This window comes from Amphiura filiformis, chromosome 11, assembly GCF_039555335.1.
Source record: "Amphiura filiformis chromosome 11, Afil_fr2py, whole genome shotgun sequence".
NCBI lineage: Eukaryota > Metazoa > Echinodermata > Ophiuroidea > Amphilepidida > Amphiuridae > Amphiura > Amphiura filiformis.
This window is the reverse complement of record NC_092638.1, coordinates 45,719,461-45,863,639: the sequence shown is the minus strand read 5'-3', so window position 1 is coordinate 45,863,639 and position 144,179 is coordinate 45,719,461. Positions and strand designations below refer to the sequence as shown.

The following is a 144,179-nucleotide window of genomic DNA, read 5'->3' as shown; positions in this document are numbered from 1 at the left end:
TTAGTTTTTGTTTTGTTTTATTTATTTTTCTTTATTGAATGTCATTGCAGCTTATGTAAGAGCTATACTATTCTCCCAGGTTCTTTTGAAAGTGTTAACCATCGCGTATACGTGCGCGACGTCAAGCGTGTGCATTGGACCTTATGCAAAATAATACGCGCTGGACGGCTAGCAGTACGCATAATTTGTAAAAGGAAATCTGAATAACATTATAATCAAGCCTTTGTGCATTTTTTCTTTTTTAACATGTTAAATGGGCCAAATTATAAATACACCGTAATATTATACTTAAAAAGATAAAATCTCTGAAAAGATCAACATAATTTCACTAAAATCTTGAAAGCGAGTATAACGGATGAGGCCCGTCTTAGCATACTTATAGTGGCAACAGTAGAAGCCTCCGAAATTTAGGTTGAGAGCCCAGTCCAAGAAAGTTTTACGTATTTGATTACATGTTTCAAATGCACAAAATTACATCAATGTGTTCTGGAACATCTTATTATTAATTTATTTTATGCCAAATTTGCGACCCACGCGTTGTATTCCGTTTTCATGATAACAGTCAAATTAACAAAAACGAGTTGTATACTGTAACCTTTAATGCAACATATGTATAATCATGTCATCAATTACTAAGCATTGTTCAACGACAATCTGCATTAATGGTGAATAATAAAGATATGGCGCACTAATTCTTTTGATCTTTTTATAGTAATCCATTAGGGCACGAACCGCCAAACAGGGAACAGAATGATAGAATATAGGTTGCAAGGTTATGTGACATTCCTTTGTTTTTTTGTTTCTTAACTAATGCGTAGATAATTTTTCACTCAATTAAGGGTAACATTCCTTCATAAGTGGTATAGACATAAAATTAAAACATCAATCATGCAATGACATCGAGAAATGCATTTATGATGTTGAAAGCTAAATATCGAAAAAGATATAAGTTAAGACCAACAAATTGCTCAAGTTGTTTTCTGCACTGTGAAGAGTGCAAGAAGTGCTTTACCATTTATACTATACATACACTAAAAGACCTTGAATTCAGGTGACGGTCACTTTGTGCATGGATGGGCTTTTCAGCTTAATTAATTAATTAATTAATTAAATGTGCTTAATTCTCAAATTGATTAATGAACTAATGATGGGTACCAAAATCCCCCACCCAACTCTGTATAAAGGTATACACTAAAATTGAAATTGATAAAAAAATCGCTTCCGAAGGCGGCGTAAAAATATTAGTTCAAATCGTCCTCCAGAAGACATGCAAAATGCATGGAGTACAAAATAATCAATACCACGGAACAGGTGATTGGTATTGTACTCACTGACCTTCTACTATACGCTGGCGAAGTTACGTAATTAATCGGATTAAGTACCATAGCAATAGGTACAAACAATTTTGAATATACCGCGCTGCACTACAAGCAGGTTGCACTCACCACCTGTCTTCAATCATATAATAGATTGAATACAAAACCGCTCTTTTCAAAGAGACTAATGTTACAGGTGCAAGTGATTAGCATTTCTTTGACATCTATGGTTCAATGCAGAGGTACCTCATGAACGTAGTAGTGCAGCGCGATATAATCAAAAATTGTTTGTACCTATTGCTATGGTAGTTAATCCGATTATTACGTAACTTCGCCAGCGTATATTGGTGAGGGCAAAAAGCCATAGTTGTTTCAATCGGTGACTATCCTATTACGTGCGAGCCCGCTATTCATGTATAGAGGTCAGTGATAAAGACAATTGTTTTGATGGCTATACAAAAACTTCTTTACCTGGCGCGGACGATGTGCGCCGCCCAGTCGATCTACTATTTACATGGTTGCAACTCCATCTACCTCTTACGGTGTATGGAATGACTGAAAACTTACAAATATATGTGAGTGGACGCGGCGAATCAGCCGTAAACTCGGCAAATTGTATTCTGAGTAAAAGTGTAAAATGTATGTGAAGGTCGTATTCATAGGTGTATCAATTCGTTGCGACAAGTATCTTACCAAACGCTGTTTAAATCAATCAATAATACTACTGCTGAAGAGGATAATAAGGTTCTACCTATTTCTATAGAATAGTTCTTGTCTTTGTTTGCTTTGGCTAAATCCTGTTCAAGTGGTAGATAACAAAGCATTGTATTTTGTCTAGGTATGTATAATCACAATGAACAATGAGAGGATATTTCTGAACCTCGTTGACTTGGGGATGATTTGAAATGACCGCCAATTATGACTGTTGGATATTTATTACCAGAAATGTAGAAAAAGAGACACATGTATAACCGATAAAAAATACAATTTTGTCGAAGGAACAGATTTCAACAAATCATAACCCCGCTTTTGGATATCGTTTGAAGTCAAATGATATACCATTTTAAAGCTTATGGTATATATTTTCTAAACACGAAATAAAACAAAATTGACCGGGGCCGACTTTACGGCTGATTCGCCGCGTCCAGTCACATATGAGGTGTAAGGTCACTATAGGACATGTAAAATAATCCATATTTCTGTTTTATTGACAATATATAATTGACAACTGAACTGTAGGTGGTTTAATTAGTGAGTTTTTATGCTTTTAACAGACAAACATCGTGGGTTAAGCATCATATATTGAACATCTTCTCCACCGCCGCATCCACCTGCTGCGCATCCACCTGCTCCGCCACCCATGGCTCTTCAAACCTGTAACTGTGCTGTAACTTTTGTTACGGATATTATATTGGTTTACTTTGAAAACAATTAATATAGCCCATACATGACGTATTGTTGGTCGATGCAGCCAAAAGAAAATCGATTTTCATTTTTTAAATCAATATATATTGTAAAATAACACTTTGGTGTTTTGCGAAAGGTCATTCTACAAATCATATACTTTGATTTATTGTTGTTAATGAGTTATGTACGGTTTACAAAGGTGTTGTTGTTTCAGCCCTCTTTACAACATAACTCAAGAACCACAAAAGTATATCTGTGATATCTGAATTCTTCTACACACTCGTTACGAAATGTTCAATGCAATTTTTGCCAAAGCTCACTACCACTCGCAAGATGCTGTGAACTACCAAATTGCAACAAATTAAAATAGTCGCTAACCTTAAGCTTTAAAATGAGACCTTACACAATAGGGGTTGTGATGCGATCAAGCAAAATCAGCCGGAACATGGAAATATTGGTTTTGAGATACAGCCATACATAGGAAATATTTCCTTTTGTTTCCTGATGTTTTGGAAACTCTTTAATTACTCATATCTTTGGAAACGGTTGTTCAATTTCAATGGTGTTTTCTGCAAAATCCAGATTTGTAGATTCTTTTTACTATTCTATAAGAAACTGAAAATTTAATATTTCCGAGTTCCGACTGAATTTTGCTTGATCGCATCACAATTTATCCCTGGCAGCGCTCGGAAAAATGTGTTTTTTATATGATAGTAAAAAGCATTTACAAAGGATTTTTGCAGAAACCCCCATTGTAATTGAACAACCAGTTCCAACGATATGAGCAATTAAAGAGTTTCCAAAACAACAGGAAACAAAAGCATATATTTCCTTTGTTTGGTTATATCTCAAAATCAATAGTTCCCACTGATTTTGCTTGATCGCATCACAAATGTTCCACCGCCAACCCTTTTGCATGCCCACCTTATTATGACATACCACCAAGTACGCTAACGTTTTAACGTCTGAACCCTAACCGTCTTCTTTGTCAATTTAATCAGAGCTTCAATAGTCAATTATGTGGGATGTCAATAGTCGACTATCATAGTCGAAAGTCGTGACTATCGCTACGACTATTGGCGACTACGTCGTGTAATTCTAATCTACAATTAATTAAGTGCGTGAATAATGACTATTAACAATCCATAGACATGGTTTGCGTCAACTTTGCATTCGTATAAGAGCCTTGACTTCTTCAGAAGAGGAAGTCAATGTTCTGATATTTAGCAGCTTGTAGCGTATTAAAAAACTTGGTCGAGTTTACCCAAAGGTAAAAAAATAACGGCTAGTAAATGAAAAAGATTAAGTGAAATTTTAACAACTCGACCGGGGTTTATTTGCCCGAAATAGAGTTCCCATTCATATCTATTGACGGGTCTATTGAAATCCGCTATTGTATTATATTCATAAATGGTACAAAAAAACCCCACTAACCTCGCAATATGGATATCCAACTACTTTGCCCCGCAGGGTTACAAAGAACCACTAACCGTGCCAATATGGAAATCCAACTAGTTTGCCCCGCAGGGCTACAACGAATTACTAACCGCGAAATATGGATATCCAGCAAGCTTAAACTATAAATTAGCATCCGATAGAGGTTAGGGGCAGAAGAATGAGGGAAATTATTGGGGGGGGGGGGGAAAAGTATGAAATGACGGGCTGTCGACAGGTATGAAGGGCTGTCGACAACGAAATACTGTCACCCTTAATTGGGGTCAGTATCAACGAAAAAATCAAGGCCGCAGGGTCTGCAGGCGACTCCCATACGACGACTAAACACTGCAAGTGGGACCCCAATAGAAGGGCCCCATGGCAAGAAAGAAAGAGTAACCTTATTTTGAAAAAAAAAAAAACATCATTATCTACCATAAAACGTTTCAAAACGTAAAAAGTGGCCAAAGTTTAAAAAATCTTTTCTGTGTGGCTTTTTACCCATTTTTAAACTTGGTGCCATTTGTAAAATTTTCTTTTAAGAGTCACCTATATTTGTTTTATTAGTTGGCAGTGTTTATTTCGTAAAGTGAATGAATTAACGTTCGTGCGTGTTTTAAGTTTTCCGTATAGACGTTATAATAATGTATTTTGATTTAAGAAAAAATAGAAAAGACTCGCTTTGTTAAAATCCTCATCGTCATGTGGGAGTCTGCGCCTTAGTGTACAGATGTAGGGCCATTGTGCAGTAAGCATGGCATGTTAACATATGGTAAATTTGCATATAATATTCTACTACTCTTTATGAACACGCAGTATAAAATAAACCACAAACCTTAAAAATGCTTTTGATAATACACAGCCTACTGCATATTGCACCGCTTTCGAACAGTCTTCAAACTATAACTTGTTTAAATTGTTACATGTAAAAATAACACGTTCTTATGACGTTACTAAATGGGACCAAGTTTTAAAAAGGGTGAAAAGCCACACAGGAAAGATTTTTTAAACTTTGGCCTCTTTTTACGTTTTGAAACTTTTTGTGGTAGATAATACTAATTCTCGTAAATTGTTTGGTATGCTATCATGGCTATGGAGCTTTGCATACATGGATTACGAACATTTAGATATCCAAATTTGATGACTCTCTAAACTGTATGTATTATTCACAATGCTATTGTTTTACAGAAACACGCGCTCTCTCTCTCCCTCTTTGTATACCATAAATGATAATTGTATTATTCTCACACGTGTTACGAATGCAATGTATCCATATCATAAAAGAAATTTACGTGACTATTCACGTCAGGGGATCCATCCAATTCAAAATTAGGATATTTATTCACAGAAATTAAAATTTTCTACTTTACAGAGTTGACTAATATAGGTTTGGTTAAAAAAGACAGTATTAATACATTATTAATATATTGAAAACAAATCTCATTACCTTAGCGTGATAGATTTTGGTGATTCAGTGTGAGAGACAAGAGGAAGTTATGAATGAGAAAACGGACATTTTGGTGCGAAACGGCCAAAATGGAAAACATTTTCTCATTCTTTTGGATGATAAACTTTGTGGTGTGTGTGTCAATCATTATTGTCTTATTAAAACTGGCGAGAATTTGTAAACCCAGCTGAGCTCAAAACAAACATTATTATTTTCTCATCAAAAATAATGAGAAAATTTAAATTCTTTCCATTTTGGCCGTTTCTCACCAAAATGTCCGTTTTCTCATCCAAAATTTCGTCTAGCGTTATAATTAAAGACAGAGATAAATTAATTTATCGCGTCTGATGTCACTGTCAATTACGATCCTTGATTGGTTTACACCACAGATTTTAAAAATCTATGTTTACACACAGGTTAATAGCGCGTAAAAGGAAGACCGATCTATCTGGTGCTGATCGGAGAAAAGGAATATCAGCAAATGGCGAAATATTACGAACTTTTACAAGGTACAAAGCAGCTTTTTTAGGCATTGCTGACATGGTGCCTTCGCAAAGGAAGTTTCCTACTATAAAGATCTAACTTTTGAGATGGTTTGTATGTTTGAAGGTGCAAAATTAACAATGCGCCCGGTTATACCGCCGCGTTCAGCAAGTCATCATTACGACACTTTTAAACAAGCCCTACTCGAGTTTGATTGACAGATGACGTCAGACGCGATAAATTCTTTTTATCTCTGTCTTTAACTATAAGAGCTGACATTTATCATCATCCTACGAGTTATTTGATCTATGAATGAACTTTTGTACTTGTAATAAGACGTCTATTTTGTTCAACTTTGTGATTATATTGTAAACATTTCCGTCAATGAATATTTTTTTCCGTCGGGAAATACTTTCAAAATATTGATTTTGATAACATATTACAACTTGGGAATCCTCCCATGTGTAATAATTTTGCTATTCAATACTTAAATTTGACGATATTTATCTGAAGAGTTCATAACCTTTTCAATGGCATGAGGATTTGGTCACGGTTGCTGGTCTTGGTATGTCGTGCCCATTGGTCACGTGCGTAATTATAAATACGTATTTATAAATATAGTCGGAGGTAGCTGTCTAACATAACAATCCTATGGAAGAGTTACGACTGGATTGGAGTCATATCCGTTTCACTTTTGAGAAACAAACATAAGACGACGAAAAACCCTGTTCTACGGGCGGACGGACATTTCAAGTAGCGATCCGGTCGGGTGTTTTTTTTTTCTTTGTTTGTTTCATTCCTGAAAGCTAAAATTTCAACAAAATCTGAAAAATCTTTCATTATTTGTACAAACATATTTTCTAAAAATGTTTAGCCAACATTATTTAAAAAAAAAAAAAAAAAAAGACTAAATACCTCAGGAGGCTTTTGTGATTTTGATATAGGCTACCCATTTTGAATGACAGCAGCTGGACCGCGGCTTTTTTATTTGTTTGAACAGCATGCCCGACAGCGTGATTACCCGTATACAAGTGACCCCCATGTGCTTACCTGTACAAAAATAAAGCCGCAAGCCATTACAATTTGATCCTTCGGTCCAAGCATTCCGGGTCTTTTGACGCTCTTCTTTGACGCGTTGAAGATCCTGAAGATTCGGTTGACTTTTAACAAGGTGGATGCGTAGGTCAGCGTAAATGACATGGATATCAAAGCGTCCATAGAGATACACACTGACGTGGTTGGTGGTAGAAGGAGGACAAATGGTGAAATGAAGGACATGATGATTCCAGCAAAATTGATAGCGCTTAGCTCGCGACCTGAAAACGTTAAAGGAAGTTAGGGAAAATGGTGAGCTATAGTATATACATGAGAAGGAATTAATCCAATTTATCTTCGTAGCAGTCCTGTTAGCTCAATCGGTAAGGCACAACAATCAGTGTTCGAATTCATTTTTGGGTGTATCCTTTGTTTAAGAGAATAATAAACAAATCCCAACTCCAATCCTAATCCTAACCCTAACCCTAATCCTACCATAACCATAACCCTAACCCTAAATCCTAACCCTAAGTAACCTTAACCCTTACCCTAACCCTAAATCCTAACCCTAACACTAACCCTAACCCTTGCTATCTTACACTAAGGATAAACCCATTTTTGCATCCCACTTTGAAAGTTGCGGTGCAATTCCATTTGATTCAGAGCATTTTGAAGCGCAATCTTAGAACAATAAAAAATAATTTGGTAGGACACTAAATATGTTAAACATAGGCTTAATTATATAGCCTATGGAATTTAACACACACACATACACCCCACACACAGTAGGCCAGATAATGAATTTCAGTGTATTGTTTCTTTTTGAACAACCTCTTTACTCTCTATTTGCTATGATGTACACAAATAACGTGTTACTGCACACAAAACATTAAATACAAATGATATAGAAGCGACAGCTGGCCATGTCAAAGTCTCGTTCATCATAACTTGTTAAATAAAGAAGGCAACACCGCTAGACACCATTATAATACTGGATTGTGTGCACATGAAATTAAAAATAACTGAAACTAATGACAAATTAATTGTATTTAAGTCTGGGCAGTTTGAACATATAAAGTGAATGAAATGTGGTATCGTTTTTGTCCCACAGTTTGAAAGTTGTATTACAAAAGGCGAATTTTGGGGTGCAAATTGCACTGCGATAGGGCTTATTTCAAAATATGGCTACATTAGTGAGTTCAAGCCCCCGCAGCGTCATATTTCTGTTTTCGCACTGGTGATAAAATTGAGCTAGCTTGTAATTCTCCTGGACAAGAAAATGACTGCTAATTGTCCTGTGTACCGTACGAAACTTGGGGACCTGGTTACGATTGTTATTTTCTATCTAGGCTGATTAGGGTTCTGCGTCTTTCTAGAGCTGCGATCCTGAATGATGTAAATTGGTCCATAAGGTGTGTCTTGGTTAGCGACTCTATGTAAAGCGCAATGTATGACCAAGGATTCTCGAGTACTAATATACTATAGGATAAGCCACTCGTTTGCGCAAATGAAGTCAGTCACAGCCAATGCACGATCATGCATGTGATGGCATAGAGCTGTACCCCTGTACGTGTAGGAGTGTATAACCTGTGGAAGAGATGATGCATTGTTTACGTCATCGTTTAAAAAAAAAATTAAATTGCGAAAAACGGCGAACATTTGGTCGAATCTTTCCATTACTATCATATCGTGAAAAACCAAATAGCTGAGGAGTTAGCTCAATATGCTAGGAAAATATTATAACCGATGACCCCATGACGAGACTTGCAAAATAAGCTGTATTTTTGCTGGAAAGGGTCCGAATAATTGGCAGTCGATGGGCGCCATCTTGGAAAAATTTAGGGTACCAAACTACCCAAAAACTGTCAATCAACATAATTTAGGGTACCAAACTACCCAAAACTGTCAATCAACATACCGATGGTACCAAACTCCCTAGTAATGGTACCAAACTCCCTAGTAACCGTCACTCAAACTGCCAATATGTCAATCAAACTGCCGTGAAGTGACTTCAATTTTTATACAGGGATTGAATACGAGTGTCACAGCCCTGGTATGACTTTCTTACATAGGAAAATGAGGTTAATGACCTGAACGAATTGGTTAATTGAAAAGTTTTGTTGCAAAACCCCTTACATCCACTCCTTTGAGAACACATCAAAAAATCATCAAAAAATCACGGATATAAGGGCTTTTTCAACAAAAGCAGGTTTCCAAAAGCATATCACCAAAAACAGCCTTTGTTGCAAACGCCCATATATCAGTACTTTTTTTGATGATTTTTTTTCCTCAAAATTGCTCAAGTGGATGTAAAGGATTTTGCAACAAAGCTCTTCAATTGTGAAATCCATATCCTTACTGGGAATGTTACACAATGCTAGAGAAAATGATGGATTGTGTGTTTTAGATTGCTTTCCGCGTTCAAAAAATCAACAAAAGATAATTTAACACATTATTAACATTTGTCAATTTTGAATTCACTACTTTTGATTAAGATTAATGTTAGGACTTAGGTAAATATCTTAAATATTGCAGCAGATGGAGATCTGGTAAGTTTTTGGTGCCATACTTTACTACCAATTGAAAATTGAAAAACCATAGCTTATGCAATTAATGAGTAATTATATTATTGAAAGATCAATTATCCAAATTTCAGAAATTATTAAAATATTGAGACAAAACAATAATGAAAGACTCCCTGTTGGGTTGTAATATCTGAGACGTTTAGGTATTTTTGTCTTAGGTAATATGCAATTTACATTGTCGTGACCTTGAATGGAATGAATGGAAACAATAATGTAAGGATATTCTTGGCCTTTAATTTAACAAATTGGATATGGATCCTAATTTATGATTAATTTCCCAATGAACGCATCGAAATATGGCATTGGGAGTTGTAATATACTCGTAATATTAGACTATTTCGGAATATCCCGAAAGCCTTTGCGATTTAACCCAACTTACGTGACACATCTGCGCGCATCGTAACTGCGCAGTTCGCCAAAGGCTTTCTAGATTTACCGAAATGGTCAATGTTTATTCCTACCTGCAGCCTTGATAATTCGTCTTTCACGATATTGCCACATGGCTATAAGAGTAGCCCCAGATAAAGTTAAACCAACAACTGATGCTATCATTATTGCTAAAGCAATAGCATTATCCCAATTAATGCTGGTAGGTTTTATTGGAATACAATCGGTAAAGTCCAAATCTGGCCAGGTGGCTATAGGACATATCTCGCAAGTTGTTCCTTTGACAACAATGTAATTTTCATCTTGACAACGCTGGCATCCCCAACAACACTTCTGCTCTAATGGGACGATAATCTCACCCGGTTGGCAGTCTGTCATACATATTGAAGACGGAATTGCTACCCCATTGAAAAACTTTACTTTCTCTTTGTTTATTGTCAAGCGTGTGCTACCATTTTGCAAAGATTCCCACTTTCCAATTTCTACAAATTGGTAGTTCGTCTCAGATTGCTGCCAATTCCGTAAAATGTACTTTCCGGGAGGGTTAGCAATCGCGTCAAAGTAAAAACTCCCGCCAAAACTGTCAAACTCGACTTTTCGTAAATGTTGGTACAGTTCTGGTCCAGTAATTTGCTTGGAGTACGATTTGTGACAATTTGTATCATTATAGCCACATCTTTCGATGAGGAGTGAGTGAAGACCATAGGCGTAAACATAGACAGCGTCAATAACTGGCAAAGTTATATAATTACCACTAAAATCATCAATGAGCGCCAATTCACAAGATTTTGAATCGTCGCAATCAGAATTCACCATGTTGGCTTCCCAATAAGCGCGCATCCATGGACTCAGTGAAGGCTCTTCAAACTTCAAACCTCTCACGTACTTTTCAAAAGGAGGTATGTTTATACTGAAAAATCTTGTGAACATAGCCCCTTCAGTAATCTCTGCGTAACCCTGGTTAAGTAAGTCAAACCCCCAGTCATCTCCACCAATCCAGCTTATCTCACGTGTCAAATTTGCTTGTTTAACCTGTTCAAGAACTTTGTTGGCTGTCTTTCCAGATGAAAACATAACAATGGTACGGGCCATGTTAAATTCTTCTATCCGATTGGTAACCTCGATTAGTTCTTTCTCTGTGGCACTATCAGACACTGAAGCCACAAAAGCCACGCAGATACCTCTTGCTTCAAGCTTTAGTTGCAATTGTCTAGCACCGTGAATACCATAGCTGTCTACAGAATGAATTAACCCAATATAATTCCATTCATAATGGCTTAATAAATCAACAATTGCGCCCGTTTGTAAGCCATCAGGTGGAATTGTTCTTAAGAAATACGGAAACTGAGTCTTGTCCGCAAGTTCTTCACTGCTAGCGTAGTATGACACGAGAGAGATATCATAGAGCTCAGCTAGGCGGGTTGATGGTATAGTTGTAGCACTCCTGGATGTACCAACAATTCCAATCAACGGTGGCGATGATGATGTTATATTTTTATCAACATCTTCATAACAATCCAATTCTTCTTGTACAAAATTGAGGGTGTGTCGCAGGGCAACGCTTTCGGCCCAACCATCATCTACAAAGCTGGCCCCTAAAGTAACGTAAGGTAGCAGTTCACTGTTGTTGTTGATTTGTTCTATAGCGTAGCGCATAGCTTCTGCTTGAAATACACCTTTCGCGTCTAATTTCCCGCCAATTTCCTCGCATGGTGATTTTGAGTTGGTAAATAATGAGAATATACCACCGAGTATGTAGTCTCCGGGTATAGTGTATTGCAGTGAACAATTTGTGCTTCCTCCAGCGACTAACATGCATTTGTCGATGATTAAAACAACCCACAATAAAATACTAATGGAGTATTTGGAGGAATGCATTATCTTATTTATTCATAGTGCTCTCAAAAATGACAGAAATCACATTGAAGATGCTGCTGAGTGCATTATGTATGAAGGTATGCCGTATAAACGAACGAAGTGCGGTGGTTGCCTTATATCGTCTACATGAACATCTGTGGCGCTGTTTCCATGCAGTACTGAAACCACGTGGTCATGAAATAGCCTTCTATGGCATTAATCTGTCAAAGTGCAGTGAATTATAAGCATTTGAATAAAACAATTTCAATCTAACAATATTAAATAAGTCGTGTGACTGTCATTTAGGTATACAAACTCATCGATCTACTTACTCTTGGTATGGAATAATGTGGTAAGTATTATATTTAACAATCTATTTTATTAAAATGGTAGCTGTACTTAATTGGGCAGTAAGGGGTGTGCAATAATTATGAGCCTCGGGGGAAGGTAAGATGAGGGGGGGGGAATTTTTGGGGAACAGACAGAGGGGGGGGGGCAAGCAATTTTGGCCAACCGAGAGGAAGGAGGCAAGCAATTTTTGGCACACATTCATGGGGTGCCTTGAAAAATACGCTCTAAAAAGGAAAACGGTACGGAAACGCATTAATATGCAAATTTTCCTGCTCGGTGCGCTCGCAACATATATCTAGACCATTTAAGGTTTGCAAATTGGGATCCCCAAAATTTGACATGTGACGTAAAGGGGGGCTGGGGGGGGGGGGAATCTATTTTTGGTGGTCCGAGAGGGAGGGCAAGCGATTTTGGCGGGCCGTTCGGAAAATTTACCCTCCCCCAGTCCCTAATTACCTTCAATAGGTAAGGATAGTCCGACGAGCAGGACCTTTTTTCTAAGTTACCAGACTATACTCAGCTCAGTCTATGATTACTATCTCAAATGGTGCGCTAAAGTCCAGTGACCGCACCGCCCGAGGGCGGTTAGTGGATATTTGTGGTTAATATTTCTTGAGCGATCAGAGTTGGAGTATAGTTGGTAACGAAGAAAAAAAGAGGTCTTACTCGTCGGACTAGGTCAGGACATCGCAAATTAGATGACTCTATGTTTACAAGCGATCGCCGTCTTATGTAGAAAATCGACATTGCCTTTTTTATAATAATTTTTGAGAGAATGCCGATTCTTGATTTGTCTGTTCACTCTGAAAATCATTGATATGTTGCCCTCTGCAGCACGCGTTGTAGATGATGATTCAGTACGGCGCGAAATGGCAAAACTGCATTGCCTAGCACGCGTTGTAGATGATGATTCAGTACGGCGCGAAATGGCAAAACTGCGTTGTAGATGATGATTCAGTACGGCGCGAAATGGCAAAACTGCATAAAGAAATGTTCAAATGACGAAGCTGACCAAAATTGCTATCTTCAAAAGATAGCAAGCAAAATAGATAAAAAATAATAATGTTCCAATAAAACATTGCACAGCACGTGCTGTAGATGATGGTTCAGGTAACTGCAAAACCGCATTGACCGGGGCTGTGTGCTAAGAGAAAAATCGGCACTAGGCCGAATGCAAAGCTATAAAGAAATGTTCAAATGACGAAGATGACCAAAATTTTAAAACGTCACTAAATTATCAGGAACACGAAGGGAAAAAATAAGAAACAAAACAAAACAAGAAAACAAAAACAAAACAGAAACAAAACAAAACAAAACAAAATAGGCCTAATGATTTCAACGCAAGAAATTGCAGTTTGCCTTGTATAAACCCGCCATAATTGTTATCTTCAGTAGATAGTCAAAATAATAACCATTAAAAAAATCATTGAACATAAAGAAAAATATCTATATATGAAAAGATGTCATTAACCGATTCCGCTGGAGGTACTTATTATTTTCTTCGTATGCCCTAAATGCTATAAAAACAGCAACAAAACAAAATAATGTTCCAAAATATCATTGCCTAGCACGCGTTGTAGATGATGATTTAGTACGGCGCGAAATGGCAAAACTGCATTGCCTAGCACGCGTTGTAGATGATGATTCAGTACGGCGCGAAATGGCAAAACTGCGTTGTAGATGATGATTCAGTACGGCGCGAAATGGCAAAACTGCATAAAGAAATGTTCAAATGACGAAGCTGACCAAAATTGCTATCTTCAAAAGATAGCAAGCAAAATAGATAAAAAATAATAATGTTCCAATAAAACATTGCACAGCACGTGCTGTAGATGATGATTCAGGTACGGCAAAACCGCATTGACCGGGGCTGTGTGCTAAGAGAAAAATCGGCACTAGGCCGAATGCAAAGCTATAAAGAAATAAATGTTCAAATGACGAAGCTGACCAAAATTTTAAAACGTCACTAAATTATCAGGAACACGAAGGGAAAAATAAGAAACAAAACAAAACAAGAAAACAAAAAAACAAAACAGAAACAAAACAAAACAAAAACAAAATGGACCTAATAAGTTCAACGCAAGTAATTGCAGTTTGCCTTGTATAAGCCCGCCATAATTGTTATCTTCAGTAGATAGTCAAAATAATAACCATTAAAAAAATCATTGAACATAAAGAAAAAATATCTATATATGAAAAGATGTCATTAACAGATTCCGCTGGAGGTACTTATTATTTTCTTCGTATGCCCTAAATGCAATCTTCAGAAGATAGCAAGCAAAAAACAGCAACAAAACAAAATAATGTTCCAAAATATCATTGCCTAGCACGCGTTGTAGATGATGATTCATTACGGCGCGAAATGGCAAAACTGCGTTGCCTAGCACGCGTTGTAGATGATGATTCAGTACGGCGCGAAATGGCAAAACTGCGTTGTAGATGATGATTCAGTACGGCGCGAAATGGCAAAACTGCATAAAGAAATGTTCAAATGACGAAGCTGACCAAAATTGCTATCTTCAAAAGATAGCAAGCAAAATAGATAAAAAACGATAATGTTCCAATAAAACATTGCACAGCACGTGCTGTAGATGATGAATCAGGTAACGGCAAAACCGCATTGACCGGGGCTGTGTGCTAAGAGAAAAATCGGCACTAGGCCGAATGCAAAGCTATAAAGAAATGTTCAAATGACGAAGCTGACCAAAATTTTAAAACGTCACTAAATTATCAGGAACACGAAGGGGAAAAAATAAGAAAAAACAAAACAAAACAAGAAAACAAAAACAAAACAGAAACAAAACAAAACAAAACAAAACAAAATAGGCCTAATGATTTCAACGCAAGAAATTGCAGTTTGCCTTGTATAAACCCGCCATAATTGTTATCTTCAGTAGATAGTCAAAATAATAACCATTAAAAAAATCATTGAACATAAAGAAAAATATCTATATATGAAAAGATGTCATTAACCGATTCCGATGGAGGTACTTATTATTTTCTTCGTATGCCCTAAATGCTATAAAAACAGCAACAAAACAAAATAATGTTCCAAAATATCATTGCCTAGCACGCGTTGTAGATGATGATTTAGTACGGCGCGAAATGGCAAAACTGCATTGCCTAGCACGCGTTGTAGATGATGATTCAGTACGGCACGAAATGGCAAAACTGCGTTGTAGATGATGATTCAGTACGGCGCGAAATGGCAAAACTGCATAAAGAAATGTTCAAATGACGAAGCTGACCAAAATTGCTATCTTCAAAAGATAGCAAGCAAAATAGATAAAAAATAATAATAATGTTCCAATAAAACATTGCACAGCACGTGCTGTAGATGATGATTCAGGTACGGCAAAACCGCATTGACCGGGGCTGTGTGCTAAGAGAAAAATCGGCACTAGGCCGAATGCAAAGCTATAAAGAAATAAATGTTCAAATGACGAAGCTGACCAAAATTTTAAAACGTCACTAAATTATCAGGAACACGAAGGGAAAAATAAGAAACAAAACAAAACAAGAAAACAAAAACAAAACAGAAACAAAACAAAACAAAAACAAAATAGACCTAATGAGTTCAACGCAAGAAATTGCAGTTTGCCTTGTATAAGCCCGCCATAATTGTTATCTTCAGTAGATAGTCAAAATAATAACCATTAAAAAAATCATTGAACATAAAGAAAAAATATCTATATATGAAAAGATGTCATTAACAGATTCCGCTGGAGGTACTTATTATTTTCTTCGTATGCCCTAAATGCTATCTTTAGAAGATAGCAAGCAAAAAACAGCAACAAAACAAAATAATGTTCCAAAATATCATTGCCTAGCACGCGTTGTAGATGATGATTCATTACGGCGCGAAATGGCAAAACTGCGTTGCCTAGCACGCGTTGTAGATGATGATTCAGTACGGCGCGAAATGGCAAAACTGCGTTGTAGATGATGATTCAGTACGGCGCGAAATGGCAACACTGCATAAAGAAATGTTCAAATGACGAAGCTGACCAAAATTGCTATCTTCAAAAGATAGCAAGCAAAATAGATAAAAAACGATAATGTTCCAATAAAACATTGCACAGCACGTGCTGTAGATGATGAATCAGGTAACGGCAAAACCGCATTGACCGGGGCTGTGTGCTAAGAGAAAAATCGGCACTAGGCCGAATGCAAAGCTATAAAGAAATGTTCAAATGACGAAGCTGACCAAAATTTTAAAACGTCACTAAATTATCAGGAACACGAAGGGGAAAAATAAGAAAAAACAAAACAAAACAAGAAAACAAAAACAAAACAGAAACAAAACAAAACAAAACAAAATAGGCCTAATGATTTCAACGCAAGAAATTGCAGTTTGCCTTGTATAAACCCGCCATAATTGTTATCTTCAGTAGATAGTCAAAATAATAACCATTAAAAAAAATCATTGAACATAAAGAAAAATATCTATATATGAAAAGATGTCATTAACCGATTCCGCTGGAGGTACTTATTATTTTCTTCGTATGCCCTAAATGCTAAAAAAACAGCAACAAAACAAAATAATGTTCCAAAATATCATTGCCTAGCACGCGTTGTAGATGATGATTCAGTACGGCGCGAAATGGCAAAACTGCATTGCCTATAATATGGTTCACCTCAAGTTTGGTAGTGACGTATGTGCGTATTTTGCTCGTCACAGTATCGAATCGCGGGCGGAAAGTTAAACGCGATGAGTGAACACGCACGCGTACAGAGGCGGTTTGTTGTCACGCTTATGGCGCAACCGCGAAATACCATTGATGTCACTACCAAACTTGAGGTGAACCAAATTATAGCACGCGTTGTAGATGATGATTCAGTACGGCGCGAAATGGCAAAACTGCATAAAGAAATGTTCAAATGACGAAGCTGACCAAAATTGCTATCTTCAAAAGATAGCAAGCAAAATAGATAAAAATAATAATGTTCCAATAAAACATTGCACAGCACGTGCTGTAGATGATGATTCAGGTAACGGCAAAACCGCATTGACCGGGGCTGTGTGCTAAGAGAAAAATCGGCACTAGGCCGAATGCAAAGCTATAAAGAAATGTTCAAATGACAAAGCTGACCAAAATTTTAATACGTCACTAAATTATCAGGAACACGAAGGGGAAAAAATAAGAAGCAAAACAAAACAAGAAAACAAAAACAAAACAGAAACAAAACAAAACAAAACAAAATAGGCCTAATGATTTCAACGCAAGAAATTGCAGTTTGCCTTGTATAAACCCGCCATAATTGTTATCTTCAGTAGATAGTCAAAATAATAACCATTAAAAAATATCATTGAACATAAAGAAAAAATATCTATATAATTATGAAAAAATGTCATTAACAGATTCCGCTGGAGGTACTTATTATTTTCTTCGTATGCCCTAAATGCTATAAAAACAGCAACAAAACAAAATAATGTTCCAAAATATCATTGCCTAGCACGCGTTGTAGATGATGATTCAGTACGGCGTGCAATGGCAAAACTGTATTGCCTAGCACGCGTTGTAGATGATGATTCAGTACGGCGCGAAATGGCAAAACTGCGTTGTAGATGATGATTCAGTACGGCGCGAAATGGCAAAACTGCATAAAGAAATGTTCAAATGACGAAGCTGACCAAAATTGCTATCTTCAAAAGATAGCAAGCAAAATAGATAAAAAAAACAATATTGTTCCAATAAAACATTGCACAGCACGTGCTGTAGATGATGATTCAGGTAACGGCAAAACTGCATTGACCGGGGCTGTGTGCTAAGAGAAAAATCGGCACTAGGCCGAATGCAAAGCTATAAAGAAATGTTCAAATGACGAAGCTGACCAAAATTTTAAAACGTCACTAAATTATCAGGAACACGAAGGGAAAAAATAAGAAACAAAACAAAACAAGAAAACAAAAACAAAACAGAAACAAAACAAAACAGACCTAATGATTTCAACGCAAGAAATTGCAGTTTGCCTTGTATAAACCCGCCATAATTGTTATCTTCAGTAGATAGTCAAAATAATAACCATTAAAAAAAATCATTGAACATAAAGAAAAAATATCTATATATGAAAAGATGTCATTTAACAGATTCCGCTGGAGGTACTTATTATTTTCTTCGTATGCCCTAATTGCTAAAAAAACCAGCAACAAAACAAAATAATGTTCCAAAATATCATTGCCTAGCACGCGTTGTAGATGATGATTCAGTACGGCGCGAAATGGCAAAACTGCATTGCCTAGCACGCGTTGTAGATGATGATTCAGTACGACGCGAAATGGCAAAACTGCATTGCCTAGCACGCGTTGTAGATGATGATTTAGTACGGCGCGAAATGGCAAAACTGCGTTGTAGATGATGATTCAGTACGGCGCGAAATGGCAAAACTGCATAAAGAAATGTTCAAATGACGAAGCTGACCAAAATTGCTATCTTCAAAAGATAGCAAGCAAAATAGATAAAAAATAATAATGTTCCAATAAAACATTGCACAGCACGTGCTGTAGATGATGATTCAGGTAACGGCAAAACCGCATTGACCGGGGCTGTGTGCTAAGAGAAAAATCGGCACTAGGCCGAATGCAAAGCTATAAAGAAATGTTCAAATGACGAAGCTGACCAAAATTTTAAAACGTCACTAAATTATCAGGAACACGAAGGGAAAAAATAAGAAACAAATCAAAACAAGAAAACAAAAACAAAACAGAAACAAAACAAAACAAAACAAAACAAAACAAAACAAAACAAAACAAAATAGGCCTAATGATTTCAACGCAAGAAATTGCAGTTTGCCTTGTATAAACCCGCCATAATTGTTATCTTCAGTAGATAGTCAAAATAATAACCATTAAAAAAAAATCATTGAACATAAAGAAAAAATATCTATATATGAAAAGATGTCATTAACAGATTCCGCTGGAGGTACTTATTATTTTTTTCGTATGCCCTAAATGCAATCTTCAGAAGATAGCAAGCAAAAAACAGCAACAAAACAAAATAATGTTCCAAAATATCATTGCCTGGCACGCGTTGTAGATGATGATTCAGTACGGCGCGAAATGGCGAAACTGCGTTGTAGATGATGATTCAGTACTGCGCGAAATGGCAAAACTGCATAAAGAAATGTTCAAATGACGAAGCTGACCAAAATTGCTATCTTCAAAAGATAGCAAGCAAAACAGATAAAAATAATAATGTTCCAATAAAACATTGCACAGTACGTGCTGTAGATGATGATTCAGGTAACGGCAAAACCGCATTGACCGGGGCTGTGTGCTAAGAGAAAAATCGGCACTAGGCCGAATGCAAAGCTATAAAGAAATAAATGTTCAAATGACGAAGCTGACCAAAATTTTAAAACGTCACTAAATTATCAGGAACACGAAGGGAAAAAATAAGAAACAAAACAAAACAAGAAAACAAAAACAAAACAGAAACAAAACAAAACAAAACAAAATAGACCTAATGATTTCAACGCAAGAAATTGCAGTTTGCCTTGTTTAAACCCGCCATAATTGTTATCTTCAGTAGATAGTCAAAATAATAACCATTAAAAAAATCATTGAACATAAAGAAAAAATATCTATATATTAAAAGATGTCATTAACAGATTCCGCTGGAGGTACTTATTATTTTCTTCGTATGCCCTAAATGCTATAAAAACAGCAACAAAACAAAATAATGTTCCAAAATATCATTGCCTAGCACGCGTTGTAGATGATGATTCAGTACGGCGCGAAATGGCAAAACTGCATAAAGAAATGTTCAAATGACGAAGCTGACCAAAATTGCTATCTTCAAAAGATAGCAAGCAAAATAGATAAAAAACAATATTGTTCCAATAAAACATTGCACAGCACGTGCTGTAGATGATGATTCAGGTAACGGCAAAACCGCATTGACCTGGGCTGTGTGCTAAGAAAAAAATCGGCACTAGGCCGAATGCAAAGCTATAAAGAAATGTTCAAATGACGAAGCTGACCAAAATTTTAAAACGTCACTAAATTATCAGGAACACGAAGGGAAAAAATAAGAAACAAAACAAAACAAGAAAACAAAAACAAAACAGAAACAAAACAAAACAAAATAGGCCTAATGATTTCAACGTAAGAAATTGCAGTTTGCCTTGTATAAACCCGCCATAATTGTTATCTTCAGTAGATAGTCAAAATAATAACCATTAAAAAAATCATTGAACATAAAGAAAAAATATCTATATATGAAAAGATGTCATTAACAGATTCCGCTGGAGGTACTTATTATTTTCTTCGTATGCCCTAAATGCTAAAAAAAAACAGCAACAAAACAAAATAATGTTCCAAAACATCATTGCCTAGCACGCGTTGTAGATGATGATTCAGTACGGCGCGAAATGGCAAAACTGCATTGCCTAGCACGCGTTGTAGATGATGATTCAGTACGGCGCGAAATGGCAAAACTGCGTTGTAGATGATGATTCAGTACGGCGCGAAATGGCAAAACTGCATAAAGAAATGTTCAAATGACGAAGCTGACCAAAATTGCTATCTTCAAAAGATAGCAAGCAAAATAGATAAAAAATAATAATGTTCCAATAAAACATTGCACAGCACGTGCTGTAGATGATGATTCAGGCAACGACAAAACCGCATTGACCGGGGCTGTGTGCTAAGAGAAAAATCGGCACTAGGCCGAATGCAAAGCTATAAAGAAATGTTCAAATGACGAAGCTGACCAAAATTTTAAAACGTCACTAAATTATCAGGAACACGAAGGAAAAAATAAGAAACAAAACAAAACAAGAAAACAAAAACAAAACAGAAACAAAACAAAACAAAACAAAATAGGCCTAATGATTTCAACGTAAGAAATTGCAGTTTGCCTTGTATAAACCCGCCATAATTGTTATCTTCAGTAGATAGTCAAAATAATAACCATTAAAAAAATCATTGAACATAAAGAAAAAATATCTATATATGAAAAGATGTCATTAACAGATTCCGCTGGAGGTACTAATTATTTTCTTCGTATGCCCTAAATGCTATAAAAACAGCAACAAAACAAAATAATGTTCCAAAATATCATTGCCTAGCACGCGTTGTAGATGATGATTCAGTACGGCGCGAAATGGCAAAACTGCATTGCCTAGCACGCGTTCGGATTCTCTACCATCTGATCCATGTTCTCTAATTTAAGAGAATGCATGCGTAATATATATTTAGCAAACAGACAAATCGCTATCCGACATTCGGCCAGAATCATGAGAAGATCTACAAGAGAGTTCAAGAGACTCCTCCGACACATAAAGTTTAAATCCAGTAATTTATTTCTGCTTTTAATTGTAAATTAAATTTAATTGTTTTAATTGTAAATTCTGAATTATCAATATCACTAATATCACGCGATATTCAAAATTCCCGCGTCGAAATTGTCTTATGCAATGACGCATGTTTACTTGTGCTCAATTGTTGTGAGCCTTCATTCTATTACTGGGACGTCATTGCACTGGACAATTTCGGCGTCCGAGAATTTCAAATATCGCGTGTTGACAGATGGCTGTATTAATAAGTTTTTATGGCTCAATATGAGTTGTTTCAAGTAAAACCCCGTGATTCGTGCTTGATAATTAATTTTCTATCACATAAGGCACAATGTTGTGATTGCCGGAGACATCCTTTAAGAAAGAGAGGCAACGACCTCTAATTATCTCTATTCATCGAAAAGGGGTTTCCTTATTTGATCGTCACATCCGACTTCTATCTTCAAAGTAAAATATCCGAACCGTCCAAATACGTAGAGATTCATCAAATTTGTTATTTGTTCTAATAATTACAGATTGTTTTTACAAAACCAAAATATTTGTGGTGAAATGATAGTAAAAACTCACCAACTGACGTTTCATCAGTCTTGTTCATTCCAGTTGTGATGAAGCTCTGCTACTGTACGACCTAGTGTTGCCAGTCCTTTTGTAGCAGAGGGTTGTAGAAATTGCTCAGGTTGTAGGAAATACACGTCCAGAACATATCTTGTTCTAGAAAATACACCAGATCAGAACGCAAAGTTTCTGAGAGCGAAGAAAATAAGTCAGCTGTTGCTGACCATGCAGCAAGAAGCAATCATTTAATTAACTGAGAGGAGTCAAGAGTTATTAATAAGGAGGGAGTACGTATCAAGCGATGGATAAAGGAATCCATATGGATCAGGAGAAGAGGAATGAATAACACCATGAACCGAGACGATGGCACCTACAACCTGAGCAATCTCTACAACCCTCTGCTACAAAATGACTTAAGGACTGGCAACACTTCACAACTCTGAAGAAATCCGACTGAACAAGACGGATGAAACGTCAGTTGGTGAGTTTTTACCATCATTTCACCACAAATATTTTGGTTTTGTAAAAACAATCTGTAATTATTCGTCCAAATACGTATATTTGGTAAATGGTACATCAATGTTTCGCGAATCATTTCTAAATTAGCCGTGAAGTTGCTCAAATTTCAATAGATTTGTTGTTATATGGTTACCGAATATCTTTGGAACAAAAATACATTTAGGTCTGAAGGTCACTAACAACTTTTCGTTCATGACTTTTGTTTTCAAAAACAGATTTGAATAAGTAATAAACCGGGTCTCTAAGTTAATTGAATATAGAGGAGCTTTGAACTGCGACAAGGCGCTATAGAAATGTATTATTATGTATGTAGGCTAGATTTAAAAAAAAATTATAATCAACGTTTGCCCCCTCCGTACTACTCAGATTAATATTGACACGGTGGCTGAAAATAATATCACATCATTGAGGTTGAATCATTTTAAACTTTCCTTCAAATTTTTTTATGAAATTTAAAGGCCCATTCAGTGATTTGCTCATCCGGACGATCGTAAAAATCAACAAAATTCAGATTTTGGTATCTTTGTCATTGTCATAAATATGTAAACATAGCCTGCTAGTGGTTCAGCCGAAAGCCGTATGTATTTGCATGAGGCGTCAACTTCGTTAATACTGGAAATTTGTCATTTCAAAAATACCAAGTCACAATTCGAATGACTTATTCTTCACTTTGAAGCAATTTATAAACAATTTTATTTTTTTTTACACTTTCGCTGGGATCACTGAATGGGTCTTTAATTGTTATAAAAATTACATTTAAAGCTCGTTTTAAGGTATACTATAAAAATGTTTTTATAATCCTCACAACATGTTACTGTATAATATTCTTGATTTATGTGAGAGAAATGTATTGGCAACATTTAAAACAAATTACGTGAGTGTGTATACAGTGTGTAACGAGACACCGGATATCCTTTGATTGTAGGTTACTCATATCACAAATCACGACATTGGCTATACACTGACTATCCTGAAACGTATTATAAAGTATGTTAAACACCGCACATATTTATATTAAGCGATAAGGACATAGGGCCAAATACAATGCTTATAAAATACGTACACATGAAAAATACATTTTCAGTTAACATTTTTGGAATAGAAGACTACCCTTAACATGGCGTCACTTAGCGATATTGAGGAAGAGCTGTTGGTACCGGATACTTCAAGTAGAAGAATGGTAAGTAGTTTGGTGTCATTTAAAGGGGCTGTCAAGGGGAGGGTTCAGGAATATATTGGGGTCATAGAATTTTATACCAATAATGGGGGGGGGGTCATATTTTACACCAACATAAGGGGGTTATAAGGACTTGTGATTATGCGCGTTTTATTTGCACTGACAGTTAAAACACGTGCACAATCTTTAACTACATTCACAATTTTTTTCGCGATGTGCGCATTCTTTTCACTTACAATCAAAATTTTTGCGAGCTAGGCGCGTCTTATTTACAATAAGGGACCCCAAAAGTTTCACAAAGAAAAAGGTCATAAGAAAGGGTCATAAAGGGCCATAAGAAATTTTTATTCATGACCCCCATTCTAAACTAGAGTCAATAGAATCTGGGTACACAGCGAATAGCTATCTGGCAACCATATTTTGACCTTTTGACCCAAAGTAAACATTGACCTTTGGGGTCATAAATATTTTTAACATGTTTAGAATGTCGTAAGAATCGTTCCTGTTGAATTTGAGCTCGATTGGGCCAATTTTAAACATTTTTTTTCAAATTTGACGTTTTGACTTCCTTAATGACTTTTGACTCCAATATAAAAAAAAAAACATATATACACCGAGAAAATGCACTGTTACAGTTTAAATAACAAAAATTTACTATGCTTATTTATGGAGATAAAAATTCTTGAAGTTATTTAGCTTAAAACCGGAAATGACGTCTAAATGACCTTTGACCAAAAAATAAAAATACATGCATACATCGGGTAACACTAATGCATATATGAAGTTTATGTCACTCTGGTCTGGTTACGTTTTGAGATAAAAAAAAATGAACATATTTGATGATTTTTGGTTTTTGACCGGAAGCGACCCCTTAATGACCTTTGACCCCAAAACTGTAGACACCCCAAAGACCCTGGTTGGTAGCAATGCATGTGTGCTAATGACAACACTCTGCTATGTAATTTGTAACAACAGTGATTTTTTGAATATTTTTAACTTTCAGACCGGAAATGACCCTTAATGACCTTTGACCCCTTATCTGTGAACACCCTATAGACACTGGATATATCCAATGCATGTGTGCAAGTGACGTCATCGTGCTATGTAATTTGTGGCAGAAGAGGCATTTTGAAGGTTTTTGGTTTTGCACCGGAAATGACCCCTTAATGATCTTTGATCTCAAATCTGCGAACACCCTAAAGACACATGATATAGGCAATGCATATGTGCAAGTGGCGCCATTGTAGCATGTAACATGCAAGAGAAGAGGCTGGTTGCCAGAAAGAAGAAGAAAAAGAAGAAGAAGAAGAATTGGCAAAAGACAGTACACAGCGAATTTGCAAATTCGCTGTGTAAAAAGTAATGGCAACCCCTAAGGCTAATTGTCTCGAGACAGCAGGAAAGCACAACAACGCAAAGAATAGACTCCGCATTGCCCCACGATCATGAGGACCATTTAATACACATAAGCTTATTTATAATAATTTCACAATCTCATAGAAATTAAGACTATATTGAGATAATAACAGATTTCATATCAATTAAACAAATTATATACATTGAGATAATTAATTGCAGCAAGCATTTGGAATTATTGATTATCTTCATATAAATCAATAAACACACGAATTATTGGAAAAATGTGTACAAGCCAACCATACAGGCTGGACAAACAAAAGTTGACTTCTGAATCACATTTAACCAATTTCATCTTAAGCAATTCTTAAGCATATCTTAAACAGATACATCTTTGGATCAAACAGAGGATTGGATTGGAAAACAGCATTTTTAACCGCAATTAAATAATTAGAAATCTCCAAAAGAATAAACAATGCCAACACTAGCAAACGAACATTTTGTATTCAGCTTAAACCATTTACTGATATATAATATATTAAATCCACTGTTATTTACAACCAAGTAAATAAAGATACTCCAAATAAGCAACAAAGCATTTATAACCCTGGTATAAAAACGCAGTAGAAAGGGAGAAAAGCATGAAGGCAACCAATAGCCCACTATAAAACGCAGTAGAAAGTGGAGACAATCTACTGACAAGATTCTTCAGGTTTTGAAGAAACTCCACCACCCTCAATAAAAACGCAGTAGAAAGTGGAGACAATCTACTGACGAGATTCTTCAGGTTTTGAAGAAACTCCACCACCCTCTATAAAAACGCAGTAGAAAGTGGAGACAATCTACTTATGAGATTCTTCAGGTTTTGAAGAAACTCCATACAAAGCAATCAATAGCCCAATAAAACCAACAAATACCATAAAACGCAGTAGAAAGTGGAGACAATCTACTGACGAGATTCTTCAGGTTTTGAAGAAACTACCTACAAAGCTTTCAATAGCCCAATAAAACCATTCAATACCATAAAACGCAGTAGAAAGTGGAGACAATCTACTGACGAGATTCTTCAGGTTTTGAAGAAACTCCATTCAAAGCAATCAATAGCCCAATAAAACCAACCAATACCATAAAACGCAGTAGAAAGTGGAGACAATCTACTGACGAGATTCTTCAGGATTTGAAGAAACTCCATACAAAGCATTCGATAGCCCAATAAAACCAATCAATACCATAAAACGCAGTAGAAAGTGGAGACAATCTACTGACGAGATTCTTCAGGTTTTGAAGAAGCTCCACCACCCTCTATAAAAAAAGCAGTAGAAAGTGGAGACAATCTACTGACGAGATTCTTCAGGTTTTGAAGAAACTCCATACAAAGCATTCAATAGCCCAATAAAACCAATCAATACCATAAAACGCAGTAGAAAGTGGAGACAATCTACTGACGAGATTCTTCAGGTTTCGAAGAAACTCCCCCACCCTCTATAAAAACGCAGTAGAAAGTGGAGACAATCTACTGACGAGATTCTTCAGGTTTTGAAGAAACTCCATACAAAGCATTCATTCCCCTTCTTTAAAACGCAGTAGAAAGTGGAGACAATCTACTAATGATATTCTTAAAGATTTGAAGAAATTCCATACAAAGCCTCTATTTTAAAGCATAAAGCAGCATAATTGGACATACCATTTTATTGGAGTATCTTTAACCATATTTAGTTAACTGATTCACCCTTCCAGCTTTTGGGAGGGTGGGTGTGATTTTTTGGTCCATCAAGATCGAAGGAACAATTGCAAGTGCATCACTAGGAGAACTATGGACATAACAAAGGAATGAAAAAATAAGACAGGAGACCTGAATGGCTGCACACCACTAAAGTGACAGCTGACTGGACAGAAAAACTGAGCTTGTTGCTATAACAACATAACAACAACCCCTAAATTAAAACTGAATTGACCAGGAGACCAAAAAACTTTAAGTGTACTTGAGAATGCTCAAGTGGGAATAAGAGGATAAGCCTCTACACCTAGATACACATGGCAGCCTAATGTCCCCTGCTGCTGAGACAATCTAGTTTTTAAAAGATTTGCAACTTTAAAAAACGGAATTAGTTGATTTGAAATCTGACCATTGTGATCATGTGATGTAGGCCTACCCCCTGTATAATCTATTTTGGAAATCTCTTAATCAATTAATACAGGAACCCCCTTTGAGATCATTGGGAAGGCTCTTGTTTACAATGATCTCACGAGGGGTTCTCGTATTACATGATAGGGATTTCCCAGAAATAGATTATACCGGGGGTACGTCATACCATCATTTTCAGTTCCATACTAGCACTACAAAAAGGGATATTTGTTTAAAAGTCTGGATTATTTTAATTTTGCAGGATCTAAATTACTTTATACACATGCAGATCATTAAAGAAAAAATCCGTCACCAATGAACGGGCAAAAGTTTTGTAAATAATTGTACGTGACAACATGATAAAAGAGCATGGTATAAAATCCCTGAGAGCCTCGTTCCATTGGTATTGGGCTTTTGCAATGTTTGGATTTATTTTGGAGGAAGTGGTATAAATAGTGTTTGGTTTCTATGTATTAAAGGCGCTTCATAGAATGGTAAATAGTATCAGCAGTGGTCACATTATCAAGTATAGACACTGCTAGTGCACTAGTATTATATTGATGAACAACAGCGGTGTTATCTGTGTCAGGAGTCATGAAAACACTAAACAATAGAATCTAGATATTTGAGATAATATCTATGGGGACTGCTCTATAATCCGACGCTTCTATAATTCGAAGGTTCTTTAGTCCGAAGGTTCGCTAGTCCGAACATGTGTTTATAGCATTCGCTAGTCCGAATTTTAAGAGGTTCTCTAGTCCGAAAAAAAATTAAAAAGAGGTTCTTTATTCCGACGGTTCTTTATTTCGACGGTTCTTTAATTCTATAGTCCGAATTTTAAAAAATGTTCCCTAATCCGAATATTAAAAGAGGTTTAACTGCCTTTAGACTCTCTGCTAGAATCACAAAATATATCTTTTATTGGGGTTGTAGTTTACATAATTTTAGTATTGATCTACTATCAATATGAGCGTCCAACAATTGGAAACTTTCTTTTGATGTATATTGCCAACACGTATAAATCTCTAAATTCTCGCCTTCATTCGTCTAGTTAATCACATGTTATTGCACTTAAGGGTGGTCTTAACCCTGGAATTATGGAAACTTTCGGGCTTCATAACTGCTAAATTATTAGTCTAAAGAATATAAAAGTATACATTTTTAGACTGGAAATGACTTGCTGAATTCATCTGTGAGGTCCAATTTGGGCCAAAACGCATTTGGCTTGAATAGGAGTGCAACTTTCAAAATCCTACTTGAAGCCACTCAAGCGCCCATAACTCAACCAAATAATATCGTAGAGCAACAAAAGAGGTATCAAAATGCGTAGGAGGAAGCTGCGCTTTATATACATTAAATAATTGTTTGCTATATATTTCAGTTCCCGATATATCTTACCATCTATAATCGTTTTGATACTTTCTGGGTTGAGTTTATGAAGATTACAAATTAAGATGGCCTAATCGCTGCGCTTCATCAGCAAATGATGCGTCTTATCATGTGGAAAGGCTTGAAAATGAGGGAGTTTCGTAAAATTCTTTTATTTCCAAAACGGAGCGGTTATTGTCAAAATTCAAAAAGTATGTGATAGCTGGTATGTTCCTCAACATCATCAGTTATTTATAGTTATGTTTGGTTTATGCGTTAAAGTACCCAAAAAAATCAGTTCCCGACGATACAGTTCTTTCAGGGACACCCTGTATACGGTATATAATAACTACTAAAACTTATTCTTTTCGCAGGGTAGTCACATGGCAGAAGAACGTGATGCAAGAGAACAGCATGTTCCCGAATCAACAACTTCATCGAACATCAGCAGCAGCTATTTCTCGGCAGTTCTTCTTATGTTCGCACTGAGTTGTACTGCAGTTGCACTAGCCGTTGTGCCTATCATGATAACTACAGATGAAGCATTTTTGGAGTCTTTAAGAACAGGCGAAGTAATTGTGAACGCTACCTTTGGAATTGTAATCATCACAATCTGTTCCTGGTATGTTTACATGCGCTTCAAATCGACTGATATTTTTATTTCTCAAGAGCACAGCCCAACCTGTTCTTTCAGTAGGAGATGCCTGGATGGAACAATAGCAGCAACAAATTTACCTACGAAATACACACGTATTACTGTTTTTGTTTTTGGTATAGGAACAATACTTGGTTGCATTTTAAATATTGTGCAAAACTCTCTAGAAGACTCTAAAAGACTCTCTAGAATACTCGATAGCATCGTTCATCTCATCTACATTTTCATACTTTTTTCCCAATTACTCTTTTTTCACTTCTACGAGGGAAAAGTATTATGCAATCGCAGTATTTTTCATTACACAATCGCAATTATGGTTGGCGCTGAAGTGTGGGTATGGGTTAGCGGAACACTTTGGCCGCTTTGGCTCTTCGACTGGACAGGAAACAACACAGATTCCGGACACACAAACATTACACATTTGCCGTCTGTTTTAGAGTTTTCTAAGGCGTTCTTGGAGCCATGTTATGTTTCATTTGCTACTATCGCTATAAGTATTTTGTTTAATTTATGGCATACCGTAGGCGACAACAAATCGGCATCAAACTCTAGACAGTGCCACAGAGATCGTCGTTTGGAATACACTCCAAATGAACTTTGTGAATCTCAGTCCCCAACAACACCAGACAGCGACACTGCATCAGATAACAACGATACTTCCCCATACCGTAAGCTCATGGTCATTTCCGTACGAATTTCACCCTTTTTAGGGCTAGTATACTTGGTTATCTGTGTACTTACAGGTTTGAATCAGATCGTTTTCCAATATTATGTGGAAATTGTCTTATATCGCTCCATAAAACTGGTTTATTTTACGATCCTAGGTATCCTTTCTGCCATCTTGCTCTTCAAACTTCGCCAAGTTCCTATAGGCCGACGCCATTATCCTCTCAATAGCAGCGAGTATGTGTTACTATTCGGGACATGCAGTGACAGTATGTACTATTTTCTTCGTATAGTTGCCTCGATTGGGTACCTTACGTTAGACAGCACAACCGATATTGACAGTAGTATTGCATGGCTCTATCTTATTTATTCCTTTGTTGCTCTCATACAAAGTTGGATTCAAACCAAACTGTTTATAATTGTACGTAGAAAGCATGTTCCAAGCTACGTGAAATATGTTTTGGTGTTTATATCTGTTATAAATTTTGCTGAATGGTTTACCAGAGGTTTCAATTTAGGATTCAGTAAAAACGGTGCGTCACAAACAGTGACTACTCCGATTATGGAACAAGTTTTTGGCGATACTTCCACCAGAGTTATGCGACTTTTGCTACTGCCAGTCATGAGTCTTTATCGATTTCATTCAGGTATGGTGGCTGTTGAACTGATACATCAACATCAGAGAGTCTAGAAAGTGGCTAGACCAACACAGACTGAATCACATAATTATCGTCGGGTGTATCACACTAGTGACAGATGCTGATTGTTGCTCATTTTTATGAAACTTAACCAAGATGTGTTGCGCTTTCAAATTTACGAAGTTGCTATGCTCAACAATCCTTTTTTTTTTTGCTTTAAAAATTAAATGATTTAATAATATAACGTATGTTCGAAACTCCATTTTATTTAGTTTCATTATTATTGAGGTATAGGACTTTTTAGAGCAGGTAGGGCAACTACTTGATTATATTTCTACATGTTCATATTACATACTACATAAATTTTAGAAAATTAGCACGGGTCATTACTAAAATGGGAGTTATAGCGCCCTCAACGGGCACTCGATCCATAGATAGGTACGTTCATAAAATTTTGAAGTTCAATATTTTTAGCTGAAAGTTCTTTCATTTGAAAGAGAATCAAATTACCTAAACAATAAGGGGTCAATCATGTTTCTAGTGCATATACTTTTGAAGTTACAGACAAAAATAGTGTCACCAAATTGTCCAAAATTTTGTGTGTGAAATTGTGACAGCAGGCACATGTACAATGTACACTACTGTATGTGACCCCAGATGACCTCCTATTCTTTACTGTAAGAAAGCTGTTTTGGATGGCCTTGATTTGCACACAAATTGCTTTTGCGCTTTAACGAGCGTCCACTTGGTGGAACATAGATTGCACTATGTGATAGCTTATGAATCCATTATTATGCCAGTACCAACATAAGTCAACATCACTTAGGTTTTGGTTGTCAAAATTAATTTTTAGTAATTTTTTCCATAGAGCCCCACAGTAAAGCCATTTTTGGACCGTACAGGCACATTCCACTTCCCTATGGACGAATAGCGCCACCTATATTGTGTGATGTGAGCCTGACTACCATAGAGCTACATGTAAAGACCAGTTATAGAAAAATGGCCCTAAAACAAAAACGCCCCATTCATTTTACCTCAAATTTGGCATATGATGTAAATTTAACATCTGGAATGTAATGCAAGTGGTTGCGTTCCTGCTCGTCTAAATTCATTTATAAAATGTCCGCCCAGACCAAGGTGAATGACGTATTTAGCATTTTGCGAAATATGTGATTAATGTGCATATGTGATGGATTTTAACGCAACGGTATCAGGAACTGTTATAGAGTTTTTATACGCTGACGTATAACTTTGCAATCATTATTCTCCCATAAAATGGAATATTTTAGAATAGAAAGAAGAAAGTGCCCCTCTGACAAAAATGAAAGAGAAAAACTGGGTGGAAATGGAAAAGAAAAGGGACAAGGAGCCCCCTTTACATCAAAATTCACCCTGATCAGGGGCAAAAATAGTGTAAAATGCTCGCTACGCACATCATCGCGCTTAAAAACAAAACCGGTATTATGTATTGTATGATGCAACTGCAATTTGTTTCGTCTGTGCCCCGAAAAGCATTGCAATTTTTATGTATGAGAAAAATCGTGTGATTTTTGATAAAAAGTTGATGTGTCTACGAATGAAAACAGTTGTATATTCAAAAAATTAATTTTAAGGAAAATTGGAGTCGAATGAAAAGTGCTGTTATACCTTTGGCATAAAGCTAATTAGAATATAATATTCAACATGTATACACTGCCTGATAGCTGCAGTGTGTTTGGACAAATTAGAAGAAAGAGATAATACTTATCTTGTTCTCCTGGTTCTACAGTCATCGATTTTACTTTGCACTTGTTTATTTTAGACTGCATGAAATACCATGTATGTAACCAATTTTGAAAACAATTACTTTAATAACATAATTATTTGAAAACTTAAAATGCCTTATCCTATGATAATATTACTTGGGATTAACATACATTTCGCCCACACGAAAATGGTAAGGTCCTGCAACCATTTTCTTCAACTGATGCTCCTTTCAACCAGCACTTCAAATGATGTTCCTTCTGAACTTACAGGGCATAGGTGTTTGCCTTTAAACTGTTATCATTGATGTGTATTTATATTTTATTGCTGCTACTGTGTTAACTTACTTTTTAACGCCATGTAACTTGTTAATGTTTCGGTCAACTTTAATGAGTTTTATTTGGCAAATAGTACTTTTTGTACCGTATATTATCAAATTATATGCTTTTATTGCTATGAGACTTGTGAAATTAATAAAATAGTAGTTTAAAAGTTTGTTATGTAGCTTGTATAATACACACTCATGTGATTTTATAATGTTTTTAGCCTTTGTATAATAGCGCTAAGAGGCTTTCTTGCACACTAGTGCTTTATAAATGTCTTGTATTATTATTATTACATTGTCGGACCCGTTTGTTCTTTGAGCATATATGTTAAAAAGTATGGGTGCAAGTACTGAGCATTGTGGCACGCTATTTCTAAGACTCCTCTTTCTGTTGCGTTCACCGTTGAATATTTCAATTATAAATGAGGGTAGGGGTCAAACAAATTTTTTATTTATTAATTACTATAACATTCACAATAGGTCTATTACGTAACAACAGCACAATTTCCTAACACATTTATATGTCTCTTGCAATTTGCCGACAATCACATAGCTTTTACTACATTTGCCGACAATCACATGGTTTTGACGACAACAGTCAATTTTTGCCGACACAATTGTGTAGGGGGGGGGGGGGTAAAAATATCACATCCCCGGCACCCGAACGACTAGCTGATGCGTAAAATTTGCGCCGTGTGCGGTGTACTATAATAAATGTAGGAATTTAAAAACTAGTTTGCGCCGGACGATTCTGTTACTCCTTGATTGGTCATATCGCATAACTAGGGCGATGACTTCGCTGGTTACGCGAAACTTAAGTTTGTTCGGCTTATAATTGGCGAAAAAATGAGTCTCATAACATCGTGTATTGATGTAGAATGGCGTGCACACAATTTTAGCAGCACTTACGCTAGTTGCGTTTTGCGTAATGCGTGGCTAGCGCCTTTGTGAACTTACACGAGTGTAAGTTGGGACTTTATTTACGCGCGCAGTGCCGACAAAACACCATGTACGCATGCGTATACGCTTTACAGGGTTTACGCACAATTTGATTCTGCGCCCAACGAAATGCGCACCGACGTCACTACTGAACTTGAGGCGAACTAATATTCCATAATCGGACTTGTAACTATGTTATAGATTGCCCTAATGTCTCCGGCTCATTCGTCGGTAGTTAATTACTTCCCACTAAACACAAAACGGTTTTGTAATAATTGAAAGAAAAAAAACATCAATGAGTAACAAACACTTGTTGGAAGACAACACAATTGTCTTAATTTTGTGGTGAGATCATAGAATAAAATAACAATTCAAAACTTGAGTAGCTTAATTTTGTGGTGAGATCCCCCCGGGTGAGATCATAGGATAAAATAACACATCAAAGCCAAGGTATTACCATAAGGTGAATAAGTTCAATCGGGTAAGAATATCAAGGCAACGGATATCCTTTATGTGTCAATAACGGGAAAGTCCCAAACTAAGATATATACTAACGTATTATAAGTATTACCACGCCACACAACTTTTCTATATTTAAGACGATAAGACGTACTGTTGGTCATTCAAATACTCTGGCCATGCCATAGGAGGCTACGTTTGAAGACTTGACCAGAAAAAGAACATATTTCGCATTAATATGGCGTCACCTATCGATATTGAGGAAGAATTGTTGGTACCAGATTCGTCGAATGGAGACATAGTAAGTGTTTTGGTGTTATTTAAGTCTAATTCATTGAAGTGAAATGTCACCATCATTGTCTGTTCCAAGAAGGATAAAAAATATAATATTAGACCATAGATATCTACACTGTATGTGTACTTATAATCATGATAATTACCATGAAAACAGTGTACGTGTGTATCGGGATATTATGTTGTGCATTGGTCCGGGGGGGCACTCAACTTTTAGAAATGACGGGTATGTGCCTACTGGCGTAGCGTAGTAGGGGCCTATTGGGTACAAAACGTTCTTTTAAAAAAAAAGGGGGGGTCACTGATTACAAGCAAAATGAAAAAGGGGGCATTGGGTATAATATTTTGGGAAAAGGGGGTCATTGGGTATAAGATTTCAAAAATGGGGTCATCGGCTAGAAAAAAATGTAAAAAATGGAGCAAAATTCTTGTTCTTGTTCCAAATTTTCCAAATTTCCAATACAAATTTGTTGAATTAAGATAATATTATTTGAAAGTTTCGGCATTATTTTGTGGCATTTAAGGACTTTGATGATGCCATTCTAGAAAAAAAGAGGATTATCGGGTAGCCGGACCCAATAAAGGGGGTCATTGGGTAGCCGCAACTAAAAAAAAAAAAAAAAAGGGGGGGGGTCATCGCGTATGACTTTAAAAAAGGGGATCATCGGGTATAGTCGATTTCAAAAGACGGGGCCTATTGACAGGCACATACCGTCACTTCCAAAGTTGAGTGCCCCCCGGGTTGCATATAATTAGTCGATTTTGGTACACTATGCAACCAGTTCAATCCCGATGGTTTAAATTATGGCAGCTTCAAGGGCTGGGTTTATTAATTGAATTTTATTGAAAATATCTATAGACCCCTTTGCAATACTACGCCATTAGATGGCAGCCCTCCAAGACGGATGTCAGGAGAACAATATATCTTCACTACAAAAGGTCACAATTTTCAATTAATCGTCGGCTTTTCATCCAAGCTACATACACTTTAAGTACATATCATTGGATTTATAAATTTTACTTTATTTTACCCTAACACAACCCTAACCATAGCCCTAATCCTAAAAATTAGGGTGCGCAGAGTAAACCAGAATTGTATTGGCATTTATATTGAATAATAAAGAAGGAGGCGGCTATTAATAGGACATTTATATTTGTTAACATTAGCTTTATTATTTTTTAAAATCTACTTGTAACCTTTTTTTGGGGGGGGGACACCCGGTATTTTCATTAAGAACCATCTGAATAGCACACCGATCGCGTTGCGCACGTAAAACTTAACCTCGATAATATTGCACATGCTATAAGAAAGTACCGTATGGCATTAACCCCTGATGGAATCTTTCAATAATTGTGGTGGTAGTAGTGGGTTTCCGCAATATTTAATCACGATCTGTACCGAGATAATGAGGAAGTGAATATAGCTGTGGAAAAAGGTGGATCGGATCATTTGTACTAAGGGTGCTGAAAAAATACAGAAATTAAATCAAATACTGGAACTTATGTTTCGTTTACACGACGCTTCGTCCGAAACCATCGGACATCATCAGGTGACTGATTAGGCCAGTTGGTCACGTGAGAGACGGTGTTCAATTCCTTTCACCGAAATTTCTGTATTTTTGATTTATCAACTGGATGAATAATCTACACCATGATATTAGAGGTGCTGTTTTCATAACGGTCAATATCATCTATAGGGATATCATTAATTTTATTTGTCATTATTTTTATTTGTCAAATAATAATAAAACAAATATTTTCTTTTTCACAGGGTCATCATGAAACGATTGTTCCCGAATCAACAAATCTGCCCAATCGTAGCATCAACAGTAGCTGGAACAGCAGCAGCTATTTGTCGGCAGTTCTTCTCATGATCGCACTGAGTAGTACCGGAGTTGCACTAGCCGTTGTGCCTATCATGATACCTACAGATGAAGTGTTTTTGGTGACTTTAAGAACGGCGGAAGTTATAGTAAGAGCTACTTTCGGATTTGCAATCATCGCAATCTGTTCCGGGTACATCTACATGCGCTTCAAATCGACTGATATCTTTGCTTCGCAAGAGTATGACCCTACTTTTTCTCTCAGCGGAAATTGGTTGGCTGCAGCAAGGACACCAAGAAGTTTGTCTACGAAATACATGCTGATAACTCTTTTTGTTTTTGGTACAGGAACAATACTTAGTTGCATTTTATATATTGTGCAATACTCTTTAGAACATAAATTTCTTGGAGTAATAGACAACATCGTCTATATTTTCATACTTTGTTTCCAATTAACATTCTTTTATTATTACGAAGGAGAGGTACTGTACAATCGCAGTATTTTTCATTACACAATCGCAATTATGGTTGGCGCGGAAGTTTGGGCATGGGTCGGCGAGACACTTTGGCCACTTTGGATCTTCGACTGGGCAGGAAACACGACAGACTCAGGACACACAAACATTACAGATTTGCCGTCTGTTTTAGAGTTTTCTAAGGAGTTCTTGGAGCCATTTTACGTTGAATTTGCTACTATCGCTATAAGCATTTTGTTTCATTTATGGCATACTATAAGTGAAAACAAAGCGCCATCAAACAACACATCTGAACAATGCAATAGAGAACCCCGTAGTTTAAAATATCCTATAACAGACCCCACAGCAAATGATATTTGTCGATCTCAATCAACCATACAAGATAACGTCAATTCACCAGACAACAACTGCACTTCCTTACACCGCAAGCTCATGATCCTGTCCGGGCTACTCTCCACCGTTTTAGGGCTACTTTACGTAGTTATTTGTGAGCTTACTAATTTGAATCAAATAATTTTTCCATACTATGTGGAAATTATTTTATATCGCTTCCTAAAACTTGTTTATTTTACTATCCTGTGTATCCTTTCCACACTCTTACTCTTCAAACTTCGCCAATTTCAGATACACAATTATCCTCTCAACAGCAGCGAGTATGTGTTACTACTCGGGACCTGTAGTGACAGTATTTACTATTTTCTTCGTATAGTTGCCTCGATCGGGTATCTTACGTTAGACAGCACCACCGACACTAAGAGTAGTACTGCATGGCTCTATCTGATTTACTCCTTTGTTGCCATCTTTCAAATTTGGATTCAAACCAAACTTTTTCTAATCGTCCGTAGAAAACATATTCCACGCTACGTGAAATATGTTTTGGTGTTTATCTCTGCTATAAATTTTGCTGAATGGTTTCAGAGAGGTCTACATTTAGGAATCAGTAAGCACGGCGCGTCAGAAACAGTAACGAGTCCGATTATGGACCAGTTTTTCGGCGATACTTCCACCAGAATTTTGCGACTTTTGCTACTGCCAGTCATGATTCTCTATCGATTTCATTCAGGTATGGTGGCTGTTGAACTGATACATGAACATTAAGGAATATGTAGTGGCAGAACAAAATGGAATAACTCTCATTATCAAGTAGGATGTTCTTAGCACGTGTCATATTGTTTTTAAATGCTCATTGTCTGTTGAGGGCGCAACAATTTACTAAGCTTTATTACGTGCCCGCAGCGGCGGTTGGATAGTCCGACGAGTAGGACCTGTTTTTTTCATAGTTTACCAACTATACTCTAACTCTGATCGCTCAAGAAAGATTAACCACAAAAATCCACTAACCGCCCCTCCCGAAAAATTTGGGCGGCGCGGTCACTGGACTTTCGCGATTCGTCTTTCTTGCGCCATGTGAGATAGTACATGCATAGTGATCATAGTGTGAAATGTGTATAGTCTGGTAACTTAGAAAAAAAAGGTCCTACTCGTCGGACTACGGTTGGATGCGATATTGCCATTTTGACATGGCCATTGAATTAAGACGTAATCATGAAATCTTCACAAACAATTCTAAATGTGTTTATTGTCTTCTATAATCGTTGGGGTTCGACAAAGTATTAGTACCCGTAATATATATATTTTTTAAATTTGTAACTGCTACCCGCCTATTTGAATGGACTGTCAGTCTTGTAGCTTCGCCAGCCTCGAACGTCATGTGTCGCGTGTCCTATGCCACCTGATGCCCGGATGTTTAACGTATTACTTGTTCCGAGGTGCATTTTTGATTCTTATTAGCACCCCTGCAGTACCGTGCAAAAGTGGAACAAAGTATATTTTCCAGTGCAATATGGACACTTTTACATGAAAACAAAAATCGGCTTTAAAGATGGATAGAATCGGACCCGGGAATTTATGAGACCGCTCATAACATTATTATTGAAACTTTAATTATATACAGGATAGAGGCTAAACACGGAGCACAGTGGCCCAGCGGAACGGGCATCGACTGACGGTTTCGGGTTCGAGCCCCGGCGATGCCATCGTGTTGTACCCTTGAGTAAGGCACTTTATCTCGAGTACTCGTCTCCACCCATGTTTAAATGGGTACCGGCATTCTTAAATGCTGGGAAAGTAATAGAGGAGTTGTAGTAATCCCCTATAGCAACATTACATGGAGGAGTCTAGCCCAATCGCCAATGAAACTTGAAAGAGAGATGGGCACTCCGATCAATGTTTATACAGGATCGTCTCCTTTACCTTTACCTTTTTAGAGGCTAAACATAAAATATAAAAACTGAGTGTAAAGGGTATAAAAGCAGACCTTACATTGGGGTTCCATTCGGTATCACACCCCAACGGATTTTGACCAGTAAAATATTGCTTGATATACAGAAATACACTGGATCAAAACATCGTCACCCAAATTTATTGGTTAGTTTAGAACATCTAATTGTAAGTCTTTTAAAAATATTTTTACATATTCTATCAAATATTAATCGTTCTTAGAATATGTGGTGAATAGCTGAAAAGCTGAATTGACACATTGCTGTTGGTTGTACGTTAGAGCGTCAAAAATCACACGTAATCAATTTCATACCGGGGCTCAAAGTCTATTCCCAGTAATTAAAAAAAATATTCCAAACTTTTGTCTATGACTGTAGGAGGAACTGAAATATGATAAATTTAAACCATTCTTAATGAAAACCTCCGATTATTCGACGTAGAATATTCGATGTAAAATGTCGTTATTTAATATATTCCTACATGTATTTTATTCCCAGTAATTTTCAACTTCTAACGTACGAATGTTGGATGACTTAAAATCGATAAAATGATAGGTCGAATGTCATCAAACATTTGTTAGAACTTAAACAGAATAGGAAATATAATGAGAATAGATGAAGATATTTTACATCGAATATTCTAAATCCACTCAAAAATCGCATGTAGCGGCCCTTAAGGGCTGGGGTATGAACGTTTGGACAGTATTTATTGTGGGACATTAGAGCACATCAGACATATCGAATTGCATTCTGAATACGAAGAATGTCATTCTGATATCAAATAATTTCGATTTTTTGAAATTCGCAATTTAATACACATTTTATGGCAAATCATTAAAATTGATATTTTGATATTTAACAGTACTTGAAGTAAACTTTATAAATCTGATGATTTATACTTTTAAGTGTATGTAGGTGGGATGAAAAGCCGACGATCATTTGAAAATTTTGACCTTTAGTATTGAAGATACGGATTTTTTTCCCCAAAACACCAAAAAAAATAAGGTCTTTTTGGGAAAAAAATCCATATCTTCAATATGAAAGGTCAAAATTTTCAGTTGACCGTCGGCTTTTCCTCCCTGCTACATACACTTTAAGAATATGTCGTTAGAATTATATAATTTACTTCGAGGACTGTTATATATCAAAAATTTGAAAAATATCAAATTTTTATAATTTGTCATAAAATTTGTATTATATTGTGATTTTCAAAAATGAAAATTATTTGATATCAGAAAGACATGCTTCGTATTCAGAATGCAATTCGATAGGTCTGAGGTGCTCTTATGTCCGACAAAAAATACTGTCGAAACGCAATAAACGCTCATTTTAGATCCCTTAAGCTGAGAATAATAATTTTCTATGGCTTTCATCATACATTAAAATAACTGATGGAAGAAGAAGTGTACTAAAACCTCAAAGCCAACTTAAAGATGGGTGACCTTATCCCTCACGTTTCCTATCAAAATAGAGATTTTGGCATCAGAAGAAAGCTCATTTATTTTCTCATAATCTCAGGAGAAAATTTAGGCCAAATTACATTCCGTTTAGATGTTATGAATGAAAAAGTGATAGCCTCATCCCCAATGTGGTAGTACCACACATACCATTCTATGGGCCATTGTGAAATACGTTTTTACTAATATCAAATCGGCTAGTGCAATTTACTTCAAAACTTGAGAATTGGATTATTGTTGTACAAGGCATCAGTGTAAGGTACAAAACATACGAAAATACATAATACGAAAAAAACTGACTACCTACCTTTAATATAGAAAGAGGAACTGAAATATATATGATTATAATACACATATCTTATTTAAACACCTGCAATATTATGGCGCAATTACATTTAATGCAGACTTAACTACCACTGTATTACCGATGCTAATAATGCAACCACACTCACCGCAACCCATCACGTAACAGGTGCGCAAGACAGATGCGTCGATCTACGAGATAGCTTAGTTACCGTATTTTCCCGATTACTGTTTTAATCCTGGATACCTAATTTTATGACATTCTCCTCCAGGGGCGTAGCCAGCTTTCTTGGTCAGAGGGGGCGAAATAATTTGTTTGGCACAGACGAAAAAAAATTGCAGTTGCATCATACAATACATATACCGATTTTGTTTTTAGAGAGACTGCACGTGTCTTCGAGCTTTATTGTAAAGATGTGGGCAAAACTTTTGTATTTTACACTATTTTCGCCCATGATTGGGATAAAAGGGGTTTATAGTGACAACGTGCTTGCTGTTCTCCTCATTTTTAGAATGTAATACTTACTGAAATTTAAAAAAAGTGGTCATAATGCAGCGTAAATTGGTGTATAAAAACATTGCAAGAATGCAATTTTCAACAGCATCACCATCCTTCTACTTTTTATCACGAAAAGTTTGAAATGATTAAGAAATTAAAACTTGAATAAGATTAAGTGAATAAGTTTAATTGGGTAATAAAATGCTCGTTTTGGCCAACCCTCCAACGTTTCTTATATTATATTATATTATATTATATTATATTAATCATGTTTTTCTGGTAAATAAAACTGAAACTGAGACTAAATGTGTCACATAATTGCTAATTTATAAAAATTTAACGTAACTATTTTTAAAACCACACAATTGAGCGATAAGGCGTACGTACGGTCATACAAATATTTTGGTCATACAAAACGCCTGTAGACGTATCTGGAGAACGAACTTGTCGATTAACACATTTTTCAATACCATGGCATCACTCAACAGCGACATTGAGGAAGACTTGTTGGTACCGAATACGTCGAATGAAACTTATGGAAGCATTGTAAGTGTTTTGGTGTTATTTAAGGCTGATTCCTCAAATTCAAATCTGACCATCAAAGATATTTGTTATAAAATATATTTGTAGGATCTTTTTATAATGTATACCTATTATCATGATGATGATATCATGAAATGTGTGTCTTGATTTGGAGCATTGGCTACAGTAGCTCATTGTGATGCATACATCAATTTCCATTAAATGCGAGCCACTGATTTGGTAGTATGCACCCTAACAACATGAATAACATGGTGTTTCTTTATGCAAAATAACACATTCTGTAAGGATGTAAGTATGTACGAGTATGTGTACAATTATATACGACACCGGTATCGTAACTTCATCGTCTAGAGCCCTCACTGAGAACCATCTGATAAGCATTCGATCCGCATAGCACGGCCCACGGAAAACTTAATCTCGATGATATTGTAGGTGTAATAAAATGACATCATTTCATTACTTTTTTTTCGCCATACGCTATAATAATGAATTTACATTTAATTTGGGTGTACTGTATATTGGGTCAAGTCTCTGCCAAAAGGTTTGCCAACATTGATATAGATTTATATAATAATAGAACTAATTCTCGATCATGAGAGCCAACTTGGGTACGCACAGGTATTTGCGTCGAGCACATACGGCCAAACACAGCTTTTGAGAATTGACCAATCACACGGTCGTTGTTAGGCAAGGTCAAGTCTCGGTCATGTAGGTCGTGCGATTGCGTAATTCTACGCAAAGTACACTGCCAATGATCGATAATTTGTTATTTTATATATAGTATTGTACACCCATCATTATTATCAGATGTTTTGAAAGTAGATTTAGCTTCAACATAGAAATTGCTGAGTATTTTCCAGGATGTCCTTGGTCAGTGTTGGTGGTATCGATCAAGAATAACCCCCACTGCTTCATTATTCTACACACAAAACAAATTACTACTATTCCATGTACTTTAATAATATCAATGCAACATTATTGTGAAACATAATCTTCGTCTGTGGCGTTGTCTTTTTTTTTAAAACAAAGACAGTCCTTGTTTCACATTAAACTGAATTTAGTTAAGGTAGGCAATTGCCGAAGTAACTGCTTGACAACGGCCAATTGTTTACCTTAGCTTGTCAAATATAACTTTGCGGGTGTAAAACATGAAAAAAGTAATATCTAAGATTTTGAAATAATGATTTTTTGAGACGAGAATACATCTCAGGTAATAATATTATTATATTCTGAATTTAATAATAGAACTAACATTTTCTTTCCACAGGGTCATCAAACGAGTGTTTCCGAATCGACAAATGCATCTAATTACAGTAACAGCAGCAGTAGAAATAGCAGCAGCTATTTGTCGGCAGTTCTTCTCATGTTCGCATTGAGTAGTACTGGAGTTGCACTTGCCGTGGTGCCTATTATGATACCTACAGATGAAGTGTTTTTGGGGTCTTTAAGAACAGCTCAAGTTATAGTGAGAGCTACCTATGGAATTGCTATTATCACAATCTGTTCCGGGTACATTTACATATACGTGCGCTTCAAATCGACTGATATCTTTGTTTCGCAAGAGCATAACCCAACTGACATTCTCAGAGGAAGTGGGCTTGTTGGAACAAGGACACCAAGAAGTTTGCCTACCAAATACATGCTGATAACACTGTTTGTCTTTGGTACAGGTACGCTACTTAGTTGCATTTTATATATTGTGCAATACTCTCTAGAACATGAATTCCTGGAAATAATAGATAACATCGCCTATATTGTCATACTTTGTTTCCAATTAACATTCTTTTATTATTACGAAGGGGAGGTATTGCACAATCGCAGTATTTTTCATTACACAATCGCAATTATGGTTGGCGCGGAAGTTTGGGCATGGGTGGGCGAGACACTTTGGCCACTTTGGGTCTTCGATTGGACAGGAAACAAGACAGACTCCCGACACACAAACAGTACAAATTTGCCGTCTGTTTTAGAGTTTTCAAAAGACTTCTTGGAGCCATTTTACGTTGAATTTGCTACTATTGCTCTAGGTATTTTCTTTCATTTATGGAACACTATAAGCGAAAACAAAGCGATATCAAACGACGCAAAATCTGGACAATGCCAAAGAGAACCACTTGGTTTGGAATACCCTGGCATAAGAGAAGCCACATCAAATGATCTTGGCCGATCTCAATCACCAACAATACTAGACGACGACACTTCATCATGTTCATCAGACAACAACGATACTTCACCACATCGTAAACGCATGATCATTTCCGGAATAATTGCAACCGTTTTAGGGCTACTTTACGTAGTCATATGCGAGCTCACCTATTTGAATCAGGTAATTTTCCCATACTTTGTGGAAATTATCTTATACCGCTGCCTAAAACTGGCTTCTTTCACCACCCTATGTGTCATTTCTTCAATTTTGCTCTTCAAACTTCGGAAAGTCAAGATAAGCAATTATCCTTTGAATAGTACTGAATATGTTCTATTGCTCGGCACCTGTAGTGAGTGTATTTACTACTGCCTTCGCATAGTTGCATCGATTGGTTGTCCTACCCTGGAAAGCACATCCGATATTGAAACTAGAATCGCACGTCTCTGTATCATTTATTCATTTGTTGCTCTTTCTCAAGTTTGGATCCAGACCAAACTTTTCTTAGCCGTCCGTAGAAAGGTAATTCCGCGGTACATGAAATATGTTTTGGTGTTTATATCTGCTTTTAATTTTGCTGAGTGGTTTCAGCTTGGCCTACAGTTAGGTGTTAGTAAGCATGGTGAATCACGGACGGTAACGAGTCCGATGATGGAGAAGTTTTTCGGTGATACTTCCATCAGAATATTGCGACTTTTGCTGCTACCAGTCATGATTCTCTACCGATTCCATTCGGGTTTGGTGGCTGTTGAACTCATACATGAACATTAGGTCCAGGCCCAGAGAGATTGTTACGTGATATTAGCCCTATGTGACCCGTTCTCACAACACCAGCAAGCTGTCAAATTGTACTTTTTGAGATTTTAATATGAAATGAGATGAAAAAAAAACACCATATGCTTTATACCATGCAAACTTCTTTTGTCAAGGAATCTTTAAATCTGAATGTGAATTCACAAGAGTGAAAAATTTATTAAATAATCCGCAATAAGGAAGGAACAGTTAACCAACCAAATTGTTTTCATAAAGCTAGCCAACATTCATATTAATGAAATCCCGCCCGGCGTGCAACCCAACTAAAAAAGGTGATGTGTCAGCACAGGATTCGAACCCACGACATCAGTTACCTCGTGTAGAGAGTAACCGTTCCCCATTGTGTTTCAGTTTAGTTTTATTTTGTCCAATTATCAAATAATAATCATAAAAATACAATACAATGTATATATTAAGAAAAGAAGGAAGGTCTTGCGTGCGAATCTGGCACCGGCAAATTCCCTAGCTTTTTCAATTGAGTTGTGCGCCGGCCAAGATTTCTTTTTAAGTTGCATAGTGTAATTCTAACACGCTCGGTTGGTTTACTGTTCCTTCTTTTCTGTAAATTACATTCAGTTACCTATTGTAGCGAGCAATTGTTCCTCACTGTGCTTACATGTTCATGTGTATGATCTATTTTCACCGCAGTTGCGGGAGCTGGTGGCCTAATCGAAAGGGCATCAAAAAGTTCAAATCCCGCGCCGGTATTCCTCTACCTTTATACATGATCAATTATATTCAGTTCCCCATTGTGTTTATTATGCATGCATGTTCTTGAGCAGCTTGCTTAGCCCCAAGACCTTTCAGTGATTTGCTTATCCGGACGATCGTAAAAATCATCAAAATTCAGAATTTGATACCCTTATCATTGTCATAGACGTAATAATATAGCTTGCAAGTGGTTCAGCCGAAAGCCGTGTATCTAAGACCAAATAAGGCATTTACATGAATCTGCAATTTACATATATACTGACAGCATATAGATTAGCTATATGTATTTGAATTGGGCTTCAACTTCGTCGATACTGCTGTTTTCTTCGTTTTTTGCCAAAATTGTCATTTTAAAAATACCAAATGACAATACATATGTTTGCTAAACATACCCCTTTCCCCCACTCAAACTGTGATACGGGGATCATAGCAATTTAATGAAAATATTCAAGACCCCCTTCCAAAAAAGTGACAGACCCTATCGTATCATCTCCGTAAAGAGGGCGGGGCTTGAATAATGAAGGAAATTACGGGGTAAATATTAAACAGAATAAAATACATATTGTTGTGACGATAATTCGTACTTGTACAATTGAATATTGATCATAGTGACATGAGCTATGATATCCGTTCATTGTGTGAACGTCGTATTATCCGTGCATCAATTGCACGCCGTGGAGCTATGTATTGCTCGTGCTTTGGTAAAGATATCACTCTTCGTTGGCTCTCTCAACCATCTTGTCTCCTGATGATTAGTTTAGGTTGTTCACCATGACACGACTATATTGTTGTCATGTCTTGCACGTGAATCATATTCAATTATGCTGCAATGTGACTCGGGTAAGATTTATTAAGACATTTTGATCCGTGTATTAATTGATGTAAAATCACAATAAATTTCATCAACGTATTTCTGTTTCATCTTGTTTATTTCGTGTTAGCCATTCCCTTTCCCGTTCATTATTCCTCTTCCTTTAGGACTCCAAATCCAGTACCTTGCTCCGCTTTTTCCTTTGACTAATTCCCTAGTTTAGCTTTCATATATTTAGATTTATTCCTTTACCAGCTTCAAACATATTCCTACATGATCCCCTGATGCAATACAGTTGGTAATTTCCATAATGGTCTGTAGATAATCGATTCTCGCAACGATTCTCCTAAACTTAGTTTGCGAGAATCAAATTAAAATTCTCCTAAATTTATCCTTATTCCAAAAGCAGTAAGCCAACTTGAATTGATTCTCTCTTGATTCTTGCAAGATGAGTTTGTTAGAATTTTTTTTGATTCACACAAAAGTTTGACAAAATTGCACCACGCTGATGACACATCTGGGGACACATCCCCCACATTCCATAGGCTTGGACAGACTTAATTTAGATCATTGACTTAAAACTGGCGCAAAATTTAAAGTTTACGTTCTCTTTTATTCATATTTTCACCAAATAGTCTTACAAAAATGGTCTTTCAAAATTGGTTTAAAAAAAACTAAACAGACTTAAACAGAAATAAGCTTTGAAATTGGGTAAAGTTGTTTTTGGACCACCCTGTATAGGAGCCATACAAAGTCAGTTTTTACTGGTTACTGACCACGACAGATAACTGGTTACTATTCGCCAGCGAAGTGTTGCGTGTAATCCGATTATCACTATGTCAACTGGGTCGCGCATTTGAAGTTCTGCACCACGATCGAAATGATCGTAACATAAAGTCTATGGTATGTAATTTGTCCTAACTGTGAAGGTTTTTGGGAGTTGACAATTCCCAATATTGATAAAAACTAAACCACACTACTGCTCGCTGGAGAGGTTTTCTGTCAACAACTGATAAAATGTCTTAGTAGTTTAGACTAAAATAGTTAAAATTGTATACACTCGCTTATCATTGTTTTGACTTCTTGAGTACCACTTTGGAACTTTTGGTTAGTGATATCAATGAGATAACCCATTAAACTAGTAAAGATAAGCAATTATCCTCTGATCATCCACTGCGTAGCTTCTCAGAAAGACCTTCTATGGGCTGACCAGAAAAGAAAGTCCAGTCTTGGTAACCGCAGTTCCTAAGCGCGTTCTTCATATAAGCTATCTCCTCTGCTTTATCTGCCGGGTCTGTGACGACGGTTTCTGCACGATAGAGTAGCGTTCTAACAACACTTAGCTTATGCTCCAGTGGATGATGAGAGGAAAAGTTCAAATACTGCTCTATGTGGGTAGGTTTTTCTATAAACCTTGACTTTAAGAGTTCCGTCCGGCTGGCGACAAACCAAAGTGTCAAGGAAAGGAAGTTTACAGTCTTCCTCCCACGTAAATTTGATGTTAGGATCAATGTTATTGATATGATCGGTAAATTCCTCGATATGCACAGTTTTTATGACCACGAAGGTATCATCCACATATCTCTTCCAAACACGCGGGGCGGGGGCAGATGTTAGTGCCTGGCTTTCGCTGAAGATAAAAGGTCTCACGAAACACGCAGTACGAAGTGTCAAGACAAAAGCTTAGACACTCAAGCACTTGCTCAGGCTCAAGATTTTCAGCCTCACCTTTCTTCCAGCTGGTATCACTCCTTAAAAGTTCACCGACGATTTCAAATGTCTTGTCAACAGGGATGGAAGTGAAAAGCGCTGACACATCAAATGATACAAGGGATTCTTCCAATTCCAACTTCAAATCGCGAATATTTTCCACAAACGATTGAGTGTTGGTAATATGGTGATCAGTGTTGCCAATGAGAGGAGAGAAGATCCCAGACACAAACCGCGCAAGTTCGTAAGTGACCGATCCGATGCTGGAAATGATCGGTCTAAGCGGGGCACCGGCTTTATGGATTTTAATTATAAACCATAACATTTTGGTACATCACACACGGTGGGATACAACTTCCAATAAGTTCTAGAGTCAATGGTACCTTTCTCCTTGAGATCTTTCTTTAGCTTTTCATAAACATTCTCATCCTACAGAAGAGCAAGATATCAACACAGCATCACCATCTGCTGAAGACGCTAGTCGGACTAGTGAAAACGTTCCAGTTGAGCGAAAAATAGTGTAGTGTTGAAGTTAAAACTTTAATTCATTTTATCTACCACTACGTATGAATATCCACTCGTACCGTTTTAAGTTATATAATAGTACGTATTATTATTAGAAATTAAACTCTTGATCTCAATGAAAAATCCCTATACTGTGAATTTTGTTCGTTATTAACAATTCCAACTAAAAACGATGGTGATTTACTCACATGGAGAAATTTGAATCTAGACCATTACACGAGCAAATCGCAAATCGTCTGTCACAGACATTCACAAATCTGTCATCACTGATCACGTGGCCTCTACAAATCACTCCGTCAATTGGGAGGACCCTAAAGTTATTGATCGTGAAGCCGACAAGACCACCAGGTAGCTGGCTGAAAGAATCCATTTGGATCCGCAGCGAAGGACATGACATTCCAAACATGGACGAGGGGACCTACATTGTACGCACTCAACAACATCTTTGGCCAACTCATCACGCCCTCTACGGTACATCCGTTGCCTATAAAAGGAAGCAGTAGATGTGATGAGTTGCCAGTCTGATGAAACCACTAGTGTAGTGATGAAATGTCACTAAAACGTGAGTAAATCATCATCATTTTTAGTTGGGATTGTTCATAACGAACAAAATTCACAGTGTAGATCAACATTCAAAAACATCTCTATACTGGTCAGATGTTGTAACTACTTTCGTCTTGAGCAGACTGACCCGGTCTGATCTTGTTGATCGTTTGTGATATAATGAGCAGGTCGTAACACTGTCTTTCCTGGTGGATAGCATCCTCGTTGAAAGTCTCTGGGTTCCCTATGTTGCTTTTTATTTTTAAAACACGTAAAACAACGGTTTTTTTTAAATATCAAACCGATGCACTTGGAAAAGAATGAATATAAAGGGGATGGAGAGTGAGAGAGGATGAGAGAGAAAGAATGAGGAAGAGAGGAGAAGAGAAGTAATAATTCAATGAATCAAACACATTGTTACCAGCACAAATCAGCCATTCGATGAAACTGTATTTTTCGATATACTCAGTTACTTAGTGAGTTAAACTTTACTTTACGAAATTCATCTAATTACTAAGCGTTTTGCGTCTTTCAATCAACACGGCAAATGCTCAATAATTACAAACACTTATTTTTTCGTCATTTAATTATTTGCACTATTTAATCTGCAATTGAGATTCTGGAAGGCTTAGAAGTTAAAACAAAGTTTTGTAGCAGATAAGTCAGAACAAAAGTTTGTCTCACGACCACCCGCGCGCATTGGATTTATGATGGAGAAAAATGGCACAAATTAATTTTATTTCATGACCTTTATTTTATATTTCATTTGGACTTTATTGACGCGTGGATTTTCGCCTATTATAAGCCGAACAAACTTTAATATCTGGTATTGAGACGGTTTTATTATGTCATAGTCCAAATACTGAAAATAACCTAGATCGACCTTGCACAACACGGTGTAGTATTATAGTGATACCTTGTCGACATGTGTATGTGATTGCTACAGGTGAACTACTTCTTTTTGGTGGTGCTCCTTCAAAACTAGGAATTTTATTCCACGGACTGTTAATTGAATGGTAGCGCCCACAGTCATCACGATGGACGCATGGACGAATTAGGTATTTTAAAAGTAAAACTACATCATGACGGGGTGGGGAAACCTTTTGATGGTTCTTTTACAAGTCAAGGGGGAGTATGAATTTCGCCGATATTTTGGAAGACATTGTGTGCACAAATCCATGTGTCAAACTTACCTGACATGAATGCCAGCACTTAAAGTTTTGATGGTAACTCAAGCTTCAAGCAGTGGTTGTGGCGGTTCACTGTAAGTTGCTTCGTGCTAGAGTCGGCAAACTTCGTATCATACATGGAACGCGAGACAAAGCTTTTTCTTTTTGCCTAATTTAGACTTTAGTTTTACCTGATGCCTGTACAACTAAAAGGATCCCATTTTCTTCTAGTTGATCATACAAAAATCCAAGTGACTCCTCTGGATTAGTCATAAAATACAGGCTGTGAATCGCGCTGATAAGGTGATACTTCACATGTTTTCCAGACTCTTTCACACACTCCATATATTCTTCTAATGTCTGCTCTGTCCAGTCGTATATTACCTTCTTCCAATTACTTTCTTGTGTATTCTTCTGATGCTGTTCTGCTAAGAGTCTGTTTGGTTCAACCAAGGATTGGTGAATTTGTAAAAATGATCTTTCAAGTTGGAAAGAAAATAATCTTCTGTTTGCCCTGATAAAAAGTTAATGTCAAGACTATAAGCGATAAAGGGAATAACACCGCTGTACGCCATGCATACTAATATCCTTCGACTATATTTAAAAATGCGTAATGCCATAACAGCTTGTAGATATGAAGTCTGGACGTAACCTCCTGCACAGCGGTAAACAACACCAGACAATGCAGGAAATTTGTCTATTTTAACTTTGTGATATTATTGTAAACGTTTTCGTTGATAAATATTTTTTTTCCGCCAGCAAATACTTTCAAAATGTTGTTTTTGATAACATATTACAAACTTGGAATCCACCATGTGCAATAATTTTGCATTTTAAATTAATAATGATTTATCTAAAGAGTTCCTATCCAAACCACGTTCCCGCTCTCTTAACACCACTTATACTAATATTCCAGGCTGAAAAGAATACACAGTGCAGAACGCATCAACGCGAGTGCTGCAGACCGAGCAAATGTGCGCATGACAATCTGCATGACAATCTGCCCGCACCATCCAGGGATACACTTATGGGTATAAGGTGTGTGAGGACACGGTGGCTCAGTGGTTACGGCCTTGGACTCATAATCTGAGAGCTTGCTCGACGTGCGTGGGTTCGATTCCCCATCCCACCACCGTGTTGCGCCCTTGGGCAAGGCGTTTTGCCTCGCTTGCCTCACCCCACCCAGGTGCAATGGGAAGCTGTCAGGGGTAGTCACAGTCATTGTACTGATGGACCCTGCGCCACTTGTAGGCTGCAAACGTGGTTCCGACATATTCTAATGACGGCGGAATAAATGTAAAGCGCTTTGAGGCTGTTTACGGCATAAAGCGCTGTATAAATATCTACATTTATTTATTTTATTTATAAGAAAGTTCGATATTTCAGAAGTCTTTTCCGGAATACATTTTAAGTCATAATGCGCTGAGATAGTATTTATTCGATCATCCGTATCAGGAAGTATTGTCCATCAAAAAAGCTAGGCCTATATATTTGCCAGTATGCCTAATTTGTGTTGAAACCCTACTGTTGAAACATTACGTTATTATTTATGAACTAAGCTAAAATATGCCCAGATTATATATATAAATACATTCCTTGTGTATTTATTTATTTATTTATTTATTTATTTATTTATTTATTTATTTATTTATTTATTTATTTATTTATTTATTTATTTATTTATTTATTTATTTACATGAGGTGACCAATCAATGCACTGGCACTGTTCTCCCTTGGTCCCAGGTGGCACAAAGGCCATACATATAATACACAATAAAAACGGCATATAAAACATTATATCATATGACTGCACACATTACAACAACTTACATCAAGAGCAATACACAAAATACGCTCCCTTTGTGTACTTTGGGTGGAATTTATCCCAGTGCCTTAAGGTTATTAATTATTTTAAACTGTTGTGATTTGGTAGTTCACAGCATCTTACGAATGGTAGTGAGCTTTGGCAAAAACTGCATTGCTCAATTCATAACGAGCATGTAGAAGAATTACAATATCACAGAAACACTTTTATAGGTGCTGCGGTTCTTGAGTTACGTTGTAAAGAGGGCTGAAACAACAACACTTTTGTAAAACGTACATAACTCATTTTAAAACAACAATAAATTAAGCAAGTTTGCAAAGTATACGATTTGTAGAATGAACTTTTGCAAAACATCAAGGTGTTAATTTTCAATAATATATTGATCTAGATAATAAAAATCGATTTTTAGGTTGCTTCGACCAACAATACCTCGTCTACCCTTAATCAGACAGTTTATCACGTTCATGTATAGTTCGCCTGTTAAATTGTATCACTTCTAACATGTCAAATATCATGGCAAAAGTAATTACGCTAAATGCTATCGAATTGGGTGGTACATAGAAGTTTATACTACTTGTATCCGGTCGTAGTATTTCCTTCGTATTATTGACAGCAATATTATCTAATATAGCAAAACGTCATTACCATATCGTGGTGTCCCGTGACCTCCCAGAGGGTGTTATGGACTCTTCAACAGACACCTTTATGTTAGGTGTTGCTCCAAATACAAGGGCCGAGTAGAGTTACGTGTGAATATTCAAAACGTGCCTCACGTTGTAGCTCGCAAACCAACGGAATTCGTCATAGGTTTGCGTTGCTAATAGAAAAACCGTGACTTTTGTGTCACTCCGACAGTATCTGTCATCGTGATTTTAGGATTTATTAATCGTATTTCAATATGTAGATATTTTGTAATAATAGTAATATCAACCAATATTTGGCAGGTTATATTTGCAGTCCATAACCGCATTAGTGTCACTCCAATTCCGCATACACATTTGCACATGCATAATACTGAACGGCTGACACTTCGACATAGGGCTATATGTCAAAGGTATCGGCCTTGTACTCTTGTATTTAACCATAAAATGTATGACGAGCCATTCTTGGTGCGCTACTTAATTTTACTGCGTCAGTATCAGTTACTTGAGGGTCTGCCTAGCAAGGGTGCCACAGTGCATATAGGCACACATGCTAGGCAAACCCTGAAGGATGCCACGGCGCAAATAGCCACACTTGCTAAGCAAACCCTCAAAGGTACCACAGTGCATATAGGCACACATGCTAGGCAAACCCTGAAGGATGCCACGGCGCAAATAGCCACACTTGCTAAGCAAACCCTCAAAGGTACCACAGTGCATATAGGCACACATGCTAGGCAAACCCTGAAGGATGCCACGGCGCAAATAGCCACACTTGCTAAGCAAACCCTCAAAGGTACCACAGTGCATATAGGCACACATGCTAGGCAGACTCTCAAAGGGGCGCAGTACACATAAATAAGCACACTTGCTATGCAAACCCTCAAGGGTGCCACAGTGCACATAGGCACACTTGCTAGACAGACTCTCAAGGGTGCCACGGTGTATGTAGGCACACTTGCTAGACAGACCCTCAAGGGTGCCACAGTGCACTACTCCCAAAGAAAAATACAGCGCAAAATTCTGTCAAATGAAACATAGCTGAATCCTAATCATTCATTTAACTGGAGATAAAACATAGTTATGACAACACATATTCGACTGTAACAGACTCCCAACAGACTGACCCTCCTGATTTTGTTTGTATCCAAAGGCCGAAGATATGCCGCAATAGAGATATTAAAATGTTATTTACATATGCGTGTAGGGATATGTAAATATGTGACTGATTAAATAAATGACTAATTATGTAAATAAATAAATGACAAGCCTCATGTAGATGTAGGTTCATGATCATGATCTGTATACAATATACATTACAACGTTACTACACTGCAACATGGCTACATCTAATTTCCACCAGAAAAGCCCACAACAATTATACTGCAACCACGACCACTATTGGATGGTTCTCAATACGTTTTATCAACACACAGCACGTCAGGAAATTCTTGCAAAATGGACAGAGGAAGAATTTGAATCAAATGTAGTGAAGGTTTTGTCTCAAAGATTTGGTGATAAACTTGATTATCAACCACTGCGTGTGCTTGGTGTGGGCAGTAGTGAAGGTAAGCAAAAAGTATAGGTATAATGCGAGGGGCTTCCGCAACCATTATGTATCTCCACTCAGGCGTGACTCAAGTAACATTATTTACAATAATAGAGAATTTGCGAAATGAAGCTTGAAAATTTACTTCAACTGCAACGGCAACTTCAGAAATATCGATTGGATTTCTTGCTCAAATTTACTTCAACACGAACCAACAGAGTCTTGTCGCTTAAAGGGGCACTCGGAGATCGGTCAATCCCAAAATACACTATTCCCCACGCATGTTCTTTTTCTTGCAGTTTCAGAATGTTTACTAGTGTAGTAACTAAACCCTACCAGGAATAAGCAAAATGCTATGTTTTCTAATTAATAGAGGCAAAAGAAACATCTCTGATGCCCGGGCATCAAATCCGAGCTTAGGTTTGCCGGTCCAACCAATTTTAGATTTCAGGGTTGCAAAGTCGCGATTTTGTAGCCCAATTGGGCGATTATTGAAGATTTCCCCCACGATTTTTGACAATTTCCTGTCCCATAGAAACCAATGATTAAGAGCAAAATTTAGCCACGTTTTCATGATTGGTTCTCGCAACTTTGGTACATACTTATTTCATAAAAATGGTTAAGTAGAAATTGGGCGACTTTTGGATATTCAGCGATTCGGGCTGAAAATATTGCCAACCCTGGACTGTTTACTTCCTGGTTTTCAGCCAGCCGCGACGAGACTGATACTCTGCATGTACTAGATGTATCAGAAATACTTTCATGAATTTTTGAATTTCGAAGCTGTATAAGAGTTGTGGATGTAGCCCGGGGCATGTTGCCCCCCCCCCCTCTGCCCCCGTAGTTACGCCACTGGTCACAAGTTCGAATCCATGTAATGTTCTTTTCTTTTCTTTTCTTTCTTTCTTTCTTTCTTTCTTTCTTTCTTTCTTTCTTTCTTTCTTTCTTTCTTTCTTTCTTTCTTTCTTTCTTTCTTTCTTTCTTTCTTTCTTTCTTTCTTTCTTTCTTTCTGTCTTTCTTTCTTTCTTTCTGTCTTTCTTTCTTTCTTTCTTTCTTTCTTTCTTTCTTTCTTTCTTTCTTTCTTTCTTTCTTTCTTTCTTTCTTTCTTTCTTTCTTTCTTTCTTTCTTTCTTTCTTTTACTTTTTTCTTCATATTGCCAATTCAGTATTGTATATTTTAACCTTAAAAGATTTCTTTACATGAATTATTAAATTAGAGTAAATCTTGAATGATTGATTTCCATTTACAGGAGTAGGGAGGGTCATTGAACTGTGGAAGTGTTCCAGCAAATTTGCACTTGATTGTATAGCTATATATTACACATCAGATGACGGTTGAAACTAAATTTTCTCATTTAAAACAATGTGACAGGTGCTTGACACGTTAATTAGTATTTCACATTCATTTGGATGGGAATATTTTCAGAGAGATGAGAAAATGATCAATGCTCATACTGTTGTCCAATTCTCATCGCTTTAAAAGAATTCTCAGTATAAATTTCTATAGTGCTAGGAGTATCGGTCGGTCTGTAGGCCTATTTAATTTTCTTTGCTAATGATCCTAAAAAAATCACCGAAAGCTTTAAAAATCTGGACGAAAATATTTAAAAACATGTCATTCAAAATCAATCCACTTTGGTCAAAAATGTGTCATTTTTAATTGCTTGCAGCAAATTAAAAAAAATGTGTTGGAATGTTCCTAAGAACTTTTTCTTCTAATATGATTTTATTTCCAACAGGCTTTCAAGAAGCTGTTCTACGAGTAAACTGACTAGATTTGCCAAGTAGGGTTGGTCGATCTTTTATTAGGACCCCCCAAAAAAAAAAATCACTGAAAACTTTAAAAACCTGGAGAGAAAAAATATTTAATTTAATAACATATTTCTAAAATTTCGAGTCAAAATTAATCCCCTTTGGCCAAAAATGGCTGTTTTTTAAACAACATCTCAAAAATACAATTTTTTTGTTTTCTTATCATTTTTAACCAACAGGTTATCAAGAAACATTACAGCTGAAGAAACTGAAAACCAAATTCTCTTGAATATCTGCAACCGTCATTGAACCAACCACAAATCAGATCTCCAAATATCAAGAAATGGTACGTCAGAAAAGCAGCGACATTACCGGGATTGAATACAAGTGGCACAACCAAACATACTGCAGTTACTGTCCGTTTTCCTATACACAATACACAGTGCTCTCACCATTGACGTGTGACCTCAACAAATGATGTATGTTGGGAGAATGGACACTTGCCTAGTTAACATCACTGTGTGAAAAATAACCAGCCAATATTTTATTTATTCTCCAAAACTTCTAGCAAATATATTTCTCTAACATGACCTAAAATTACAGCTAGGTTAGATGTTCAGAAATGGTCGCACTTTTGTAAAATATGAGTGAGGGCAAGGCATAGCTAGCCAACTCCCCGTGTTAATTGAATGCAGATTTGACCGAAAATATTGGTATCGGACTGCTCACTTCTGAAGGATGCCACACAAAAACGGTAAAAGCTACATTTAAATTATTCTAAATAGGTTCTAGAAAATAAAGTTTTGTAACATGTCCTAAAATTTTTGGCTAATTTAGATGTTTGGAGAGGGTCGCACTTTTGTGTTTTAGGAAGGATATGTAAACGACAGATAACACCAAAAATATGAAGAAATTATTTCCAAACTGTGTTAAGTCAACAATCATTATGTTGCTCATTTTGAAGAATGCTGGTTAACAAAAAGCAGGTCTTTGTCTCATTTCGTGAACAATGGTACACATACCATTGTTTCCTTTCGTTTCCTTTATAATCGGTTACCCAACTGAAGCTGTAATACCAGCTTTATTGCGATGTCGCACATTGAAAACAGACACTTGTACACAACCAGAGAAGATCTGATTTAATCAGTTGAGCTGCTTCAATGAGTGTTATCTTGGTTTAATAGCTTTTAATGGGGTTTAAGTCCTGCAAAGGTCGAGATGAATTCTACTGTAGACATGACTGCATCATGACCTTCCAAGAGTTTGAGAGATCTATAGAAACAGAGCAGAAGTACCATTTCATCACCATTGTCGAAGCCATGTATTATATGGGTGAAGTAGAAGAAACAGTCAAAAAGTTGTACAAGTTACTGCAACCTGGTGGGATGATATTCATGATAATAGTAGCAGGTAAGTAAGACGCCAGTAAAGCTGAATTTATACTCGATCGCCGACCGATTGTGATGCACCGCTTTTGGAAAGCGATGGGTAATCGCCGAATTTTGTGATGCATCGCTCGTCGCTTTTGCATTTATACTTATCATGGCGATTGTAGACGACAATTAGAATATTCTAAATGCCACGAAATACATTTTTAGAACATCCATTGATGTCAATAATTATTGTTTTGAATTAATTCAACGCGGAAAGTTAATAATCGAGAAATGTAAATTAATTAGCAAAATAATCGATCCAATAGATGGTTGTAAATGATGCCTTCACGTGTCAAGCTTCATCGTTCAGAAGTTGAACTTTCTTCAACTTGCAAAAGCGACGTCGTTTTTGCCTCAGCGATTTGAATCGATTGACCGGCTTTGACGCTCTGAAAACGGAAGTAAACACTAGGCATGCATGAGAATTGCTTTTCTGCAAAAGCGATTGAGTATAAATTCAGCTTAGGTATTCAAGTTTGTTTTGGGCATGGCAAGAGTCTTAAAGTAGGGCCTATATTTACAACAAGAAATCACCAAAATAATGGACCTATCTCTACACCCAAAGCCCAAATTTTCTCAAAATTGTTATATCTGTTTTTGGCTCAACATTCATTAAGTTTGGTTAACTTTTGAAAAGAAAAGAAAAAAACAATCATTCCATTTTGCACCCAAAAAATCCATCCCTATTATAGTATATAGAAGGCTGAAAATAAACCCACTTTCCGTATCTATTTCATCAGCATATCCCATATAGTCATTATGTACTGAAACCTGAGATAAGAAATCTCTAATAACTTTATATTTCTGTTTTAGACTCCGGTATGTCATTGCTATTGAAGACATTCCCACAGCTAGCTATGGAAGAGCAGACTCCAACAACTACTACTGAACCACAGAAGGTAAAGACAAACGGTCTTATCACCTCCACAGATGTGAAATATGTCCTGAGCAAGTACCAGATGGCTTATACCCAATCTTTTTACACACTATCAGCAGATGTAACCACCTGTTTCACCCAAGATGAGATGACACCTGTCACCAAGCTTCTACTTGATTTCATCACTATGACAGTCAAGTTTCAGGAATCAGTACCAGATGAAACCTTCAATCAAGTCATCGACTATATCAAACGTAATGCACGTGTCAAGAAAAGTGATCAAGGTGATGATAAATATTACTTCGATACTAATGGTGATATTCTAATGATATCAAAATATTTCTGAGCAAGTTCAAAAGTTGCAGCCATATTTGTTTGCACATCATAAATGTCATGAGTTTTCACTCTCTATTTATGTAGCAAGTTCCATTGCCGCGCAGCACTCACCATTATTAAACATGTTAGTTTAGATTATTGTCATGGGCACAAACAATAGGATGCAACTTTTTAACGGTGTCAGTTTCATAACGTGGTTGTCATGGTTATTTCTGCATTATTTGCCGGGACTGATAATCTCAAATTATTAAGAGAATACCTATCCTTGCGGTCTTTCTGGCTACCTTGATTTTCGAAATTACTTTGGCTATAAGGTTGTGATTTATGAACACCCACCTTATAAACCCATCCAAAAAAGAAAGTATCCAGTTTTCTTTTGGGCCACAAGTCAAAGAAGAGGCAAGGGGTATCAAATCAAAACCTACCAGATACCTTATTTGTCAAAATCAATGCAGAATTGACGACACAATGACCCTTTGAATGCAACCACCCCAACTTTAAAAGTTTTAGCAACTTCTATTGATTTGGTCCTGCTACTCAATATTCTTCATCAATGTACACAATATCTTGCAATTTCATTCATTTTGTTGCAGCAGGAGGACATACCAGATATTGACCGTGAAGAGTGAAGGGTAAAACATTGAGGAAGGAGTAAAATTAAGAAATAAAGGGTAGGCTAATGCATTATCCTTTACACCCAAATAATGTGTCCGGGGCAGTAAAAACGTTAATAATGGGCCAGGCGCAGCCGAGGACACATTATTTGCGTGTAAAGGACAATGCTGCACCCTTTATTTCTATTCTATTACCAGAGAAGAGAAAATATCATTTTTTGGCACACATATTTCAAGTTGTTTACTTCAAGCACCGAGCGTAAGTGACAGCGCGTATCGTGGAAATATTACACGCGTAACCAAGCGTAATGCTGTGCGTATAATGTGTTACGGCGCTTGGCCCATTATTGCAGAATAATGAGCTCTCACGTGACGTGTTTTAACAAATCACAGTGCGCGATTTCGAATAATGGGTCGCAAGAGTAATAGAATATTCAATAAACCACAAGTCCATCTCTGTTATTGTGTACCTTTATGAAGAATCTTGAGAGCAGGAAAACCACATCAATAGAAATTACTGAAACTTTAAAATCCTGGGTAGCTGCATTTAAAAGGTCATTGTGTCATCAATTCTGCATCGATTTGGACAAATGAATTATTAAGGGGGTACTACACCCCTGTGGTAAATTTGCGACTATATTTGCATTATTTTCAAAACATAATAACATAACACACTGGTAATAAAAGTTATGTATATTATTGGGGCAAGGAATCCAATTACTACACTGAAATTTCAGTGACTCAAGACAAGCGGTTCAGTATATATGATAGGAAACGAGGTACATCATAGCGGTAACCTTATTTCTTATCATAAATAACAAACCGCTTGTCTTGGGTCAGTGAAATTCCAGTGTAGTAATTGGATTCCTTGCCCCTATAATACACATAACTTTTGTTACCACTGTGTTATTAGTTTTTGAGAAAAATGCAAAAATAGACACAAATTTATCGAAGGGTGTAGTACCCCCTTAAACTGTGTGGAATAAATTTATCAGTAACATACTTTTGGTAGGTCTTGATTTAACCATAGACCATTTAACACCCCTTCTTTGACTTATGGACCAAAATCAAACTAGATACTTTCTTTTTGGGATGGGTTTATATTTTGCTGATTGTATAAATGGTATATGGCTATTTCAAATTTTAAAAATCGCGCAATGCGAAACCAACATAATTATTGTTCAATATTAATTTCATAATTATGTGTCAATGACAGGTGTGAAATCCGGGTGGATTGATTGGTTGATTGATTTTATTAGTTCTATTTCCAGATACAAAACATGGCATAACAAGTTCATAATATATTAACAAATTCACAAACTCAAAATTCATTAACTTATTACGAAAAGATAATAAAAATTACATGTTTCATACACCTAAAAGTAGAACATGGATAACCCAAGGAAAGCCGATCTTTCAAGCTTATTTCAAATGGTGTCCTTACAAAATGAACTGAAACAGTAAGACGGATAAAAAAATTATACCTAAATGGAACAAAAAGATCATTAAAAACACAAAAACCAGGGAACACAAAAATGGTAATCACATTGGAAATAATCGGAAAGGTGATTTTGAAAGCATACTGAAAAGTGAAGTTTTTCTCAATGCCTTCGATAAGTAAATTCTCAGTGGAATAAAAAGTAGAAGTAAGAAGGTGCCTCTTGTTCTGTAACTGTGAACATCGAATACCTTTGAAAGATAATTATTCATGCATGGAGCACTTATTCCATAAAGCAATCTTGTGAGAAGGGTTTAATCTTAACCATGCTTTTAAAATTAAGATTGAAATAAGCCAACATCTTCAAATACCTTTCTGGCCCTTGGGTTTAAATATACGGACCTTCATTTATTTCGTCGGCTGTATTCCATAGTGGCGTATAGTGATTTTTGGTCAATTTTTTGAAAATTGGCACAAATGTTTTTAATGATGTTCTCTTTCATTTTTTCTAAGTCTCATCAGTCATAATTAGCTAATTAATTGGTAAAAATTAATTAATTAAATGTGGTATATAGTTACAAAGTGACATTTTTTGTATTCCATAGTGGCGTATCGACCATACGCCACTTTGTATACACATTTTATAATTAAGAAATATCGGCAAAAATGAAAAACTTTGTATGTCATAGTGGCGTATACCTCGATACATGTCATAGTGACGTATCGTGAGCTATACGCCACTATGGAATGAAGACGACGAAAAGTAACGCCATAGGGATTACACGGCGATCGAGGTGGCGTACGGTTAACATTAGGTTAGGGTATTGCGTTTTGCGTGTTTTCCATAGTGACGTATAGTTTTATACTTATTGTTGTCAGTTTGCCAACAATATTTAGACAATAATAACTGCGCACCATCTATTTTGAGGTCATTGTGTCAAATCGGAGGCTTTTGTTTTGGGCTGAGGTATTTTTCCGAGGGAGCGGTAGCTCCCGAGGAAAAATACCGAGGCCCAAAACAAAACCCGACAATTTCACACAATGACCTCAAAATAGATGGTGCAAAGTTATTATTGTCATTCATTACCGTCGTATCTAATATTTTGAACAAATCAAAATGGCATTTTATGTTATTTTATGCCATAAAACGGTGTTAAATATAACCAGTTTTAATCATTGTTGTAACCTACCGTACAAAAAAAATCAACCAGGCGAATATAACATTCGCGCCGACAACAAGAGCTACCAATCACAGAAGCGCGACGGCATCGCGTAGGCATGTGCGTTGCCATAACGCGTAGCTTATACACGCACGCGCGCGCAGAAGTCATTGTTGCGCGTCCGGAGTCATTGTGAGTTATTAATGACCTCGCAATTAGTGCGCGGTCAGGCAATCAATTTCTTTTGATTGGATTACAGGCTTCGCGTATATTAATGAGGTTATGAATATGTATTTATTTACTTTGAAAAATATATAGAAATAAACTCTATTTAGTTAACTACCGAAATTTCACATCTTTTTCAAAATATGATGAATGTCTGATTTACACACCTCGATTTTAAATTGGTATTTCTTCAAACCCGATTTTCTCGAAAAGTTGTTTATTCGCGATGCCTCACTATACGCCACTATGGAATACAGCCGACGATTTATTGTTTGCAACCAGAATATGCCGCAATACGCTCAAAACCAGAACCAGAACCCCCGGGAAGGGGTACTCAAGTTTGGTTTGGGTAGGGGCGTTCCGCTGAGAATTTGAAAGTGGACCCGTTAATATACCAATTTTTCAACAACAAAAATGGAAGCATCGATATCCCAAAATTCTGTTAAATTTAACAAAATTTTAATAATAATAATAATAATAATAATAATAACAGCACTTAATATAGCGCTTTTCCAACCTGATCAAAGCACTTTACAAAGATACAAAATATTAACAAAAACATAAAATACCAGAAAAGAGGCTTAAAAACAGCAACAATCAGTACAAGAAAAGGGGATCATTGATATACAAAAAGGCCGAAAATGCTACCCATATTATTTGCGATACGTCCTAGTAAGGTCATTGTACTGAGTACCACCCTAAGGGTAAGGTGATATTGTCGCTCATTATGGTTACAAAAATAAATTAATCGTCCCGCGATGAACTTCACGGGCTTTTGGTCCGAAGGTCCGCCTTATTTTAATCGCTGGTAGTTTCTTAAAGTTTAACATTATTTAAAAATACATGCAGGGTTAACGCTATTCTGTTGATGATTTCCGTAATGACGAATCCCAAAGAATAACATGTGGGCATTTTTGACGCTCTAACGTAAAATCAACACCATTGTATTAATCTATTTATCTTAGCGTTTTCCCGCATATTCTTAGAAGGATTTATATTTTACACAATTTTGAATAGGCCTACATATAGGCCTAGATGTTCTAAACTAACCAATAAATACAGTTTTTGGAGCAGTGTATTTATGTTATCAAGCAATATCTTGCTAATCTAAATCAGTTGCGGGTGATGGAAGCACAGTATAAAGTATGTTTTACTCGTTTTAGAACACAGCTACGGTATTGTATGTTTATATAATTCAAGTTTCAATAACTATAACGAAATGGCTCATGGCTTCCCAGGTCCAATTGCTGACAGGTGACTTTTTTATCCATTTCCTTCTTAATCGAGAATTTTTATGTGAAAGTGTGCATATTGAATTATGTTTTGCCTCTTTTACATTCATGGTGCGAATAAGTGCCAAACTTGCACCTCAGAAATGTAATCACGTTAAACCCCCGGGCACGTAATAAATTAACGCGCCCTCCACCGAACTCAGTACAGACAATGGGGATTTTAATAACAATGATCACATGCTAATATTTAGTGCCGCCACCACAATATTCTTCCTGATTATGATTTAGTCCGTGTTGGTCTGGCCAACTATCTGTTCTCTAATGTTGATGTATCAGTTCAACAGCCACCAAACCTGAATGAAATCGATAGAGAATCATGACTGGTAGCAGCAAAAGTCGCATAACTCTGGTGGAAGTATCGCCGAAAAACTGTTCCATAATCGGACTCGTTACTGTTTCTGACGCACCGTGCTTGCTAAATCCTAAATGTAGACCTCTCTGAAACCATTCAGCAAAATTTATAGCAGAGATAAACACCAAAACATATTTCACGTAGGGTGGAATATGTTTTCTACGGACGACTAGAAAAAGTTTGGTTTGAATCCAAATTTGTAAGAGAGCAACAAAGGAGTAAATCAGATAGAGCCATGCAATGCTACTCTCAATATCGGTTGTGCTGTCTAACGTAAGATAGCCAATCGAGGCAACTATACGAAGAAAATAATAAATACTGTCACTACAGGTCCCGAGTAGTAACACATACTCGCTGCTGTTGAGAGGATAATTTTGTATCTGAATTTGGCGAAGTTTGAAGAGTAAGATGGCGGAAAGGATGCATATGATCGTAAAATAAGCAAGTTTTAGGGAGCGATATAAGATAATTTCCACATAGTATGGAAAAATTATCTGATTCAAATTAGTAAGCTCACATAAGACAACGTAAAGTAGCCCTAAAATGGTGGATATTAATCCAGAAATGATCATGAGTTTGCAGTGTGGGGAAGTATCGTTGTCTGATGACTTGCCGTTATCTAGTATAGTTGTTGGTGATTGAGATCGACAAATATCATTTGCGTTGGGGTCTGTTATATGATATTCCAAACTACGTGGTTCTCTATGGCATTGTTCAGACGCGTTGTTTGATGTCACTTTGCTTTGGCTTATAGTATGCCATAAATGAAACAAAATGCTTATAGCGATAGTAGCAAATTCAACGTAAAATGGCTCCAAGAACTCCTTAGAAAACTCTAAAACAGACGGCAAATTTGTAATGTTTGTGTTTCCTGAGTCTGTCGTGTTTCCTGCCCAGTCGAAGACCCAAAGTGGCCAGAGCGTACCACTAACCCATACCCAAACTTCCGCGCCAACCATAATTGCGATTGTGTAATGAAAAATACTGCGATTGTGCAATACCTCTCCTTCGTAATAATAAAAGAATGTTAATTGGAAACAAAGTATGAAAATATAAACGATGTTATCTATTATTCCAAGGAATTTATGTTCTAAAGAGTATTGCACAATATATAAAATGCAACTAAGTAGTGTTCCTGTACCAAAAACAAAAAGAGTTATCAGCATGTATTTCGTAGACAAACTTCTTGGTGTCCTTGCTGAAGCCAACCAATTTCCGCTGAGAGAAAAAGTTGGGTCATGCTCTTGCGAAACAAAGATGTCAGTCGATTTGAAGCGCATGTAGATGTACCCGGAACAGATTGCGATGATTAGAAATCCGAAGGTAGCTCTCACTATAACTTCCGCTGTTCTTATATACATTATAAACACTTCATCTGTAGGTATCATAATAGGCACAACGGCTAATGCAACTCCGGTACTACTCAATGCGAACATGAGAAGAACTGCCGACAAATAGCTGCTGCTGTTCCAGCTACTGTTGATGCTACAATTGGACAGATTTGTCGATTCAGAAACATTCGTTCTATGACCCTGTGAAAAGAAAAAAATATTTTTATTATGATTTGACTAATATTATTATATTATACACGGAGCTGTTCGATTTCCCTACTGTGAAATTTGAAGGCTTCTATTGTCTACTTCAATGACTTCAAACAAGGAAATATATAACGTCAGTCAAGGGTATAGGTAGGATAATAGGAAACCACGTTACCAAAACAAAAGCAATCCTAAAACTTTTAATTTGAAACAAGACACTGTACATTCAACGTGCAGTTTTCACACCCGTGGGCTGTATGAGAACAAAAGGTACCAGTTGCTCAAGTATAGGCGCTTTCACTTGATTTTTTTTTATCACTTATGGGCTGTAGCCTGAACAAAAGGTACCACTCGATACTCAGCAGTATATGACAAAATCAATGTGTTTCTAAAATGTTTTTAGAATAAGATTCATTTTAATACTAATTTATTGCACATGCTAAGAAAACCTGATTACCTTTTTGAAATATAAAAACAGGGAAAATTTGTTCTAACTGATGGATCCAAAAGGATACAACAGTGTCACACTAGCAATGGGTGAAATTAAAAACGGGGAAAATATGACCAAACATCCAATAGGGGTGTAACACAAAATATATCACTTTGAACTTTTGTTATATGTTTTGTGTTACTCCCCCTTTTGAAATAGCCGAGTGGGAGGGATGTCAATAAAATATGTTTTGTGTAAAAATTGAAGCATCCTATGTATAAAAAAATGTAAATTTTTTTTTAACTGAACATCATATATAACGATTCGTGATACTCATTCGCGGCGGTACATACAATTGATCTGGCTTAGAAGGCAGAGGTTTTTTAAAAATTAAAATGTAATATGCGCCAATTTATTTTTAAGTTAGAGAAAATGAAGACTAAAAAGTTAATGAAAGATCTATGTTAAAATTACACAGAACCCCGCTTAAGATTACTGTTTCGTTTTTATGGTAAATTATTCTTTTATTTTCTGATATTAAGTCTGGGGTCTACGAGGACCTTTTGCACAAAGTATAAAAATACACCGTCTTTCCACATATCTCCTCGACAAAAATCGGAGTTTAGACTTTCTGTAAGATTAGCCCTGTGTAATTTACACAGGTACGTTTGCGCTGCCCCGACCTTCTTGTATTGCACTGGATAGATATAGGAGTTGCAAGGGCCTGGTGCTAGACGATGAAGTTACTGGTCCCCGACTTATCATATATAACACTCGATGTCGCTAGTTACATTGAGAACCATCTAAATAGTACCCCGCATAACGCCGCGCTGTACACGGAAAACGTAACCTCGATAGTATCTCATTGTGGATGAGAACGGATTTTTAAGGGGTACTACACCCATGTGGTAATTTGACTATTTTTGCATTTTCTCAAAAATAATTACACACTGGTAACAAAAGTTATGTATATTATTGGGGCAAGGAATCCAATTACTACACTGAAATTTCAGTGGCTCAGGACAAGCCGTTCAGTATATATGATAGGAAACGAGGTACATCCTAGCGGTACCTTATTTCTGATCATAAATAACAAACCCCTTGTCTTGGGTCACTGAAATTCCGGTGTAGTAATTGGATTCCTTGCCCCTATTGTATACATAACTTTTGTTACCACTGTGTTATTAGTTTTTGAGAAAAATGCAAAAATAGACACAAATTTATCGAGGGGTGTAGTACCCCCTTAAGGGTTGGTGTTGCACAGTTCCAAACTATGCAATGTGAATTAAAGGTTTTTAATCAACAGGCCCTAAACCAAAAGGCAATTGAAATGGCAGTCATGTTGGGGTCTAGGCTACATGTATTTTAGGATGACAATGCAATCACATGTTCAAATCATGTCTTGACATTTTTTAGGATAGCATTTTGATGGCGTAGTATCGCAAAGATGTATATACATATTTGCAATTAAGTGGCCGTGATTCGACCAATCGGGATTGAACTTATGACCTAGCGCACCAAAATCGACCACTTTAACCAATGCACCATATTATAAGTACACATAGATATCAATGGTCTACTAATATAATTTTTATCCTTCTTGGAACAGACAATTATGGTGAGATTTCACATCAATGAATCAGACTTAAATAACACCAAAACACTTACCATGTCTCCATTTGATGTGTCCGGTACTAACAATTCTTCCTCAATATCGATAAGTGATGCCATGTTTATAGTGCGAAATATGTTCTTTTTCTGGTCAAGTCTTCAAACTTAGGCCCTGAAGGCATGACCAAAGTATTCATACGATTAACAGTATACGTCGTATCGCTTAAATATGGAAAGGTATGTGACGTAAATATTACTATAATACGTTTTTATATACCTTGATTTGGGAATTTCCAGTAACCGTTATTGACACATAAGGATATCCGTTGCCTCGATATTATAACTCGATTGAACTTATTCACCTGCAAGTCCCCGAAGCTTACACATTTCATGTAATAACACAGTGAGTGTTGCGACATATGAAAGAGAAAGAAGTAAAGAATGTATTAACACACCAGGGTGTTATGATGAGTGCCATCCCTGGGTGGCGAATTTAAAAAAAAATTATATTCTTTATTTGCTCCTCTTTCATTTGACACCACTCTGAAGATCATAAAAGTCGAGTCAATCTGTAAGTAAGTAAGTAAGTAAGTCGGCCAGGATTTTGTTTAGTTATCTAGTTAGTTTTTTGCTAAAAGTTAGTATCTTCTTTCTATAAACATAAATAAGGCACCAGAAACAAATGTGTTCGATCTTTGGATCGACGGTCGATTCTGATTCGATGTTTGTTATTAATGAACTATCAACTAATTAATCAGGGTTAACGCAAAACTTTATATTTGTCAATATCACTACAGGCACAAATTACTATTTTATCACAATTAAAAATTAGTAAATTAATTGATTTTAACCAAGCATCGATGGTCGATCGAAAGATCGAACTAATTTGTTTCTATTGCCTAAATGTTAACATATTATAATTAAATTTAAGTTTTAAGTATAAATGCTATAAATTATATTCAGTTCCAAACCGCTTGTAGTGAGTTATTATATGCATGCTCTTGAACAGATTGGTAGACCCAAAACCTATAAAAAGCCCATTCAGTGTTTGGCACAGCCGGACGATCGTAAAAATCATCAAAATTCAGATTTCGGTACCTTTCTCATTGTCATAGATGTGCTAACATTGCCTGCTTGTGGTTCAGCCAAAAGCCGTGTATTCTTAAAAGACAAAATGAGGCATTTACACGAATCTGTAATTTATATACTGAGAATATATAAATAAGCTACATGTTTTTGAATGGGGCTTCAACCTGGGCGTTAACTTCGTAAATGTTGCTGTTTTCGTCGTTTACTTACTGAATGTGTAATTTTTTCACACTTGCGCCGCGTTCACCCTAACACCCGACCCTCTTAAAGAAGAAACGAAAAGGAGAGAAGATGAACAAAGAAGTCATTTGGCACCCCCGGGATTCGAACCTGCGACCCCCGCATGCCAAGTACACGATCACCGACCGGTAGCTATACGGGTTACGCTGCCCTGGGCAGCGATTCCGTGAGCATATAGCACTCAGGGTGATTGCGTCATCGCAGACCCTGGGATTCACGCATGCGCAGTGGTTTTTATCGTGGTATTTTGTGGTATTTATGGGTGTTAGGGTTAATAAACAATCACTCTGTTGAAATACTTTGTGCTCATATTGGTATCATATCCTAATACACGAGAATCCAACTTGTAGAAATATGGGTATAATGATAATTATTAAAAGCCTTTATTTTAAAATGATTTTAATTTAAATTTAAAAAAAGCCATCATCGAACTTTCCACGCCTTTTCCCATGAACAATGGCAATTATAATTCCAGTTGTTTGCGGAAGATAAGCTGGAAGGGTTATTTATCATCCTTGAAAAATTATCCCTATGTGTCCATCTATTTAATGTAATAGCCCAGTGCAGAGGATATATCATTTTAAGCGTTTCCAAAGAGTAAGTTGAAAAAGCTGCTCCTAGTGATTACGAAAATAACAGAAAATAAAGAAATAGTCTAGAGTGGAATAAGTTTTGAGTTCGAGGAGAATCCAACGCTTTCTTTTGACGAATCATGACTCCATTCAACTGGATGAGAATTACTTTCCCACCACATATCAAAGAGTCTAAAGCTATTACTTCAAAAGCAGATGTGGAAATGAGCGTCTGAACTGACCAGTTGGGTTCATCTCAAGTTCGATAGTGACGTACGTGCGTATTTCGCTTGTCGCAGTATAGAATCGCGCGCAAAAATTTAAACGCCCTGAATGTACACGCACGTGTACAGAGCGGTTTGTCGGCACGCTTGCGGCGCAACCGCGAAAAAGCATTGACGTCACTACAGAACTTAAGGTGAACCAAATTATATTTGTAAGACTATTCTTGTGCTCAAGGTGAAAGCTTTTAAAATGGGAGTATGGGACAATAATGCTTAGAAAGAGCCGTCTTATTGACCATGCCGACGTTGGACTACGATACAATGGTATGGGTATATAACTCCTTGCGACTTTGATGAATTTTCTACAGTCTCCCGTAAAGCTGAAAACACGCTGTCCTTAATCCCTGGTGGTAAGGGTGCTTTACAGAAATCTTTGACGTGAGTCAGGAAATCGAGAAGTAGGGAAGCTTCCTCTGGGATGACCTTGTCAAGACATCCGCTCACGTCTAAGGTTAAATCACGGACGTGAAGGTCATACGGGATACCTCTGGCATCAAAGTAGTCAAGAACAAACCGAGACGATTCAATTATGATTTTGTTGTATTGGGAAGGTATCCCAGGAGCAATGAGACCAGCGACACTCTTTTCTGAAAGAAAAATGAAATTAAGACATAATTAGACAGACTGATACACACAAGAAAAACTTAGAAAAGAACAATCGTTAAGTACTGCATTAGATCAGATTGCGCGGTCACAGGAAATGGCGGCCACTGGGACTGATGAAACAGATGAAATAGAAATTTTTTATTTTTAACAGGGTCTAATCGAAGTAGGCTAGCTATACTATCGACAAACATGTCCAAATGACGCAAGGAACGTTTAAAAAGTTTATATTAGCCCTAATACGGCGCATATTCATTCTCCAACTTTGGTTTTACAAATCTGATGACTAAGGACAAAAGAATTGTCATAAAATCATAATAATTATAAGAAATGTGTTCGTTAAATTATTTACACCCTTCGAATTCCTTTAATATCATTGTTGCAAATATTTATCATACGGGTATTTTTACCTGATCTTAACACAATCAAAAGGTTCCCATTTTCTTCGAGTTGGTCGTACAAGAATCCAAGAGACTCCTCTGGATTAGTCATGTGATACAGGCTGTGAATAGCGCTGATAAGGTGATACTTGAAACCTTTCATTTCCTCCATGTATTCTTCTAGTGTCTGCACATTCCAGTCATATGTCACATTCTTCTTATTAGTTTGCTGTGTGTTTTTCTTATGCTGTTCTGCTAAGAGTCTGTTTGGTTCAACCAAGGATTGGTGAATTTGCGCAAAATCACCTTCGATGTGAGAAAGGAAGTAATCTTCTGTTCGCCCTGTTGAAAGAGTTAGTGACAAAATATGAGCCATGATGGTAAAAATGGAACATTTTGGCTTACTGAAGCTTACTTATAAACATTTATTGTCAGTAAGACTTTTTGTGGGTTAATTATTCAAGTACATTATACATTTAAAAAAAAGAGAGTGATGAAATATGTGATATGCAGCATTCGGTCTGTCGTATTATAAATGTTATTAATATCTAAAATATTTTTTTTTAAAGCGAGGTGCTTTATAGTGCGCTACGCACAGGCACAACGCATATACGTTGATCCACAAGCCTCAGCACACTTTACAGATTGTCGCTGACCATTACGGCCCCACATCATTCCATAAACCATTTAACAACAAATCAGGGACTTTGCTGCTTCAAGAGCGCACACCCTAGACATTCCACAAATAACCTTCGCAACAAGGATCAGCTCCCCGAGTTTCGTACGAGTTACAACAAGACAAAATAGCAATAAGTTCCTTGTCCAGGAATTTCAAGCTAACTCAATTTTTTCCACGAGAGCGTACTAGGCACCACCAAGGTTTGAACCCGCAACCTCTTACACCATAGTCGAACAGCTTATCGATTGAGCTAATTTGACTGCGTATTAGTTAGCATTAGTAAAGTTTAGCATTAGTAAAGTTCTAATGCTAAACAATTGCGTGTATCAATATCAATCCAATAGTTAATGTAGCGTTTGGTGTTGGGGTTCAATGTCTATAGCTGTGTTCAGTGTTCCAATAAAATCTGAGAAGTTGTCCCACAATTCGCAAAATAAAAATAAAATAACAGCTAGATATGCTGCTGTCTAAAAAGACCACGAAGTCCAGCCGTGACCTTAAAATGACTTTTGATGACCTTGAAGAAAATGAGTCCTTTCGTGAAGAATGCATGCACTAAGTGTCATAACAATCCATCTGTTTTTATATAATTTACGCAATTTGGATCATTTTTTACCAATTTTAATTGGTTAATAAAAATTGCACCACTTTCAAAATCTACATCCACCCTTGTGATAATACCTATGCATGGGCCAATCACCTGAGACAAGCGGCTGTTTTCTACCATCTTGTGTATACCTGACGGCCCGTATGGGGTCTTGGCTCCTCTAGTATATGGTCCTGCGCCATATACTGGGGTATCCAAAAAGGTGGTTTTGTTACATTTTGACGTGCAGTATGAATTACAAAACATTGTCTCCTGAGTATTTCTTCACCCAGAAGGCTCATTAAGGCCTTAAATGTAAGCTAATTTATTCTTTATTACTCATGTAAAGTGCTGTTTTCAAATCATCTTTCATTATTTTTTCATGGCATTTTAAATGAAATGTGCCAAGGGTGGTTGAGGATTAGGGGGAGGAGGATTAGGGGGAGGGACTGTACAAAGTCTATGCAGAATCACACTTTTTCACTATATCATTTGTAATTTTGTTAATTTTTGTTAGCAAACCTTAATGGAAATAATAATATTTGGTCTCATTTCAAAGGGAAAATGTTGCAGTTAGATATTATTAAATTGATTTTATTATAACAAACCCCTAGGGAGAGCAGCGGTTGTTCTCTCGCCTTGCACCACCGAGGTCCTGGGTTAAAGCCCCGGCGCGGCCCAAGCACTCATGTGCACTTGGTCCATGCTCGATCTCGCAGGTTTTCTCCGGGATCTCCGGTTTCCCCCTGCTTTCAAAAAATCGGTTATTAGTTGTTTGGTTATCAAAAACTTGTTACCATCTACGTGTGGATAGGTTTGTGCCAGGTTCGGGATAACCAGCCTAGTTGATGCGATCTGATTGTGATGATTCACCATGGCAGTAAAATTACAAACCACCGAGATCTGGGAAAAGGCGCTATATAAACACCGAAATTTGTTTTATTTTATTTATCTTATTTTGTAAGAAAATGCACGTCACGTGACCATGCTGTTTGTCGTTATGCAAGACTCAGTAATTTGAAGTGTGAAGTTGCGCAATTTCATTGCATACACAATTTTTTCATCTTGTGAGCCAATCACCCAGAATAGTAAGAGTATACATTTTTGGAAACCTGCTGACTCTAGGAATATAGAATCACTTGTATAAATAGTATAATGTATCACAAAATAGGCCCTAATCTTTTCAAAATATTTTATTTTTTATTTTTTGAACTTCCAAATGGCCTATGTATGTTGGGCAAATTGTATACATTTCAATTATCATGCCTAGTTATTGACATGCTTAAGCATTACCAAGTACACTGGAATTACACTGTATGAAACATTTGTCTGAAGTTAATGAAAATTTGTGAAAATATCAAATCATGGAATTTTATGTTACAGACTATACAAGTATGGTGAAGTGTATAAACACAGCTAATATACATTCCTTTTAAAAAATAATTAGGCCTAATAAGGGATTGCTTCATGGGATGATGTATGTAGGAAACATGTTCATGTTTTAAACCTGTTTTTTCTTTTCACAACATATGTGTATGTCCTACATTTAAAATAGCAGAAATTATGTTGCGTTACTATTAAATCACACCCTGTATAATTTTACATAGAAATTATGTTTTGTTACTTTTTTACTCAAAATATATTTCAGAAAGTAATAAGAGCAACTTATATTCACAGATCCATCGAAGACTAAAAAAACTGTACAATTATCATAAGTCGCTTAAAATGGTTGATAAGTCGGGAATTATCATTACACCGTTTTCTTCAAAGAAAACGTTAAGGTTACAACCATATTTGAGATCACGTTCCATTTTTAGATTTGCAAAGATTTGTATAAAGAATTAAGAATATGCAGCGTCTAACCTAGTAATGGTACATGTAGGGTTAGTTGCTGCATTAGTAAATATTCTAGACATGTGTGGGGAGAATATAGTTTGAATTTGACAGATCTCTGAATGTCCTTTTTAATAATGGTGTACTACATCCTATGTAGCAATGGTATTGGGAGCATTAATTATATACATATAATGTATAGGGTCACTTGGGGGTAATATGACACCTTGGGGGAAATATGGCACCCTACACAAAAATCTGATTGTAGAGAAAATTGTACAGCCCACTGTTGAATCATTGGGGCTAATGCGACCTTTCGAATGTCCTTTGAGCTCTAAACATAGGAATACGTGCAGCAGCCTGATTATCCATCAGGAAATCAACAATTTTGCACGGCAATTTTGCGAAAATGGGTAGTTACTGCTAGGTGCCATATTACCCCCAAGTTACCCTAAGTCAGAGGCCCGGGTTCTCATTTTGGTTTTATGCAAAGTATACCCCTTTCCCCTGCTGGAATATTTGAAGACTTTTAGTATTGTGTTCTATGGACATCATAAAAATGTACGTAGTTAATAAATAAAAGTAGAGAGAAAAACAGCTACAATCCCGGACATAAGTCGTTCGAACACTTGTGTCAAAGTAGGACTGTTTGAGACCGTATTTCTGATATACTTGACATATTAAAATTTCGCTTTCTTTGACGTGAAGTCTGAACCATTTCCTACTACTAAAACCCTCCCCCTGCCCCACCAATCAATGTTGGATGTTTCTAGGGGTTCATGACCAAAAAACAACCAACAAAATTGATCAGGGGGAATGGGGGGCATATTTGAGGTACCCATGTTAAAGTGTTCGAACAATTATGACCGGGATTGTAGATTGCCTGGAATAATTATGTCGGCATCGCTAGACATGTGATTCTTAGTTTTTCCAATTTTGCAGTGTATTGAAATGGTTTGGTGATATTAAAATGACAGTATGATTAATGGCTTTACAGATTCAAAAGACATTGTTTGCAAGCCAACGGAAGGATAAACTTCAGGAATATTTTGCCTATTCAGACGCATTAGAGTCGAAAAAGTCACCGTAATCGTTTCTATTCATGTCAATAACGTCAAGCGATTGTCTCGGAGTAGGTTTAAGTTCATTCTCAGTGTCATGCTTAATTCGGCACGCAACTAATTGTCTAGTCTGGTCTTCAAGGCAAAAGGCAACACATACTTTGCTAATTAAATGTAGAAACTACGTTTTACCTTGGCAGCAAACTGATTGCAAAACATTCATATACCAATTACCTACTAAATACAACCACACACAGTATTTTATTGTGTATACTGCCTTTTACGTGGACTGATTAAAACACCTGCATCTCAAGTATAAATTGATATACATAACCAACCAATATCGAGTTTTAATTAGCCTGAATCTTTACATTCGAGAACCTATGGTGTATGGACGGCCTAAACTCTATCTAGAGGCGACTAATATTTGACCAATGAGGTGGATTGTACTTTACAAACACAATGAATGTAGTTCACTGGTCAATGTCTATCGTCCGTATCTTTAATTAGGCCAACTGCTGTTTCAGTGTCGCAATGTCTCAAATGAACCTTTTGTCGTCATTATTTTGATTTACTGTCATAATAATGCGCTGACGTTCACAATATTCCATTGTATTGTTCACAAATTAAGCCGATAATAGTACCCGTGCCATTTGCAATCAAAATGTGTTTACGTCTTTCGTTCATTTGTGTACGGGGGAAGCGAGACCTTTGTCACATCTGATTTATTGTCATAATACTGCATTAACGTCAACAACATTCCATTACATTGTTATTTTCATATCACAAACCAAGCAGAAAATGGTAACAATCCGTGCCATTTTCAATCAAAAGGTGTTTACATCTTTCATACGATTTTTTGGCAATTATCGCCTTGAGTAATATTATGCTTTGTCCCACCGGCGTCAGATATATGACTTTGAAAACTTTAATTATCTGCCGTTCTGGTTGTTGCAGATACATAATGATGCATAATTACTTCCAATCCACCTGTAATTTTATCACACCACGTGGAATTTATGTTTTAAGAGGGAATCTGTAAGGGAATCTCCGTTAAGCGAAACGAGACTTTTGTCATTTATTGTCATAATATCGGCACGCCAACTAGTTACATTGCTGTTTTCATCAAATATTACCAAAAAGGTTAATAATTGACATTTTTTTCTACTCAAAGAACTCATAGGTCTGTACATGAATTTGTTTGAAATTCTTTCCAACTAGCAACAAATTGGGTGCAATATTATGGTACCAGGATAGCGACTTTGATTGACTCGTTAAATCACACCCTGTATAATTTTACATAGAAATTATGTTTTTTTAATGACACACTATATACTTTTGTGTGGCATAATTTAACATTTTTACTGTAATCTGCAACATTCAAGTCATTCTGGGGTATATTTGGGTATTCATTTGTTAATACTTGGCCAAATAATGTGTACATAAACAGTTATCTAAATATTTTATATAAATTTTGTACAGGTATTTGGCACACCCTGTATATTTTAACTTTAGGTAAAACTTAAACAAACTGTATATTTTGTGAAAGCTTTGTCATTATAATATTCAAAAATATCACAATTATTGCTAAAATCATTTCAGTGAAAAATAAATAGTTAAATTACACGGACAAGTTTTCAAGCACTTTCTTTTTGTTTCACCCTGTATATATTTTGGGCAACCCTGTATATCAACTTGAAACTCAAAAAGTTATTATCCCTATATTATAAGCTATCCGAAAATATATACTTTTGCTATTGTCAGATTTATGGAAAAAAATGTTACAGCACTTTATACCACACCACCTCTGATTTTCAACAATTTGTGACATGTAACACAAAGGTACCCCAGTTTATGACACAGGACCATATACACTGAAACGTCTGCGATTAAAATCAAAATTAGTAATTACCAATCAGTAATTTTACTAACACTGATGAACTTTCATGAACGTAACAAATAATTATTAACAAACAAAGCCAATTAAAAAATGAAATAAAAGAGCTTGATTACAAAATGGATTTCTAGTATTGGCGTACCCATTACCATGACTACGGGCGAAAGAGGGAAATATGCGAAAATATGTGCCGTTCCTCACCATTTGGGCCTGTTTTAGATCACCATTAACCTAATTTTAGGCCAAGTTAAAATGGTTGTGCTTTGAGCATAATGTGTCCCGGATAAAATTCATACTGAAAGCTGGGCAGTTGGGCGATTGTGCCCTTCCCTTTGGTAGCAGATTACTGATAGTTCCTTGATCATACGTGTAGAAATTAGAAAAGGTAAGAAAAGTTTACCCTAAATGGGCGATTTTCTTTTCAAATTTTCTTTGAAACGGTGAAACTTGACCCCTCCCCGGCCCCTTTGGACTTCTCTCATTTACGTCTACGTTACTTGAAGCCCGGGGGCGGTACTCAGTACAAATGGCCATACGGGGACGTGCCGCAAACATGGGTCGCATTTTCGGCCGCTTGGTATATCAATGACCCCTTATTTTTTCCGTTTTCCGTTTTTTTATACACATGGGTAGTAAGTTGAAATTGGTATTGAAATGGGGTCTAAATCAGATTTTGGTATATCAATGGGTCGAAAATCTTTAAACTCACTTGCATGAATTTCACGAAAATAAATTGTCTGATCGTGTCCAAATAAGGTACATCGCTATCCAAATAAGGCAAATCAGAATCATAAATTCAGAGCTGGGCAAATAAATTGATAGTCCGATTAGCAAACGTTGAGTTGTCATTGGAAACAGATGGCGAAACTCTTCCGGTGTAGTATATGCGAGCCCAGCACTACTTCTGTTTACTCCGGCCAATTTTGATAAATCACTGCACTGAAATACTATCGGTATCGAAGTTCCAACAGCAATTTTTTCATCGCTGTTTTTTAAGTCAGTTTTGCCTCTCGGAACTCGGGATCGCAAAATTTGATTTTAAATGCATCGAATCATATAAATAGGTTTTATCAACAATCGGGTAAGTTTTTGGTGCCGAATTTAGCTGACATGACACGCGACAGCACTGCCAAGTGCCAAGATCATACACGATCGATATGCATGGGTGAAATTGATGTTGTTTTGGTTCGATAATTCAATTATAATTTCAATTGCATTGAACAGAAATGCATGAATATTAAATTCGTTTAAAATTTCAATAAATCATGAGTGGGAAGAAAAAAGGTAAAAAACAAAAAAAAAATATAAATAAAAAATTCATGTTGATGTTCAAAATTTCTATTAATTTTTTATTTTTATTATTTTTTTTCCTTCTTCTTTCACATGCAGGGCAGGGGCGGATTTGGGGGAGGGGGCATAGCCGGCGCGCGCCCCCTCTATTTTTTGCCTAGCAAAGGGCGCCGGCCCAACTTAAAATACAAAAAATGAAAGAAATTTAAAAAATTAACAAATTCGGCCATGAGCAGCAAACAATAGGCCAAAACCGTTGAGTTTTCGAGGGGGTAACCCCCTTAACACCATTTTGTCGTCGTTGACCAAAAGGCGCCCCTCTATCAAAAATTCCTGGATCCGCCCCTGCAGGGTATGATGGGGGGGGCACTGGCTGCACCACTGTTTTGCAAGAATCATCTTTCCCTACACAGTACTTGTTACAAACTAGGCTAGATATTGGCCCCTACAAAACAAACGAACATAAATGAAGGACACTGAGAAAACAAAACAATATAATTATTTTGGATTTGTATTCATTACAAAATAAGGGGTGGTGCAACAATTATGTGTACCCCAGGGTGGTTTATTCTCAAAATGTTCTGCCAAAAATTTTTTGGCCTGCCAAAAAATCTTTGCCCCCCCCTATAATTAACCACCCGGGGGTACACATAATTATTGCACCACCCCTAACAAACAAAGTAATAATTAATAAATGATAGACCCTCAAGTGATAAATAAAAAAATAAATAAAAAATACAGTAAACAAGAAATAACAAATATATGAAAATTTGTTACGGTATTCTAAACGTATAGTGGTATATGGATGGGTCAGTATATGGGGTTGGTATATCAATGGGTGGTATTTTTGTCTTTTCAACTGGTATAGTCATGGGTGTCTATTCTATGTTGGTATATGCATCGGTAGTAAAAATCAGGTTTGAAGTGGTATAGCCATGGGTCCTACTTCAAAATCTTCGGAGGCACACCCCTACCCAAAATGTTTTTGAGTACCACCCCCCCCCACCCCACGGGAATTGAAGCCGTGGATCTGTATCTCCGACAGGGCCCTTTATCTTTATAGATTCCGCATCTGCATCGACTGGCACCATTGGTCCCAAATAATCTTGTCATTATTCTATGTCAAAATGTTCTACAAAAAATTAAACGGACTATGGATATAGGGCCAATAATAGACATTATCTGTAGAGTTTCATTACAATCAATTGACAAATGATGTGCATATAGTTGACAAGAATCTTTTCCAATGATTTCCACGGTTAAGGGCCGTGCGGAATAACTTCTTTTGTATTTTTGCAATGACCCAATAACAAGTGTATGAATTCTGCAGCTAAGAATTAAAATCATTACAGGTTGACCTTGGCCTATTATATTTTGCATTACTTTACCAAATGCAGACAAATGGAAAGAAAATACTAATCATTTTTACTTTAAAATAGTTATTTAGAAATGGCTTTAATAGTGCGCTTCGAAAAAAAAAAAAATCGTCAGCCCGCGCAGTTTTCCATTGGTTATTTCTGGCCAGGGGAGTTTATGCAATTATGTACATTGACAAGTGGCTACGGTGAAACCGGGAAGACAACTCTTTAGTCCGAAGGGTCCAAAGGCTACTTAGTCCGAAGGTTCGCTAGTCCGAAAACGTAATTTACTATTCTCTAGTCTAAATTCTGAAAAAGGTTCGCTAGTCTGAATTCTGAAAAAGATTCGCTAGTCCGAATATCGGGTTCTCTAGTCCGAGGGTTTGTTAGTCCGAATAATATTAAAATAGGGTTCTCTAGTCCAAACCCTTCTTCTATATTCGGACTAGAGAACCTTCGGATTAGCGAACTTAATTTGGTTTACGGACTAGCGATACTTCGGACTAGAGAACCTTCGGACTACCGACCCTTCGGACTTGAGAGAAGTCACGGAAACCGGGAAGGGGGGTGGGGCCGTGCGCGTGCATGCGCGGGCATGCGTGTTTGTTTAGAGTGTGGGGTGCGTGGGTATGGGTTTCATGGAAAGTTCAATATTTTATTGTACGTACATGTTGTACAGCAATAATAGCAATAATAAAAATTATACATACCATCACCACTCCCTACACCCAGAGCTTTAAGTGTTCCTTTGGTAGATTGATCAACACTCTGAACAACCTTGGGTCGTACATCAGTAACGATATTAGCCAGCCAATCTTCACTCGTCATGTCTTTTTCTTGAAGTCTTTTCCGGAATACACCGAAACATTTTAAAAAGTGATCTTCATCGTCCAAAACACTAAATATTGAATCAGTAGTGGCCATTACTTCTGATTGCACGAAATGTTGTACTATCCTTGCAAATTATATTTGATTAGACATGCACTTCCCGCACGAATGAATGCACATACGCATTGTATTTGTTGAGGCATGTAGTGTGTAATGCGGCTGTCACACTACACCGAATAGGTCTTCCGTACAAGAAACGGATGGTATTTTAGTAAATCCGTTGTTGTTCGTCAATGATCGTTTTATGTTCTTTTTATGTCCTGCTATCATCCGCCAAATGCGTTTCGTGTTAGGTGATGTTCGTTAAGTCCGTCGGCAAGTTTTGTGCATGCACAAAACTTGAAACGGAGTGTACCGAATACATATGTTCGGTATTTATCCGATGTGTGTTCGTATGGTGCTGCATATTGCCGGAGTTTGTTCGCTCTCCTTTCGTTCATGTTCGTTCTTTGTTCGTTGCACTCGGCCCGTGTTCGTTGCAAATACGTTCCTGTGAGGCCTTCACCACCGGATAGCATATTTTTGCATTCGGTGATGTACGTTGACCCAGACCGCGTTAGTGTCACACTACACCGGATCGGTCTTCCGTATAAGAAACGGATGGTATTTTAGCAAATCCGTTAGTGTTCGTCAATGTTCGTTTTATGTTCTTCATATGTCCTGCTATTATCCGCCAAATGCGTTTCGTGTTAGGTGATGTTTGTTTAGTCCGTCGATTAATACGTTTCAAGTTTTGTGCATGCACAAAACTTGAAACGGAATGTACCGAATACACATGTTCGGAAGTTGTCCGATGTGTGTTCGTACTGTTCTGTATATATACCCTGGGTTTGTTCGTTATTCTTTCGTTTATATACCGCAGGTGTTTGCAAGGTTTCGCAGGCGCTTGTGCCGGATGTAGGCCTATGGCGAACATGTGCATCGATCATGGGGGGGGGGGGGCTTTCTGAAGGGTGTGTGACGCAATATCATATTTTCCCCAGTACTTTAGTGACTGACAAGTACAAAAAGGGGGCAAGGAGAGAAAAGAGAAAAGAAAGTGAGAAAAATTGAAGAGAGAAGAGAAGAGAAAAAGTTAAATTGCACGTAATTTAGTTGGCCTATAATGCATGTAAGTAGTATTGAGGGAGGGGCACTTTCTGAAGGGTAGAGGACGCAATATCAAATTCCTACCAGTTTTAGTGATTGACAAGAAAGAAAAAAGAAGAGAAAACATGGAAAAGGTTAAATTGTACGTTATTGAGTAGGCCCAGGATAGTATATAGTAAGTATAGGCCTGTGATTATTATAGGCAGTGCTTAAATGTGGTTCCTTGGCCCAAAAGCCTGTGAAAATTACTGCCGGCCCGTCGATATGTAGAGCCCGTGACATTTTGTCACCAAAGTCAGTATTTAAGACGGTTTTAGGTCTATTACTGACTTTAACATATCAATCCATGCATGCTTTACCTGAAATTACGAGTCTAATATATCTAAGTGTCAGTGGATCAGTGTATAACATTTTAAATTTGGCAAATTCAGTTCGGGCCTTCTTTGTTTTTTGTTTAAGGCAATAATAGTGTAAATTTTTTTTTCCATTTTTAAAACTAAATTTTTACACAGTAGGCCTAGGCCTAATAATGTAAATAGGCCCTACAGTCCCCATGCAAATGGCTTCAATTGGACCTTCATTTTGAAAAATGGACAAGTCTTCCTTTTTGCTTCTGCTATGGACATCCACGTGTTATTTTTAAAACAATTTTTTATATTATACAATAATGGTGAAAACTTTTCAATGGCTTCAATTAGGCTGTCGTTTCACCAATTTGCGGCTGTTTCAAACTAAAATAGTACCCAATAATAGTGCTAAAATTGATCCAAAAATGACAAATGGCTTCAATTGGGCCTTCATTGTCCAAAGGTTTCTCACCTCTATTGCCCCCCGGACGCTGGTTGCCCTGATATATCAGATTTGTAGCCCTTTTGTACTTATTAGCCAATATTTGACCATTTTCGTCAAAGTTTTCCCCCTTAAAAGTTGTCTTTCCCCACTTTGTTCACCCTCTGAAAAAGTGCTTGCTACGTCACTGCCTCTAAGGGGTCAAAAACCCTCTCAAACACCCTCTCCTCCCCCACTTTCTGATAGGGTGGACGTCCCTGTTGGTGCCACATGCCACGGATTCGCCGGTCATTTGTCGGACGTTGAACGATTGAATATAAAACGCCTGCAGGATTATTAGCGGCCACAACGCATAGAGAGACGAACGGGAATCGGACCCCAAATCCGGACATTTGTCGGACGTTGACCCCAAATCCGGTCATTTGTCGGACGTTGAACGATCGAAAATAAGACGCCTGCAGGATTATTAGCGGCCACAACGCATAGAGAAACGAACGGGAATCGGACCCCCAAATCCGGTCAATTGTCGGCCGTTGAACGATCGGATATAAGACGCCTGCAGGATTATTAGCGGCCACAACGCATAGAGAGACGAACGGGAATCGGACCCAAAATCCCACCGAATCTTCTGCCGGACTGGTGATTTTTCCACCGAATAAAATATTTTTGTATTCGGTGATGTACGTTGATCCAGTCCGTCGTAATGTGACAGACCTATAAACACAACGCAAAAAGAAAGTCTTGAATTAGGTAACCCATCATATATCTTAACCTGCTCATGTTATGACAATTTGATTGACACAACCCAAAGGTGAGCTCGATTTCTTTGAGCTCTCAGTTGCTTTGAATAATATGAAAAATAACAAGACTCCTCTTATTTTAATTAAGAATCTTAGTTTAATTAAGAAACATAATAAAACAAAAATCGAACTTTCAAATAAACTTAATTTATACTTATGCATTTTATAAAAATGTTCAAACTAAATTCCTATAATCTTAATCGTAAACATTTCGAATATTGTTCGAATTTTTGCCTCTAGTGTTGAAACTTTATCTTTTTTGGCAGGGGGCAATTGTTGTGTTGCCCTCAACCGTCCGACCCTAAATCCTGAAAAATCAGGGTCGGAATTATTTTTTTTTTGAATGATGATTTTACAGATTTGTTCAAAAACTTAATGTTTTTCACTTAAAATTAATATTTTTTTGAAAGAATAGTTTTTACTTGATGTCTAACAGGTATCCAAAAGTCAAAATTGACAAATGTCCCCTAATTGAAAAAGCATTATTTAATATTTGAGGGGATTTTTAAAAACTGAAGGTTTGAAAAAAAAAAAATGGCGGAGCCAATTATGTAATGACTCAACTGTCCTTTTACCCCAACACTTTGGGGTAAGTGGGACACATAAGGGGTAGGGGTAAATTTGACACATATATTTATGATATTATTACATTAAAAGAACATATTTTACACCAATACATATTAATTATATTGGAGCATTTTGGCATTATTAACATATTTATACCAAAAAGATTATGTTTATTAATTTCATCTGAATACATGAGGCAGATTTTTTTATTATTTTTTTGTTACTAAATCCCCAAAACCCACGATTTGCGATTTTCAGCAACACAATGATGTCTATTTGAGACGTTTCAGTTCAGTTTTCTACCATGTCACGGGCCATACGTACATTAGCGTTGTTGCGGCTCCCGTATGCATACGCACCGTAGATTTTGATGAATAGACCTACGGTTAAAAGTCAATCAGCTGTATAATTTGAAGTACTCAACATGCGTGACACACCACGAGGAGCGTGCTGATATCAATCAATAAATCTGACTTGAAATCGAATCCATAGTATAATACACATAACAATGAGAGGGTTTGTGCATCGATGCATAGTAGTCCTCTTCAATGAGGGCGGTGGTTTTCTATTCACAAGCTTCATGGTCATCGCGGAGCAGAATTTCTGAACGATTTTGAATATAGGGAAGGGGGGGGGGGGCAATTATTTTGGGCCTGCTCCGAGACCCGATATGCTGAAGGGGGGGGGGGGGAGGGCGGGTTTCGAAATGCATACATGTTAACCTAAAATCAATTACATTATGAATTATACCCTAAAATACAATACAATACAATAAAATAATGAATACCTCCAAATTATGAATTTTACCTTGAAATTGTACATTTGATCTTAAAATTATGAACTTTACCCTTAAATTATGAATTTTACCCTAGATTATTGGGAGGTGCCTAGGGTACTTGGCCCCACCAAAATTATCCCCTCCCCCCAAGCCCTGCGCGATTCCTGGGCCACTGCGGAATTGATTTGATTATATCTGTAGGTTCTTGTTCTGGCCTTGGAAAGCAAAATAAATTCTATACCTCTCTCCTCAAATATTTCCGCCGAAGGTCGGCTTTATCCTTATCTCACTCTCTCAAGGGGAGGGGGAGGTAGTGGCGGCGCCATGAATTTCTCTTTCGGGGATATAGGCAAAGTGAATTTCTGGGGTGGGGTATACAACTTTTGGCCAAAATTGGCGCAACAAGTTAACATTTGCATATTTTTTGTGTACTGCCACCACCTTGTTTGTCATAAAATGTGTGTTCTTGTTTCATGTCATAAACAACGGGGGCATGGGAGTGGGCTAAATCAACCAATTTTCTCCCATGCCCCCCCCCTGCGGCGCCTCCTGTACGTGTACTAAATATAAACCGAAGGGGTGATATAGGGCTGATTATACTGGCCTTTGAAGTGGTCAGGCGCCCTCTCTTTCTCTCTCATCATAATGCCCTCTCTCCCTTTCTTCTCTCTCCCACATATGGCCCCAACCCACCCTCCCTGTCTCTCTCATTCGCTCTCCTCTCCCGGAAGTGAACTTTAAGTAGGCCTACGTCTCGTGTGGACACACTCGCAAGTTACTTTCAAAATTAAACGAACATGTAAACACACCAACTTCTCTGGGATTAGGTGAATGACCGCTAAGGTTATTCCTTTGTTAGTATGTTAATTCTCCTTTGTTAGATACCGTACGTTTGATTGTTATGGATAAAGGATATACCGTAGCCATGACTACTATGTTCATTCATTTTTAGTTACCGTTACAGAGTTCGCTTCCCTCCCGTAATATTAACTCTTCATCCTCTCCCAGTCCATCCCCTTTCCTTATTTGCTCTCTCTCCCTTTCTTCTTTCTCCCACACATGGCCCTGACTCACCCATCCTGTCTCTCTCATTCCTCTCTCTCTCTCCCGGGAGTGAACTTACAAGTAGGCCTACGCCTCGTGTGGACACACTCGGAAGTTACTTTCGAAATTAAACGAACATGTAAACACACCAACTTCTCTGGGATTAGGTGAATGACCGCTAAGGTTATTCTTTTGTTAGTATGCTAATTCTCCTTTGTTAGATACCGTACGCTTGATTGTTATGGATAAAGGATATACCGTAGCCATGACTACTATGTTCCTTCATTGTTAGTTACCGTAAGGGATTAGAGAGCGCATAAGGCCGCTTGTTATGCTAATTCTCTTCATTGTTTGTTACGGAACAGGTTACTCACCTTAGGTAAATGTTTAAACTCAGTCGCTACGCTATCGCGACGATTGATTGACTTTTATTGAATAAAACCGCTGTTCCAAAGGCGACTGGGTGTAAACCTTTACCTAATGTGTCTAATACGGTAAAACAATGAAGAGAATTACCATAACACTTATCGGGCTTGCGCAGCTGAACAGTTTCACTAATCCCTTACAGAAACTAACCATATCAGTGGTGGGGTGGGGGAGGTGGGGATTAGGGGGGGCCGGGGGCAGTGGCGGCTGCATGCATTTTTCGGGGGTACAAGGGTGGGGAGGGGTCAAAGTAAATTTCAGGGGGGGGGGAATCAACCCATTTTGCGCAAAAATGGAGCAAAAGTCTTTTCTATCTCAATTTCTGTTTGTGTATTGTACCAAACGAAAACCGAAGGGGTTATGTGAGTTGATTTATAATTTGGCTTTTTAACAAAGATTTGCTAATCAATTTATCTTTTTAAAAACAAATAAGCATGCTGCCAAATACTGGTAGATATCGGGCTGATTATACTGTCATTGGAAGTGGTCAGTTGCCCTCACCCCTCTCTTTCTTTCTCATCATTATAATTATTATTATTATTACTATTTGAACCAACTCGATATTATGAGTTCAGTTAATAAAACTTCAAGGGTCTTTTGGTGAAAGTGGTGCCGCAGTTGGGAACTTGATCCATTTATTCCCTTCCCTCTTCACCTGTGCTCATCTCCCGGTCCCTTTCTCACCCCACTCTCCCTTTCGTCTCTCTCCTCTCTCAACTCCATGAAACTCACACACACTCACACCCTCTTTCCGTCTAGGTGGGGGGGACTGATCGCCTTTGATTGAAGTTACCAAGTACAATGCCAAAGTCCGCTTCCCTCCCGTAACATTAACTCTTCCTCCTCTCCCAGTCCATCCCCTTTCCTTATCTGCTCTCTCTGCCTTTCTTCTTTCTCCCACACATGGCCACAACCCACCCACCCCGGCTCTCTCATCCCCCTCACCGCCACTCTCTCCTCTCCCGGGAGTGAACTTACAAGTAGGCCTACGTCTCGTGTGGACACACTCGGAAGTTACTTTCGAAATTAAACGAACATGTAAACACACCAACTTCTCTGGGATTAGGTGAATGACCGCTAAGGTTATTCTTTTGTTAGTATGCTAATTCGCCTTTGTTAGATACCGTACGTTTGATTGTTATGGATAAAGGATATACCGTAGCCATGACTACTATGTTCCTTCATTGTTAGTTACCGTAAGGGATTAGAGAGCGCATAAGGCCGCTTGTTATGCTAATTCTCTTCATTGTTTGTTACGGAACAGGTTACTCACCTTAGGTAAATGTTTAAACTCAGTCGCTACGCTATCGCGACGATTGATTGACTTTTATTAAATAAAACCGCTGTTCCAAAGGCGACTGGGTGTAAACCTTTACCTAATGTGTCTAATACGGTAAAACAATGAAGAGAATTACCATAACACTTATCGGGCTTGCGCAGCTGAACAGTTTCACTAATCCCTTACAGAAACTAACCATATCAGTGGTGGGGTGGGGAGGTGGGGATTAGGGGGCCGGGGCAGTGGCGGCTGCATGCATTTTTCGGGGTACAAGGGTGGGGAGGGTCAAAGTGAATTTCAGGGGGGATCAACCCATTTTGCGCAAAAATGGAGCAAACTTCTGTTTGTGTATTGTACCAAACGAAAACCGAAGGGGTTATGTGAGTTGATTTATAATTTGGCTTCTTTAACAAAGATTTGCTAATCAATTTATCTTTTTAAATACAAATAAGCATGCTGCCAAATACTGGTAGATATCGGGCTGATTATACTGTCATTGGAAGTGGTCAGTTGCCCCCCCTCTCTCTCTCTCTCTCTCTCTCTCATCATAATAATAATAATTATTATTACTATTTGAACCAACTCGATATTATGAGTTCAGTTAATAAAACTTCAAGGGTCTTTTAGTGAAAGTGGTGCCGCAATTGGGAACTTGATCCATTTATTCCCTTCCCCTCTTCACCTGTGCCTCATCTCCCGGTCCCTTTCTCACCCGCTTTCTCGCCCCACTCTCCCCTTCTTCTCTCTCCCACACACAACTCCATGAAACACACACACGCACACACCCCCACACACCCTCTTTCCCTCTAGGTGGGGGGGGGGGGGCTGATCGCCTTTGATTGAAGTTACCAAGTACAATGCCAAAGTCCGCTTCCCTCCCGTAACATTAACTCTTCCTCCTCTCCCAGTCCATCCCCTTTCCTTATCTGCTCTCTCTCCCTTTCTTCTTTCTCCCACACATGGCCACAACCCACCCACCCCGTCTCTCTCATCCCCTCTCACCTCCACTCTCTCCTCTCATAGGGCCTGCACTTTGGCTCGTTTTTTGCAGGTTTACATGGTCCAATAATCACAAGATGACTGACATGTGGTAACAAAGGAAGCAGTCACTGCAATTTGATTATGTCCCATATGATTGGCCATTCAAGACACCCCTGTGAATATACTATAGCGGCCTTTTCAAAATATAATACCTGTTTGCTTGACTGCATTGACAATACCCGGGAACAATACACACAGTATATGCATTGGACAAACTTTTTACAATAAGCATGATAAGTGATGATGTGACCTCCAGATTTATACATCGTTCGTCTCGCACACTGACGACATTTGATTGAATGGACTGCGCCGTGATTACGGTGAAGGACACCTGTTCAAATCCTTTGTTTGGACCCAATCGATAAAAGCATGCAGGGCCTCTATACCCTATACCCATGTACAGTTTATCCCTTTCATAACCTATGTATTGAATACGCTGGCAAAGTTATGTAATAATCGGATTAATACTATATAGCAGTAGGTAAAAACAAGTTTTGAATAATCCGCGCTACAAAGTCCCATTCAGTGATCCCAGCGAAAGTGAAAAAAAAATCAAATTGTTACGTGTATAAATTTTTAATGAAAACAAATGGCAAAAAACAAAACAGGAAAACGACAGTATTGACGAAGTTGAAGCCCCATTCAAATACATGTAGCTAATTTATATACTGTCAGTACCGGTAGGCTATATAAATTACAGACTCACGTAAATGCATTATTTTTTTTGTCTTAGACACACGGCTTTCGGCTGAACCACTACACTAGCAAGCTATGTTAGCACATCTATGACAATGACGAAACGTACAAAATCAGCCATAGGCCTTTTATGACCTTTGACATTCTTTTGTGGCGAGTGACATGGTCTTTCAATTCACGCCGAGTGTCCTTGACAGGTTCGACTATGCTTCAGTGGTCATGAAAGAATTCAAAAGATAACCTCTGCCCCAATAATCCCAGGCAATTATCTGAAACTGCTCCTCGGATCATAAGAACTCAGTCCTCAAATGATAGTCATAATAATGTCCAAAATATAAAAATTACTGACTATCATTGAAGACTGAGTTCCGCAGTCTAGTATCCAAAATCTGAATTTTGATGATTTTTACGATCGTCGGGATGAAAAAAAATCAAAAATCACTGAATGGGCCTTTAGTTCCCTACTCTCCTTACCCTGGCAAAATAAAAAAAAGAAAAAAAGAAAAAAAAAGAAAAAAAAAAAAAAAAAAAAAAAAAGACAAAGAAAACGCATTCTGAATACGAAGAATGTCTTTCTGATATCAAATAAATTTCATTGTTTGGAATTCACGATATAATACAAATTTTATGACAAATTATTAATAAAATTTGATATTTTTCACATTTTTGATATATAACAGTCCTCGAAGTAAATATCATAAATCTAATGATATATTCTTAAACAGTCCCTGGCATACCATACATGTATAGGCCTATGTATAGTACATTAGTCTGCTTTATCTGTTTTGTGCTGTTTAAGCAAATTTAAACATAATTTCCATAAAATGTAAGCTTTTACTGTCAGATATGTCCCTTTTAATTTTGAGCAGAACAAGTGAGGTAAAGCAAAGAAAATTGGAATTTACTACTACTAGCGCCAATGAATGTTATACGATTGTAAAGCGGTACGATCCTCTGGGTGTGTGTGGGGGGGGGGAGGGGGTGCGTATGTGTGTCCTGCACGCGTATTTTTCTGCAACTATAACGGGACGCAATACGATACCGGTATGTTATAAGAATCAAACTTACAAGAAAGATGGCTCTTGTCAAATCCTACAATTCTGTCAGAGAAAATATGCATATTTGCATTAAATTTTTTATTGATTGACATAATTGATTAATTAATAAATATTTTATTTAATGATTTACCATAATTCCAAACATGTCAAACAATATGTCAAATTAAAGCTAATGAAATGCTTTATAAATTGGTAAGAGCACATTTTGCAGAATGCATTTAGTATTTTAGTTACATGATTCCAAACATTCTATTCCAATTTTTTGCTACACACGCATAGGAGCTGTACTTTTAGAATCCGCGCCTAATCAATAATAATAGTCTTTCACTCCATTGTCAAAGTACTGTGCTCCCTGTAGCATTATATTTATAGTGACCAGGTCGCGATATTTTTTTTCCTAGTCAACATTTGCATCACATAATACATTTACATGATACAGGCCTATATGAGGCTGGATTGAGCTGTGTTCAGTTTTATACGGCGGATTTATTGCCATAATTATTACCTCTTACTTAAGGGATCTAAAATGAGCGTTTATTGCGTTTCGACAGTATTTTTGTAGGACATGAGAGCACCTCAGACCTATCGAAGTGCATTCTGAATACGAAGCATGTCTTTCTGATATCAATAATTTTCATTTTTGAAAATCACAATATAATACAAATTTTATGACAAATTATAAAAATTGATATTTTTCAAATTTTTGATATATAACAGTCCTCGAAGTAAATTATATAAATCTAATGATATATTTTAAAGTGTATGTAGCAGGAGGAAAAGCCGACAGTCAATTGAAAATTTTGACCTTTCATATTGAAGATATGGATTTTTACCCCCAAAATACCTATTTTTTTTTGGTGTTTTGGGAAAAAATCCATATCTTCAATACGAAAGGTCAAAATTTTCAATTGATCGTCGGCTTTTCATCCCACCTACATACACTTTAAGTATAAATCATCAGATTTATAAAGTTTACTTCAAGTACTGTTAAATATCAAAATATCAATTTTAATGATTTGCCATAAAATGTGTATTAAATTGCGAATTTCAAAAATCAAAATTATTTGATATCAGAATGACATTCTTCGTATTCAGAATGCAATTCGATATGTCTGATGTGCTCTGATGTCCCAAAATAAATACTGTCCAAACGTTCATACCCCAGCCCTTAACAAAAGAAAAACACATTTATTCCAATTAAAATTCTACCAGGGTTCGAACCCACAACCTTTTATTTAATAGTCGAGATCGAATACCACTACGCTGTGAGTGCTTCTGCCAGAAATGCGTTTGTTCATCATACTTATTGATTACGGAATAAATCGCAAACACACGATATATATATATATATTACTTGTCTATTAGTAATAAATACGTATATAATCTCCAATCAATAATGAACCTTGCCTCCGACTATGCGGTTCCTATGCAAATGTTGACTAGTAAATTAATATAGGCGACCAGGTCCTGGAGTGTGATGGTTTTGTAGCAGATGACAGTGCTCATTCAAGCCTGTCAAGGTCAGTTAGTAGCCACTTGCTGAATGGATGGCCATTATCAGCTATCAAAGAGATGCCTTGTGCAGCTGCCAATCACAGTAGAGGTTTGATAACATTTTGTTAAAAACCCAAATGTGATATAAGGACAAAGCTGTGCATGTTGGTACTTAATTGTTTGGATTCTTATGTTGAAATTCCCTTGTATTAGTATTTTTATGTGTAGTGTATATTGTTCATAAATTATATAGCTTTTAAATTTTGGGCATTTTTGCTCTGTTGCACTGTACCATTATGGAATTTGAGCAAATCAATTACCGACACAAGCAGGTATACAGTGTATTATTTTATTTTTATTTCGTATCTCAGGAGCACAGCTCACTTGGTAAGGCGTCAGAATTTGGTACACGAGCGCTTCGAACTTTAAATCGGAAGGTGGTGAGTTCGAGCCTCATCACGGTCACATTAATTTTATAAACCAAATATTGTTCGAACTTTTCATATTTGTTTTTCTTTTATTGTTTCTTTTTCTTTGTCTTTTTTTTTCTTCTTGTTTTATTTAATTTTTTCTTTATTTTTCTTTGATTCATATTGCCAGGGTAAGGAGTGGAGGAACTAACGGCCCATTCAGTGATTTTTTCATCTGGACGATCGTAAAAATCATCAAAATTCAGATTTTGTACAATGATATAGTCAGTAATAATCTTTTGATCATTATATGACTATCATCATCCGAAGAGCAGTTTCAGACAATTGCTTGGGATTGTTGGGGCAGAGGTTATCTTTTGAATTCTTTCATGACCGCTGAAGCAGAGTCAAACCTGTCAAGGACACTCGGCGTGAATTGAACTGATTTAATTTATATACTGACAGTATATATAAATTAGCTACATGTAGGCCTATTTGAATGGGGCTTCAACTTCGTCGATACTGCCGTTTTCTTGGGTTTTTTGCCATTTTTTTCATTAAAAATTTTTATAAAAGTAACAATTTGATTTTTTTTCACTTTCGCTGGGATCACTGAATGGGGCTTTGCAACGCGATATATTCAAAACTTGTATTCACCTACTGTTATAGCATTAATCCGATTATTACACAACTTCGCCAGCGTATTCAAGACATCCAATGCAAATAATCACCTAGATTATGACGTTCATACCGTAAATATGGCGGAGTACTCAAATTCATTCAACAAAAGCATGATTACAAGCTATTGCAATCTACCGCGACAGCTCGTCTCACACACATAACAAATGCACTATAGGATCAAATAGGTTGACGACAACGTTTGATTGAATGCACTGCATTGCGCCATGATTACGGTGAAGGACACCGGTTCAAATTCTTTGTATGGAGCTAATCAATAATTTCACGCACATCCTCTATTATTGCCCAATTATTGCCCGGGATGATTGCACACTGTAAAAGAGCTATTGTTATAATGTTTGATGAAATCGTGTTTAACTATTTGCTTAAGAAAGGCACAATACAGATAAAGCAGACAGATTTACTACATGTGGTACATGTATATACATATAGGGAATGTGTTCGAGTATTACCTAATTATAATAGGGCGTATCCAAAATGAATTCACACCCCTTTCAAATGTCGAGCCAAAGTGCAGGCCCTATGCCCGGGAGTGAACTTACAAGTAGGCCTACGTCTCGTGTGGACACACTCGGAAGTTACTTTCGAAATTAAACGAACATGTAAACACACCAACTTCTCTGGGATTAGGTGAATGACCGCTAAGGTTATTCTTTTGTTAGTATGCTAATTCTCCTTTATTAGATACCGTACGTTTGATTGTTATGGATAAAGGATATACCGTAGCCATGACTACTATGTTCCTTCATCGTTAGTTACCGTAAGGGATTAGAGAGCGCATAAGGCCGCTTGTCATGCTAATTCTCTTCATTGTTTGTTACGGAACAGGTTACTCACCTTAGGTAAATGTTTAAACTCAGTCGCTACGCTATCGCGACGATTGATTGACTTTTATTGAATAAAACCGCTGTTCCAAAGGCGACTGGGTGTAAACCTTTACCTAATGTGTCTAATACGGTAAAACAATGAAGAGAATTACCATAACACTTATCGGGCTTGCGCAGCTGAGCAGTTTCACTAATCCCTTACGGAAACTAACCATATCAGTGGTGGGGTGGGGATTAGGGGGCCGGGGGCAGTGGCGGCTGCATGCATTTTTCGGGGGTACAAGGGTGGGGGGGGGGAATCAACCCATTTTGCGCAAAAATTGAGCAAAAAGTCTTTTCTATCTCAATTTCTGTTTGTGTATAATTGTACCAAACGAAAACCGAAGGGGTTATGTGAGTTGATTTATAATTTGGCTTCGTTAACAAAGATTTGCTAATCAATTTATCTTTTTAAATACAAATAAGCATGCTGCCAAATACTGGTAGATATCGGGCTGATTATACTCTCATTGGAAGTGGTCAGGTGCCCCCCCTCTCTCTCTCTCTCATCATAATAATAATAATTATTATTACTATTTGAACCAAATCGATATTATGAGTTCAGTTAATAAAACTGGTCTTTTGGTGAAAGTGGTGCCGCAATTGGGAACTTAATCCAATATTTACCTTCTCCTCTTCGCCTGTTCCTCATCTCCCGGTCCCTTTCTCGCCCCATCCTCCCTTTCTTCTCTCTCCACACAGTGACAACTCCGTGAAATACACACACTGGGGGCTGACTGAGCCACCGTTAGTCCGAATTTTTAGGGTTCGGATTCGGGTTGGGTTTAGGTTTAGGGTTAGCGTTAGCCTAACCATGATGCAGTCATGTCTACAGTAGAATTCATCTCGACCTTTGCAGGACTTAAACCCCATTAAAAGCTATTAAACCAAGATAACACTCATTGAAACAGCTCAACTGATTAAATCGGATCTTCTCTGGTTGTGCACATGTGTCTGTTTTCATGTGCGATATCGCAATAAAGCTGGTATTATAGCTTCAGTTGGGTAACCGATTATAAAGGAAACGAAAGGAAACAATGGTATGTGTACCTTTGTTCACGAAATGAGACAATGGCCTGCTTTTTGTAAACCAGCATTCTTGAAAATGAGCAACATAATGATTGTTGACTTAACACGGTTTGGAAATAATTTCTTCATATTTTTGGTGTTATCTGTCGTTTACATATCCTTCCTAAAAAACAAAAGTGCGACCCTCTCCAAACACCTAAATTAGCTAAAAATTTAGGACATGTTACAAAACTATATTGTCTAGAATTTTAGAAGAGTACTTTTAATATTAGCCGGTTATTTTTCACACAGCGACGTTAACTAGGCAATGTACTATTACCTATAACATTAACTAAAACACCAAAGTACGCATATTTCCAAACATCTAAATTAGCTAAAAATTTAAGACATGTTACAAAACTATATTTTCTAGAACTCTAGAAGAGTACTTTTAATATTGGCCGGTTATTTTTCACACAGCGACGTTAACTAGGCATATCCCCATACTTTTAACGTAGGGCTATTTGTAGAGGTCACGCGTCAATGGGAAAGAGCACTGTGTATTGTGTATAGGAAAACGGGCAGTAACTGCAGTATGCACTAAAAATTCGAACTGACAGTGGTTCGAACTGACGGTGTGTAGGCCTACCCAATAAATTAAACTTTGTGGAACCTTTGAGAAAAATGCGGACATCTGTGGAGATGAGAAAAGAGGAGAGGAAAGGCGAAGAAAAGAGATCGAGGACAGGATAAAAAAAAATAGGCCTATATTTTAACGCATGTGGTAAAATCAGTTGATTTTTCAGGATTTTTTTATTTTTTCAGGCGGAGCTTTGCTTTATTCCGTGTTTGATTATGAAAAACGGAACAAATTTTCAAATATGTACGAACAAAATAATCACGAGCGGGGGAGGAAAAGCCCCGGCCGGGGAGAAAGTGGAAGGAAAGGGAGGCATTAGATTTAGATAATGTTCCCCATTCATCACTATCACCAAAAGATCCTATTTTATAAACAAAAAATAACTCGCCCCGATTCCAACAATAAAAAAATATTATGAGCGATGAGGACGCTAGACCAATTCAAACACCGGTGTCTATCAAACCACAGACAAACCTTGAAACCTGGCAGATAAAGTGGACAGCACCCACCCAGCTCTATTATTGATGTATGAGGCACAACTTTCAGGGTCACATTTATAAAGACTTAACTGCTTAACGGTGGGATTTATTGATTGATATAAGCCTGTATTCGTGGTGCGTCACGCACGTGAAGCTACTTCAAATTTTACAGCTGATTGACTTTTAACCGTAAATCTATTCATCAAAATCTACGGTACATATGCATACGGGAGCCGCAACATCGCTATTGAATAACTTAATATACATTACAAATCGATTAAATGTTCATAGAGTTTCTCGTTGTGCAGCGGTAGAGGATCTGACTTGTGAACTATGGGCTATATTGAGGGTCATGAGTTCAAATCTTCTGTAGTACTATTTTTTTGATTATTATTACTTTTCCTCTTTTTTGATTATTATTACTTTTCCTCTTCTCTTCTATAAGATATGTTTAAAAACTTGTTGAACTGTTCAAAACAGAGCCAAAAGTCCGTATATTAAAGTGTAAAATCTATACACTATGAAAAACTGAAAATACACTTTGCGTGACTTCCTCGCTAAGTGAACGATATTACAGGCTAACTAATTGAACGATCTGCACGCTTTATTGAATTGCGAGGTCACTGGTAGCAAAGGTATCCACGCTTTATTGAATACATTATTTACACATGGTAAGGATAGTACAAAGCTGTACAAAGCAGTACAACGTTCCGTGTAGTAGGGATGGATACTGCTGATTCCATACCAATACTTAGTCTTCTAGACGATGAAGATCACTACTTAAAATGTTTCAATGTATTCCGAAAAAGACTTCATGAAAAAGACATGACGAATGAAGATTGGTTGGCCTATATTATCAATGATATACGACCCAAGGTTGTTCAGAGCGTTGATCAATCTACTAAAGGAACACTTCAAGCTCTGGGTATAGGAAGTGGTGATGGTATGTATTGTGATTACATAAAATTATAATTTCTGTGAAACTAATACCCGCCTTGGAAGTAAAAACGGATACTATGGCCAGAGTTCTAGGGCTAACCCGCCTGGGCACTTAGGGAGAAAATGCGTGCGAACTGAATAATAAAACACACACACCCAACACGTAATACAAACTCGCACCAAGGGGGTGAGAGTTCATGGGAGCAATGCCGGGTCAGTGGGTTACAACCACATAATTCTAATAATACAAGAACCGGCCATCCCTATACCGATGGGTGGCCGCAAACGTAACCGTCCCGGCTATAAATGAATCAAAAATGGTATGGCAAGAATTTTTCGCATCACGTACGTCGAAGTTCACTTTTCAATGTGCAAACTGTAGTTAGGATAATGAAAACGACTGGTAAGCAAGTCTACTAAATCTGAAGAACAAAATGGCGAACCGTCGCCGGACCCTTTGCAGAACTAATACAGCATATTTAGCCATGAAGTAATCGCCAGGAATATTTTCCTTAAAGCCATATTATAACATTTGCTAAGGAGGACGCCCTCACTGAATTTTTCAAATTCTTATTTTTACACGATTAAATTATACTTTATTAAACCAATATACCCTGCAAAAATCAAGACTCTATGTGCTGTAGTTTTGTCAAAATCTGAGATTTTGAATAAAACGACGGAACCGGCGCTTTATTATTACGATGGAATTATTAGTCGAATGCATACACGATGTTCATAACACACAGTACGTACACGGCGTGCGGGACGGTGATATACACAAACAAAGGGTCGTACCATAACATGACCGAAGGAGTGGTACGTATTGGCGACATGTGCGCTGGTAGTAAATTCCAATTTTCTTTGCTTTGCCGTAGTTGCTCGGCTCAAAAATAAAAGGAGATATATCTGACAGTAAAAGCTAACATTTTATGGCAAAGAAATGCTAATCTATTTTGTTTGAAAATGTTATAATATGGCTTTAAATAAAAACCTAACACCTCCGCTATTAGACTACCCCGTAGTCCACTTGCCCATTGTGCATATAGTTTGGATATTGTATTTAAGCTTAAAACTCTGATTTAATTAATGTGTGCACAATTGATAGATTTTCGCATCTTTTCAGTCACCCTACTCCCTCTGTTTGTTAGCTTCCCAAGTGGACTACTGACTTTGGATTGCGGTTTACATGCTTAACACGGCTGTCTATGAGCCTCTATGGATGAGATTGTCGGAAATCTGGCCTACTAAAATTGGCCATGATGTAATGCATCTTTAAATGGATCTGGCTTGTGATTGGTCGCCCAGATCTTGTTATGGTTTTTAAACATCCTCCGGGTACCTGTCATTACCATTAATAACTACATGGTACACAAGTATGCGGCTTTTGTGCTGTGTAATTGCATGAACGCGTCAGTGAGTGCATGAGCGCGTCTTGTATTTGCTTGCGGTTAAATTTGATTGATAAACAAGTATGATTGACAGTGTGAGTGTCAGGGACTTTGCCCGTTCAAAATCCCGTTTATAATTCAAAGTCCATAGTCGATTTTTAACCTGGAATTTCGCGATTAATAAACTGGCAGATTCTAAAATCAGAATTGTTCAGTTTTGAAGTGCCAATACAATTATGACATTATGATATGTTGCATTCAATAATATAAGCCTACGTACACTTTACTTTTACTGTCATTAATATAATTATATAAACTTTTTCATAACAATTTTATACTAGTATTTTGATGTAATAAATATCAGTATAATTTCGAGTTCAACTGAATGCTTTCATCATGATTAACATTAATAACATGCTTTTATTTATCAAAAATCGACTATGCCATAGTCTACTCCGCTATGTGGTATTTCAGATATAACGTTAAAGAAAAGTGCAAATATTTTTCTTGTTTCGAATCGGACGAGTGACAAGCTCTAATGACGTCATGATGTAAACAACGTAATCGTCATTAATAATTAATTAGGTAAACCCAAATATGGAGGTATCTCAAAGTATGCTAATTAGAAGTTCAACGAATCAGAATACGATCCTGGTATCAAATTCTATGCAAATGAGTTGAAGGAGGTTACGTGAACATGTACACTAATTCTCATCTAGCTTTACTAAAAGATCTTTGGTTACAACAATGCTGGACTTAGGATACATCATTTTAACGCATGCGCGTTCGTCACTCATGATACAGCTTTAGTCCTTCACTTTCGCAACACGCTATGTGGAGTGACTGGTATCACCCTGACGGCGGAGGAGAATACGCTGGCGAAGTTACTTAATTAACCGGATTAACTACCATAGCAATAGGTACAAACAATTTTGAATATACCGCGCTGCACTACACTCATCACCTGTCTTCAATCATATAATAGATTGAATACAATACCGCTCTTTTCAAAGAGACTAATCTTACAGGTGCAAGTGATAAGCATTTCTTTGACATCTATGGTTCAATGCAGAGGTACCATATGAACGTAGTAGTGCAGCGCGATATAATCAAAAATTGTTTGTACCTATTGCTATGGTAGTTAATCCGATTATTATGTAACTTCGCCAGCGTATACTAGGGCTCGTTTTATCTTTTCAGTTTCCGTAAGTCTATTGTTCAGATACGAAAACGCAAGGGATTTAGTAAGTTTACTGTAACATGACTTCATTGTTAACTTTGAAGTACCAATCAGCTTATTTCAAAAGAGGCAGTTGTTTATGTCAATAAAAGCGGGAGAGACAACACCGCTGTTTTAATGGCCAAGCGCCCTCTCGTCTTTGATGCATGCCAATCCGAATGACAAAGTCCACTTTTTTCTGTAAAACGTTGAAAATAAGCTCTAAAATCACAAAGGCCCGCTTATGGCCACAGTGTCGCCCTTCCCTCGTATCAATGTCTATCTCCTATTTTGCTTCCTCCTGCCCCCCCCATGATCAGTCTCCCCACTCCCTCCCCGGTCCCCCGGTCCCTACTCTCTCCTCTCGAGTTCTTCGCTTTCTAGTCTTTCCGTCTCTCCCTCTCCTCTCTTTCTTCCTCACCCCCTCCCACTCTCGCTTGTTCAGTCTCAACTTAAGTATCTCCCTCCCTCCCTTCCCCTCGCGAAATTTATCAGTATGATCCATGACTGAAAATAAGCTCTGCAAAAAGTAAGCATTTAAAATAAACCCGAGTCTTGCATAGGCCCAACCAATTATCAGATTAGCTTGCCATGAATAGAATAAATTATCTTTGCTCCAATGCAAGTCTTTTGTATTGCATTCCAATATAAAACATGATTACCAAATCACCACTTGTACGCGCCCCATTGGGAGATATTTTACTATTTTAGACGCTCGTTTCATCGCCAATATGAAAGACTTTTGCTTATAACTTGGCAACATGGTTAGTATATATTTCAATGCAAGACTTTTTTTACGAGCCACTTACGTCTAGGCGTAAGTGCATATACACCAAACACAAGTCAATTGAAGCCGTACAATTTACCGCGAATTTAGGACCGTAAAATTTAGACTCTTCTTTTGTCTAGATTGGCACCCAACCGCACATCTCAAGGTTTTATGTAAAAAATCAATATAACTTACCAAAACGAAAACTGAAATTCACGAGCTTCAAATTTTCAGTAACTAACAAAAGGCTAGAATAAATAATTGGTCATACCTGGGAGACTACCACTTCAGAATAACAATGACTTACAAAAACTATTACGGATACGGAAACAGAAACTGAAAAGATAAAACGACGGTAGCTATCAAGCATATAATAGATACGTCGACAATCACCGCCATTTGATCGATTTACTACAGAATATATTGTATGCTCAATGTAATAATAATTAGCTATAATTTTTAAATTGTAAACATGTAAACTTCTATATTTTGCACTAAAGTTTAACGACACGTGAATGACATCATGTAGGAATCAAAATTGCCTCTAATGGCTGCCTATTGTCTAGACCTAGGCCACATCATCCGAATTCGTCACGTGATTTCAGTCGCCTATTCATTATTCCTGATTCACGGTTATTCTATAGCAACGCAATCCTATGACAATCCCGCTGGTTTGTTAGCTACAAAATGATGCCAGTAAGGGGCGTACCATTAGATTTCCAAGGGGCATAGGAGTTTCGGATGAAAAAAAATTCATCCACTTGACTAAAAAAAAACTTGTTCTGTGGTAATGAAAATAATCCCCTTAGGTTACACACACACAAAATTCCGCCTAGGTTACACACCTAGGATTGACGTCCTTGGTTTGCTATCATGGTTTTCCCATGTCATTTATGTATTGCAAAATACATTGCGAAATGTGTTGATCTAAAATTAAGTTCAAGACTTTTATTTGCACTAATATTCGTAACGGATGGATCTCATAGACACATGTGTCATCACCAAAAGTTTGGGCAGGGCCGTCGCCATGAGGGGTTGAGGGGGTGCGATTAAATTGTCTTTCTGTAGTCACATGGCCCGGATGAACTTCAGCACTTTATTCCATCCCACGATTAAGGGCTGGGGTATGAACGTTTGGACAGTATTTATTTTGGGACATCAGAGCACATCAGACATATCGAATTGCATTCTGAATACGAAGAATGTCATTCTGATATCAAATAATTTTGATTTTTGAAATTCGCAATTTAATACACATTTTATGGCAAATCATTAAAAATTGATATTTTGATATTTAACAGTACTTGAATTAAACTTTATAAATCTGATGATTTATACTTAAAGTGTATGTAGGTGGGATGAAAAGCTGACGATCAATTGAAAATTTTGACCTTTCGTATTGAAGATATGGATTTTTTCCCCAAAACACCAAAAAAAATTTTGGGAAAAAAATCCATATCTTCAATATGAAAGGTCAAAATTTTCAATTGACCGTCGGCTTTTCCTCCCTGCTACATACACTTTAAGAATATATCATTAGATTTATATAATTGACTTATATATCAAAAATTTGAAAAATATCAAATTTTTATAATTTGTCATAAAATTTGTATTATATTGTGATTTTCAAAAAATGAAAATTATTTCATATCAGAAAGACATGCTTCGTATTCAGAATGCAATTCGATAGGTCTGAGGTGCTCTCATGTCCCACAAAAAATACTGTCGAACGCAATAAACGCTCATTTTGGATCCCTTAAGTTTACCTTGGAATCCTCAACCAATGAAATGATGCCTGGATGTACTGGTATCAATCAGAGATGATACTCTCCATACCGATCTGCACTCTAAACTTACTGATTCACACCATTTTCTTCACTGGACTTCCTGTCATCCCAAGCACACCAAGTCAAGTCTTCCGTACAGCTTGGCTTTCCGGTTGAATCGCATCTGTTCCTCTCCTGAGGCGCTTAAGAAGAGAAAAGGTGAACTTGAAGGCTTTTTCAAGACCAGAGGTTATCATGGTTCTGTTATCAACAGGCAAATTAGCAAAGCCTTAAATCTGACGCTCTAGAGCCAAGGACACTTCAGAAACACTTACTTATCTTGCATTCTTCTGATAGATGTAAGAAGGCTATTCCAAACCTACCCATGGTCGCTTATCGCAGAAGTGCTAACATCAAGGACATGAGAGTACCTTCATCCCTGCCTCTAGACTAATCTCCTCACAGAGGTTCTATTGTATGTGGCTCATGTAGGTCTTGTACCCATAAGATCCACTCTAGACCTGAATGGGGAGGCACCCCATCAGTCGCCCACACCCAGGAAGGGTCGTCTTTGATGATCCAGCGCTCGAAATAAGGCGCGTCCTTGCGTCAAATACCCGTGAAAGTAGGCGCGTGACCCGTAAAAATTGAACCAAGCAAAGAGCAAAAAATCCTAGTTTTGTTGTTCTACTGAAAAATCCGATTCACATAATACGTACAGCTCCCTGAGTAGACTTTTAGTTTAGTTTCCCAACAAGTTTTCAACCCGGATCGCCGTAGCTAATTCTCATTCTTGAAATTTCAAAGGCAAGGGTTCGGAGTCGGACCCTTGAAAATTGGTGAGGACCCTTGAAATTTCAAAGGCAAGAGTCCGGAGGACCCTTGGATTTTTGTTCTTATTTCGACGCCTGCCGTCTTTCAATTGTTCTTTCTTAGGTGAAAGTCATGTCATCCACAAGCACCTCAGTTGTCAGAGTGAGAATGTGATTTACCTCATTACATGTGCTAATTACCAAGTGCAGTATGTGGGGGAGACTGGTCGTAACCTGGAAGCCAGACTGATTGAGCATTGTGATGATGCTCGCTATAAGAGAAATACACCAGTAGCAAAACATTTCAAACTCCCAGGACATTCTGCCGATCACATATCTCTCATATCATGTGTATTAAAAAAAACCCAAAGACTGACACCAATTTGTAACGGTATTTCTCTGTGCTTTGGTTTTAGTGATTTTTGGCTTTACCATTATATCTATAGACCTGTCTACATGCACTGAGAATAATCTTTATCAGGCATGGAACATATGCATTTTCTTTCTTTGTTTTTTACTTCATCCCCAACACACTCACCTTTTTTTTTTTTTTTTTTTTTCCTGTACGTATACTATACTTTAATATATGGGACCTTCCTCGACTTCTTGTGTTTTATTCAGCATTTTTTGGCTCTTTCAATTTTCTTAACACAATGTATTATGTAGGCTCACATTTATTGTAATATGCATGCATTTTCTAATTATATTTTTGTGTGGCACTCTTTTCCTCTTTTCCCGGTGTTGCCCATTGCTTCATAGACACAGCTTTTTTTGCTTTGAGCTTGTTGTCTTGTTTGCTACTAAGTTCTATTTTGACTTGATTGTTTTGAACTACAGCTGCTTGATTTTATATTTTGTTTTCCCTGACGAAGAGTCGAAACGTCGGGTGCTTTTGTCTGTTTGGTTTTGTTTGTCTGCTTATGTGGACAGTGATTTTCATCACTTCCAGTGTACTTTTGTACTGTTTCCCTGATACTTCTGTGGACCTTGGAATGGACAATTTTTGGCCATCGAATTTTGCCAGTTTTTGTGCCTACATTGGTTGTTTGGTTTATTATGTCTGCTTATGTGCACAGTAATTTTCATCACTTGTTATAGTGCACTTTTATATTCCCATTGATTTTGATTGATGTTTTTGCAAGTCTAACACTTCTGTGGGCCTTTGAATAGGTAATTTTAGGGTATGGAACTTTACCGACTTCAATGCCTACATTCTTCAATTCAATTTTATTAAAAAATAACCTCGTTTTTGTCCCCTCTGCGTATCGTCTAGTCTGTATATTTGTGTTAAAAGCTTGAAAGAGTAATTTCCAGTAACTAAATAGCGCCACCAATTTTGTCATTTTATACCCGAAAAACCTATAAAAATGCTATAAAAGTGTATAATTTTGTAAAAGAGGGGAAAGTAAAGTTGAGAATGACTCAAAAGCACCTGTATACATTAGTATAATATCACATTTAGCTGTTTAAGCCTAAAATTTGGTTGTACATGTTTTGTTTGAAAAACTTATAAATGATCCATTCAAACAACCGTGCCTGCGGCTTGCAGTTTCAAGCCGCAGCACGCCGATGAATTAATATAGTATGCCCATATTCCTGGTTGCTAATTCGCGAGCAGTTATGGGCATCGAGTTCGCAACATCTTGCCATCTTCTTGCTCTGCGGTTTGCCATTCATTACTCAAAACCTTTATATTAATGTTTATTGTATTACTTACTTGAGTTTACTTACCGTGAGCAATTATCGGATCAGTCGATATAATCCGGCAAAGAATCAACGTACTCAAGGACACTTATTTGTAAGGGTATTGTTGTCAAGTGTTATAAGCCGGTTGTGAGAAATGTAGGAGCTGGGCCGATCAAGCCGATGAACGGGTGACTGAACATGGCTTTTCATCGGGTAGACACACATTGTGTGTATATCGCAACAGTATTTTATTTCTCAGCATAGGCGCATCGGCGTGGGTCTGCGGCTTGGGTTCCGGGCACACCACAGAGTTAATCGGCGAGATTAAGCACCCGGGCCTTAATTTTATTGAGTTATAATAATGAAATTGAAATATAACTGAATGGAATTGAGTTATTTTATGTTAGCTGTAAAATAACTCAAAGGAACAATAATATTTTGGAGAAAAAATTAATAAAATTATAATAATAATATTTTCTATTCATTATCATGATAACTCGATGAATTTAAGGCAACCGACTTGCAACACATAACTTTTTAGAGTAATGCGCCGAATCATTCATTTTTTTTCAGTCTACCAGACATGTAAAAGCAATGATGATTTAATTTTTTCCATAATTAATCCTAGAGACACCGACTGATGTTGTCTTGAAATAATTAATAAGTTACACAATGAACATTATAAATCATCAATCATAGGCCTACTCAAAAAATAATTTGACACATTTAATACTCAGATAAAATAAACATTTTGCAAGATTGTATCGATGCTATTCAATCAGTTTATGAATATACCTGAATGTTAAATACAATTTTGTTATTTAAATTAGCTCTAAGATATCTCAATTTGAACTCAATAAAAGTAAATAAACTAAATTTTATTAAGTATTTATAAGCTAATTAAAGCAAATTAAAGCAACCATCTTGCAAAATATTATTCCATTTGTATGCATGCACTAAATTATTTTTGAGCATAAAAATTTGTTTTCCATTGACTCAAACTTTCCGCGTATAGTGATTATATTAAAGTTTGGTATTATGGATCATGCAAAACGCCGCTGTTACATTAATAATTACAGTACATTAGTATTCAAGAAGTGTATACAGTAGACCCTATAAACACACGCTGATGTTGAGCCTGATCCATTTTAGTATAACATATTATGTCTGAATCTGAACCTAAAATATAATATTCCCGGGAGAATATTTAGGCCTATATCACATAGCCCAACATATTTGGACTTTTTGTGTGGTAATTTTTAACAAGAAATTTGATTTTAACAGCTACAATTAACATTTATGATTATTTTAATTTATTAGTTTGAATGTGAATGGAATGAGTCACACATTGACCCACAAACCTTAATTTACAAGTGCGACCACAATCAATAGACATGCTCCACGGTACTCCTCTTTTCGCCAAACGGCAAGAGTTTCTAGAATGCTGCTAAAATAAGAAAACTTTTAATGCTAATATATTGCACATCCTTGGGAAGCGTGGTTACCTTTTTTTAAATAGCCGAGTGAGAGGATTTTCAATGAAATATTTTTTGTGTCAAAATTGAAGCATCCTATGTATAAAAGAATATATGAATATTTACTGCACATCATATATAACGATTCGTGATACTCAATTGTGGCACATTTGATGTCGTTTAAAAGGCAGAGAATTTTATTTCAATTTTATATACGCCAAAATGTTTTTTAAGGTTATTAATTATTTTAAACTGTTGTGATTTGGTAGTTCACAGCATATTACGAATGATAATGAGCTATAGCAAAAACTGCATTGCTCAATTCATAGCGAGCGTGTAGAAGAATTCAAATATGACAGATATACTTTTAAAGGTGCTGCGGTTCTTGAGTTACGTTTTAAAGAGGGCTGAAACAACAACACTTTTGTAAAACGTACATAACTCATTAACAACAATAAATTAAGCAAGTTTGCAAAGTAAACGATTTGTAGAATGAACTTTTGCAAAACATCAAGGTGTAAATTTTCAATAATATATTGATCTAGATAATGAACCAACAATACCTCGTCTACCCTTAATTGAGCAAGAATAAGGATAGAAAAACGTTGAAAATATCTATGTAAAAATTACATTAGACCCCGCCAAAGATTACTGTTTCGTTTTTATGGTAATCTAATCTTTTATTTCCTGAAAAAACATTTGGGGTCTAATGTGGATTTTGATATAATTGATAAAAACATCAAACGTGTATACAAGAAAAATGGTAGGTTCCTCTATAGTATTTTACTGACCATGGTAATGTACTGACACACGAGCACGTGTCAAAATCGATATAATGTATTGTCCATATAGACGCCCATTTATCATGTTTATTGTCGGATTTCTGTAGAACACGCAGTTAACAATTGAGCGCTATTAATACACATTAATGTTTTTAGGCAAATACAATTCCAAAATATGGTACGTTTTCTGCCTTTGCTTGTCACGTGGTAGGCCTATGTTGAAGTTGCGATTATATCTTCAAATAAGTTTAAAATGGATACAAACAAGACAAGTGGCCGAGCGGTCTAAGGCGCTACGCTCATAGAGTATCCAAAGCGGTGCGACGTGAGTTCGTACCCCGCTTCCGCCAAATGTAATTTTACTTTTTTTAAATTTCATATTGGGGAAATATGAGTGGGTAAATTTATGTATGGCGTGGAGTGGTGTGGCTCCACGGAGGGTAGCGGTAAATCCACTTGACAACAATAGCATGTAATTGGTCGGTCTAGCGTTTCAAGTGGCCATTATGTTTTATCGACGGGTCACATATTATAACTTGCCGATTTGAGACACAAGAGCTGCTGTGAAATCACATGCTTGGATACCTGAAACTGTCGATAGGGACCCGACTCACGTCAGATTTTACACACTGAAAATATCTGACGGCATCAGATATGACCTACCGATTCGTTTACGTGCCGCCCCTTATGTGTTCTCGTCTGTTGCAATGTTGGATTCACTATTACCCACACTTTTCTCTATCAGTGTGTGAAAGACATCTACAGCCTGTCTCAAAAAAAGTTGTGCAAGTGAAAAGCGCCCTCTATGGCAATTAGAAAATACCGTTGTGACATGATGCTTATATCAACGTCAAGGGCATTGTCTTAGCTCTCAGATGCCGTTTGTTCTGTTCAATTTGCTTGTTTTAATCTCGAGATATGTTTAGTTAACCACGATAGAGTAAAATCACAATTGTGCCACTTTTACTAGGGAAGAGTGCTACACAAGTAGGCCCTAGATCAATGATGATAGCTGATGTTTATGTGTCTAATTCACTCCCCCTTCGGGGCTCGTGCATAAGACGCGTCAACCTCAGCGCGCATGCATTATTTTGTCTAATTTCTCTCCCAACAAATAATACGCGTTCATTAACTTAAAAATGTGCAATATTTGTTTGTCTTTTAACATGTCTTGAGTGACAAAGAAAACAGTATTACCATGATAAAATCATTGACATGCACATGTATTTACTTTTACAGCAGAATGTGAAATATCTATTTCTCTTTCAATCTGTTTTAAAAGGAAAAAGAGAATCATATAATACATGTATCATGATAAAACAGTAAAATCAGTAAAAACTATTTTTATTGTTGTATAATTGATGCGTTCTTTTGATTTCACGAAGGAACTCTTGATAAACTTGATGCTATCATTGATTTACATGTACAGTCCTCTTGATCTTCCCTAGTAAAAGTGGCACAATTGTGATTTTACCCTTTCGTCGTTAACTAAACATATCTCGAGATTAAAACAAGTAAATTTAACAGAACAAACGGCATTTGAGAGCTAAGACAATGCCCTTGACGTTGATATAAGCGTCATGTCACAATGGTATTTTCTAATGGCCATAGAGGGCGCTTTTCACTTGCACAATTTTTTTTGAGACAGGCTGTACAAATGGATGGGGCATAAAAAAGCTGAAACTCAATCCTGACAAGACAGAGTTCTTTGTTATGTCTTCTCCCAATCTCAGTCTCCACCTTGATGATACTGTTATATCTGTATCGTCTACTGTGCGCAACCTGGGTGTTGTTTTTGACCAAAATATGACCTTGTCTCAACATGTCACAAGTTTGAGTTAATCCATTAACTGGCAAATTTGCCATTTTTAGAGGATTCGTAGATTCAAAGACTTTGACACTTGCGCTAACATTGTTAGATCTCTCATCACCGCCCGTCTAGACTACTGTAATCTTCTGTTAAATGGTATCAAACAAAAAGATCTTAATCGTTTACAGAAGCTCCAAAACAAATGTGCCCGCCTGATTTACCAACAACCAAAATCCTGCCATATCACCCATTTGCTCACTGACTTGCACCAGCTCCGTATTGAAGACCGCGTCAAGTTAAAACTTCTCCTGTGTGTGTATAAGTCACTGAATGGACTCTGTCCCCAGTACATGAAAGACTATCTGCGGTGAAAAAATTTCGTCTTGGCCCAGTAACCATCCGTTCTTGTCATAACTTGAACCTTGAGGTCCCTAAGCTAGACATATGTGACCGTACAGCACGAATGAGCCGTAAATGTCCTCAATTGTATTCTGACTTACAGTGTAAAATGGGCATGAAGGTCGTATTCATAGGTACCTCAATTTGGTGCTACGTGTACCTCATTTAATGAGATACACGTAGCACCAAATTGAAATACCTATGAATATGACCTTCATGCCCATTTTACACTGTAAGTCAGAATACAATTGAGGACATTTACGGCTCATTCGTGCTGTACGGTCACATATGGTCAAATCCAACGAAAAGTGTACACGGCATGTTCAGGGCCACAACTTAAAAGTATTAATCAATTGGCATTCGTTTTTGTATTGTGTTTATTCGCCTTGATCATACGCTTCTCGCCATATATAATAAGACCCCCTTCTGTGAAAAACTTAGACACAGAGACCCCAAAACATGCTATTTTTACCCATTTTTTCAAAATATTTCTTAAAGTATTTTTAAAAACATCAAAATCATTTATGAAAAGAAGTCATTGGATTGAATCTAAATTGATTTCCTGAAAGGTGTGTATTCAAAGATTGCCTGTGCAATTTTTCACATATTTGTACATAATTATGAATTTTTTGTGATAATTTTTGAGTGGTATTTTTTACATTACCTACGAATACAATTTTCATAGCACTAGATATATCTTTAAAAATGGAAATCACTAATAAATGCGCAATTGATACAAGCTTTGATATGTCCAATACTGAAATGCATTGCATTCGGACATCTTTATTATTGTGTTTAGCTGCCAGAAATTCTAAATGGCACAAAGGTAGGTTTGGTAAAAAATATGCATTACCTCCGAATACATGTTAAAAGCTGTGCCATTTCCAGAAAGTGAGAGAATAGTAAACAATAGTTAAGCAATAGGTGCAGGGTAATACACTCTTTATTTCTACCAAGTTTCAATAGCCTGCGTTTAAATATTTCTGAGATGTCAACAATAAAAGCAAGTATTCGTAGGTAAATGTCGGTAACCGAATGTTACCTACGAATACAATTTGACATCATGACAGTATTGTGAAACACCGCCATTCATGCCAATGCCCATATTGGTACATAACGAAGGCCTGTGTGTTTGCTATCAAATCTTATGTCAATGAAAGTTGCGAATTCACATACATGCCCACCATGCAAAACTGAATACGGCTTAATTGGTGAAAAATATGTACTGAAATAGACGACGGTCTGCTCATTTGAAAGAAAATCAGATTCAAAGAAGATTAGAAGGGATAAATACTTGGATTTGTCAACTGTCATGTGTGCTTCATTTTAAATGTTTACCGACCTTCTGGTTTCTGAGTAATTTGTGTCCAAATTGATTTATTCGAAGGTAACTTTTGACGTTTTCGCTAAGGTTACCTACGAATACCATGGAAAAACTACTGTTCTCATTGTCTCATGATCTAGACAACACATTGATGGACCCTGGTATAAAGCTAATTGTAGTTGCCCTCAAACGAAACGCCACAAGACGTAACTGACTCCAAGATGGACTTCACAAGTCTGCAATAACGGTTTTAAGCGATTTGTGTGCAATTAAGCAAATTAAAGTCACTTTAGTGCCTTTGTTTCTTACTTCAATCCTCTTTCAACCGCTGTGAACCGACATTATTAATACATGATAGGGTCTAAAGTATCAATAAACGCACAATTACATTCAAAGTGCTTTATAAAATGATGTTTTGATTGCGATATCCACCAAAAGTCTAATTCTTACCTACAAATACTGAAATGTTACTTACGAATACAGCAAAATACATGTCATGTGTAATGAAGTGTCTCTACCAATGGAAATTAATTGTCAAAAACTTTAAACGGTACCCCAGGACACTATTATTACCCATATACGGATTCATTCAACAATTATTTATTATGTAAAATTGCTGATTAACTACTTGTTTATCAAAATGAAGTGGTCAAAATCTTGCTAAAAGCATCAAAAAATGTTTGATCTAAGGTAATAGCATTTATTCATTTGGACGTACCATCTGAAAGAGATCTAAAAACTACCATTTTATTAATTCCTTACCATAATAGCAAAATTTAAACCTCTAAACTCAATATAAATATTGTTAAATCGCTCATGTTACCTACGAATACCCGGGTTTCTTCACCTTTTCATTGTATAAAGCGTTAGGTGTATGCGTATAATTCCTAATATTCTTGAAAACATATATCCTACTCGTTCTTATACAATGTGTAAATTGATTCATACTCATTTGATAAATAAAATACAGAAACTGACCTAAACTTCATTTTCAAAAATAAACTAGCATAAATTGACTAAGATCATATTGATCGCGTTATAAAAATAAAAACAAATATTTTCTGGTTGAGCTAGCATTTTCCTGACACCCTGTGGTCTACATTACACGAAAAAAGCGTTAATGGGAATATTCCATTTGTTTTAGGTTGATTAGTATTGCGATAGTGAAAGCATTCTAGTGGTATTCGTAGGTAACATTGGGTTTTGATATCACATTTACTATCACACGTCCTGGATTTATTTTTCAAGATTAGTAATGGCACTTTTGGTTCCTATAAGGCCAATATGTCATCAATCAATGGGCAAAAGGAAAAAATTGTGGAGACATTTTTATTTCGGACTTTTATTTTTGGCCCGTGGACACTTTTGGTTGGATTCGACCATATAAATGTGCTGGAGACAGCCTGGTCTTTTCAGTGACCGACCCGCGTGCTTGAAATAGTCTCCAAAATCATATCCGTAATTTTCGAACAGCTGAAACCTTCAAATTTGCTCTCAAAATTAATCTGTTTAAGATTTTGTTTCTCTTGCTTTTGCTTCTTTGTTTTTATTTTATTGCGCCTTGAATCGAATCCAACGCTAAAGGCGCTTTATAAGTGTTGGTAAATTTAAATATAATATAATGTAATGTAATGTAAAATACCTCCTCTTTCCCATTCCCTCTCCTCCTCTCCCCATCAGTGTTTCCTTCTCCTTTCGCTTCACCTCCCCCACACTCTCCTCTCCTATACACACTATTCCACCCCACTCTCAAGCTATCCTCTCTCCCTTCCTTTCCTTCCCTCTTCCAATCCCCTCTCTCCCCCGTTTCTCTTTCTCTCCCATAACCCTCTCCCCGCACTCTCTCTCTCTCTCTCTTCTCAGTTCTCTCGAGCAATTATATCTTGAATAAAATTCAACTAGCCTATATCGGAAGTCATATATCTTTAATCCAAATATTCCGATGGTCTATGTTTAATCACAGCAGGGACATAATGCTAGGATTATTTGACCATCTAAACTACGCTTTCAAAATCATTATCATCATCAGTCGGCTGCGATCTTGGGCAAGCGAAACAACTTTGTTTGGCGGCAGCATCCCTTCAGTATCTCCCAGGAGGTGTTGGATATACTGTAAGTACAATGTGCGCGGCCGTCCCGGTTTCCACTTCCCATGTGGTTGCATATAGGGCATATTCTTTCACAGGCTCGTCGTCTTCAAGACGCAGTATATGGCCGGGAAATTTTAGTTGATGAATCTTGACTCTGGCAACCAGTGGAATGGTGTTGGTCAGATTGTAGATGGTTTCATTTGGAATCCAATCCACACGCTTGATGTATAACATGACTCTGTAGCAAGATGTTGCAAAGGCATTGATCTTGTTTTCCATATCCTTGGTGATTACCCAGGACTCGTACCCGTACAGAAAGACAGTAACACAAATTGTCTCAAACAGCTTAATTTTTGTTTCGATTGACAGGGATGGGCTTCTCCAAAGGCGTTCCAGTTTCCAGAAAGCTGCCAAGGCTAGTGCTGTTCTTCTTTTTAGGTCTCCAACACTAGAGCCCATCTTGGAACCCAAGTCTGTGACATAGTTAATGGTACTACCATAGGCTTCAATTGCTGGCTGGGCGTTACAGTTTACAGTCATATATTCTGTCTTAGGTGCGCTGATGACAAAGCCTAGATCTGCTGCTGCAGTTGCAGTCCTAGAAGCTGTGACTAGGCACGGGCCATGGAAGAATCCAACAGGGCAATATCATCAGCAAATTGCAGGTCATTCAGCATCCTAGCAGGATACCTGCTTGACCGACGTGGGTACGTAACAATTCCAGCGTCAGTTCCAGAAGTTGACTTCCTCAGAAGACAGTCCACCAGGATAATGAACAGGCATAGTGCCAACACATCACCCCGAAGCACTCCAGTTGTTACTTGGAAAGACTCTGAGATACTTCTATCTACCATAACGGCACTATTGGAGTCCTCGTAGAGCACCTGGATGGCATTGACCACAACCTTTTGTATTCCATAATGCCGCAGCACTGAAACATGACGGACCTGTTGATGGAGTCGAAGGCTTTTTTGAAGTCCACAATATTGACTGTCAAGGGAAGTTGGTACTCCTTGGAACCTTCTATGATCCTCCTCAAAATGTGTATTTGCTGAGCACAGCTGCGACCTGATCTAAAGCCAGCCTGGTTGCTTCTCAGTAAAGGATCAATGTAAGGTCGAATTCTGTTCAGAAGTCGCCTTTCTTTGGTAGTGGAATGTTTACGTTTGTGACCCATTGACGTGGCGGTGTCAGCGTTGAGAATACTTTCATACAGAATTCAAGAATCATGTCAATCATGCTATCCCCTCCTCCCTGAAGTGCTTCAGTTATAGCACAGTCCAATGCTGCTGCCTTTTTAGTCTTCATGGCTGATATTGCCTCGATTACTTCTTCACGAGTCGGGGGCTCATTGCTAATAGGAAGAACTTCAACAGCTGGTGCAGGGAGTTCTGAAGCTGTTGTGCCACCGTCGTTGTTAAGGAGTGAGCTGAAATATTACTTCCATTCTTCAAGTAGTTCATGGTCACTGGTTGGGGCTGGTTCAACCCTTCTTTTTGACTTTCACCCCTTTCCTTTGATTCAACCCTTCTTTTTGACTTTCACCCCTTTCCTTTAGTTTTTTCCAGAAAGACGTATTATTTTCCAGGTGGTAGTGTAATTCGTCGGCTAGCTTCAAGTCTTCCATCTGCTAATTGAGGTTAGCAAGCTCATCAGATTTATAAGAGTTGTTAAGGCTGGTGTTCGTCCATCTTAGATTGATGAGACTTTGAAATGGAGTACGCACATGATGGTTGCATCTGATACCCACCTTGGCAGTCCGCATGGCTCTTGCTTTTCAATAACTTTCTCTGCAACTTCTTAAATCTTTCAAATTATAGATTGACTTGTTCGATTTCTCATGTAAAGACTTCGTCCGTGTTTTGAAGAAATATAAAGCAATAATTTTTTTCTTCAGTAATGTCAGTTAAAAATATAGTGCTTGGATAAACCCTTTAAAAAAACTTGGTGTTAAAGTTAGGCATAAAGTTGTGTCTTTCAGTGTAAGAATTTTGATTTTGACAGGCCTCAATTTCGCCCGTGAGCTTTTTTCGTAATTAACCCTAGAACTACGAAGGAGGAGGTACCAACCCAATCCTCCCTCTTTCACACCTAAGTTTGACACTAGGATTTGATAAAAATATCTGCTTTTCATTCAACCGAAAAAAATAATAATGAAGTGTTCTGCCTGATACCGGTTTTTTTAGAGAGACTACATGTAAAGGTTTCAAGGTTCCAATGTGCACGAGAAAAACGAAACTCAATAACAAAAGGTCCGATTAAAATGCAAATTGACATAGTGGATCAATACATACAAAACCAGGTAGAAAAAAGTTTGCGTTTTTCAAATTGAAAAATCAAATTGGCAGCGTCAAGTTGTCATCTTCAAGCTTCTGGATTCATAGTCTTGTGCAAAGGCCTTTCTCTGTTACCATGGAAACTATGTCGTTGTGTTCCAACTGATACTAACACTGTTATGTAATCAAGTATCATTTATACATGTGTGGATTGGATGATAAAGATAGATACAGATTTTAATTTAATCTTAAAGAAATATCATAAAAATAAAATCAACTTTCAAACATACTAAAAACAATCATAATGTTTTTACCTATACACCTGCCTGTGACTCTCAATGGAAAGTTGTGAAAAACTAGGCGACAAAAAACCCCTATCATTGTTTATGCCTCCACCGGAGGTATTATGTTTCCTGGTTGTCCGTCCACCTCTCCGTCCGTCCGAGCTTGCGAGTGCAATTTATCGGAACTGGTAAGGCGTATTGTGATGCAATTTGGTGGAGGGGTGGCAATTGGTGATCTCCAAATTTTAGCAGTTTTCGTCGCAAAATATGGTAATTAAGTACCTAATTTGCATAATTTATGCATATCAAACAAAATAACCTTATTATCTGGAGATCTGTACGAGTTACAGTGATGAAACTTGGCGGAGAGTAGCACAGCCAGAGGTTCTTGACCTGATTTGCTTTTCAACACAAAATGTGCGTAATCGCAAGGTCATTGTGAGGTCATTTGGGGTCATCCGGGGCCAAATAGCCATATAATGTTGCAGGTTCATGAAATTTGGTGGGAACGACTACTGAAGGAAGAAAAAAATATCAAGGTCATTTTTGGGTCATCCGAGGTCAAATCGCCATAGATTGTCGCAGTTTCATGACATTTTGTGGGGACGACCACTGAAACAAGGCAAAAATGTCAATGTCATTTTAGAGTCATCTGGGGTCAAATCGCCATAGACTGCTGCAGGTTCATGAAATTTGATGGGAACGGCCACCTTAGTGAGGCAAAATGATGAGTGCAAGATGGAGGCATTGCGGCCCACGCTTTGCGTCGAGAACCGCGCAGCTCGAGAACCGCGAAATTCTAGTTATTATTTGATATTGCTATATGCAATGACTTTGACGGAAATTGATGTATGCATGTTAAATCAGCTGTAGATGTAGATCATGATGCAGTCATGTCTACAGTAGAATTCAATTCGACCTTTGCAGGACTTAAACCCCATTAAAAGCTATTAAACCACGATAACACTCATTGAAAGCAGCTCAACTGATTAAATCATATCTTCTCTGGTTAAATACACACATCATATGTTTCTGTTACACGTACAATGGAGCAATGGATGGGATTATAGTTTCAGTTGGGTGAACGATTATAAAGCGAGCGCTAGAGAACAATTCTGTGTGGGCTTTTGTTTACGAAATGAGACAAAACTCTGCTTATTGTTAACCAGCGTTCTTGAAAATGAGAAACATGGTGGTTTGCAGACTTAACACGGTTTGGAAATAATCTCTTCATATTTTTTGTTGTTATCTGTCGTTTACATATCATTCCTAAAACACCAAAGTACGAATATTTCCAAACATCTAAATTAGCTAAAAATTTAGGACATGTTACAAAACTATATTGTCTAGAATTTTAGAAGAGTACTTTTAATATTGGCCGGTTATTTTTCACACAGCGACGTTAACTAGGCATATCCCTATTCTTTTAACGTAGGCTATTTGTAGAGGTCACGCGTCAATGGGAAAGAGCACTGTGTATTATGTATAGGAAAACGGACAGTAACTGCAGTATGTGCGCTGAAATTGTATTATTCTGCTTTTAGAAAATGAATCGATGATGTATTTGAATCCGGCACTTGAATCACCCACATAATCCACAAACGTAAGAAAATAATATTCCAAATGAACTTTCTTAACAGGGCGAACAGAAGATTACTTCCTTTCTCACTTCAAAGATCATTTTGCACAAATTCGCCAATGTTTGGTTGAACCAAACAGACGATTAGTGGAACAGCACCAGAAGAACACACAAGAAACAAATTGGAAAGACGTTATAATGTACGACTGGCGAGAGCAGACAGTGGAAGAATATATGAAGGGTGTGAACAAGTCGGGAACAGATGTGAAGTATCACTTTATAAGCGCTATTCACAGCATGTATTATATGACTAATCCAGAGGAGGTGCTTGGATTGTTGTACGATCAACTCGAAGAAAATGGGATTCTTTTATTTGTGTTAGCGTCAGGTAAACCTATTATAAATATGCAATGTATATAGTCTATGTATTAATTTTCGATTCTTACAGAATCTATCATCGGTATTGAAGATATATTTAGCTTGTATATGATTTCATGACATTTACTTGTGTAAATCCTCTGTTTATCAGAATGGTAAACAGAAAACTTGTTCGACATCATTCGGAAAAGGTTATAAAAGGATGTTAGAGAACGTTAAAATGTCGGGTTATAGAATGGGTATATAAAGGGTATAAAACGTTTTCATAACATTAAAAAACATTTTTTGATAACCTACTGCAAATATTTTAACATAATGTTATTGCAGTGTTGACAAAATATTTGGCAAAAAATGTTTGCAAAAAATAGTTTACATAAATACTTTGGGGGGTGGAAAAGTTGGAACCTCGGACGTCAAAAATTGTTTGATCCCCCGAAAAAAGGGTTGATTTTTTTTATCCCCCTTATTATGGTCTAAAATTATTTTGATCCCCCCTTCATGTCCTAAAAAAGAAACCAAAAATATCGTCGGCCGTATCACATACTGACGTATTCGACATTTTTAACATTTTTGAGAAAATTGGTATATTAGTTTGTTATGTTCTACTCTATATATTTACTAAAAATCATGCCTCCAAGTGGCTTAATTAGTAAGATATTAATTTATTTAATTATGTCGTATTTACAAAACCTTGAAATGTCTGCATCACATAACGACGTATTTGCCGATCACCTATGCTGCGCAAGCCCAGTATATCGTATCTGCAATTTGAAGAATTTGCCGTTTCACACACTGACGTATTTGCGCGACGTATTTGCACGACTCTGTCAATGCACGCCAAAATTGCTGTTTTGTCATTTCACATACTGACGTATTTGCGCTACTGTTTCACATACTAACGTATTTGCGCGACGTATTTGTCATTTGAACGGCGAAATTGGCATTAGTCACATAGTGACGTATTTTATTTAATATTGAATTTTTGCAAAATAAGTTATGCTCTGATAGTGATAAGTGAATTATATTGAAAATATGGTATATTTGCATTATACTGTTAAACTAGTTTTAATCGACAATAATATTTTAATCAAGATTATACATCAAATGAAAATCGCTAGTCCGATTTTCTCGAAATGCGTATTTGCGTATGTGATACGCCCGATTAACAGTGGCATAGATTTCTTTTTGACATTTGGGTTTGAGAAATTTCTTGAAGTCCAGTGAATCCAGCACCTTTTGCCGACAAAATAAGTTTATGGTACAAATTTGCCATATTGAAGCTAAACTGGTGAAATATAGTACAACACTATAATTAAATTGGTAATTTTTAGTTTAAAATGACCAAATATGGGGTTAATTTTGTAGCAATAAAGCATATTGGATCCCTTTTGCATCCAATTTTAGCGCCACCTGGAACCCAATCCCCCGTGATTTTGAAAATCGCCGATTTTGCCGCCAATTTCAACGTATTGCAAACAGAAACGAACGTATGTGAGACTAGCGAACACAAACGCACTGAATGAGACTACTGAGCGATTGAGACCATCAATCCGGAAGCAGACGATCGGTTCATCATGGAACTGGAGGAAAAGGGTTCCCTGTTGCATCATTTGAGAAGTATGTTTCCAAGCTCAATCCTAACAACAATACACTGTTCCAAGCACCGTGGTGAAAAAACCCTTGGTTCATTTATGTCAAAGCTTTCGCTAGCTGCCGATCTTTCACGACGTTACACAAATCATAGTGTACGATCGACATGTATTACCGTTCTTGATGAAAGTGGTTTTGATGCCAGAGATATCTGCAATGTGACGGGCCACCAGAATGAAAGTAGCCTACGGTCGTAAGTTGGTCGCCCAAATGATGCAAAAAAACAAAAGCTGTCGGATGCTCTACCATATCTTCCACATGCAAATTAGATTGGTAGCGGGTGACTACCCGAGAAATTTTTGGGAAACCATAGTGGATCCCTTTCAGGTAATATATGTACCGGATAACTACCCGATGACTTTTTTGGGAAACTAGCGGGTAACTACCCGATGACGTTTTTTGGGAACTAGCGGATAACTACCCGATAACTTTTCGGGGACCTAGCGGATGACCTTTGGTGACAATATACCTGGTGACCTCTTTAAAAAAAATATTCTTGCAGTGTGTTTTCATACAAAACGTTTTAAAACGTTTTCACGATCTTTATATAACCCGACATTTTAATGTCATTGAAAACCCAAATTATAACTTGTTTAAAACGTGTTTGCTGGGAATTACATTACATCACAAATGCAGTTTCAATGGGTAAGTAACTATGATCTGTTTAGATTCTGAAGCCAAAATTCCGCAAAAACAATGCATATGGTTGTTATTTTGATCTTCCTATTCTGTCTTTAATAGAAAAGAGTGTCACTGGTCGCATTAACCCTGGGATACCTTCTCAATACAGCAAATATGTGGTAAAGTCTTCTCGATTTGTTCTCGACTACTTCGAAACTAGGGGCATCCCATATGCCATTTACAGCCGTGACGATATTGTGGATATTAGCGGATGTCTTGACAACGACGTCTCAGAAGAAGCTTCCCTACTTCTTGATTTCCTCACACACATTAAAGATTTCTGTAAAGCACACTTACCATCAGGGATTAAGGACAACGTGTTTTCAGCTTTACAGGAGACAACGGGAAGCATATCCAAATCAGCGTCACAGGAAGCAATACACCCATATCATTGTATCGCAGTACAACGTCAGCTTGAACCAAAATTAAAGTAAGATGGTCGGATATTTTTGTACGGGTTGTCTGCCTTATATTGAGGCCTATGGCCAAAATTTGACATGATGCAGTAATGTCTACAGTAGAATTTACCACGACCTTTGTAGGACTTAAACCCCATTAAAAGCTATTAAACCAAGATAACACTCATTGAAAACAGCTCAACTATGTTAAATCAGATCTTCTCTGGTTAAATCCACACTACATATGTTTCTGTTTTACCTGTGCGGTATTGCAATGAGCTGGTATTATAGTTTCAGTTGGGTAACCGATTATAAAGCAAATGCAAGGTAACAATACTCTGTGAGCCTTGTTTTACGAAATGAGACAATAGTCTGCTTATTGTTAACCAGCATTCTTGAAAATGAGAAACATAATGGTGTAAACTTAACACGGTTGGAAATAATTTCTTTTTTTTTGGTGTTATCTGTCGTTTACATATCCTTCCTAAAACACCAAAGTGCGAATATTTCTAAACACCTAAATTAGCTAAAAATATAGGACATGTTACAAAACTATATTTTCTAGAATTTCAGAGAGTACTTTAAATATTGGCCGTTTATTTTTCACACAGTGACGTTAACTAGGCAATGGTCTATACTTCTAACGTAAGCTATTTGTAGAGGTCACACCTCAATGGCGAGAGCTCTGTGTATTGTGTATAGGAAAACGAACAGTAACTGCAGTATGACTTGATTAAAAAGTTGAGACTTTAGAACTAAACGGGATTCTGTCCATGTAGTTTCAGTGCTCGACAGTATTATTTCACTGTGAGATTTGCACAGAGGGTATAGATAGCCCCCTTGTAGCAGAAACTATTTTGTCATGATTTCGTGACTTTTAGTTCTGGAGGTCTTCAATTGCTTTCATAATGGCACATAAAATATAGTTTTATACCACCTAAAGCTTACACTTTTTGTTGTCTACAATCTATAAGCAATGATATCTCAGACATAGATTTACTTGGGCTATCATAGTATATAGGCTTATGATTTTCATTATGCACTTTAAGCAATTTGCGTGTTCTGTAAATTGTGATGCGATCAAGCAAAATCAGTCGGAACTCGGAAATATTGATTTTGAGATATAGCCATACAAAGGAAATATTTCCTTTTGTTTCCTCTTGTTTTGGAAACTCTTTAATTGCTCATATCTTTGGAGCCGGCTGTTCAATTTCAATGGTGTTTTCTGCAAAATCCAGATTTATAAATGTTTTTTACTATCCTATAAGAAACTGAAAATTTGATATTTCCGAGTTCCGACTGATTTTGCTTGATCGCATCACAATTTGCTCAACGGAATTTTAAATATGTTTTTTTATCTGGCAGTTATTGCTCTGGCTGAAATTTGATACACTTTTGATACGTCACTTTTGATACATATCAAAGATGTATCAAATAAAATGTATTTGAATTGGAACCCTCATTTGATACACTATTATATATCAAAATTGTATTTATAAAACTGTATAATTAGCATTGCAATTCTTATCCTTTCATTTCATACACATTTTATACATATCAAAATTGTTTCAAATGCTAAGATAATTAGGGGTAGGTTAAGCAGCCTTTAAAAAGGGTGATGTTTCATATTTCTTCTGCACGATTTAGGGAGAGGAAATAACACAGCATTAAAACACAGCAAATGTCTCCCTCGTCGGATTCCGAGCGTCTGACAACTGTTTATACAGGATCGTCTCCTAGGTAAAATATAAAAAGTGTAAAGAGTATAAAAAGCAGACCTTACACTGGGGTTCCATTCAGTATCACACCCCAACGGATTTTGACTAGTAAAATATAGCTTGATATACAGAAATACATCGTCACCCAAATTTATTGGTTAGTTTAGAACATCTAATTGTAAGTCTTTTTTAAATACTTTTACATATTTTATAAAATATAAATCGTTCTTAGAATATGTGGTGAAGAAAAATAAAATAAAGATGCTGAATTGACATAATGGTGTTGGTTGTACGTTAGATCGTCAAAAACCAGTTTGCTCACACGTAATCAATTTCATATCGGGGCTCAAAGTCTATTCCCAGTAATTAAAAAACAAACTTTTGTCCATGACTGCAGGAGGAACTGAAATATGATAAATTTAAACCCAATTCTTAATGAAAACCTCCGATTATGCGACGTAGAATAGTCGATGTAAGATGTCATTATTTAATCTATTCCTACATGTATTTTATTGCCAGTAGTTTTCAACTTCTAACGAATGTTTGATGACTTAAAATCGATAAAATGTTATTTCGAATGTCATCAAACATTTAAACAGAAAAGGAAACAGAATGAGAAAAGATGAATACATTTTACATCGAATATTCTAAATCCACTTAAAAATCGCATGTAGCGGCCCTTATGCTGAGAATAATAATTTTCTATGGCTTTCATCATACATTAAAATAAATGATGGAAAGAGAAGTGTAAAGTACTAAAACCTTAAAGCCAGCTTAAAGATAGGTGTCAATCAAAATAGAGATTTTGGCATCAGAAGAAAGCTCATTATATTTCCTCACAACCTCGGTGATATTTTAGGCCTAAATTATATTCCGCTTATATGTTATGAATTAAAAAGTGATAGCCTCATCACGAATGTGGTTTACCACACATATACCGTTCTATGGGCCAATTTACTAGTGCAATTTATTTCAAAACTCGAGAATTGAATTATTTTGGTACATGCGTCAATGTGAGGTACAAAACATAATACGAAAACAAAATCTAACTACCTATAATTGAAGACAGAGATCAAAAGAATAGTTTGAGTCTGACGTCACTGTCAATCAAATTCCCTACGATCCTTGATTGGTTAATAGCGCGTAAAGGGAAGGTCGATTTATCTGGTGCCGATCGGAGAAAAGGAAAAGCACAAAATGACGAAAAATCACGTGTTTTTACAACTGGGCAAAAAGCAACTTTTCTAGGCGTTCAGCAACTCACATCATCACGACACTTCTAAACAAACCGTGCTCGAATTTCATTGACAGATAACGTCAGACGCAAACTAGTCTCTTTATCTCTCACCTTTTATATAGAAAGAGGAACTGAAATGTGATTATAATACACATATCTTATTTAGACACCTGCAATATTAAGCAACTTTTCTAGGCATTGTTGACATGGTGCCTTCGCGAAAGAACGAAAGAAAGTTTTCTACTATAAAGACCTTTTGAGATGGTTTGTATGTTTGAAGGTGCAAAATTAACAATAAGGCACCCGATTTGATCGCCGCGTTCAGCAACTCACATCATCACGACACTTGTAAACAAACCGTGCTCGAGTTTGATTGACAGATGACGTCAGACGCAAACTAGTCTCTTTATCTCTGTCTTCCAGTATACCTTTACTATAGAAAGAGGAACTGAAATGTAATTATAATACACATATCTTATTTACACACCTGCAATATTATGGCGCAATTACATTTAATGCAGACTTAAGTACCATAGTATTACCGATGCTAATAATGCAACCACTCTCATCGCAACCCATCACGTAATACGCGCCCAAGACAGATGCGTCGATCTACGAGATAGCTTAGTTACCGTATTTTCCCGATTACTGTTTTAATCCTGGATATCTAATTTTATGATATTCTTCTCATTTGTAGAATGTAATATTTATTGAAAAAAATTGGTCATAATGCAGTGTAAATTGGTGTATAAAAACATTGCAAGAATGCAATTTGCAACAGCATCACCATCAGTGGCGGCATAGATTTCTTTTTGACATTGGGATGGGGTGAGGTTGGAAAGTGTAATAAATTGGCACTTTTGGGGCTAAATTGGCCAAATATGAGGTTAATTTGGTCAAAACCCACATACAGGTGTCAACATTGGGAGAGGGAAGGACCACCCCTCTGGCAAAATATGGGGGGGGGGGTTATCCCCCCCGTCCCCCGGGTTCTACGCCTATGATCACCACCCTCCTACTTTTTATCGCAAAAAGTTTCAAATGATTAAGAAATTAAAACTTGATTAACTTGAAAGTAAATAAGTTCAATGTGGTAATAAAACTGCTCGTTTTGGTCAACCCTCCCATGTTTCTTATATTATATTATATTATATTATATTATATTATATTATATTATATTATATTATATTATATTATATTAAATTATATTATATTATATTATATTATATTATATTATATTATATTATATTATATTATATTAACCATGTTTTTCTGGTAAATAAAACTGAAACTGAGACTAAATGTGTCACATGATTGCTAATTTATAAAAATTTAACGTAACTATTTTTAAAACCACACAATTGAGCGATAAGGCGTACGTACGGTCATACAAATATTTTGGTCATACAATACGGTGTAGACGTATCTGGAGAACGAACCTGTCGATTTACACATTTTGCAATACCATGGCATCACTCAACAGCGATATTGAGGAAGACTTGTTGGTACCGAATGAAACTTATGGAAGCATTGTAAGTGTTTTGGTGTTATTTAAGGCTGATTCCTCAAATACAAATCTGACCATCAAAGATATTTGTTATAAAATATATTTGTAGGATCTTTTAAAAATGTATACCTATTATCATGATGATGATATCATGAAATGTGTGTCTTGATTTGGAGCATTGGCTACAGTAGCTCATTGTGATGCATACATCAATTTCCATTAAATGAGAGCCACTGATTTGGTAGTATGTACCCTAACAACATGAACAACATGGCGTTTGTTTATGCAAAATAACACATTTTGTAAGTATGTAGGGGTGTATGTGTACAATTATATACGACACCGCGGTGTCGTAACTTCATCGTCTAGAGCCCTCACTGAGAACCATCTGATAAGCATTCGATCCGCATAGCACTGCCCACGGAAAAATTAATCTCGATGATATTGTAGATGTAATAAAAGTAGCCTATGGTATTAACCCCCGATGGCATAAATTCATTACTTTTTTTTTTTGCCTTAAAAAGGTTTCCCAACATTGATTTATATAATAATAGAACTAGTCTCAATCACGAGAGCCAGCTTGGGTACGCACAGGTATTTGTGTCGACAATGTGTCGAGCACTTACGGCGCAAACACAGCTTTTGAGAATTTACCAATCACACGGTTGTTGCTAAGCAAGGTTCGGTCATGTAGGTCGCGCGATTGCGTAATTCTACACAAAGTACACTGACGCAGAAGGTACATCCTCTCATGATCGAGAATAATAGTTATTTTGCTTATAGTATTGTACACCCATCCTTATTATCAGATGTTCAATTTCTATTTTGAAAGTAAATTCAGCTTCAACATAGAAATTGTTGAGTATTTTCCAGGATGTCCTTGGTCAGTGTTGGTGGTATTGATCAAGAATAACCTTCCACTGTTTCAGTATTCTACACACAAAACAGTATTCCAGATACTTTAATATTAATATCAATGCAAAATTATTGTGAATCATAATCTTCGTCTATGGCGTTGTCTTTTTTTTTAAAACAAAGACAGTCCTTGTTTCACATTAAACTGAATTTAGTTAAGGTAGATAACTGCCGAACTGACTGATTGACAACGGTAGCCAATTGTTTACCTTAGCTTATTGTGAATAAAAGTAATTCCTAAGATTTTGAAATAATAATTTTTAAGATTTATTATTCAGTATTAAAGCTGTTTTATGGTCAATAACGCCTGACGTGATAGTCTGAGACGAAAGTATTTCATCTCAGGTAATAATATTATCATAATTGTGAATTTGATAAAACTAACATTTTCTTTCCACAGGGTCATCAAACGAGTGTTTCCGAATCGACAAATGCATCTAATTATAGCAACAGCAACAGTAGAAATAGCAGCAGCTATTTGTCGGCAGTTCTTCTCATGTTCGCACTGAGTAGTACCGGAGTTGCACTTGCCGTTGTGCCTATCATGATACCTACAGATGAGGTGTTTTTGGGGTCTTTAAGAACAGCCCAAGTTATAGTGAGAGCTACCTATGGAATTGCTATCATCTTAATCTGTTCCGGGTACATTTACATATACGTGCGCTTCAAATCGACTGATATCCTCGTTTCGCAAGAGCATAACCCAACTTTCATTCTCAGAGGAAGTGGTATTGTTGGAACAAGGACACCAAGAAGTTTGCCTACTAAATACATGCTGATAACACTGTTTGTGTTTGGTACAGGTACGCTACTTAGTTGCATTTTATATATTGTGCAATACTCTCTAGAACATAATCTGGAAATAATAGATAACATCGCCTATATTGTCATACTTTGTTTCCAATTAACATTCTTTTATTATTACGAAGGGGAGGTATTGCACAATCGCAGTATTTTTCATTACACAATCGCAATTATGGTTGGCGCGGAAGTTTGGGCATGGGTGGGCGAGACACTTTGGCCACTTTGGGTCTTCGACTGGACAGGAAACAAGACAGACTCCCGACACACAAACAGTACAAATTTGCCGTCTGTTTTAGAGTTTTCAAAAGACTTCTTGGAGCCATTTTACGTTGAATTTGCTACTATCGCTCTAGGTATTTTCTTTCATTTATGGAACACTATAAGCGAAAACAAAGCGATATCAAACGACGCAAAATGCCAAAGAGAACCACTTGGTTTGGAATACCCTGGCATAAGAGAAGCCACATCAAATGATCTTGGCCGATCTCAATCACCAACAATACTAGACGACGACACTTCATCATGTTCATCAGACAACAATGATACTTCACCACATCGTAAACGCATGATCATTTCCGGAATAATTTCAACCGTTTTAGGGCTACTTTACGTAGTCATATGCGAGCTCACCTATTTGAATCAGGTAATTTTCCCATACTTTGTGGAAATTATCTTATACCGCTGCCTAAAACTGGTTTCTTTCACCACCCTATGTGCCATTTCTGCAATTTTGCTTTTCAAACTTCAAAAAGTCAAGATAAGCAATTATCCTCTGAATAGTACTGAGTATGTTCTATTGCTCGGCACCTGTAGTGAGTGTATTTACTACTGCCTTCGCATAGTTGCATCGATTGGTTGTCCTACCCTCGAAAGCACATCCGATATTGAAAATACAATCGCACGTCTCTATATCATTTATTCATTTGTTGCTCTTTCTCAAGTTTGGATGCAGACCAAACTTTTCTTAGCCGTCCGTAGAAAGGTAATTCCGCGGTACATGAAATATGTTTTGGTGTTTATATCTGCTATTAATTTTGCTGAGTGGTTTCAGCTTGGCCTACAGTTAGGTGTTAGTAAGCATGGTGAATCACGGACGGTAACGAGTCCGATGATGGAGAAGGTTTTCGGTGATACTTCCATCAGAATATTGCGACTTTTGCTGCTACCAGTCATGATTCTCTACCGATTCCATTCGGGTTTGGTGGCTGTTGAACTCATACATGAACATTAGGTCCAGGCCCAGAGAGATTGTTACGTGATATTAGCCCTAGGTGCCCATTCTCACAACACCAGCAAGCTGTCAAATTATACTTTTTGAGATTTTGATACAAACAAACATATGCTTTATACCATGCAAACTTCTTTTGTCATGTTTGTCAAGGATTCTTTAAAGCTGAATTTGAATTCACAAGGGTTAAAAATTTATTAAATAATCCGCAATAAGGAAGGAACAGTTAACCAACCAAATTGTTTTGATAAAGCTAGCCAACATTCATATTAACGAAATCCCGGCCGGCGCGTAACCCGACTAAAAAGGTGATGTGTCAGCACAGGATTCGAACCCACGACATCAGTTACCTCTTGTAGTTAGCAACCGTTCCCCATTGTATTTCAGTTTAGTTTTATTTTGTCCAATTATCAACTAATAATCATAAAAATACAATACAATGTATATATTAAGAAAAGAAGGAAGGTCTTGGGTACGAATCTGGTACCAGCAAATTCCCTAGCCCTTTTCAATTGAGTTGTGCGCCGGCCAAGATTTCGTTTTATGTTGCATATGTTTAATTCTAAGACACTCGGTTGATTTACTGCTCCTTCTTTTCTGTAAATTACATTCAGTTACCTATTGTAGCGAGCAATAATAGTTCCTCATTGTACTTACATGTCCATGTGTATGATCTATTTTCACCGCACTTGCGGGAGCTGGTGGCCTAATCGAAAGGGCATAAAAAAACCCCGAAATGTCGTAAGTTCAAATCCCGCGCCGGTATTCCTTTATTTTTTTCAGTTTATATGGTAATTTCTTTTCATAAACATGATAAATTATATTCAGTTCCTCATTGTGTTTATTATGCATGAATGTTCTAGAGCAGGTTGCTTAGCCCCAGGACCTTTCAGTGATTTGCTTATCCGGACGATCGTAAAAATCATCAAAATTCAGATTTTGATACCCTTGTCATTGTCATAGACGTGATAACATATCTTGCAAGTGTTCAGCCGAAAGCCGTGTATCTAAGACAAAATAAGGCATTTACATGAATCTGTAATTTATATACTGACAGCATATAGATTAGCTACATGTATTTGAATTGGGCTTCAACTTCGTCGATACTGCTGTTTTCTTCGTTTTTTGCCAAAATTGTCATTTAAAAAAATTATACCAAATGACAATACATATGTTTGCTATACATACCCCTTTCCCCCACAACTGTGATACGGGGATCATAACAATTTAATGAAAATATTCAAGACCCCCTTCCAAAGAAAGTGACAGACCCTATGGTATCATCTCCGTAAAGAGGGTGGGGCTTGGATAATGAAGGAAATTACGGGGTAAATATTAAACAGAATATTGTTGTGACGATAATTCGTACTTGTACAATTGAATATTGATCATAGTGACATGAGCTATGATATCCGTTCATTGAGTGAACGTCGTATTATCCGTGCATCAATTGCACGCCGTGGAGTGATCTATTGCTCGTGCTTTGGTAAAGATATCACTTTTATTTGGCTCTCTCAACCATCTTGTCTCCTGATGTTTAGTTTAGGTTGTTCACCATGACAACGACTATATTGTTGTCATGTCTTGCACGTGAATCATATTCAATTATGCTGCAATGTGACTCGAGTAAGATTTATTAAGACATACACTTCTAGTGCCCGTTTCTATTCATCGTTATGTATTCTTCTCCCGTGCATTATTTTCGCGAACTACCCTTCATGACCCAAATTATATAAACCTGCACGCTAAACAATGCATTATCTAAAACCCGCACGCTAAACAATAGATTCTAGATAATACGTGCACGCTCAAATACTAGAAATACTACTTTCACATAACCATATAGTAGAGTTAGGTGGCGCTTTCGACACAGAGGTCACATAACTATATAATTGTCTGTTCGATATATAAAACAACAAAAAAGTACGAATATACATTCTGTGGTGTTAAAATGGTATAGTTACAAACGGTGTTCTATTTTCCAAATAGGTACAATTACCGAATAGGGTGCAACTTGCTAGACTTGAGTCCAGTCCTCGTTTACGGAGTTTAGGGTTAGGGTTGGGGTAGGGCAGTCTTGTTAATAAGACTAGTAGAGTTGCACCCTATTCGGCAATCGCTCCTGCAAATATCATTGTCATAAATTATGATTAATGACCTCAAATAAATCAAACATCAAATGAGAATAATCGAGCTTCTATTAATTAAAAAGGGCCAAAAACAGGTGGATCGTAATTATACAAGATGACACCATTGCAAAATATTCAGCATTTTACAAATGAAATACATGTAGGCCTATATCTAAAATAACATGGCTGCAATGTGACTCGAGTAAGATTTATTAAGACATACATTTATTATTTTGATCCGTGTAATAATTGATTTAAAATCACAATACATTTGATCAACGCATTTCTGTTTCATCTGGTTTATTTCGTGTTAGCCATTCCCTTTCCCGTTCATTATTCCACCTCCTTTGGGACTCGAAATCCAGTAACTTGCTCCGCTTTTTCCTTTGACTAATTCCCTAGTTTAGCTTCACCCTTTACCCGCTTCAAACATATTCCTACATGATCCCCTGATGCAATACTGTTGGTAATTTCCATAATGGTCTGTACATTTGGCGAGACAGATAATCGATTCTCGCAACGTTTCTCCTAAACTTTAGTTTGCGAGAATCAAAATTTTCCTAAATTTATCCTTATTCCAAAAGCAGTAAGCCAACTTGAGTTGATTCTCTCTTGATTCTTGCAAGATGAGTTTGTTAGAATCTTTTTGATTCACACAAAAGTTCGACGAAATTGCACCTTGGACAGACTTAATTTAGATCATTGACTTAAAACTGGCGTAGAATGTAAAGTTTACGTTCTTTTTTATTCATATTTTCACCAAATACTCTTACAAAAATGGTCTTTCAAAAATTAAACAGAAATAACCTTTGGGTAAAGTAGTTTTTGGACCACCCTGTATAGGAGCCATACAAAGTCCCGGCAGATTACTGTTTACTGTTGGGTGCTCGAAGCTATCATCGATCTTTCAAGATTATCAGATATCGTCCTTTATCAAACCAGATATATTATATTGCGATATATCCAATACAATATGCTAGAGACAAAAAATCTCATTCCAAAGCACGTGAAGTTCCAGCAATTAATGGGTTAGCTTCGTTTACATAATTTTTTATACAATATTGATTGAATTTTCACCTTTTTCCATGAACAATGACAATTAAAATTTCGTTTGTGGAAGATTGAAATTTCGTTTGCGGAAGATTGAAATTGAAGTTTGCGGAAGATAAGCAGGAATTATTTTTCATCCTTGAAAAAGTATCCCTATGTCTCCATATATTTTATGTAATAGCCCAGTGCAGAGGATATATCATTTTTAGGTGCTTCTATGAGGATAATCGTTTTATGTAAGTTGAAGAGTCGAGAGATCGAGGTGAATTCAAATCCTACTTCTGACGATGCGTGGCTCCATTCAGTCCGGTAAGAATGATTTTTCCACCTCATATCAAAGAGTCTAAAGCTATCAGTTTATCAAAAACAGATGTGGAAGTGACAGGGCCTGATTTACCAAAATGAGGAGGCCCCAAACTCACCGTGAGAGCATGGTGAGGAAGCTATGTGCACTCAATTGGCCAAAGTTTAAAGGTAACACAAAATGAAGGTAAATTTCGCTATTGGCAATGTGAAAAGGGACATTTTACCCTATTTTGGCCCAAAACGGAAGATACATAGGCAATTTTGGGGCGCCAAAATTTGAGGCCGGCCCTGTGCCCGGACCCATCTGGCCAAATGGTTTGGTAAATCCGGCCTACAGCGTAGAAAATCAAACGTAATTGTAAAACTATACTTCCTGTGCTCAAGGTGAAATGTACACCCACATGTACAAAGGGGACTACAATGCTTAGAAAGGGTCTTCTTACTTCTGACCTAGCTGACGTTTTACTACGATAAAATAGTATGGGTATATCACTTCTTGCGATTCTGATTTGGATGGACTTGCCACAATCTCCTGTAGAATTGAAAAAAACATTGTCCTTAATCCTGGGTGGTAAGGGCGTTTTGCAGAAATCTCTGATGTGAGTAAAGAAATCAAGAAGTAGGGAGGCTTCTTCTGAGACGTCTTGGTCAAGGCCATATCCACTCATGTCTAAGGTTAAGTCACGGATATGAAGGGTATACGGGATACATCTGGTATCGAAATAGTCAAGAACAAAGCGTGATGTTTTAATCGTGACTTTGTTGTATTGAGAAGGTATTGCAAGGGCAATGCGACTAGCGATACTCTTTTCTGAAAGAAAAATAAATTTAAAAGTTGAATTAAAAGACATTTCAATATCAAAATAATATAATAATATGTACATATCGTCGGGTGCATTACATAGTGACGGATGTTGAATTTTGTCATTTTTATGAAAATTGGCCAATGTATTTTAAATAGTGAGTAGTCTAATATTACCAAGGATCTGCCTTGTGATTGGTCGCCCATATCTCGCCCATTTCTCGCTATGGTTTAAATCTTCTGGGCCCGCGCCATTACCATTAACTACACCGTACACAACTGTCTGTGGTATTTGCGGCGCTTTTGTGTTGACGCGAAAGTTAATCTGTCATCAAACATCTAGCGCGTATTGTACTATACCATGCTTAGTACTTGTGGTTAATGAACTGATAAACAAGTATGCTTGACAGTGTGTTCTTAGAGAGCAAAGTCCAGGGGGTAAAGTTCTGCTTACAATTCAAAGTCCATAGTCGAATTTTCGGGGTTCGCTATCAATAAACTGGTAGATTCCAAAATCAGAATTGTTCAGTATTAAAGTGAGCCATTATAATTATGCAAGATAATGTTGCATTCAATGACTTTTATTGTCACTAATCATCTGATATTTTTAACTCTTTATGACCATTTTACTATTGAATACTTTAATTTTAATAAACATCAGTATAATTTTGAGTTCAACGAAATGGGTTCATCATGACTAATAATAACATATTTTTAATAAAATTCGACTATGGCATAGTATAGGGCACTCGTGGCGAGTCAGTTTTATCATGAAAAAATCGTTTTTATTGGCAAGACATATTGACGGATGTGTGACGGATCCTCAAAGATCAACACGAGAGACCAGATTTTAACGTGCACGATATCGGCGCAAGACATACGGATGTTAGGGAGCAACGTTTTTACGTTTTTATATACTCACGTATAACTTTGCAATCATTTTACTGATTCTTCATGTGATAGATGTTTTTAGATACTTTAGATACTAGTGTTTTACAATACAGCAACCTTTGGAGGCTGTTACTTGTGCAATGGTTAGTGTTCTGCTATGGTTGATCACAAATTGGCATACTCTTTGATCGCGTCTAACTCAAAAACTTTTTTTCTTGCGGAGTCAAACATCCGTCACTTTGTAATACTCGACGATATAGGAAATTAAACTCTCGATCCAATACATAATATATGTAATTGTCAGGTGCCGTAACTACATTCACCTTCAGTGCAATGTCCCAATCTGATCTTGTTAATCATGTTTGCGATAATGATCGGGTCATAACTAGATTTGTCCGTTGTCCACTACCCCATTGTGCATACTCTTGATATTATACTAAAATGTATAAAACTCTTGATTTGTATTAATTATGTACAATAGATAGATTAACGCGAGTTGTTTCAATACTGTGAAATTGTTTATAGGCAGACTAAAAGGGTTCATGAAGTCGATGGTGCGACATGTCATCAGTTAGTTGCTTGGCTACGACTCTCTCAAGAACTTTCGAAATGAAAGGGAGATTGCCTCATAAAGCCCCATGAAACCATGTTTATAGAGCATTTATGGCGTAATTAGAAAAACTTAATTTGTTCATTAATAAACATTGTAATCCATAAACTCAGAAACTCACTTATCAATAAACCTAGTTTATCCATTAACTTAGCTTCTCTATATTTTTCGCTTAACTAATTACTGATCATTCAATCAATCGTTGCAAAACTAATTGCTGCGAACGAGAAACTTAGTTTTTCGATAAATTGAGTTCATCGATTTACATGTAGTATACTACAATTTTAAAAAAAAAAACAAGAAGTTTAAGTTTGTTACAATACGGTATTCTGGTGACCAAGTGCATAAAAAGTTATGTCACTATGATAAAAAGCTAAAAGTAATTCGTTAAAATTATTTACACCTGCTTGGAAGTTAAAACATTCAATTTTGTCACAGATTATTTAGAGTAAATAGTTTTACCTGATGCCATCACAATTAAAAGGATTCCATTGTCTTCGAGTTGATCGTATAGAAATCCAAGCGTTTCCTCTGGATTAGTCATATAAAACAGGCTGTGAATAGCGCTGATAAAGTGATACTTCACAACTGTTCCTGACTCTTTCACACCCTCCATATATTCTTCTAATGTCTCCTCTCGCCAGTCGTATATTACCTCCTTCCAATTACTTTCTTGTGTATTCTTCTGATGCTGTTCTGCTAAGCGTCTGTTTGGTTCAAGCAAGCATTGGTGAATATGTGTAACATAAGCTTTGAAGTGAGAGATGAAGTAATCTTCAGTTCGCCCTGTTATGAAAGTTTCAGTTTCAGTTTATTTCACCTTTAAATAATTATTACAGAGTAAAGCAAAATCATATGGTAGGAGACCAAACAGAGCAGAGCTCGACAATTTTTGGCCACCCTTTACAATAATAAGTTAAACATTCAGGACGAAACACAATCAAAAGACGTATGAGGACATAATTATATGCAGACAAAGACCGGACAAGAAAGTTCATGTATAGGCTAGGTTATAAGTCATTATGGTAATATGGAATATTCTTGTTTTACTGAAACTAAATTATTAATAGTCATTGTCCAATTTGCAGGTATGTGGGTGATTCAATTCCCGGATTCATGTAATAAGATTCATTTTCCAAAAAAAAAAAATAGAACGATACAATATTGTACCGCATCATGTCATTATGCAATTGCCAAAATCACCAAGTGTAAGGCGGGTTGGTCGTCACACTTATCATTAGTAATTGCTTGAGATCATTAGATGGCAATGTTAACAACTATGGATATTCAGTCACCTTTCTTTGATAAATATATATAGTTAGGCGGCGAAAAAATGTCCTACGAGCGGAGGGACCTTTAATCAAGTAGGGTCGGTCGGCCGGTTGTGTTTTTTAGCAAATGACTCTAAAAATCACGCACAAAAATCGTAATTTTCCTCTCGCTTCTTTTTTTTCAGTCAAAATATATCAAAATTTGGCTGACTTTACACGCATACAGCAATTACAATAATATAAAACCGAAAACAGAAAATCTGGGTCGGACGAGCCAGTAGAAGTGGGTTTTTTGTCGCCTTAGCTTAGCTATATCCACAGTCTGTTTAATTTTCTGTAGAACATTTGTGACATTTAATTAGGGACGCACCATTAGATATTATCGGGGATAGGGAGTTAGGATCAGGCAGAATTTCTTTTTTGTCGCTGCCTTTGGGGGCATTCTTTTCGGCGGCGAAGTAGTCTTTTTTTTTCTTCAATTTTAATGTATACCATTATACTGAGTTGGGTAGGGAGATTCTCTTTTTTTACTCATCAGTGAGGCAATTTTTTCTCACAAAGTTGCCCAGCACCCCGGCCAATAATATCTAATGGTACGTCCCTTTCATCGCAATTTTGTAATTATTCAATATCAAAATGTTCTACGGAAAATTAAACGAACTATGGATATAGGGCCCATAACATTGGGTATATTTTGCCAATAATTGTTATACGAGGGTCAGTCAGTATGTATTAATACAACAATGAACAATTCCTATTTTCAGCCTCTTATTTCCGTTAACAAAAACGACTCAATTTCAACAGGTGTCCCTCAGAGGATGATTTAAGGAAGCCCCATCATGCACTGTAAAAGTGTTATCACTAAAGTTTCAACTGCCACTTTACCTTTCAAATCCCATTGAACTCTGTGCAAAAGATGTTGTTTTAGAATTGCCCGTGTGTCATTATTACTTGGTCGATTTCAGATCTAAAGTGATGTATGCATGAAGGATAATTCACACCTTCTGTAGATAACATAAAATGTGAAATCGACCAACTTTTTGAAGCTGCTTTTATTGTAAATATATCTGTCAAAATTCAAATTTAACCATGCACGTGTGTATGCAGTGGGCGGGCAGTGGTGTCATGTTCACTCACACAGCTGTGCTAACCGCAAGACTTGCTGGGAAGTGCTTAAATCATCCTCTGGGTGTCCCTAGTCTATTGATTTTATGCTAATGCTGTTAGGTAATCATGTGTGTGATATAATTTTACATGTGTTGTTTGAAAGACAAAGGTACAGTGTTTATGTAATCATTGAGAAATGCCATGAAAACAATCCACATATGACGTCACGAGTCAACTCTTAATACTGACTGACTGACCCTCGTATTAATGGATTCATGAGGAACAACACGAATAATTTCCTTTGTACTTTTTCAATGATGCAATGACCTGTGGTTGAATTCTGCAGCATAGAATTAAGTTCATTACATATGTTGATCTTGGATTATTGCTTTTTACTTACCAAATCAATGCAGACAAATCATGTTAAAAATAGCTTAGTAGGCTTCGTAAATAGAAAGTCTGCAGCCCGCGCAGTTTCCCATTGGTTATTTCTGGCCAGGCGAGTTTTTAGCTATGCATAATTGACAGGTGACAAGCTGTGGGGGTGCGTGGGCGTGCGTGTTTGTATTGCGTGTGGGTATAGAGTTTTAATAGATGAGACAAACAAGAAGATGATCATGAGTAATTGTAGATTGATATATTCATAGCTTTATTCTACACTAGGCAAAGCATCCCTGATTCCATGTTTCTGTGCTACGTGGCCAGTCTGTGGGCCAGGGTGAACTTGAACTGAACTTGTAATTTTATATGTATGTGTGCTGTGTGTGTGTGCAGTACATATATGCTATAGTATCAAAACATTACAGTGGGGTGTTTGGGTATTTGTTAGCAAGTGTTAGCAATAATGAAAACATAGCATAAAAATTTCATGGGTATTCCCAAAATTCGCTACTGGTTGCTATGCAAATCATGCCATAAACATGGCATGTTCATGCCATGAACATGGCAAGACATTCTGATTCTTTTGTTTTGTATATGGCATGAAAATCCTCTATCAAGGATTCATGGGTCGTTAATTTTAAACCCATTAAAATTGTAATTGACGCCCTTGACTAAAACATTAATGGGCATGGAAGTATATAGAGAAAATTTGACATTGACCATGATTCATGCCATGAGTTACCCATGAATAAGGAATTTATGGGCATGAAAGTAGAGAGAATTTGACATTGACCGCGATCCATGCCCATGAGTTACCCATGAACATGCCCTGAACATGTCAAGGCTCTGACTACATGCATGACAAAAAAATGCATACAAGGGCATGAATATTCATGGGTGAGCATGAACAATCCATCAAAATTTCCCAAATTCATGAAAATTCATACCCGTTGCTAACGAAAATAGGGCATGTTCTTGGCATGTTCATGGCAAGATCTTGGCATGTTCATGGGCATGACTCATGCCTAAATTTTTGCCTGAGTATACAGTGTTGTCTTTGCGGGAGGGGGGGGGGGATTAGTAGAGGTTGAACTCCCCCAAATGAGTTGGTTTGCTAATTCAACCCCCCCCAAAAAAAAAATTCAACCGCCTAAAACTACCCCAGAAAAATTTATCGATATTTCACACGCCCGGACGAGCTTCTGGGAATGGTGGACATTGGTGGAAAATCAGGACATTGCACCAGAAGGTTCTGTAGCTCAGATAGCTACAGTGTTGCCAAAATTAATACTCATTTATAATTAAATGTGGACATTATAATATGTAAGTAAGTGAGTTATATTGACAGAAAATCGCGGTTTCTTCTCAAATGAAGTTTATACGGTTCGGGAATACGGCATACAATCGCATGTTTCGCCGTGTACATGATGCGGACCACAATGTAATTTACATGTACCAAGGTATTGGTTTCCAAATTGTACTAATTATTCACATTTACACTGAAAATGTTCTCGTTTTTACATGGATGCATTAAAAGGGGCGATGTTTGACATAAGTTTAAAGACACTCCATATCCTCAACAGGGTTACCCCCTTTAAAATATTATAGGCTATACATACCATCACCACTTCCTACACCCAAAGCTTTTAGTGTTCCTTTTGTAGATTGATCAACGCTCTGAACAACTTTGGGTCGTATATCAGCAACAATATCAGCCAGCCAATCTTCACTCGTCGTGTCTTTCTCTTGAAGTCTCTTCATGAATACATCAAAACATTTTAAAAAGTGATCTTCATCGTCCAAAACGCTAAGTATTGGTATAAAAGAATCCACAGTAGCCATTGTTTCTGATTACACGGAATGTTGTACTATATTTGCCAAGTGTATTTACTTTAATAGTATAGGCATGCATAAAAGGTGAAGTTCAGAGTCCGGACGATGTACATTGTACACATACATCGTACATTTGATGTGATGCTTCTGTCACACTACACCGAATAGGTCTTCCGTACAAGAAACGGATGGTATTTTAGTAAATCCGTTGTTGTTCGTCAATGATCGTTTTATGTTCTTTTTATGTCCTGCTATCATCCGCCAAATGCGTTTCGTGTTAGGTGATGTTCGTTAAGTCCGTCGGCATGCACAAAACTTGAAACGGAGTGTACCGAATACACATGTTCGGTATTTATCCGATGTGTGTTCGTATGGTGCTGCATATTGCCGGAGTTTGTTCGCTCTCCTTTCGTTCATGTTCGTTCTTTATTCGTTGCACTCGGCCCGTGTTCGTTGAAAATACGTTCCTGTGAGGCCTTCACCACCGGATAGCATATTTTTGCATTCGGTGATGTACGTTGACCCAGACCGTGTTAGTGTCACACTACACCGGATCGGTCTTCCGTATAAGAAACGGATGGCATTTTAGCAAATCCATTAGCGTTCGTCAATGTTCGTTTTATGTTATCTTCATATGTCCTGCTATTATCCGCCAAATGCGTTTTGTGTTAGGTGATGTTTGTTTAGTCCGTCGACAATACGTTTCAAGTTTTGTGCATGCACAAAACTTGAAACGGAGTGTGCCGAATACACATGTTCGGAAGTTGTCCGATGTGTGTTCGTACAGTTCTGTATATATACCCTGGGCGTGTTCGTTATTCTTTCGTTTATATACCGCAGGTGTTTGCAAGGTTTCGCAGGCGCTTGTGCCGGATGTAGGCCTATCAGTGGCGAACATGTGGATCAATCAGGGGGGTTCTGAAGGGTGTGTGACGCAATATCATATTACCCCCAGTACTTTAGTGACTGACAAGTAGAAAAAAGGGGAAAGGAGAGAAAAAGAAAAGAAAGTGAGAAAAATTGAAGAGAGAAGAGAAGAGAAAAGTTAAATTGCACGTAATTTAGTAGGCCTATGCATGTAAGTAGTATTGAGGAGGGGCACTTTCTGAAGGGTAGAGGACGCAATATCAAATTCCTGCCAGTTTTATAGTGATTGACAAGAAAGAAAAAGAAGAGAAAACATGGAAAAGGTTAAATTGTATGTTATTGAGTAGGCCCAGGATAATATATGTGTACATCCATATCAAAACGATGCACTTGTCGACTGCTACATGTGTCTCATTTCACATAATAGCAAAGAATAAATACCAGACTCATCTCTGAAGCGGAGGACACTTCCAACCATCCCAAGTCACATGGTTTAGGAATACAAAGAACATTCCCTATCCATGTGACTTGGGGATAAATTGAAGTGACCTCCACTTCTGAGATGAGTCTGGTTTATTCTAACTATTATGTGAAATGAGACACATGTAGCAGCCGACAAGTGCATCATTTTGATATGGATGTACACATATAGTAAGTCTAAGTATAGGCATGTGATTATTATAGGCAGTGCTTAAATGTCGTTCCTTGGCCCAAAAGCCTGTGAAAATTACTGCCGGCCCGTCGATATGTAGGGCCCGTGACATTTTGTCACCAAAATCAGTATTTAAGACGGACTTAGATCTATTACTGATAATAGTGTAACAATGATGCACCAAAAACAATTTTCCAAATTTTCCATTTTAAAAACTAAATTTTTACACAATAGGCCCAGGCCTAATAATGTAAATAGGCCCTACAGTCCCCATGCAAATGTCTTCAATTGGACCTTCATTTTGAAAAATGGATAAGTCTTCCTTTTTACTTCTGCTATGGACATCCACGTGTTATTTTTAAAACAATTGTTTATATTATACAATAATGGTGACAACTTTTCAATGACTTCAATTAGGCTTTCGTTTCATGAATTCAAACTAAAATAGTACCCAATAATAGTGCTGAAATTGATCCAAAAAATGACAAATGACTTCAATTGGGCCTTCATTGTCTAAAGGTTTCTCACCTCTATTGCCCCGGACGCTGTTTGCCCTGATATATCAGATTTGTAGCCCTTTTGTACTTATTAGCCAATATTTGACCATTTTCATCAAAGTTTTCCCCCTTAAAAGTTGTCTTTCCCCACTTTGTTCACCCTCTGAAAAAGTGCTTGCTACGTCACTGCCTCTAAGGGGTCAAAAACCCTCTCAAACACCCTCTCCTCCGCCACTTTTCTGATAGGGTGGACGTCCCTGTTGGTGCCACATGCCACGGATTCGCCGGTCATTTGTCGGACGTTGAACGATTGAATATAAAACGCCTGCAGGATTATTAGCGGCCACAACGCATAGAGAGACGAACGGGAATCGGACCCCCGAATCCGGACGTTTGTCGGACGTTGACCCCCAAATCCGGTCATTTGTCGGACGTTGAACGATCGAATATAAGACGCCTACAGGATTATTAGCGGCCACAACGCATAGAGAAACGAACGGGAATCGGACCCCCAAATCCGGTCATTTGTCGGACGTTGAACGATCGGATATAAGACGCCTGCAGGATTATTAGCGGCCACAACGCATAGAGAGACGAACGGGAATCGGACCCAAAATCGCACCGAATCTTCTGCCGGACTGGTGCTTTTGCCACCGAATAAAATATTTTTGTATTCGGTGATGTACGTTGATCCAGTCCGTCGTAGTGTGACAGACCTATGACATGTAGTATGTGCATTAGCTTGCATTTATGTAACATACAATACATGTATGTAATATGTGGGACTTGTTAAATTAAACAAGAACTGTTTATAAAAAAAAGACAACGCCCAGAGACAACGCCACGGATAAAAATCATGTGTCATCATTGTGCAATTGATTTTAAGTGCCTGGAATGTTGGTAATTTGTTTTGTGCATTGAACAATTAACCGGTGGGAATTAGTGTATGGTGTGGCTGTTGATCAGAATTGGATAAATCCTGCCTATGTCCTTGCTATTCTATTATGTTTTATGCCTTCAAATTCAGATTCTACTGATTAAGGATTTTGTGTCCAGAATATCTACTTGTTATTCTATTTAAACAAACTGATCAAATCAGTTGTCATAAATCATAGTATAGGAGTGCTTGGAATTTTGGAATTAATCAGCTTTTAATTGTCAACGGCACAGTACACATGGTACAGTAGTTTATCCCTTGGTCATGTTGGTTCATATGTCATTGTGTTTGAGTTTCAGAAACAGCTAGAAACAATACCATTGACATTTGAAATTAGGTGAAAAAAGTCTGACTATAGAGATTATAAAAAATAAACGTGGTTATAATAATATTAAAGACCTTTATTTAAAAATGATTAAAGTGAATTCCTGTTTATTTTGAACATATCTCATATGGTACACAAACGTTACATTGTAATGTATAATTTTCATGGTGATTTGCCATACTTTGGATTTCATATCTTAAGAAAGTTTATATTCTTTCATTAAGATACAATTCTTGTCAGTATACATGTACTTACATAATTTATATTGTTCGAATTTTCAAATAAACTTGTTACATTGTATATTATAGTGTTCAAAATCGTTAAACCTTATTTAGTTTGGTTTTGTGATAATGAAGGCTTAATTGCCAGTAGCGGATCCAGAGCCACTGTTGGCCGGGGAAGTGGCCCGGGGAAGTGGGTGAATTCTTGATAAATATTGACTCGTCATGCCAATATTCATACCCAAATTGAAATAATATATTTTAACAGTATCTGCCAAATTATTCCTGTACTGATGCACGACCCGTCTTGGAGTACCCAGGTTGGGGGGGGTGGTGGTGTTTGTGTCCACCTGGATTCGAGAACATTTATTTGCCAAAATATTGATCAACATAGCGCATATTGTGTGATAGGTTTTTACGACGGGAATTCATAACAATTAGTGGGTTTTTAGCGGGTTCGCCGTCTAAACTTGTCCGACGGCGAACCCGCTAAAAACCCACTAATTGTAACATAGCGCATTTCAACAGGGGAAACCGCAAGGAAAGTCCCAAGACGGGAGCGGGAGATTCCCCATGTCCCTGCGTGCAAGCCGCATTTGGCATTAGGAGGAAAGTGAATATCCGAGGAACAAACATTTCGAATATTGTTCCTATTTTTGCGTCAAGTATGGAAACCTTTCTTTTTCGGCATGGAGCAACTAGGTGTAAGCTCCAAACTGAGGGGGCAACTTTGTGCCGCCCACATTTAACAGGTGGTATAAAGTTGCCGGGCGGAAATAAAATGTATTGTCCTTGTTCAGGTTAACTACAATATAGTGCTCCCAGCAAACACAAGAATGTTTTTAAAACGTTTCATTAATGCGATTCTGTTGTTGTGAAAACATTTTAATAACCATTTTAAAACCGCTTGAAAAAGCACCACAACAACATTTTCAAAAGGTTGTCATAATGTTATTGCAAAATATTTGCTGGTAAACAGTTTTGCAAAATATTTTGTCGTCACTTAATAACATTATGTTTACTTAGAATATTGTGCATAAAAAAGGTTTTATGAATGGTATTAAAACGTTTCATACCCTTTATACCCTTTAACCGCCATTTAAATTAGGCATTTTTGTAAAACGTTTTGTGTTAACGTTTACCTGCTTGGATATTGCATCCCCATCAGGGTTATTTATGGTCTTTAATAGCGATCAATGCCTCATTTCAAATGTTTAGTTTTTGGTTTTTGGTCACGTGGTTTCCTATTGTCCTGCCTAAACACTTGAATCATAAGATATCGAACTCTTTTGTTAAAAACTGAACATTTGTGTCAGTCAGTTTCGGTTTTGGTTTCAGTTTCTTATAAGTGGTGTGAATCGTAAAATTATTTGATTTGAAGTTACCTACTCTAAGTATACAAAAGAAATGTTTAAATTTCGCAGTGCAATATTCACGAGGAGAGAAATCGAGCATGGTAATCTACATTGAAAGACGTGGTTTACAAAATCGAATAAGCCTAGGCTATTTCACCTGTGAAAAAATATAGACCATCGAAATATTTGCATTCGACATTTCAAAAGGGGCCACTATTGTAATTGTATAGGTGCTATAAACAAAATCGATTCATGTCCTTAAACCATACCAGAATCGATGGAAGGCCATTAAATGACCTCTAATACCCTAATGACTTTTACTGAAGCAATTTTTACTGCAAAAGTCAGATGGGAGAGAGCATTAGAAGTGAAAGAGAATGGGAGGAGAGCTCGAGATGAAGATATCGAATGTAGGGGAGGAGGAGGGGGAGAAGGGGTCACTTAGGGAAGAGGTGGTTATATAGGGAGGGGAGCCCCTCTTAAAGAGGTACGGGTTGTGCTTCCTGGGGATAATAAACTAATTCATAATCAAATCATCTCCATGCATCGTTTATGTTTCATACAAACAAACAAAGCCCCCACCCCACCCCATCCTTCAATATACGCGCATGTATATGATTTCTAGGCCTAGAACTCGTGAGTATAATATGCCACCTTCGACAGAGAGCATCACCTGTCGTCCGCGGGATAGATTTCCGATATCAATCATGATAATAATCATGTTAGCACAATAGGCTATTGTATACTTCTGGTTATATACCCTATACTGTGACCAGATCTGCTCTACTTTTTAATCCCTTGATTTTTGGTTTCTGAACAAAAGAGAAACCAAAACTAAAGATTTCAAATATTTAGTTTTAGTTTTGGTTTTGGTTTTGGTCACGTGGTTTCCTATTGTCCTGCCTAACCACTTGAATCACAAGATATCGAACTCTTTGTTTCTACCTTTTGTTTAAAACTAAACATTTGTGACAGGTAGTTTCGGTTTTGGTTTCAGTTTCTTATAAGTGGTGTGACGAATAAAATTACAGGATTATAGTATACAAAAGAAATGTTTAAATTTCGCAGTGCAATATTCACGAGCAGAGAAGTCGAACAAAGCAGTCTACATTTGAAAGCATTGATTTAGTTTGAAAGCATTGACTTGAGACTACGAAATAGCCTAAGTTGATTTCACTGTGAAAATATATAGACCATCGAAATATTTCCACAGACATTACAATAGACACTTGACAGATTATGACTTCAGTGATATAAACACTATTATACACAAATTTATGTGCATGTCGCATGACGGAAGATCAATATCATAGAAAGCTGGTTTAAACTGACTTTTATTCAATTTATTTATTGGAGAAGAGAGAGAGAGAGAGAGAGAGAGAGAGAGAGAGAGAGAGAGAGAGAGAGGGAGAGAGAGAGAGAGAGAGAAGAGATCGCCAGGGAAAGAGGGTAGGTGTGTGTGGGCGCGTGTGTGAGGGGGGAGGGGGTAGGGGTAAGGGAGAAAGAGAAACAGAGGGGAGAGAGCATTGGAAGTGGGAAGGGAAGGAGGGGGAGAGGGGAGCTCAAGAGTGGAGTGGAATAATAGGGAAGAGTCGATATCGAGTGTGGGGAGGGAGGAGGGGGAGGTTATATAGGTGGCGGAGGGAACATAGGTAAGAGGTATGGGTTGTGCTTTCCGGGGAATAATCTAATTCATAATCAAATCATCTACATCATCATGCATCGTTTATATTTCAGACAAATAAACAAAACACCCCCCACCCTCTCAATATATGCACATGATTTCTACATGTAGGCATCGTATATAGAACTCGGGTGTAATTATAAGGTGTCATGGAAGTGTGCCACCTACGGCAGAGAGCATCAACTGTCGCCCGCGTTGATAGATATCGATAAGGCTGCGATCACATAGAGGTATTCGGGTATACGGTGCACGTTTTGCAGGTGCACGCGTATAGCTTAAATCGAGCAAGGCAATTCCATAGTACCGGGTCACATAAGGCTACGATCACATAGAAGTATACTATTCGGGTATACGGTGCACGTTTTGCAGGTGCACGCGTATAGCTTAAATCGGGCAAGGTAATTTCATAGTACCGGGTCACATAAGGCACTATTCGAAAAGCCGTATACCTGCGTATAGTATAGTATAGTGGGAATCGTGCGTGCTCGATTTTAGTGCAGCGTATACCGTCCTAATTTTAAAACTAAACCATATGTGGGTAAATTCATTTTTTTTGTAATAGATGACACCTCATTCAATGCAATGTGACCTCAAGAAGTAAAGTTACAAGCATTTGATTAGACGAAGAAAATTGGTAAACTGACCTACAAATGTATACTCGCTATTAGCTATTAGCTATACGAAATACGCTCATTTCACCAGGCTGAGTTCACATAGTATACTCCTAAATGAACTCAGCCTGATCGAATGAGCGTATTTCGTATAGCGAATACCGTATACTTCTATGTGAACTCAGCCTAATGAAAATGTTAGCACAATAGGCTATACGTATGGTTATAGGCCATTATACTTTTGATTATATATACCCTCTTGTGTCCTCCCAGCACAATAGTGTTGTGATTGCAGACCAGTTCATCTCCACTTTT

The 144,179-nt window shown here is 37.1% G+C and overlaps 7 protein-coding genes across 7 annotated transcripts in view; 4 read left to right on the top strand and 3 right to left on the bottom strand.

The window, feature by feature from the left end:
• The window catches only part of LOC140164897 (metabotropic glutamate receptor-like), a 23,886-nt gene extending 11,912 nt beyond the window's left edge, over positions 1-11,974 (bottom strand). The window contains exons 1-2 of the mRNA XM_072188278.1: positions 10,169-11,974; positions 7,138-7,403 (exon numbers count right to left, since the gene is read on the bottom strand). Of these exons, the coding sequence (XP_072044379.1) occupies positions 7,138-7,403; positions 10,169-11,972 (2,070 nt within the window). The 5' untranslated portion in view covers positions 11,973-11,974. The remainder of the gene's footprint in view (positions 1-7,137; positions 7,404-10,168) is intronic.
• An 11,693-nt stretch (positions 11,975-23,667) lies between these two features.
• On the top strand, positions 23,668-31,090 carry LOC140164896 (uncharacterized). Its single transcript, XM_072188277.1, has 2 exons — positions 23,668-23,856; positions 29,077-31,090. The coding sequence occupies exons 1-2, from the start codon at positions 23,794-23,796 to the stop codon at positions 30,712-30,714; spliced, it is 1,701 nt and encodes a 566-aa protein (XP_072044378.1). The 5' UTR covers positions 23,668-23,793; the 3' UTR covers positions 30,715-31,090.
• Positions 31,091-34,074: 2,984 nt separating this feature from the next.
• On the top strand, positions 34,075-38,307 carry LOC140164895 (uncharacterized). Its single transcript, XM_072188276.1, has 2 exons — positions 34,075-34,428; positions 36,193-38,307. The coding sequence occupies exons 1-2, from the start codon at positions 34,366-34,368 to the stop codon at positions 37,816-37,818; spliced, it is 1,689 nt and encodes a 562-aa protein (XP_072044377.1). The 5' UTR covers positions 34,075-34,365; the 3' UTR covers positions 37,819-38,307.
• An 18,932-nt stretch (positions 38,308-57,239) lies between these two features.
• On the top strand, positions 57,240-58,648 carry LOC140163718 (histamine N-methyltransferase-like). The gene is made up of 2 exons (XM_072187034.1): positions 57,240-57,402; positions 58,239-58,648. Exons 1-2 carry the CDS (start codon positions 57,240-57,242, stop codon positions 58,646-58,648), a joined length of 573 nt encoding a protein of 190 aa, XP_072043135.1.
• A 9,286-nt stretch (positions 58,649-67,934) lies between these two features.
• Positions 67,935-80,108, bottom strand: LOC140164023 (histamine N-methyltransferase-like). The gene is made up of 3 exons (XM_072187299.1): positions 79,881-80,108; positions 70,497-70,808; positions 67,935-70,070 (listed from the first exon to the last, which is right to left on the bottom strand). Exons 1-3 carry the CDS (start codon positions 80,092-80,094, stop codon positions 69,712-69,714), a joined length of 885 nt encoding a protein of 294 aa, XP_072043400.1. The 5' UTR covers positions 80,095-80,108; the 3' UTR covers positions 67,935-69,711.
• A 15,814-nt stretch (positions 80,109-95,922) lies between these two features.
• LOC140164894 (histamine N-methyltransferase-like) lies at positions 95,923-123,031 on the top strand. Its single transcript, XM_072188275.1, has 3 exons — positions 95,923-96,164; positions 115,881-116,207; positions 118,589-123,031. The coding sequence occupies exons 1-3, from the start codon at positions 95,945-95,947 to the stop codon at positions 118,960-118,962; spliced, it is 921 nt and encodes a 306-aa protein (XP_072044376.1). The 5' UTR covers positions 95,923-95,944; the 3' UTR covers positions 118,963-123,031.
• A 5,719-nt stretch (positions 123,032-128,750) lies between these two features.
• On the bottom strand, positions 128,751-136,851 carry LOC140164893 (histamine N-methyltransferase-like). Its single transcript, XM_072188274.1, has 3 exons — positions 136,502-136,851; positions 132,586-132,909; positions 128,751-130,631 (listed from the first exon to the last, which is right to left on the bottom strand). The coding sequence occupies exons 1-3, from the start codon at positions 136,722-136,724 to the stop codon at positions 130,015-130,017; spliced, it is 1,164 nt and encodes a 387-aa protein (XP_072044375.1). The 5' UTR covers positions 136,725-136,851; the 3' UTR covers positions 128,751-130,014.
• Positions 136,852-144,179: the final 7,328 nt, after the last annotated feature.

Coding starts and splice junctions, on each gene's coding strand:
- LOC140164896 (XM_072188277.1), top strand. CDS start 23,794: ATGGCGTCACTTAGCGATATTGAGGAAGAGCTGTTGGTACCGGATACT. Junction 23,857..29,076: donor ATACTTCAAGTAGAAGAATG/GTAAGTAGTTTG, acceptor TTCTTTTCGCAG/GGTAGTCACATGGCAGAAGA.
- LOC140164895 (XM_072188276.1), top strand. CDS start 34,366: ATGGCGTCACCTATCGATATTGAGGAAGAATTGTTGGTACCAGATTCG. Junction 34,429..36,192: donor ATTCGTCGAATGGAGACATA/GTAAGTGTTTTG, acceptor TCTTTTTCACAG/GGTCATCATGAAACGATTGT.
- LOC140163718 (XM_072187034.1), top strand. CDS start 57,240: ATGACCTTCCAAGAGTTTGAGAGATCTATAGAAACAGAGCAGAAGTAC. Junction 57,403..58,238: donor ATTCATGATAATAGTAGCAG/GTAAGTAAGACG, acceptor TTTCTGTTTTAG/ACTCCGGTATGTCATTGCTA.
- LOC140164023 (XM_072187299.1), bottom strand. CDS start 80,094: ATGGCCACTACTGATTCAATATTTAGTGTTTTGGACGATGAAGATCAC. Junction 70,809..79,880: donor GGGTGTAGGGAGTGGTGATG/GTATGTATAATT, acceptor CTCTTTCAACAG/GGCGAACAGAAGATTACTTC. Junction 70,071..70,496: donor TTTGATTGTGTTAAGATCAG/GTAAAAATACCC, acceptor TTTTTCTTTCAG/AAAAGAGTGTCGCTGGTCTC.
- LOC140164894 (XM_072188275.1), top strand. CDS start 95,945: ATGGATACTGCTGATTCCATACCAATACTTAGTCTTCTAGACGATGAA. Junction 96,165..115,880: donor GGGTATAGGAAGTGGTGATG/GTATGTATTGTG, acceptor CTTTCTTAACAG/GGCGAACAGAAGATTACTTC. Junction 116,208..118,588: donor TTTATTTGTGTTAGCGTCAG/GTAAACCTATTA, acceptor TGTCTTTAATAG/AAAAGAGTGTCACTGGTCGC.
- LOC140164893 (XM_072188274.1), bottom strand. CDS start 136,724: ATGGCTACTGTGGATTCTTTTATACCAATACTTAGCGTTTTGGACGAT. Junction 132,910..136,501: donor GGGTGTAGGAAGTGGTGATG/GTATGTATAGCC, acceptor CTTTCATAACAG/GGCGAACTGAAGATTACTTC. Junction 130,632..132,585: donor TTTAATTGTGATGGCATCAG/GTAAAACTATTT, acceptor TTTTTCTTTCAG/AAAAGAGTATCGCTAGTCGC.